The 144,179-nt window shown below is 43.2% G+C and overlaps 8 protein-coding genes across 15 annotated transcripts in view; 2 read left to right on the forward strand and 6 right to left on the reverse strand.

Annotated features, from left to right (window-relative positions):
* Window positions 1-7,752: 7,752 nt before the first annotated feature.
* mxra5b (matrix-remodelling associated 5b) lies at window positions 7,753-18,776 on the forward strand. The gene is made up of 7 exons (XM_031560746.2): window positions 7,753-8,290; window positions 8,764-8,967; window positions 9,288-9,417; window positions 9,678-10,068; window positions 10,221-14,228; window positions 14,759-15,659; window positions 15,947-18,776. Exons 2-7 carry the CDS (start codon window positions 8,789-8,791, stop codon window positions 17,853-17,855), a joined length of 7,518 nt encoding a protein of 2,505 aa, XP_031416606.1. The 5' UTR covers window positions 7,753-8,290; window positions 8,764-8,788; the 3' UTR covers window positions 17,856-18,776.
* A 20,157-nt stretch (window positions 18,777-38,933) lies between these two features.
* arsh (arylsulfatase H) lies at window positions 38,934-44,977 on the reverse strand. Its single transcript, XM_031560760.2, has 10 exons — window positions 44,861-44,977; window positions 44,517-44,669; window positions 44,294-44,415; window positions 44,078-44,200; window positions 43,575-43,995; window positions 43,359-43,495; window positions 42,462-42,596; window positions 40,283-40,445; window positions 39,909-40,030; window positions 38,934-39,317 (listed from the first exon to the last, which is right to left on the reverse strand). Exons 1-10 carry the CDS (start codon window positions 44,881-44,883, stop codon window positions 38,947-38,949), a joined length of 1,770 nt encoding a protein of 589 aa, XP_031416620.1. The 5' UTR covers window positions 44,884-44,977; the 3' UTR covers window positions 38,934-38,946.
* A 1,909-nt stretch (window positions 44,978-46,886) lies between these two features.
* On the reverse strand, window positions 46,887-54,911 carry si:ch211-39i22.1 (CD99 molecule (Xg blood group)). Its single transcript, XM_042709400.1, has 15 exons — window positions 54,830-54,911; window positions 52,417-52,565; window positions 51,920-51,989; window positions 51,739-51,789; window positions 51,602-51,634; window positions 51,363-51,404; window positions 51,226-51,258; window positions 51,006-51,056; window positions 50,867-50,899; window positions 50,150-50,197; window positions 49,869-49,901; window positions 49,405-49,422; window positions 47,676-47,792; window positions 47,393-47,446; window positions 46,887-47,174 (listed from the first exon to the last, which is right to left on the reverse strand). Exons 1-15 carry the CDS (start codon window positions 54,909-54,911, stop codon window positions 47,146-47,148), a joined length of 843 nt encoding a protein of 280 aa, XP_042565334.1. The 3' UTR covers window positions 46,887-47,145.
* Window positions 54,912-58,428: 3,517 nt separating this feature from the next.
* On the forward strand, window positions 58,429-87,076 carry LOC105898079 (dehydrogenase/reductase SDR family member on chromosome X). 5 transcript variants are annotated; one of them, XM_031560788.2, is made up of 7 exons: window positions 58,429-59,608; window positions 64,577-64,684; window positions 65,865-65,933; window positions 76,143-76,244; window positions 78,479-78,671; window positions 80,481-80,688; window positions 85,830-86,162. In XM_031560788.2, the coding sequence occupies exons 2-7, from the start codon at window positions 64,630-64,632 to the stop codon at window positions 86,025-86,027; spliced, it is 825 nt and encodes a 274-aa protein (XP_031416648.1). In that variant the 5' UTR covers window positions 58,429-59,608; window positions 64,577-64,629; the 3' UTR covers window positions 86,028-86,162. The 5 variants fall into 5 exon arrangements, with proteins under 5 accessions (XP_031416648.1, XP_031416659.1, XP_031416629.1 ...); XM_031560799.2 differs by having other exon boundaries at window positions 58,429-59,596; XM_031560769.2 differs by lacking the exon at window positions 58,429-59,608 and adding an exon at window positions 62,819-63,005.
* A 13,800-nt stretch (window positions 87,077-100,876) lies between these two features.
* Window positions 100,877-111,385, reverse strand: asmt (acetylserotonin O-methyltransferase). Its single transcript, XM_012825099.2, has 8 exons — window positions 111,247-111,385; window positions 110,782-110,956; window positions 110,345-110,474; window positions 110,149-110,217; window positions 108,296-108,414; window positions 105,001-105,141; window positions 103,766-103,888; window positions 100,877-101,109 (listed from the first exon to the last, which is right to left on the reverse strand). The coding sequence occupies exons 1-8, from the start codon at window positions 111,316-111,318 to the stop codon at window positions 100,898-100,900; spliced, it is 1,041 nt and encodes a 346-aa protein (XP_012680553.2). The 5' UTR covers window positions 111,319-111,385; the 3' UTR covers window positions 100,877-100,897.
* A 1,097-nt stretch (window positions 111,386-112,482) lies between these two features.
* akap17a (A kinase (PRKA) anchor protein 17A) lies at window positions 112,483-118,064 on the reverse strand. 4 transcript variants are annotated; one of them, XM_012825119.3, is made up of 5 exons: window positions 117,949-118,064; window positions 116,456-117,220; window positions 115,332-115,480; window positions 115,008-115,248; window positions 112,483-114,578 (listed from the first exon to the last, which is right to left on the reverse strand). In XM_012825119.3, exons 2-5 carry the CDS (start codon window positions 117,209-117,211, stop codon window positions 113,658-113,660), a joined length of 2,067 nt encoding a protein of 688 aa, XP_012680573.2. In that variant the 5' UTR covers window positions 117,212-117,220; window positions 117,949-118,064; the 3' UTR covers window positions 112,483-113,657. The 4 variants fall into 4 exon arrangements, with proteins under 4 accessions (XP_012680573.2, XP_012680572.2, XP_042558832.1 ...); XM_012825118.3 differs by having other exon boundaries at window positions 114,939-115,248; XM_042702898.1 differs by lacking the exon at window positions 117,949-118,064 and adding an exon at window positions 117,871-117,891 and having other exon boundaries at window positions 114,939-115,248.
* A 5,746-nt stretch (window positions 118,065-123,810) lies between these two features.
* Window positions 123,811-127,058, reverse strand: sowahca (sosondowah ankyrin repeat domain family Ca). The gene has a single exon (XM_031560835.2). It carries the CDS (start codon window positions 126,636-126,638, stop codon window positions 124,815-124,817), a length of 1,824 nt encoding a protein of 607 aa, XP_031416695.1. The 5' UTR covers window positions 126,639-127,058; the 3' UTR covers window positions 123,811-124,814.
* Window positions 127,059-132,813: 5,755 nt separating this feature from the next.
* Window positions 132,814-144,179, reverse strand: part of LOC105898081 (E3 ubiquitin-protein ligase SH3RF3) — a 117,490-nt gene continuing 106,124 nt past the window's right edge. The window contains exons 9-10 of the mRNA XM_031560840.1: window positions 141,936-142,294; window positions 132,814-136,230 (exon numbers count right to left, since the gene is read on the reverse strand). Of these exons, the coding sequence (XP_031416700.1) occupies window positions 136,062-136,230; window positions 141,936-142,294 (528 nt within the window). The 3' untranslated portion in view covers window positions 132,814-136,061. The remainder of the gene's footprint in view (window positions 136,231-141,935; window positions 142,295-144,179) is intronic.

Consider the following 144,179-nt stretch of genomic DNA (forward strand, 5'->3'; position numbering starts at 1 on the left):
CGGGGCTGGGAGGACAGAGTGACGTCTCACCACACATTCTTCCTCAAAGTGGTAACCTCTGTGGGGATCTTCTGCCAGAGAAATGGAGTATAAATATTTACCAATGCGTTGGTGGATTTCTGTTAAATTTAAATATTTTTTTCTCTCCCAGTGAAGGCTTTATTTCAGCTGTCTAATCCACGGTATGGTTTGGAGGGCCCAGTTAGTATGACTTTTAATAGAATATGAAATATTCTGTTACCAGAGAGAATATGAATGCCATCTGTGAGAAAGTACTGCCATCTGAGTGGAAGAAACATTACCTATGCTTGTTGAAAACAACTTGTTATGAACTACTTTCAGTTAGCTAAAAGACCATTATTCTATCTTAAAATGCACAGAGAAAACGCATGCTTTCAAAAGTCTCTAACTTTCGTCTTTCCATAGACTTGTTAAGAATACATAAACATCATGCATGACCACCAAAGAACAGAGGTACTGGGTCAATCAACAAGAAACAAAGGTCATTCCACACGTATGTGCTCTGTTCTAAAAGTGAGAGCATTATACTGTTGAGCGTATACTTACTATACCTTCCTCATGCTATCTGAACACCTAGCACACAAGCCCACTGAAGAGGAGTGAAAGGACCTCTATGATAAATTGTGCTCTTATGTGAATCCTCACATCAGATTTATCAAAGAAGCACTTTAAGCACAGCCAACTTCCAGAACTGTATCAACACGGTAGATCAAAGCCCGACAATCAAACATAAATTGCAAGTAGTCAGCTCCGACGAGAGTGTTGACACAAACTTGGTGTGCGCTGACATCTGTCTTAATTACAGACATTAATTCTCCTGCAGTCCTCCCCATCAACTTCAGCTGAACTGCCGCGCTGCTTCACTTCAGTAGGAGGGGCTCTCTTCAAAACTAGGCCATCCAACAATTGTTGGCAGCGCGCTGGGGATGAGGTTGACAGCAACGGGATGTTTGAATTGCTTCACATTCACAACACTTCTCAGCACTGCTAATGAAAACACATTGTCAGCTGTGCGCCACTCTAACGCCCAACCATACTGTACGCCTCAGACTCTTGGAGCGCCTGGAACGGAGGACTTCACTGTCCTTAGGGCTATAAAATGGCACCACGCCCATAATTGTGTCTATTCAGCACGCTGACTGGATCATGTCAAACAGTCCGTCATCTCGTCCCTGAGCGGTCGGAGGAGGTACGGTATGCACTCCCGATGAAGAGTTGGATGGAAAGAGCCCCTTCCTCATTCTAAAGTGCTTCTCAGTGTCAGGTAGCTTCACTGCTGAATGCCATATGGGTTCACATTGACAGCCTGACTCGCACATCTGCTCAGCAGAAATAACCCTGTTTGTCTCCCAACAGCTCATGAAGCAATCACAGCTGTGGTCCAGCAATATTGGACAAAAGGAGTTTTAAAAAATTCAGCTTGGACGATGTAAAAACATTCACAAGAAGTAAGTATATAAGAGGATCTTTGTTCATGTGTTCATATTAGTTGCATCATGCTTTCAGGCCTCTTCTGTGTCATGTATGTATACCAGTGGCGTTCCCTTAATTAAAGATTCTATAGGGTACTACAAAAATCTTTGACCCTCCAAATCATATATTAAGACTCAAGACGTGCCTTATTTCATTCCTCTCTGTGTGTCTTAAATGACAGAGCTGTAACAAAGTTAGCAACTGCATTCCTTCACTCAAAAGGCTATACTATATCTTGGCATGAATGTCCTGATCAACACATCTTATTTCAGCTGTAGTTCTTCTAAAAGGCTGTACAGTTGTATTATCTCATTAAGGTGAAATTGTGGTTATTAAGATGTGTTTTCGTTCACACTAGAATGACGGTGGCCAAGGGTATGGGGGTTCACAAAAGGGCTCGGGGGCTTATTGGAAGATATTTCGGGTGAGGTACAATAACACTAAAGGGGTTTCATTTCAGTAGGGAAAGTAATCTCTGCACAAGGCTTCATTTGTTTGAGCTCTAAACTTGTCTGCGTGATTGCCAATTGGCTAACCTAGAAAACATAAAAAATGCAGTGGAGCTGACATAAGATACATTTAGTGTTGTATGTGATTTTTGAGTGCCTGAGGGCAGAGGAAGAATACTGATACACTTACACAATACCTCATCCTTTTGTCTTGAACTACGCCCGAAGACTTGTGGTTGGATGGTGATTGCAAAAATCGTTCCGTATTGATAACAGATGCTAGATTCCACAATCTGAGGAAATTCACTTGTTCTTCTCTCTTGAAACAGGGCTGCCTGAGTAGTATGGCTATATGGATGAAGGCTTCAGCTAGTAACCTGGTCAAAATGACCAGGCCCATTCCAGCAATTACCAAACAGACCTTTGGCACCGCTGGAATACTCATGTGCTCTTTGAAATGTCTAAAACACTAGGTTGGTTTCACACTTTCTCCGCCATACCAACTACAATAACAAGAAATGACACAGTAATATTGATAGAATTGCTGCACAAACAGTGAGGTCATGTTATTCATGTTTTTTGGTGGCAGAAGAAGCTTACTCATACTTAACCTATTTACTTAATTACTTTACTCATATTTAAATATTGAAGTGACAGGTAGGTTTGTTTGATCCTATGTAACCATCCAAAATGCTCAGTAAGCACTGTACCCCACTCTGGGTTCGGCCATTTTACAGTCTTGTAGCCCTGGCGGCTGGCATGTGGTGATTTGCCCTCACACGTTAGTATATTTACGGTGTGTTTTTTATGGAGTCTTTTTTCTCAATGTATGCAGACTCCCTAAAGTGACAGACATGAAAATGGGTTCCCAGAGCTCCTGGTTTTCACTTCCTGACCCCACAACAGGAAATCATTTCCCTCTGCAGAGGTGTGGTGGAGATGGCGCAGATCAACTGCACCTTTTTCCCTTCCCACTCAAGCAGCTCTTCAAGCATTACCTCTGGTTCTGCCTCTCTGCTAGTTGTGTTTGGAAGAGAACATTTGTCTTTTTATTCTATTGAAATTGCTATAAACAGCGCAGTCAATTTGGAGAACATTCTGTCATTGAATTATTTCTATATTAGTATTTGCTAACATTCACTTATATCATTTGTGCACAAATACTGTTTTACTTTATACCACTCCAAATCAATGAACAGAAGAATAGAGTTAGACCAGTACATACTATAGAAGAATAGAGTTAGACCAGTCCATACCACAGAAGAAGAGAGTTGGACCAGTACATACCACAGAAGAAGAGAGTTGGATCAGTAGACCAGTACATACTATTGAAGAATAGAGTTAGACCAGTCCATACCACAGAATAATAGAAGAATGGAGTTAGACCAGTCCATACCACAGAAGAAGAGAGTTAGACCAGTGCATACTATAGAAGAAGAGAGTTAGACTAGTACATACCACAGAAGAAGAGAGTTAGATTAGTACATGCCACAGAAGAATAGAGTTAGACCAGTCCATACTACAGAAGAATAGAGTTAGACCAGTCCATACCACAGAAGAATAGAGTTAGACCAGTACATACCACAGAAGAAGAGAGTTAGACCAGTACATACCACAGAAGAAGAGAGTTGGACCAGTACATACCACAGAAGAAGAGAGTTGGATCAGTAGACCAGTACATACTATTGAAGAATAGAGTTAGACCAGTCCATACCACAGAATAATAGAAGAATGGAGTTAGACCAGTCCATACCACAGAAGAAGAGAGTTAGACCAGTGCATACTATAGAAGAAGAGAGTTAGACTAGTACATACCACAGAAGAAGAGAGTTAGATTAGTACATGCCACAGAAGAATAGAGTTAGACCAGTCCATACTACAGAAGAATAGAGTTAGACCAGTCCATACCACAGAAGAATAGAGTTAGACCAGTACATACCACAGAAGAAGAGAGTTAGACCAGTACATACCACAGAAGAAGAGAGTTGGACCAGTACATACCACAGAAGAAGAGAGTTGGATCAGTAGACCAGTACATACTATTGAAGAATAGAGTTAGACCAGTCCATACCACAGAATAATAGAAGAATGGAGTTAGACCAGAGCACAGCACAGAAGAAGAGAGTTAGACCAGTGCATACTATAGAAGAAGAGAGTTAGACCAGTTGCATACTATAAAAGAATAGAAGAATAGAGTTAGACCAGTCCATACCACAGATGTCACTGTAAGCCTGGCTGATACTCAAAAACACCTAATATCGAATCACAAGCTAAATACATTCAAAGTGCATGAGATTCATTATCCTCTGTCTTAAGTGGACTAAATTGAGATCACAGAATTCAGCACTAATTCTGACCATCTGTTATCATTTGGACATCTGGAAAAGAGTGGAATCTTTGACATGTGGTTTTAGGCAAACAAATGACGGTCATTATGCTATATGAAAACGAACTACCACAGTGTTATTAAATCATTTGTATAAAACAATTAAACAGAAGGCTTTAACCAGTATAACAATAAAATACCTGTAATGTTTTAGTTCTTACCATTTTCAAACTACATCTAAAATGAAGCCATCTGTGTTGCCATATTTACTAGAACACCCCAATGCCAATTTGTCGTTAAACGGTAAAACCTTTTTTTTATCATTGATGAACTCACATCATATTAACATGAACCTGAACTTTTGTGTCTTGTGCCTTAGATGATGCTATTGTACAAGGTTGATTTAATAACACAGGTCTGTCTACTTCCATAATGAGTCACGTGCAACCTGTTCCTCCCTTGGCCATCAACCAGCAGTCTTTAACATAGAGGTCAGGGGCTCTACTGAGTAAGTCAGCCTAGAAGTTGGACAGTGAATTTTAAACCACAGTATTCTGTCTGCCTTTTCTTTGATACCCTTTCGAAGGAAATCATTAATATTCCTTTGACATAGCTACAGTGTCATAAGTGCAGTACTCGATTCTCACTTCAGAGGCCCAGAGTTGAAATAGGCTTCCTGTTTAGGGACAAACCACACGCCTCGCAGCAATGACAAAGCAGTCACAAATTATAAGCATGGAATTTAAGAGTGAAAGGATGTCTTGATTTAAATTGGAATACAATTCTCAGAACCCCATCCCTCTATCAAACCCTTTTACTGCATCACATCATCTGTTTTATTCAATATTTTTTGTCCTCAAACCACAGGCCAGTTATCTAAAGTATGGCTAGATTCTTGCGAGACTAAAGGTCTATGTCACCAGGAACTGGAAAAACATGTAAACAAACAACTTAATCAAAGCCCAGCAAAACAATGCTGGTTTATTTAACTAGGCGCTAGAAAAAATTATGAACAGAGTAAGTGTTTGACCAGATGCTGGTAAAACAACTGAATCTGCATTTCACCAGATGTCTAAAAAAATAATGTTTGTTTGATCAGCTCATCTGCAGCCGAGGGAAACCTGCAATGTGTTTAGTGATCAGTTTAGGTTATGTGATGTCAGAGTTGGCACAGGTACGTTGCCAGGCAAGCAACTGGCTAAATTCCTGTAGCCATTGCTTACAATAACAAGATGTTTTTTGACATTCAAAACAGATTCAATGTGATGTATAACACTTGTATGTTTGTACTAAAAAGAATGATACAGTAGTGTATAACTGGAAGTAATACCCAAAATGTGGATTTTGACCAAATTGGTATTAAGGCGCATGTACACTCAGATTCATATGCACAAAGTTCATTCAACCCAAGACATCACTAAGCCTCTCTCTGAAAGCAGAATCCCAATGTTTCGTCTGCCATGTGTGTTGCCCTTCCATTTACTGGTGCTTATGTTTATAAGAATGGATTCGACTGGATTGTGTTTTCATTAAAACATGCTTCTGTAAATACTCAGCAAATCCATTTGCAGCTCTGGGTGTGGCAAGAGAGGTGCCCAGAATAACAATGAAAGGCCCACTCCTCCTGTGGGAGAAAGACCTGCACAGTGAGGGGAATAGGCCTTCCAAAAAGCGGCCCCCAGATGACAGATATGTGGTCACTGGTTAACAAACCACACATTTTAACGTGGTCAACTTGGTCTGTGTCTTGATGCTAGGAGGACTAGAATAACAATATACTGTCTCTGCTTGAACTGCAAACTGTATTTATGCTTTAGTGTAATCATAAGTTGGAAGTTGAACATAGACAGTCCATTTTTCTGTTGCTAGATATCCAGTCCCAATGAAACACTGTTAAACTCATTGGGCTCGGAAACTACCCTTGTAGCCTTTGCAGAAAGAAGTTAAAAACGTTTTGATACAGAAGGGACTATGACTATTTATGACTAAGATGAATGTTATGAAACTTGACAAAAAACACAAGAATATTGCAAATCTCATATTTCTATCAGCTGTGAAAATGTTTGCTCGCTTCCGTTTTGATCAACTAGTTATTTCCCAGTGGGTGATGCTTTTTAAAGGCTTATGCATGACCAATGGTCACCTGACCCCATGACCATCCTCAACAGTATCACTTCTCACCTTTCACTTGCCCCAAACACACGTATTGAGTAACCAAGAGCTCAATTTGAAGGTTAATACAACATTCTACTCAATTTCCAGGAATTGTGCTTGCTGTGGAGGCCTCGCCCTTCAGAACAGGACCAACAGAAGGAGCCAGTTATTTGCATCATAAATTTACAGTGCTCTATTAGAAATGTGCTTTCAGATCACATTCAGATGCTTCCATTTCCCTGTTGCCATTCCCCTTCTTTCCTCGTTCTCCCAAATGATTGATATAGTGCCATAGTTACCGCACACCATACTCTGAGTTACAGTCATCGGGGAAATAAGTCCATTCAGTACAAGTGGGCCATACTCAAGACAAATGATTTACTTAGAATGCAGCCCCCTATTTGTACAAAGGTTTTACAACAAGCGTTTCATTCTCATCAGGATCTCTATTAGTCTCCGTCAGCTGTGCTTCTCAACAAGCCTCTTTCACCAACTGGAGATTATTCTACCAGACCAGGCTTTTGATCATGCGAAAGCTTTGAAAACCCCACAGAAGTAATGTAAACACACATGAGTCATTTAACTGCTTGTGGCTACCGTTCAGTTTGTATACAACCAAGACCAATTTGATTGGGCATTCTCCGCCGGCTATAAATAAATTCCTGGAGAAAGTTGGCCAAGAATTCTAGCAGCAATTTAGCACGGTCAAGTGTAGTATTTTGCTCAATAAATAGGCAATGCATCCATCTAAAAATGACTGTATGGCAATGCAATTCAGGTGTGTAAGATGAAGCCTTGTGCAACCAAATGTCCTGGTTTACGGTGTGCCAAGTGTTTTTGAACAAGGGCTCAATAGTTCATAGATGAGATTACCGCCTTATCATACTCTATCCATCTATACCACCATATCTATCTCCCTATCATAACCAAAGTGTTTAGTACTGCTGCAATGAACTGAATAAACAACAACAGCCCTATTTGCCCATTCAAATATCACAAATGGCAAGCACTTCAAGTCAAATCTCTTTTTGCCTTCCCTATATGGTTACACAACTTCCTCTTAAACGATTTTGCGGTGACAAATGGTTTATTCTTGGCTGTATGTATTAATAGTAAAGAATGGTTTCAAATGACCAAAGGTCAAGGGAGTGGGCATTTTAAAAATAGTATCATCATTTGCGGATGTAGGTTTCCTTTACCAGATTTTCCTTTCATAATTTTAAATTTGGTAGCTTAATATAATTACATTATGACATGTTGATTTTTACCACTGTGTGCAGTAATAATGAGCCGTGTGGTTACTTTGGAGGTTGGCTCCGATATATTGGACTATTTGTTGGACAGGCCCCTCCTCAATGATCACTTTCTCCAGGCTGAACGTCATGATCATCTTGAGAGTCCACCTCTCGGTGGGACAAAAGACTTGCACCCCAGAAGTCGCGGCTGGAAATAACATTCCCTCTCATAAGTTTCACACCTCCGATTTACAAGCGCTATTTTGCTTTTGATGCACTTCTGAAACATCGGAGAAATCGATCATCTTTTAAAAAGTTTTAAAATAATTATCCATTTCACTTCGTGCAAGAAGCAAATTCATCAGGATTAAAATTTCAGGAGGAGGACACAAAAATTGTTCTATCATTTTTAAGAAGTAGTCGGAATTTATACAGGAGATATACGGTAACTCTTGTCATCAACGGAGTTCCTGAATTGTTACTTTTTTTATATATATATAAATGCTGTACATCAGTGGAAGAGAGAAAATGAGAAGACACTAAAATCTGGAACTAGATGAACTAACGCACTTGCGGTAAAGTGCCAGCAACACATGAAAAACGTCTACCAGTCTGGATTACTTGATTGTATGGTAAGTTTGTTGTGCGAAATGTTTCTACTTGATTGCAATTTTTTTCATATCCTCATATATTCTAATTTCATTATGTTCTTTTTAACTTTACGTTACTGGTAAGAAACCTATAATTTTAACTCGGATGTCATAAATACTTACCATGTTCTTCGTGATCAAATTTTCCACGTAGCGTTAATGAAGTATGACAAACAAGCTATTGGGCATCACAATAACTCGTTCACTCAGGGGTTTTACCTAAGCCTGCATTCAACTCTCATATGCCATAGTCATGTTCTATTATGTTCTGGATTAACACACTGAAAATGGATGTATAACTAATTATGCCTGCCATGGCAATGAATGTTAAACAAACTGTCATTTGGGGGCTACTGACACACCCAAAACGTTTCACATGTTAAGTCAACCATGTGTCAAGGCTCTAGACCATTAGTCCCACTACATTACTGTGGTTGTGTGTATGACATTCACAGGATCCCAATTAGAACTCGGGTGAAGATGGGCCTCCCTGGCATATTTACCTTGGTACTGTTGCTACTGGGCTCTCTGCTGGAAGTAGGGCTCTGTTGTCCACATCCATGTGCCTGTTACCTCCCAACAGAGGTACACTGTACCTTCCGCTCCCTGCTCAGTGTGCCTGCTGGTATACCCAGACAAGTGGAGCGCATGAATCTGGGGTAGGTGCCCCCTATGAACGGTTCTGGTATTGCAATGACATGCACTGATTACTAAATAAGGTTGGAAATTAAATGCATTTGCCTTAAAAAAAATTACCAAAATAACCTTTATGTTAAAAGCTATGTTACTCAAATGACCTTTATGTTAGCTAAAGCTATGTTACTCTTTACTTTGTCAATTAGGATGTAGCCTAGGTTTTACAGAGACAGTTATATAGATAAAAGACTTCAAAAACCAAATGTGCTTTTTTATGTGTACAGTGGGCGTACTTATTATATTTTCATAATTTATACTCATGTCAAATTCTTGACATTTTCAGATTTAACACAATTAATCAGATCACAGATAGCTCATTTGCTGGACTGAGGAAACTGGAACTTCTAATGATGCATGGAAATGATATACACAAAATCCCCCATGGTGCCTTCCGAGACTTGATGTCACTACAGGTACATTTACATTTCTTTCCCTGGTAGATCACAATCCTGCTTTACTTTTAATTCTAATCTATTCACCTTATTTCTTGCATTTCCTGTCAAGCTAAATTCATATACTAGTCAATGAGCATGTTACATTGCAAATGACATACAATGCTATATTTAGATAACAGTTAAAAGTAAAAGTATTGTTTAAAGTATTGTTAAAAGTATGCCACAATATCAACATGCTACTAGAAAAACCAGTTTGCCTACAAACTGTTTGCCCACAGGTCATGAAGATGAGCTACAACAAAGTGAGGGTGATAACTCGGAACACCTTGTTTGGCTTGTCAAGCCTGGTGAGGTTACACTTGGACCACAACCGCATCGAGTCGATCCACCCCGACACTTTCCATGGAATGACCTCTTTACGACTGGTCAACCTAGAGGGCAACCACCTCCAGCAGCTGCACCCCTCCACCTTCAGCACATTCTCCCTCATGCAGCAGTTCTCCCTCTCCACCGTCAAGCACCTGCATTTGGCTGACAACCTGCTGACCACTCTCCCCAAGAACATGCTTAAGAACATGCCCCAGCTGGAGACGCTCTTCATCTATGGCAATCCCTGGAGCTGCGATTGCAGAATTAATCCATTATTGGACTGGACAGCCAGTCACCCTGGTAATGTCAATTTATTGCATTTTTGAAACATCCAATTGCATATTGCATTGCATTTTTTATTTCAAAATCCGCTGTGTTTCTCTTCAGATAAATGAGCAAATTGTCATTCATTTGAGACAGTCTGACACATAAGTGATCTCTTTTTTTTTCAGGAGTTCTGAAATGTAAAAAGGACAAAGCATACCCTAAAGGGCATCTCTGTCCAATGTGTGCGTCTCCCAACCATCTGGCAAAGAGAACTGTTTCGGACCTTAAAGACCTTATTTGCACCGGACCTGTCATTACCTCCACGGAGAAGGACCCTCCGCCCGAGCACAGCCTGAGTGAGCTGCTGTCTGCAGAAACAGTGAGAGAGCCGTTTGGGAACATCACACTTAATCTTTCTGATGAGCATGGAAACAAAGTGGATCTCAGGTGTCGCATCGAGGCACCAAGAGAGTCCACCAAAGTTGCCTGGGAGCAAATAGGTTCTGAGCAGATGGTGGCCAACCTGACTCTCTCCCTAGACCTGGACTGCCCCATACCGCGGGAAGACTATGAGAGACTTTGGAAACTTATTGCATACTACAGTGAAGTGCCTGCACACCTACAGAGAGAGATCATGCTCAGCAGGGAGCCGAAGTTGAGTTACAGATATAGGCAGGACGTTCAACAAGATGCATACTACTATACTGGGGTGAGAGCCAATATTGAATCCCAGCCTTCCTGGTTGATGCAGTCCTTCATGAACTTACAACTGAACAGAGCACTTTCAAATGCAAAAAATGTGAAGCTGATACTCGGAACCCATTTCTCATCAAATCTGGAGACAGAAATGATCAGACGCCAACGGAGGGAGTGGGTAATGATTGAACACAACAACAGAACACAGACTGCAATGAGTGCTGTCAAAGGAGGCATGATAGAAATGGACTGCTTCGTGCTCAGCTCTGGACATCCATCAGTCCAGTGGATGCTGCCAGATGGCTCCAAAATCAAAGCACCATACACCAGCGCTAACAACAGGATTGCTGTATCCAGCAGTGGGAAGTTGGTCATAAAAGCACTGAGCCACGCCGATGCTGGAGTGTATTATTGTATTGCTGAGGTGAAGAATGATCTAGATTTTCTACCTTTCCGGTTAGCTGTGGTGGAATCCTCAGCCCCACCTCCTGGTGATAAGGCAGGGCCAGCAGTGACACACTCAGTTGGAGAGCCCATCTCTTTGCCATGCATCACCTCGGCAGCCCCTGACGCTGAAATCTATTGGATTTTCCCAGATGGCAGCAAAGCCAACATCAATGCCAACTCATCAAAGGCTTATGTTTTCTCAAATGGAACATTATTTATACCCCACAGTCATCTCAGTAACAATGGATATTACAAATGTGTGGCTGTGAACCAACATGGCACCGACACCCTGGCAGCGAAGGTAACAATCACACAGAGGGAGGGCTTGCAGCCACTGAGGAGGTATCCCATGAGGCCACAGTCAGCCGCAGGAATCTCCACTAAAATAAAAGCTTTCGTAGACGACACTGATGAGTCTTCAGGAGATTATGGCATTTGGGGGAAAACTCCAAACAATCCCAACAATGTTCGTACAAACGGACAAAGGGTTCCCCATACTAGAACACGTGAGCATCCACATAGACACCCTCAGCGAAGGCCTCATGGTCCTAGAAAACCTATTCGAAAAGGATACCATGGACAAAATAGGAAAAATATACCCGAGACAAGGAGAAATTCTGGAACATCAAAAGTCAAGATAGACCCCCAAAAATGGGCAGACATTTTGGCAAAAATCCGTCAAAGAACTGGTGCAAAACCCACTGCACCTAGCCCTGCTCACACCAGTTCACCTCCTAAACCCAGTGCACCTAGCCCTGCTCACACCAGTTCACCAGTGATAGAAGTTCATTATGAAGACTTGTCCAACTCAAAGAAGCCTGAACCTGGTGACAGCACAGAGGGATCAACTCCAGATGACGCTGGCCTGCCAGGAGAGGGATTCAATGTTCTCAACACCCCTCAAATTCCTTCGCAAATACCCCGACACCAAACAGTGATAGCTCCTACTCACACAGAAGACCAGACTAATGATATTTACCAAATATATACCCCAAAATCAGACACGGTCGTAAAAGAACAGACTCCATTTCTAAGTACTGATGTCAAGCCTACTAAAGCCTCTGACTATACAAGCACTGCACATGTTCTTGCCAACACTATGACAATCAGTACTGAACATGTTCTTGCCAACACTATGACAGTCAGAGCTGAAACTGGGCTGGATGAAACTCAAACAGTAAAAATGGGAAATAATAAGGCTTTCAGTGTTCTACAGACTACTCCACAACCAAAGCATGCGGTCAACATAGAAGACACAGTTATTCCATCGGACAGAGTTGATGCTTATCCTGAGGTAAACACAAACAACAAAGTGGATGAAAACAGTCTCACTTCACTGTTTACAACCTCTTCACCAGCTGCCAAATCTAGATCTACTGCTATTGCCAAAAAAGGACCACCCTTTAATTCAGTGCCCTCCAGATCAAATGTCCAGTGGAATTCAAGAAGGAGGTATGGTAATAGAAGACGAATGAACAGACTCAGACCGAGACCACCCATGTCACGCTTAACAACTCCCAGGCCACAGCAGGCATTGGCATCTACCATCCCCTCGCCACTAGTCAGATCTACAGAACCTTCACCAGTGAGGAAGAGCACATTACCCACTACTGGACCTTTTACAAAAGATACTATTAGTCTCTCAGAGAGCACTCTCTCAGCACAAGATGACAAAATGCTCACACAACCAGGACAGGGCAGCTATGACGAAGTTGAGCCTGGAAGACCGCAAGTTCCACCAGAAAGCACTTCAGCAACATTACTGTCACTTGTAACAGCACAAGGAAAACCTCAAGGATACGAGCACACAGCTTCTTCGGGAGCTATCCCAACATCAGAGCCAGGCCACAAATCTAGTCCCGTGGCAGCCGGCCATGAGGAGTCTACACAAGTTATCTCAGACTTGAAAATGGATGTGAAGATCTTAAGTGAAAATGTGGCAACAACTCTGAACTACATGACGAGCCATGTATCACCACAGTCGGAGGTAAATTATGTACATGCCTCAAGAGAGCCAACCTCCCCTCCCCCAGACAGAGACCAAGATTTCTCATCTGTCAAAGACTTTAGCAATCAGAATAAAAATAATGAAAAGCACTTCAAAGAATCTTCACCGAATATACCCACAACCATCAAACCAGTAACAACAGTCAGTGCGTCTCACCATGGAACTCCATTTACTCAATATAGAGAATCTCCACCAAGTGTAACACAGCTTTATATTAGGACCACTCAGCATGAACACAGTGTAGTTTCCCCCATTGCTGAGACACCTGTGGCAGGTAAAAACAGAGACCTATTGCCCAAACAAGACAGTGATGTTGAACAAACAGTCATCACAGCAACTACTATAGAGCCAACCAACACACCTGATATTACTACTCCAGCTGTTTCAACAGCAACAGTATTAATGTCCACCACAACAACAGCAACACCAAAAACAACTGCTCTGTCAACAACGGCTTCATCCAGATTAAGACCTAGTTTAACATTACCTGGTAACAACAGGGTTTCCCACAGCTCAAAGTATCCTGGAGGAAATTATATTCCTGATCGACACAGCGGAAGGATACCCAGTACTAACTACAGATACCCATTTTACCCCAACAATAAGACTCCATTCATCATTCGCAGGCCTGATATAAACCCGATGCCATCTGTCACCACTTCCCCAGAGCGAAACGGAAAAGTAAACCCCCAAAAGTCAACAAATGCAGAAGCACCAAAGACCACTTCAGCTGCAGCCACCTCTACCTCCACGACTACAATTCCAACAACTGTCTTAAAGACACTCTCTTCAACAAAATTCAAAGGTCAAAATCAAACAGGTCAAAGCTCGACAAGTCGACATTCCAGCACAGTATTTTCTCCCAACACATACGACGGGTCATCTCAGAGACCTGCCCCAGTGCCTGGCCTGAAAGCGAAGCCCAAGATCACCACCAGCAACATCTATACATTTATAGTCAACGCTTCAACAGATGTACTGCTTCCCTGTGATGCTGTAGGGGGGCCTAAGCCATTCCTCACATGGACCAAAGTATCCACAGGTAGGAGGACACTATTCAGCTCCATTTACAAGGATGTAAAGTAGATTTATCATGAATAAGCAATAAAACCTGTAAGTTCATAGCAAGCAGCCACTGTGAGACAGAGTTCTTTATTTTCCCCATGAGACTGAGGATTGTGACACTTACTTGTCAATATGCATAAGACACATGTGCTGCAGTAAACGCTGCAGCCATTGACATTTGAGTCTTCCTGCCTCTCAGTTTAAACTGGGGTTCAAACAGAGTCTGTCAATATGACAAACCTGTCCAAGAGAACATGAGCAGCCTTCTATTTGTATCTGCATAAAAGGGTTTGCTCGAGTCTGCTGGGCCCAATATTTTGTCTGTCCATTTTTGAAGTTTGTGCATGAATCATAACCCATTTATCACAGAGGAAAAACAAAGCAACTTTCCTACCCAAAAATATATTACTGATAACAATTGCATAGTTATTGGATAATGAAACTTAAACATTACTAACTCATGAAAACATTCTTGTCAAACGCCTCTATTTTTGCATTTTGTTCTAGGAGCTATCATGTCGGCAAACACCAAGCTCCAGAGGTTTGAAGTCCTGCCCAACGGGACCTTTGTGATCCAGAACGTGCAGCTTCAGGACCGGGGCCAGTACCTCTGCACGGCCCAAAACCTCCACGGTGTGGATAAGATGATCGTCACCCTCTTTGTCTTAGCTCAACAGCCCAAAGTGCTAACCCCGAGGCAGCGCGACGTGACCGTGTACCTGGGCGAGAGCACCAGCCTGGAGTGCCTCGCCCGAGGTCTGCCAGAGCCACACATCACCTGGGTGCTGCCAGACAGAGCTGTGCTCCACACGGTCAGCACCTCTGAACAGCGCGTCATGCTCCTTCCCAACGGCACTCTTCATGTCAAGCACACCAACTATCCAGATCGAGGGATTTACAAATGCATAGCCAGCAATGTGGCTGGGGCTGACACCATCTCTGTGCGCTTGCACACGGCCGCACTGCCTCCCATGATCCAGCAGCCGCACTATGAGAACTTCACCGTCTCTGACGGCCAGGCGGTCTACATCCACTGCAGTGCCAAAGGAGCTCCCCAGCCAACCATTCGCTGGGTGGTCTTTGATGGCACACAGGTGCGCCCCTCACAGTTTGTGAAAGGAAATCTGTTTGTCTTCCCCAACGGCACGCTGTACATTCGCAATCTGTCCTTTAAAGACTCAGGGCGTTATGAGTGTATGGCCATCAATGCCGTGGGGGCAGCAAAGAGGACAGTGAGCTTGGTGGTGAAGAAGAACTCCTCTACAGCCAAGATCACCTCCACATCTCCTCAGAGCACTGATGTGTTGTACGGGGAGACACTGCGTCTCGACTGCATTGCCTCTGGGGACCCAGCTCCCAGGATCGTTTGGAGAACCCCATCTAAGAAATTAATAGATGCACATTACAGGTGTGTATGACTGAATAGACAAGCCTGAACAGCGCAATATATGTGTAGTATATTTATTTATCATGGTTCCTTATTCAAAGTCAGTTAAAAATGATATTACAGTGTCATTTCAATTCTCACATTAAGGTCAATGTCATTAGATGTAAGTTTATCCATAAATAGATACAAAATACAGAAAACTGAACTTAAATGTATGGGTATAGAGTGCATAATTGATATTGTATGTACAGTACAGTAATCATTGTTTACCTAATTTCTTTATCCTCATATTTTTGTCCAATTTTCAGCTTTGATCGCAGGATGAGAGTCTTCAGTAATGGTACATTATCAGTCCAAGGAGTGACAGAAAAAGATGAAGGAGACTACTTATGTGTTGCCAGAAACAAAATGGGAGATGACTATGTGCTACTCAAGGCCAACGTGATGATGAAGGCAGCCAAGATTGAAGGAACCCAACTGAGCAGCCAGAAGGTCTCTCACGGAGGGGACTTAAAAGTAGACTGCGTCGCCTCAGGTCTCCCAAACCCGGAGATCAGATGGAGTTTACCAGATGGAACTATGATTAACAGTGTTATGCAATCAGATGATAGCGGAGTGCGCACTCGAAGGTATGTGGTTTTCAACAACGGCACTCTTTATTTGAATGAAGTGGGAATGAGGGAGGAGGGCGACTACACGTGCTATGCGGAGAACCGACTGGGCAAGGACGAGATGAAGGTTCACATCAAGATCGTGGCAGAGCCCCCGTTAATCCGAAATAAAACCCGTGAAATGATTAAAGTGAACTATGGGGATACTGTGGCACTGACATGCAGTGTCAAGGGAGAACCCACTCCCACTATCACATGGGTGTCTCCAACCGGCCGCATCGTACCCCCCGTTTCAGATAAATACCAGTTCCATTCAGACGGGACTCTGGTCATTCAGAAAGTGCAGAGGTTAGACAATGGGACCTACACCTGCACTGCCAGAAACAATGCAGGCATGGATAGGAAACTAGTGACGCTCGAGGTCCTTGTCTCAGCGCCCACCATCAATGGAGTTCAGAACTCCGTCAGCTCCACTCAGGAGACGGCAGTGAGGGATCAGCGTAAGCTCCTGCACTGCAAAGCAGAGGGTACCCCAATCCCACGGGTCATGTGGGTTCTGCCTGAGAACGTGGTGCTGCCTGCTCCATACTACGGAAGTAGAATCACAGTGCATCGTAACGGAACACTAGATATCCGTTCCTTGCGAACCACCGACTCTGTCCAGCTGCTGTGCATTGCCCGTAATGAGGGAGGGGAAGCACGCTTGCAGGTTTCCCTTGATGTGATAGATGAGATACAGAAACCCAACCTGAAGAGCCCAGCAACAGAATCGATGGCTCTCACCAGTGGAGTTTCCATGACTTTGAACTGCACCGTTGAAGGCAGGCCCACTCCACAGGTGACCTGGGTCCTTCCCAACGGGACGACCATCATGAGTGGCACAAGCATCTTCAGATTCGACCACAGGCCCGATGGCACCCTGTTTATCAGAAACCCATCTCTGTTTGAGATAGGAAGGTACCGCTGTGTTGGCAGAAATTCAGCTGGGTTTGTTGAGCGTACTGTCATACTAGAGTCGGGAAAGAAGCCTGATATCAATAACAAATACAACTCAGTGGTGAGCATTATCAATGGGGAAAACTTGCAGCTGAACTGTCTCTCAAAAGGAACCCCCCTCCCTAAGCTTACCTGGACACTGCCTAGTGGCGTTGTGCTCATGAGGTCCCAGACAACGGGACGCTACAAGGTTCTGGAAAATGGAACACTTATGGTACAGCAGGCCTCTGTTTATGACAGGGGAACATACCAGTGTAAGTCGACCAATGAGCATGGCTCCTCTGTACTGTCAGTGCCTGTGATTGTCATCGCCTATCCACCACGGATCACCAACGGCCCCGCAGCAGTCACTTACGCCAGACCCGGCGTGGCCATTCAGTTGAACTGCAATGTCATTGGGATCCCCAAAGCAGACGTGGTATGGGAGATGCCTGATAAGACTGTGTTTAAGGCTGGCACTCAGCCAAGAGTCTATGGGAACAAGTACCTTCATCCCCACGGCTCCCTGGTCATCCAGAAGCCATCCAGCAGAGACACTGGTTTCTATAAGTGCACTGCCAAGAATGTTGTCGGAAGTGACACAAAGTCAACATATTTACATGTGTTTTAATGGTAAATAATTCATGTTAAACAGGCCCATTAAACTGCTTAAACTCTGTGCACAAGATACTGTCCACACAAGCACATCTGAGTATGTTTTTTAAATAGAATGCTTTATCTCCAGAGCTGGTTTATTATTTGAATTCCTGTACATTGAGTATGAGTTATAGGCATCTTACAATATCTTGAGAAATATCTATGTGATAATGTATGTACAAAAACATGCATCCTGTTCAAACTTGTGGTATAGGTCAAAAGCTGATTTGATGGATTTATTGTCATGAATTCAATTACCAAAAGCTCTACATTTTGAATGGTAGACATCAGGGAACAAAATTGCAACTGCTGTTGCAAAATTTCATACATGACTTCCACAACTAACCTAATGCTTGTGTCCTTACCAGACATTTTTGATATTCATATCTGTACTTGTTACCTTAATTTTGTAAACTAATACCGTATTATGATAGAAGTCTATTTGAATAAGAAGGGAAACGTGCTTTTTTATTGTAAAAAAAAATGGACCAGTTCCTGATCCTAATTTCATAGTTTTTATTTCTTTTAATGTTCAAATAAGCTTTAAGGTTTGTCAGATGAATTACATGTGGCCACCAATTTATATAACATTTATATTATTTTAGGAGGCATGAGAATGTTCTCTGTGTGCTAAAATACTTCATACATGTTTATTTTCTTAAATTATTTGTCTTTACAAGACTGGTGAAAAAATATCAACTGTTATAAATCGATGTAGCTATATTTTGAACAGCTACTTCTTCCACATAAAGGGCAAAGGAACATAACATCAAGTGCACTGAATTTGAATCATTTTTCATCTAACCCTTATGTGCCCCACACAGCAGACTCTGTTGATTCTGATGCAAAAGTTGTAAAAAAAAAATTATAATAAAAAAAAAAAAACATAATAAAATATGTGAACTATTATCGGCAGGTGTGTTTCATTGTTGTCACTGTACAACGGTTTGACTTTGTTTTGAGGGCTGTGTACGATTATCTCAAGAAAAGATCCTGTCTCTCTCAGCACAAGCTGTCTGCAAGTATGATGTCAAATAGTTTTCAGGAGGTTAAACACAAGGGTCTTTTATCCATGTCATCAGCTTGTTGCTGCTTAACAATTTGAGCTGATAGCCATTATACCATACAATTCCCACCTAAAAGCTAAACGCCTTTACATGTCAATTTGCAGAAGACAGAGGGCAGAATAACCCTGGTCTCCAGCCATATGGTGAGTGACCCGAGCAGCTCCGCTGTGACTGGTTAACCTAAGGACAGCGTCTGTTCAAGCCCAGCTCCACCTGCAGTACATCAGCAGACAGCAGTTCTCATCTCCTCTGCCAGGTCTCTGGGTCATATGAAGCTCTGTTCTCATCTAATAGCTTTACCTTACTTGCCTTACACATTGGAGATAAATCCTATGGGATAAAAGCTTAATCACTGATGTGCCTGCAGAAGGGGAAAAGGCAGCGCCCCTTCATTTTCCGTGATGACATTTCCCATGTAAGGGAAAGGTCGTTAGATCATGTTCTACTGAGGGGCTGGATTGCACACTAATTGCAATGATCTGGTGCCGGCCCAATATGCGATGCTAACTGTGCTGTTGCTGGCCTGGGCTCTGCAATATGTGTCAGTGAATGGGGCAGAGAAGGGAAGTGAAAGAGGGAAATGACCCAATCTCCCTCAACGAGACTCGCCTCTGGTCCCAACATGTGACAATCTGTGTGTCTGCCCATGAGTGACCTCTCTACACAAAGCCTTATATTAAGAGCTCTTTTGCAAAGAGTTGCTGTATACAAAAAAGCAATTGTCATTGCTACTGTAGACTCCACTCCTTCTATGCAGTTCCATGTTTTCCATGTTTGATTTAGTTGCATGAGAGGGTGTTCCCCAGTCGGAGCAGAGGCGGCAGGGTGCACAAGAGAGCAAGCGAAAGGAGGGAGTGCCACAGACTGTCCAACACTAAGATTGAAAGGGCTAGGGAGACAATTTGGGTGACTTTGACTTTGACTTTGACTTTGACTTTCCCTTCCCCACCCTCCATCCAGGCAGTAAGAGAGGCCAGCTGTTTCAGTCCTGCTGCAATAAATTGGGAAGAATGACTGACACTCGAGAGATGTGTGGCTGGCTTTAAGAGAAGGCTTTGGGGGAAAAACTGAGAGATAAATTACAGCCTCCATGTTAGAAACAGCTGTGCAAAGCTGCAGCAGCCTCAACGTGCCTATGGCTGCCCACAGTGTGGCTAGTCCTCCTGACACACTTACTGTTGCAATAGCCTAAGGTCTCTAAGAATGTCAAAAACAACCTGACTTCACAGATTGACAGAATGACAGAAAGAAATAACCCTAGGGTGACTAGGTGTCCCGCTTTGCGTTGTACGGCAAAGCATTTTGACCCTTTGACCCTTTGACCTGAGATAATGTCCTGCATTTTCAGAGGTCATTTGGTTTGTTATTGTCAGAAATGAGAACACGTGACGGCGTTCTTTACCCGGCCGGCACATGAGCTGCTTGTGCGGCATCATTTCTACTATTCTCCTATTTAATAGCACTACGTCAAAGCAGCCTTTTCTCTCGATGCCTGGAGAACTCTGGAGGAGTATTGATTCATGAGGTCTTTGATCCTTTTGATGCATGTCTTATTGGTATCACAGAATACAAATAAACTGATCCACCCCTGAGGGACAGCGAAAGAAGACAGAGCACATTGTGCCCTGCTGGCGAGTGTGTGCTGCAACTGTTTAGTCTCTCGACTGAACGGGGCGGATGTTTCCCGGGTCTTTTCTTTTGCTTCTCCGATTCCTCTTTGTACTGGAGTGTGTCATCTGTGACCCCCCTGAACCCACCCAAGACATCCCTGCCTCGTTCCCGACAGCAGGGTTCCATTACCCGACATTAGAACACAATGAGAACAAACAACAGTTATGAAGTTCCACGTTACAGGAGGCAGCGGCAGCGAGTGCAGATGGGATACTCTGCTCTGTTTTGCATCATGCCGAGCGGAGAGCACAGGGCTGTTCTGACCTCATCTATATGGGCCAAAGTCAGCCAGCAAGTGCCCACATCATGCAGTCCACTGTGTAGATAGCAACACAAGCAATGCTAATATTTAGCACTGTCAGCAAAAAGTAGTTCACTGCTTTTTCAATTGGGAATAATATAGTCAAGCCATTCCTGGATAACTTTGAAGAACAATTTCACTAAACTTCAAAATATCCTTTAAATTGGTATTGTTGTTAATGTAATGTATGTACAGGGGAAGCCTTCCGTGCTAACTTATCCAAAACTGGAACTGGAGATAAGGTAGTTAAGTAAGGTTAACAATTGTGTCAATGTTATAATAGTATGAGGACTTTGAGGATGTTGATCTGAGTCTTAATATCCATTTGCAGAACATTTTCTTTGGGACTGCAAACTGGTCCCACTGTATAGAGAGGAAATAGGTCAAGACTGGGGAGGAGCCCGAAGAAAGACTGACCTTGTCTGCTACAAGAAGTTCTGTGTCAAAATCAAGGTCCTGAGAGTTATTACACTGTCCTTTTTTCCCCTCAAAACAGTGGAAACATCTGGATCTGCAAGACAGAATCCCCCCTTCAGCTGACTGGGTCACCGTTCTAACATATTTCATGGTCTTCAGTTTATCTTCAGAGAAACACCTCTGCTGCCAGTCTGTATCATGCTACACATCTATTTGGTCCCGCCCTGTTGGGGACAGAATACAATATTGTTTGATATATTAAGAATATTATTAAGAAATAGCAGTCCACTGCCATCAATAGTTTAACAGCCTGTTTAACTGTAACAACAGGTCACAACAGGTTAACACTGTATTATATATTACAGCATTGTACTAAAAAGAACTGCCTCTATCAAAGAGCACAACTTATGATTAAAGCACATCATCAGGGTTATGGTATCAGATGCTTTTGTCCAACATTACACACAACAAAAGTGTCTAAAAATGTAAAATACAAATTTAAAGTACATTATTATTATTGTTGTTGTTGTTGTTGTTATTTTTAATAATAATAATTCCAAATGTCAAAGCTATGATCATATTTATAAAGTATGCTTCAAACTAATAGTAATAAATTAATTAGACAAAAGATGTGTTTAAATGTGCCAAGGCAGTAGAGCAAAGTGGTCGAGAGGGTGAATAGCGCTAAATTATATAATTGAAATAAGCTGGTGCCAATCCAGTGTCTGTCCTATAGGTAAGAGTGAGGAATTTAAATGTAATTCTAGCAGCTACAGGGAGCCAGAGAAGGGTGACCAGGAGAGGGGTTACATGTGTCGTCTTTCGCTGATCAAAGATCAAACATGTGCAGCAGTCTGAATCATCTGCAACGGTCCCACAACACATGCAGGCAGGCCTAGTTTAGGAATAACCATGGCCTGCACAAGACGTTGTGTAACAAATTGAGTGAGTAAGCTGACAAGACCTCGAGAGAGAAGTTACATGCTCAGAAAAATACCCAACCCAACACCCAAGTTTTCCGCAGTTTTAGTTGGGGTCAATGAAGATGAACCCAGCTAAATGTGACTATTATAGCCAGATTAACTGGGAATACCAAGAGCTCAGTTTTTGAAAGATTCAGCTTAAAGTGTTGATCCCTCATCCAAACTGGAATACCACTGAGGCATGCAGAAATTAAATATTATAATATTGAATCAATATAATATTGTGGAATCACCCAGGGGAAGGACAGTTGAGCATCAACAGAACCCATGGGAACGGATGATCTCACCTAATGAAGTGATGTACATAGAAAATAGGAGGGGTCCAAGTACCAATCCCTGAGGTACACCAGTGGAGAGATGATGAGGTTTTGATACATCCCTGCCAAGAAACACAGAATGAATGTCCACTGAGGTACGATTCAAACCAACTGTGTGCTTTCTCCGAAATTCCCAGATCAGACAACATAGAGAGGAGAGGATGTCATGGTTCACAGTATCAAAGGCTGCTGTCACGTTTAGTCAAATCAGCATTGATGACTGAGTAGAGGCTTTTCAATGCTTCAGTCACAGATAAAAGAGCTTCAGTTAGCATCTAGCAAATTATTCTGAGACAGGAAATCAGAAACTTCCTTGGAGGTAACCTTTTCAAGAATCTTTGACAAAAAGGGAAGAGGTAGGCAGGTCTATTTTTCTTGATGGGTTAAGTGAATCTTTCTTAAGCAAAGGAGTAACCCAAGTCTGTTTGAATGATGTAGGAAAGTTTCCCAAACTGAGTAAAGTATTGACGACATGCTTGATAGCAGGTAAAATTGTAGGCAAGATGGACTGGAGAAGGGTAGTTGGAATGAAGTCCAGCGTCAATGGCCAGAGAACATATAGCATTTTCGCTGGGTTTTCTGACCCAGACCACAGAACTGCATGCCTAGCCTGAGCTGCTATTGAGAATGATGTGTTTAACTGCTCTTCACATGACCTTACACCATAAAAATGAATTTGATGAGTTTTATTTCATGATGTCAAACATATCTCGAAAGAGGTAAATCCCTGCATAATGTTGCTTTAAGGAAGGAAACAATAAGGAAACAAAAAGGAAAGGTGATGACACTATCTGTTCAGTCCTACACAAATAGTGTGTCAGGTTTATTTCTCCTAGACTTGCATTGGCATATCCAGGGTTATCACTCCACAGAACCCACACAGAACTAGTAAAGTATTTGGGAATAGAATAGAGTTGTCATAGCTGGGATGGGGGGTGGGCCTGAGACATTTTAAGGTTCAGTTCAGCAAACGGCTATGGGATAGAAGCTGTTTTTAAGTCTAGAGGTGGTCCTGCCTATTCTCTCCACAGAAAGAGATGGCAATCCAGATTATTTTTATTAGTTGTACTTTGGTGGTGGAATGACCTACTTAGTGCTATCCAATGAAGTAACAGCCAAGGTAGCATAAACTCAAAGAGTATCACAGTCTGAGGCCTGTTGGGCACCATTTGGGTAGTTTGACATGACTTGACATTTTTATATATTTTTCCACATACAGTTTTCTAAAACCTACTTTGAGAGATTGTAAAGAAAAAAACACTTACTGTTTGTGGCCAACACTCTTGAGGTCTGAATATTGTAGGCACAAGTGTTAGCTACATAAAGATCATTAAAGCCTTCATCAGTATCATGTCATTTGGTTACTAAACTTCTATAAGTTTGGAGTGACGCTTTTTCTTTTGAAAGTCAGTGGCTTGTATCATTCATATGAACGAGATAGGTGTTAGTCACAGGTAAATCCCCACTCTCCACCCCACATGGGTAATGGCCCATCAGGCTGGAATGCCACTGTGGCCCTCTCTGTCCCATCCACAACCATTTTGCAAAGTCAGTGTGAATTGTAAGAAAAGGGAACAATTGAAAATGCTGTTGTCCAAACATGCAGCATCTAAACATGCAATGGATTAAATTGTAATACATAGAAAATGCAGTTAAAAAAAGAAGTTAGCTGATTTTCTCAAAATGAGTTGCTTTGGTCCTATATTGCTGGCTGTTGGCTATGGAGGCTACAGAAGCACCTCATACAGCTTTATGATATGCTGCACCATCAGAGCAGAGGGCTACATTAAGGCTTTCATCAACATCTAGTTGCTAAGCATGACTGTGTCCTCTTTGACAATATAATAGGTTAGGAAAACAAACTTGAAAGAGGAAATGTATGTTCTGAAATTTGCTGTTGTTTTGCAATAGCCTTAGCTAGCTAACTGAAATGAATTAGATTAGGTGCATGCTATGTTTAAGTGTGTATTAAGGAAAGCAAACATATTGATGTGTGAAATGTATTAAGAGGTGTATCACTTGTTACCTGTTAGTTTCAGAATAGATTTCAAGATTCTCTTACTAGTCTACAAATCACTCCATAGTCATGCACCTGAATATATAACAGACATGCTCTCAAGGTACACACCCAGTAGATCCCTGAGGTCCTCTGGCACTGAACTCCTAACAGTTCCAAAAGCTAGGACAAAGAGACATGGGAAAGCAGCTTTTAGTTTCTAAGCCCCCAGCCTTTGGAACACTCTGCCAGAATACCTAAGAATGGCTGAAACGGTTGAAACCTTTAAACATGCACTTAAGACATACCTCTTTGATCTCGATTATCACTCACTGTAACATTTATCTGTTTACTTATCTGTGTCTCTATACAAGTGTTTCGACCCCCCCCCCCCCCCCCTTCAGAAGCTGTCTCTTAGTTTGACGATAACCGTGCTGAGCAGTCCTTTACGGTGCCAGTGCGGTTAGTACGTAATTTCCTGTTTATTTATCTCTGGCAAAATCTGTGTCTTTTTATAAGTGTTTTGAAACCGCACCCCACCCCCAAAAGAGCTTCAGTTAGCATCTAGCAAAGTATTCTGAGACAGGAAATCAGAAACTTCAGAGGTAACCTTTTCACGAATCTTTGACAAAAAGGGAAGAGGTAGGCAGGTCTATTTTTCTTGATGGGTTAAGTGAATCTTTCTTAAGCAAAGGAGTAACCCAAGTCTGCTTGATTGATGTAGGAAAGTTTCCCAAACTGAGTGAAGTATTGACGACATGCATGATAGCAGGTAAAATTGTAGGCAAGATGGACTGGAGAAGGGTAGCTTCAATGGCCAGAGAACATATAGTTGGCAAAGCTGTGCTGTGAAAGCTTTTCTTACATTTTCGCTGGGTTTTCTGACCCAGACCACAGAACTGCATGCCTAGCCTGAGCTGCTAGTGAGAATGACAGATGTGTTTAACTGCTCTTCACATGACCTTACACCATCAAAATGAGTTTGATGAGTTTTATTTCATGATGTCAAACATATCTCGAAAGAGGTAAATCCCTGCATAATGTTGCTTTAAGGAAGGAAACAATAAGGAAACAAAAAGGAAAGGTGATGACACTATCTGTTCAGTCCTACACAAATAGTGTGTCAGGTTTATTTTTTCTAGACTTGCATTGGCAAATCCAGGGTTACCACTCCACAGAACCCACAAGGAACTAGTAAAGTAACAAATAGAATAGAGTTGTCATAGCTGGGATGGAGGTGGTTGAGGATGGGACATTTTAAAGTTCAGTTCAGCAAACGGCTCTATGGGATAGAAGCTGTTTTTAAGTCTAGAGGTGGTCCTGCCTATTCTCTCCACAGAAAGAGATGGCAATCCAGATTATTTTTATTAGTTGTACTTTGGTGGTGGAATGACCTACTTAGTGCTATCCAATGAAGTAACAGCCAAGGTAGCATAAACTCAAAGAGTATCACAGTCTGAGGCCTGTTAGGCACCATTTGGGTAGTTTGACATGACTTGACATTTTTATATTTTTTCCACATACAGTTTTCTAAAACCTACTTTGAGAGATTGTAAAAAAAAAAAACACTTACTGTTTGTGGCCAACACTCTTGAGGTCTGAATATTGTAGGCACAAGTGTTAGCTACATAAAGGTCATTAAAGCCTTCATCAGGATCATGTCATTTGGTTACTAAACTTCTATAAGTTTGGAGTGACGCTTTTTCTTTTGAAAGTCAGTGGCTTGTATCATTCATATGAACGAGATAGGTGTTAGTCACAGGTAAATCCCCACTCTCCACCCCACATGGGTAATGGCCCATCAGGCTGGAATGCCACTGTGGCCCTCTCTGTCCCATCCACAACCATTTTGCAAAGTCAGTGTGAATTGTAAGAAAAGGGAACAATTTATTGAAAATGCTGTTGTCCAAACATGCAGAATCTAAACATGCAATGGATTAAATTATAATACATAGAAAATGCAGTTAAAAAAAGAAGTTAGCTGATTTTCTCAAAATGAGTTGCTTTGGTCCTATATTGCTGGCTGTGGAGGCTACAGAAGCACCTCATACAGCTTTATGATATGCTGCACCATCAGAGCAGAGGGCTACATTAAGGCTTTCATCAACATCTAGTTGCTAAGCATGACTGTGTCCTCTTTGACAATATAATAGGTTAGGAAAACAAACTTGAAAGAGGAAATGTATGTTCTGAAATTTGCTGTTGTTTTGCAATAGCCTTAGCTAGCTAACTGAAATGAATTAGATTAGGTGCATGCTATGTTTAAGTGTGTATTAAGGAAAGCAAACATATTGATGTGTGAAATGTATTAAGAGGTGTATCACTTGTTACCTGTTAGTTTCAGAATAGATTTCAAGATTCTCTTACTAGTCTATAAATCACTCCATAGTCATGCACCTGAATATATAACAGACATGCTCTCAAGGTACACACCCAGTAGATCCCTGAGGTCCTCTGGCACTGAACTCCTAACAGTTCCAAAAGCTAGGACAAAGAGACATGGGAAAGCAGCTTTTAGTTTCTAAGCCCCCAGCCTTTGGAACACTCTGCCAGAATACCTAAGAATGGCTGAAAGAATGGCTGGTTGAAACCTTTAAACATGCACTTAAGACATACCTCTTTGATCTCGATTATCACTCACTGTAACATTTATCTGTTTACTTATCTGTGTCTCTATACAAGTGTTTCGACCCCCCCCCCCCCCCCCCTTCAGAAGCTGTCTCTTAGTTTGACGATAACCGTGCTGAGCAGTCCTTTACGGTGCCAGTGCGGTTAGTACGTAATTTCCTGTTTATTTATCTCTGGCAAAATCTGTGTCTTTTTATAAGTGTTTTGAAACCGCACCCCACCCCTTTTTTCTTTCCTACTGTGAGGCGCATTGTGTTACCTCCGTGTATGAAATGCACCGTACAAATAAAGTTTGATTTGATTTGATTATCAGGGGAGCTATCCCCATGTCGGCTGAAAGCTTCCCACTTTCTCACAGAGGCTATTTATTCTTAGCCTGGAATCATCCAGTGTCTCCCACGTGAGCTACTCTCTAGTATACCAGCAGATATTCGGTTGGCCCTCTGCCTTAAAGGTGCAGAGAGCAGAACAAATATACCAAAGATTCCGGGCCCAACGGATCCTCTAATTAAAAAAAGACACATTACTCACGGGGAAGGGTCAAGGAAGATTTCGAAAGACAAGAGGGATTAATCAGGTGTATAAAAAAGGAATGCAAAACTGCTCAGGTTTTGGCTGTTGGTATTATACTGGCAAAATAAACCTTTTTTAAGCTCTGCACTCTGCCTGACTATTTTCAAGATTTTCCCTGAACACCAAGAACAAAGACTTTATCCAGATCTGAAATGAAGCGTTTTTATCTTATCACATGTATTAAAACCTACAAATCAACCATGACAAATCGTTTTACATTTTACAATCTGACTTCAAAGTACTACATGAAGTGTGCAGACAATTATGTGTTTTTGATACTCTTTGATGCTTTCTAAAATACATTTGAGAATCATGCTCTTTTTAAAAACATCCTTGTGTGTTCTCCCCTGAAAAGAGAGTTATAGGCCCAGTAACTCACAGGATGTAACAAATACATTTGTTGATGTCCTCAGGAGATATGCCATCATATCACAGCAATTGATTCATTCATGTTAAATGTCTCTGGCGTTTGTTGATTTGTCTCATAAATGTTTCCCACACCATAGCGAAGTAGAACAATAGGCTTTTATGTTGTAAATAAGCAGTGTTAGATGTTTGACCCACATTCATTTTCTGGTAAATAAAATGACACCATAGGGGGAAGGAAATGCTTTCGGCCATCAACCTGCCCCTGCTGTGTTTCATTGCACAAAAGTGTACTTCACCGATGACCTTCTCCTTGGTAACACATAATCAAACTGAACTGTTTCAGTGGGACCCACCAGACCACACTGCAGCTGCTAAAGTGAGGAAAAAAGTCTTAACAACAATGAATGCAATATGCGAGCAAGTGACGACCCACTTGGACGGACTTCCATATAAAATAATAAACAATCCCTTTTTGAACGGTGCCAGAGTAGAATAAGCTGTGTAAATGCTGTTAGTTGGAATCATTTCGCCTGCTCATGCAATCTTTATCTTGTGATAAATTGCACATATGTCTTGCAATGAGATTAAGTTTGCAAACAAATGTGATAATATCTCCAAGATACTTGTCACCTCCCCTAACATCCAGAGTTTGGAACTGTCCAGCAATGATGTCTTAACATGAGGAGACACAGCTTTCTGTGTTCTGCATTGTAACTAACAGTTTGTGAGAACACAACGATTTGTTTCTACTCTGAGGGCTTTGCTAATTAAATACTTCCTCGAAGCAAAGATTTTCACTCATTTAATAAAAAACTCTGCACTTTAAGCAAGTAAAAACAAATTGCTTTCACCCTGAAAACAGCACGCCATATTTTCAAGTGGCAAAACAGCATCAGGCCTGCTCATATCAAAGGACTTTCCACACATCTTCATTGATTTTTGTCTGCACTGATACAACGGCTGTTTTATGACTGGAAGCCTAGGATCAGGTTTCTTCTGACACTGTGAATTTATAGAGAAGCGGTGAGTTAACTGGCTCCACCTGCCAGATGGTCTCCTTTAGTTCCAACACATGCTGGTGCTAATCAGCACAGGACGCCCCTGCATTCCGCATCCACAGCGACCGCGGATCAAAGCCCCCGCCGCCGCCATCAGAGCTGGAAGTGATGTCACCGGAGAGCAGACCCCATATCACTCCTCCAACAGGATACATTGTGGATGTTGTCAATAGCAACAGTTTGATGTATAGGGTTATCAAGGTTAATCACATTCAGGGTTTAAAACAAAGTCTGACATATAAAGACCTTGGATTACCGGTACATGATAACTTTCAAGTCATTGATAATGAGATGCTTGTTTATCTATACTAGGTTTCCCACATGTCAGCCTATTGTGTGACGCTAAAATGGTTGTGATTGATTACTAAAATTATACATGCCAGAGCGTCCGAAATTTATCATGATTAGTTGTTCCATTTTCAATTCCAAAGGGTGTCAGTAACCCAATTAATTATCTTTATTAAGTCTCTTTTGTTGAGGGTGCAACTCGTATGTAAAACAGCTGCGCTGTGTCTAAAGGCCATCATGTCATGCATGCTGATTGATTTATATTTGAACTGCTGTCACTTAAAGATGAAATGTGTACTGGTTGGTACAATAATCAATAATCCAGCGTGACAAAACAATTCAGGATGTGTGGGTGTGTTACATGTCAGTTTGACTGAAATAACACTTTATCACAGGCCAAATGGGCAGCTTCAGCTGCACGGGAGAGGGAGTGGAAAGAGGAATGACCCCAGGAAGGACGCTTTTAGTCCACGCTGTATCTGACCTGCTTGTGACCATAACACACGTCAGTGACTGACATCCCAACAGCTGAGGAAACACCGGACCACACAGAGGTCCACACTGAAGAACCCTGGGCTATTTTCATATAGACCTACTCCTTGCTTTCTTTTCTGGGTATCATTTATTTCAGTGATTAATAAACAGCATTTGTTGTCCTGAATTAGTTTGATTCATAATTATGGCTTACCAGATGAGGTGTAACATAAACAACATTTCCAAAATAGCGCACGAATATAAATAGTACAAACAATATTAAAATCAACACAGTAAGACTGTACAGTGAAAACTAATGTCAAAACCCTGCATGTTGCCTACAGTGATATAATGCATTTATTTGCAACACTGCCTCTTTTGCTGTGCCCACTGTACACAAATATGCAAGATCCAATTAATTCATCATACTAAAAGGAACATTCCAGTGTTGTACAATGTTATTGGAAGCAGCACTTACCATTTCATGTCAAGCCTTAGAGCAACTTATAGATTTCAAATACTGCAGAAGAGAACATAAACTTTCATTCAAAGTCATGTTATTGTTATGACCTGAGGATATTGTGACAAGTGCTAACCTGCTCCACACAGACATACAACACAGATATGTTCTATATTAGTACGTTAAACCGTAACAAAAGTGTTCTTTCACTTTCAGACTAAATGTGTATGTGGCCAATTCACTGCTGTATACAAAAGCCCTTTAAATTACACGGCTTTATATCTGAACATATTTTTCAAAAATGCATTCCTAAGCATAATAAACAGACTGAATCAGCTGCAAATTACATGTTTTCTCATGAAAAAAACCTGTTAAGGGGCTTATGTGTCTATGGTGCACTGGTACAACTCAGTGAGCAGCCACAGTACAATGAGAGCCTTTCTCATAAATGGGTCATAGGGAGCACTTCAAAGATTTTGTATGTGAACAATGATCTGAAGCAAACTATTTTCTCATTGAGAAGTGTAAAGGTATGTACACAAAACCAGACAGGTGGCTTTCACATGGAAAGTAATCCATTTACACCTTACAAAAATAATGACCAGTGCTGCTGCCATGCTTCATGTGTTTGTATTTGTGGATTTAATGTACTCTGTCAGTTCCAGTTAAAGGTCCAGGTCAAGAAGTTAATGTTTCTGTAAAAATGTTGCTCAGATTCAGAACATGTGGACTTCATTACTGCATATCAACACTCGCCATAGTGCTTAAAAGCCATTCTTCCTGAAGCTTACAAAGAAAGCCCCTTAAAACTTGTACAGATTGTACCTATTTCCTTGTCAGCACACGTTTATAGAACAGTGTTTTTGTCCTCGTTCACGTCTTTTCTGGAGAAACACTTAAGGAAGGTGGTGCTTCCAGAAAGTCCTCTTCATCTGCCAGGAGATGTGAGCGCTTGTGCTTAAGTCATTCGCCTCTCGTGCTTTACTTGTCTGTCACTGACACAGTTTTCTCATCAGCTCTTGGCCAACAGAACAGTCTTTCTCAAAGGCTTTCTCTTTTTCAAAGCACAAACACAATCATTCACCAATGTCACTGAAGCAGAGGTTAAATCCTGATGGATTACAGAGAGACACAACTGAACAGCGTATAAATGGTATTCATGTAATCATGGATTTCTTTAGAATGTAAATGTGGAGCTTGAAAAAGCAAAGTACAACAGCGTATAAGTGGGAGAGGCATTGCGTGTTACCAACTGAAAGATAAATGCACAAATAGTGTGTGACTATTTGACATATCACATACAGCAGTTCAAAATGTACACAGACTGGGTAAAGTAATTCGAGTGAATACAGATGCTTTGAAATTGGTTTATTGTGCCTCATGCCTCTAATTTATGTCCCCAGTCTCTGAAAACCCCTTGCTGCGCAAACACATGTTGGCCCTTTTATGGGAGATATCAGCAAGACAAACACTGAAATAGGCCTGAAAACATGAGAGAAAAGGAAACGAGAGACAAAGAAATGTTACACTGAGGCTTACAAACACAGCCAAGTGTTGCCGTATATAGCATAAGGTTATCCTCATGAAAACAAAGCCTACTGCATTTCAATTCACGGAGGCTCTTTGGCAAATTAACTTCATTCACCCTTACAGAATAAAATACAATTTCACTTGATAGCTCAACTCCAAGAATGTAGGATTGCCATGAGATGAGATTTTGAATAGCTAAGCAGAGAAGAGGAGAGAATAATGAGAACAAGGACAGCCCAAACACAGAGGCCAGCGTTCTGATGTGTATGTGAAACAACAAAGCCAGCTTTGATCCTACTCTAACCCCATTTTTATTATTGTGATGAAAAACTACAAAATAAACATCAAAACCAAAATGACTACTCTATGCCAAGTTAGGAATTAATGGATTTTTTACGGGTGCTATTGGAAGCCTCCTTGAAAGCCCATGCATACATTTACAAAAACCTTCCAGAAGTTTCAGAAGACTTTTCTTCACAGAATATATATTCTACATTTCCTGACTCATGTGCACTACTGCTAGCTACCCCATCTAGGGCTGTAGATCTGTACGTGACAATCCATTCAAGGCAACTAAGAGATCTACCGTACCATTGATCAACACATTGATCCGCCATATCCGTACAAATGGAACCCAAATGGCTGTGATGGCAAATTGTTCAGTACATGCTAGGCCTACGACTACATGCAACATGTGTAACAGGTTTGGATAGAAAGAAACACTGGAAGTCACAGGATGTTGTTTTGAGCAGATACAAATTGTAATTATTTGTAATTGTCACCAGGCCTGTGCATTTCCTGCCACTTTTATAGGGCCTTTTTGAGGGTACTCTGCCCTCATGCAGTTTTCTTCTTCCTTTAATATACGTCTGGCTTTAGCAACTGATTTATGTCTTCTGAGTGAACACATGGCATACATTCAAAGACAGAGTCTCCACAAATACACATCTTCCCTTATTTTCCCCAAACATGCACAGTCATACTCCGAGTTTGAGTTCGCAATGATCATTTGTAACATCGACCTGAAAATGTCCATGTTTTTATAGTATTCCGTTCTAAAAAAAAAGCATATCTTATCATAATCTAACAACAAAGTGATATGTTATCAATCAATGATAACAAACTTGGGAAAAACAAAACGCTGCGCTGGCCCCTAGCAATGCCACAGCTTAATTGATCAGTGCATCATCAGCACTGCAGTGGTCTTCCGGTGAGAGTCAGCTTATTTTCACCCACTCCACAGTCAGGCATCCACTGCCACAAGCCATATTGCCTTATGACGAGCTCCATAATCTAGACCAGATGAGTGTTATGCACTGAGGGGCTAAGTCCTCAGACCACTGACAGACCCCTCCAGAGATCACCAGAGGCACCCACATCCACACACAAATGCAACACTCATGGTTCAAAAACGGCCAGAGAGGCTAGGGCGCAGATCTCTTACAAAAATAACACAAACACGAATACTCACTCACATATAAGGCCATGGTTTTGCTTCTCTTTCAGATCAGATTGTGATGAAGAGTGGTGTGATCTCACACATATCCTCCTTCTCATGTGGTTATGGAGAAAAACACCAGAGAGCAACACATTGGATCAATGAGAGTAACTAGAAATCCAATAGGATATCATGAAGGCAAATCAGTGAGAGTTATTCAATAGGATATCATGAGGACAGTTCAGTGAAGATTACTCCGATTAAAATACATGCAATAATAACAGTTCTGACAAACTAATGAAAAATGGTTGTGTGAATGTTTACATCATGACTTAAGACGTGAGACGTTTGAATTTATACTCCTTAAAGTGTAGTTTATCAGCCAACAGTAGTTTTAGCGCTAATTTCAGCATTAAGTTGGAATGATGCTAATTGGTAAGCCTCTATTACTCATTGTTCACTTCAAAAGGCTAATTTATCTCTGCGTATCAGAATGATCCACAGGACCGCCTAGTGCCCCCGCATTGGGACGAATAAATTGCTGACATATGCATCATGATATTGTCAGCTTAATTGCAATGTATTGCTCATGTATTTCAGGTTGTTTCAAATGTGATCACCAGACAGTGTGTCAGCATGAGGTAGATGTTAACTCTCGAGTGGGCCAGACGTTCTCTAAACCAAGTGCTCTCTCTCATTACTGCAAACATAAACGGCAGGGTGATGCATATGGCAATGGTGTAAACCTTTCCAGTGAGATCAACTATACTGATGTGCTTTTAGTGCTCTGCTGATGGTATTCTGGGGATGTGACATTAGCACTCCTCCCTATGGTAAGAGCTGGCTGTGAGGAGCTACTCATGCCCTGGCCTCTCTCTACTTCTCCACTGCATTCTTCTCCGTGTTGCTCAGGGAAAATGCGATGGTAACCATCAGATGGGCTGGATTTTATTGGAATAGCTTCACAAACTTCGTGTTTAAAAATGATGCACAGGCATTAGCAATTGAGGTCTATGGTCTCGAGCTAAGGCATAAAGGATTGCTTGGTGAGCTTCTTTTTTTTCTTTGCTACGGACACATGTGTTAGTCAGAGTCAATGAAAATGACAACCTCTAAAACACTTAAGGGAAATTTAGAGGAGGTTAAATGAGCCATTGGATTATCAGAAACAGTGCCAGGGAAACTGCACATCAAATAGAAAGTGCTGTGCAAGGGGGAGTATTATCATGGAGGGAATCTTGGCACATCACACTGCCTTTGTTCTGTGGACAGAATATTCTGTGTATTGATTGGAGAAGGTTCTTTCTAGCATTAAGTCCACAGATGTGCAAAAAGCCCCAAAGCGTTTTTGCAAGTGTGCACACAGATGGACACAGGTGTACTAGAAAGCATTGCTGCAAAAAGTCAAATTCGAATTGCAACTTCAACTGATCTAGAGTCAATAACAGGCACTTTATACCTTGGAACTTATGTTCATTTTTTGTATCTAATTTATGCTATTAAGAATAAATGTTGCAAGAACCATGACATTCTACAAGGTGACAACCCAATTTATAATACCCTGTGACGCAGGAAGGTCAAAGTTGAGGAACAGTTTTCTGCATAGAATGTGGTAGAAATCATGTTTTTCAACATATCAGAATCAGAATCAGGTTTTATTGGCCAAGTAAGTTTGCACAAACAAGGAATTTGTCTTGGTACAGTGGCTCTCAGTGTGCTTACACATATTACACAAAATATACATCACAACACAAAACAATACAACAGTGCAATGGTCTAACAGTCCAAGAAGTCTAAAAAAAGTATATACAAGGAGGAATAGTGCAAAGAAGATGAGAGTCCAGAAAGTGCAGGAAGAAATAAATACTATATATATTAAACATATACTAAGTCCTATGTACTAAATAGCTTGAAGTATTGACTCAGACTTCCTGGTGCCAAACAACACACAGCAGATGTATCTTCCTTTTATCTCACGCACAATAATAAGATCATAAAACACACGACCTTTTCCTGTCAAGCACAATGCAAAGAGAATCATAAATCTAACATGCATGCTACCAACTGCTTGCAATTTTTTTGTCTTTTTTTTGTCACTCATGTCCTAAAGTCATGGAAGTTATTTGGATGTTAATTTAAGTCGCATGCCAAACCACTGCAAGACGGCCTCAAGCAGCAGGCCGAGGAGAGGCCAAGGATTCAGGCACAAGTTACTTAATCTCCAGTGCTGCAAAGATGGTAGTCATCAACGGAGATAAAGAGGTGTCATGCTGCATTTGTTGAGATTTCTTTCATATAATCCCTTATATGACCTTTGGTTTGCCTTTTGATGTTCCAGGCTGTCTTTTATAAAGAAACATACTGGCAAACATAATATAAATCATTTCTGTGCCTCAATATTTCTGCTTTACATTGAAATTACCCAGAGGCACATCCACATGAGACGTTTTATGACCATTAGGTCTATACATTTGAGGCTCCCAACATATATTACTTTTATTCATCAATATTAGTGTTGGTCATTTTACCTTATAAGAATACCCATCACATTCACATGACGGCTTCTGAGAAGAAGCAATAAGCAGGGTCTTCTCACCCTTTTGGCGAGTAGCGTTTAACTGGCTCCAGGATTCTTACCCAGCACGCAACTACTCAAAAATGAGTTATTGTACATTTTATAGGCATGCAAAAGGCAGTTAGCCAGAGCCAATCCCTCTTTTCACAGCCCCGTGTTTGTCTTCTACTGTAGCTGCACTGCAGACTGTGGTAGCCATTTCCTCACAGATTACACAAAAACCATTTAAACCACCACATACGTCAAGCCTGTAGACGAAACGTTCTCTCTGACAAAAAAACATACTCATTAGCTCTGGGTCACCATTTGGGCTTTCCAGTAACATCAGTTACTGCAAAGCCGAAAACACTTACACGTTTTTTTTATTCAGCAAAACTGAGAGGGAATTATCTATAACTGATGATTCTTCAATCTCACAATGGACTGCTGCAGTAGAAATGTGATGCAACAGCAGGACACACACCATTACTTTATCCACAATATCAATGAATTCTGTACAGAAAAAAAAGCATCCAGGCCCAGAGATAAAACCATTATGGTGATTCACTTTGCAGAAGGAAAAAAAAGAATATCAATAGATTTAATCTGTACAAGGACACCTTTTCCATTTTCCCCACAATCATTTATGGTTCCCAGAAATATATTCAATGAAAATACAGTAGATAATAAATAAGTTAGTGGAGAAGCCACTAATGGTCTACCTGACCAATCTTTGCTAGATGGCACTTTTAGTTTGATTCAATTCCATGCTGTTTCCCATGGCGACGGCAGATGGGTGCACTCTGTGCCAGACACAGGTGTTACTGTTCATTCTGTTCACTCCCCATCTAGATGTGTTCCATCTGGTGTCTGAGAGCACCTAGCCTCCCTCCCTCCTTCCAAGCAGACTCATGCCTCACGCTGACATCCAAGGCGCTAACATTATAAAAAGAGAGCTTCCTTTACTCATCTGCCTGTCTTCCTGTGAGCACCAGACTGTCCCTACAGGCTCCTCCACAGCCATGTCCTCCTCCACGGGGCTCGGAGCTGGAATACTGCCCAGTGGCAGAGACGGCGAGACAGTGACAGGGAATGGTTAGGGGAGACAGGCAGTCTCCCACTCAGCCTGTGGGTAATACAGTGTTATTGCCCTTCACAACTGTGGATGACCTGTGTGCATGAGAAAAGCACTGCAGTTCTGTATCTGGTTAGGATCCCAGCTGAGGTAATGGTAGACACCTGTGAGAAATCCTATCCTCTCGTGAGAAAGGACACCAATATCATTACATTTTTTGATCATTATGCACGTAGCCTTGAATCACAGTTGGAAAGTGTAAAGACTAAACTAGCACACAGTGGGTTGTATTCTTTGGCGTTTTTTTTGGCATGTTAAAATTCGGAGTGATCTGATATGTTTGAATACTGCACCCTCTGGTGGAAAATGTGTATTGTTTTCTGTCTACTAAGAAATAAAGACACAAAGCTTATCTGTTAGGGAAAATAGACCGGGCTATTTACTTGACAACCTATTTTAATCAAACACATAAGTTGACAAGGTCACAAAGAAGATTTACAAGTTCAAACAATTAAAAACTGTTACTGGCCCCATAACTGAGGGAATGGTCAAATAACACAAATCTGCTCCTCCACTCCCAGTGTCATCAAAACAGTCAAATGGTCTTCAAGTACAACTCCAACCTTTGGCCTTTTTTGTTGGCTATGACGCTGCTTCCTCTGGCTTTGATACCTAAACGTCTTGAGATTTGAAAGGTTCCTCATATTTAAATGATCTATGGAAAGTTCATATATAACATTTAAGCTCCTTCATCTTACATCCCTTATTAGGTCTAAAAAAAATAAAATCCACAGCATACTCCCTTATAAGATACGGTTGCTCAAAGATCCATGAATTTAAGGACAAAAATGAAGGGCTCGAAGTGCTGCAGTGTGCAGAAGTGTTTACACCTGGGATATACTGCCTCCTACTGGTCAGCTGTGTTACCTACTCAATCCTCCTTTCGTTCATGTTCCTATTCCATCTGGAGATTACCATCACAGGGAATTACCCTTTTTGATGCTAGGATGATGGATCGAAACGCACACTTAAATTATATATTAGCTTTGCATTTAAGCATTTCAATACATGCGGAAAATGGGAAGGTCATTCGAGAGCAGACACTTCCTGTTTAAGTTTTCCAAATTCGCCTACACACAAAAACTACTCTAAAGCTCCAATTACATTTTTCCAACATTGTTGGAATGTGAAGTTATTAAAGGTGAGGTCCTCAATTCTGGAAAAAAAGTGGTTGTTGTTGTTGTTGACAAATGACACCCCTCCATTCTGTGCTCCTGAAGTGATGTGATGATTGGTTGGAATTGTGTATGGCGGTTTGAGCTGCTTAGTTTCAGTTTGTTCCAAAGTCAGTACTATGCACCGGAGTGTTTTTTTTAGCAAATACACTGAACAGACAGCTAGAGGAACATGAGAAGAATTTACCTTAATTCAACCAAAAGTATAACAAATTGTGATCTACCTATGATTACCTTGAAGTCTGAGTAAAAAAATACAATCACCATAGACCTTTTCACCTTTTTTTTTTTTTAGGTATTTTGGTATTGAAATAAACCTGATGGCTGAATGCCTGTGGCAGCGGCAGCGGTCCTGTTGCTGTGCTGTGGTCCTGCTGTGGTCCTGTTGCTGTGCTGTGGTCCTGTTGCTGTGCTGTTGTTGTGGTCCTGCTGTGGTTCTGCTGTGGTCCTGCTGTGGTCCTGTTGCTGTGCTGTTGTTGTGGTCCTGCTGTGGTCCTGCTGTGGTCCTGTTGCTGTGCTGTTGTTGTGGTCCTGCTGTGGTTCTGCTGTGGTCCTGCTGTGGTCATGTTGCTGTGGTCGTGCTGTGGTTCTGCTGTGGTTCTGCTGTGGTCATGCTGTGGTCCTGCTGCGGTCATGCTGCAGGTCCTGCGGTGCCACTGGCCTCTGAGCAGGAGCAGAAGGGGAAGGTGCCGCAGCAGGGCTGGAGCCAGGGCCGCCACAGCACCTTCTCCCAGGTCAGCTGGTTTGGGACCGGCCGGAGGGTCCTGCGGTGCTCCTCCACAGCTCGGCCCATCCTCTGCAGCACCTCCGCATAGCGAGGCTCCGTCTCAGCAGAGAGAGGGGTGCTCTCTGACGGGTCCGCGGCCAGGTTGAACACCAGGGGCGGATCGTGGTAGGTGACAAACTCTGGGTGGCACATGCAGATCCCAATCTCATAGCAGCCTCCTGCTCCAGGGGGGGAGAAGTTGGGAGTGAAGAAATGCACCTTGAAAATAGCATCACCTGTGGAGACAGAAGAGTGAAAAGAACCAAGAGCATTTAGGACAGTTAAGCCACAATCGTATCAAACTCTGGAGAGAAGCATAGTGGTTTGTTGTCTATGTATGAATCTCTGGAGTGAAGCTTAGTGATTTGTTGTCTATGTATGAATCTCTGGAGTAAAGCAGAGTGATTTGTTGTCTATGTATGAATGTATGAATCTCTGGAGTGAAGCTTAGTGGTTTGTTGTCTATGTATGAATGTATGAATCTCTGGAGTGAAGCTTAGTGGTTTGTTGTCTATGTATGAAACTCTGGAGTGAAGCATAGTGATTTGTTGTCTATGTATGAATCTCTGGAGTGAAGCTTAGTGGTTTGTTGTCTATGTATGAAACTCTGGAGTGAAGCATAGTGATTTGTTGTCTATGTATGAATGTATGAATCTCTGGAGTGAAGCATAGTGGTTTGTTGTCTATGTATGAATGTCTGGAGTGAAGCATAGTGGTTTGTTGTCTATGTATGAATCTCTGGAGTGAAGCTTAGTGATTTGTTGTCTATGTATGAATGTCTGGAGTGAAGCAGAGTGATTTGTTGTCTATGTATGAATGGCACTCACTGCCAGGGGGATGCCAGCGGGCAGCGTTGAGGTAAATCCCACAGTAATGGAACATGAACTCGTGTTCTGAGCGCTCTGTTCTGCCCTCGATTAGTGGCATCAGATCATGGCCATCAAACGTTCTAAGAGTAGGTAGACAAGAGCACACCAAATACAGTTCAGTTCAGGGAACACAAGAACAAATGTAGTCCTTCACCTATAAGAACTACAAATGCAAGACGTATTTCTTTGTATATTTCAACAGTTTTATATTATTATTCAACATAATTTAACTGAATTATAAGATAGTAGCATCCATTTTACATGTATGAAAGACTTGTAAGCTTATTTTTGCAGTAATATTTTTGCCTTTAATATTAGTGTGTCCACCTTACCTGTCCTTGGGCAGTTCTGCTCCAGCGAGGTTCACCAGCGTGGGGTAGACGTCCATGAGGCTGGTGGGCTCATCTATCACCTTTCCTGCAGGTAGTCGTCCAGGCCAGCGGAATATTCCAGGGACACGGATGCCCCCCTCCCAACCACCCATCGCTTTTCCTCCTGTAAGAATGACACTGATTGAAATGTGTGCTTCCTTTAACAGACAGAATACATCAAGACTGTCAGTCTTTGTTAACATGTGTTTGAAATGTGTCTTTGGCAATAACACAGCCGAAGTATGGAAATATGTTGATTCTCTTGTTTTTCAAGAAATGCTTCAGGAGCGGTATGCGGTTGGTTTAGGCAGAGGCCTGATGGGACCGAAACACTGTCAGCTTTGTGCAGCACACGGCACGGGGAAATATCTCACTGAGCTGCCCTGCAGTGGCGGAGCAGAGACGTCTACAGCGCCCTACAGGCCCTTATGTCGAGACGAGGGGGGGGGGGGACATGTGGAATGGTGCATCCTGTTCTTACAAAAGAGAAAATAACTGGAATAGCGTTTCCTACAGTCCGGAGACGTGGGGAGGGAACAAAGGGGAACAGTGGGGTGGGGAGACCTGGAGGTTTCAAGGGGAATGGCTGCATTTAGAAGACACATGTCTGCATTCTCACAGGCATTTCTTATTGCCATCAAATTTCCATGGCTACCTCGACCCTTCATGAATGTGATTGCTTTCTAAATTGTACATGTCCCAGGATAGGTCACAACAAATCGACAAACCAAACGGAGTCAGACATGACTAGACTACACATTTTGACTGAACTGAAGCAGTTGTCAACGTATTGCTTATATCAGTCAGATTTGTTTGAAATTGTAGTGAACTTCAACTGGAACATGTCATTTAGGTTCATTTATAACCCCTGAGCAAAATATACAGTATGTGACAAAGTTATGAGTAGGTGCTCATCTGGGCACTATTAAAACACTCTTCTGGCTTTCTGCACTAGTCAAAAGAATAAGAGATTAAAGTAGGGCTGAACAGAAGAGAGTGGTGTGAGCAGTACTGTCAGACATGTTTATGTTGTCATTCCTGTAGCAAAGGCAACGCTGAGGATGATGATGATGTTGATGATGGAGAAGGCAGAGTGTCCTGGCATGTTGGAAATGCAGATGTGCAATAATTGATATCTTAGTGGCCACCTGGTTTAGAATATAGTTACACATTTAATACAATTGATCTTGTTACTCACCTTTGTCAGATGGGCTAAACACAAAGCAACAAAATCATGTTTGTTTCACACTGTATGTTAATCAAAAATGCTCATGATTAGTCAACTTGCTTGCCCATAAAATGCCCACGTAAACATCAAGAAAAACAATACATTTGTCCCTTTCATAAAAAGTACATTTCATTTTCTTACCAAATCAAATTATCTATGCCTCCTTGATTAATCTATGCCTCTTTGCTTCCAAAATACACGATTGTTTCTTTGCATGTTCAGCTGTATGAAAATAATGTGATCATTCAGTTAGAACTACATTTCCAAACCAAATCTTCTCCTGCCATCCTCTTTCTGTTCTGCCCAGACCACCACAGGCGCCTGCCATCCTAACAGCCTGGTCCATGACCCTGAGCTCTTAGCTTCCATCCTTACAGCCTGGTCCATGACCCTGAGCTCTTAGCTTCCATCCTTACAGCCTGGTCCATGACTCTGAGCTCTTAGCTTCCATCCTTACAGCCTGGTCCATGACCCTGAGCTCTTAGCTTCCATCCTTACAGCCTGGTCCATGACCCTGAGCTCTTAGCTTCCATCCTTACAGCCTGGTCCATGACCCTGAGCTCTTAGCTTCCATCCTTACAGCCCGGTCCATGACCCTGAGCTCTTAGCTTCCATCCTTACAGCCCGGTCCATGACCCTGAGCTCTTAGCTTCCATCCTTACAGCCTGGTCCATGACCCTGAGCTCTTAGCTTCCATCCTTACAGCCCGGTCCATGACCCTGAGCTCTTAGCTTCTCAATAGACCCACTCTGGGGAGGGGGGGGGGGCATCCACATGAGACCATGCGTTTGAGCATTTCTCTAACAACAGTAAACCAGTGACGTTCTTGTGGTTAGTCCACAGATAGTCCACAGGTAGTCCACAGGTAATCCACATCTGTAACAAGGCATTGAAGGTACACCCATACATTACCTCTGTATATTCCATTCCAGCCACCCTTCTGTCCACGTGCATCTGAATCCTCTATGAATCCGCCATGGTCTGACGTGAAGTACATTAAGGTCCTGTCTGACAAGTCAAGCCTATCAATGACATTCACCATCCGGCCTGTTGGGGAAAGAAACAGACATTTGATCAGTCTACACCAGCGGCAAAATTCAGGAACCACATTCTATTTTCTTCCTCCCATCACATACAAGGACATCTCACAGACAAATAGATGGGAACTTCATTATACTGATGATTAATGAGAGGAAATAAAGTCTGTTTTTTAATATTCACCCATGTATCTAAAGAGTGTGATTTGGAGCTGTGCTTATGTCAGAACTGACGTGTTCTTATTTAGCAAGCATGTTACCTGTCTTACCCATCATCCAGTCCAGTCAAGCATGTAACCTGTCTTACCTATCATCCAGTCAAGCATGTTACCTGTCTTACCCATCATCCAGTCCACCTCTTCAGCATGTTACCTGTCTTACCTATCATCCAATCCACCTCTTCATTAACAAGCATGTAACCTGTCTTACCCATCATCCAGTCCACCTCTTCAAGCCTGTTACCTGTCTTACCTATCATCCAATCAACCTCTTCAACATGTTACCTGTCTTACCTATCATCCACCTCTTCAACATGTTACCTGTCTTACCTATCATCCAGTCCACCTCTTCAACATGTTACCTGTCTTACCTATCATCCAGTCCACCTCTTCAGCATGTAACCTGTCTTACCTATCATCCAGTCAAGCATGTAACCTGTCTTACCTATCATCCAGTCAAGCATGTAACCTGTCTTACCTATCATCCAGTCCACCTCTTCAACATGTAACCTGTCTTACCTATCATCCAGTCTTCAACATGTTACCTGTCTTACCTATCATCCAGTCCACCTCTTCAACATTGTCCCCGTAAAGCCCATTCTTGCTTTTCCCAGCGAAGTCTTTGGAGATGAAGAGTGGAGTGTGCACGTGTGCCAAAGACAGGAAGAGCATGAAAGGCTTGTGCTGGTTCCTGTGATCACAAATGACAGATCTCAGATCAGAAACCTTCAACTGTGTGATTTCAAAAAAAAGAGACATGTAGTCTTTACCTCTCAACAAACTGCTCAGCTTCGCCGATGAGGCGCTCCGACAGCGTCTCCAGGTTCATGGGCTGCTCCACTACGTCCTGATTTCTCATGAGGATACAGTTCCAGGTATGGAGGCGAAATGGCACGTACCACACCCCAAAGGCCAGGAGCCACAGAAGAGCCAGTAGCACCAGCGCTTTCCCACTCACGTCCAGCAGGCCAGCAGCACAGACACAGACTAGAGTAAGCAGTGCTAGACCAAGCAGCACAGTAAGATCCCGCAGCCTCAGTTGGATGTCTACTAACACCTCTGAGCCCTCTCCAGACTTGCAGTCATTAAAGAGGGTGAAGGGAAGCCCATAGAAATAGTCAAAACCGTGGTTGTTGGGATGATGGCAGTGGTCATTCCTGCTTTCACAATTCAACCCCAAATGCCATTTTCCTGTCAAAAAATTGTGATGATAATTTGCTCTAGACATCTCAACTTTAACAAATACAACATAAAAGCAGGAATTGATACATACCAACAATACCAGTTGTGTAGCCCTCTCTCTGCAGGAGCTTAGCAAAGGTCGTCTCACTGGGAGGAAGGCCAGCAGAGCCGCCCAAAAAAAGGATCACCTGCACTCTTCCGGTGGCCCCAAGCCCTTGACAACAACAAACCTAACGTTAGGAAAGACGCCTTCCAGACTTCAGGTATCACATTCCTGACATCTCGTGTTCTCTCAGATCCGTCATACCTGAGCGCAGGGCGTATCGTCCTGTCATAAATGCAGCTCTGCTTGGTGTGCACAGAGGAGCTGCAGCAATGTGCTGAGTAAGTTTCACTCCATCCAGAGCCAGTTTGTCAATGTTAGGGGTCCTTTGAGCCATGTGGCAGGGTAGAGATTGACAAGAGTATAAAAACAACACTGAGAAGTTCTGAAGGAAATATTAGCAAATAGAGACATTGTTGAGGCCTACCGGATTGTGTCATTCCCATAGCAACCAATGTCTCCAATACCCAAGTCATCCACCATCATGAGGACAAAGTTAGGTTTGAGACTGGAGTCATTATCCAACCCATCACAGTATGTGGCAGAAACAATGAGGATAATGAGTCCCGATGTGAAGGGCCTTCAAAATACATGAAATATGCCATTTTTATTTTGTGCAGTTATTATTTGTTTAGGACAAGGCAGCTTCATGTGCATTCGATTCTATCCTTTGTAACTTTGTACTCTGTTTCTCTAAGCAGATACGACCTAGGCGTACAAGCAAACACATTAAGTTTCCAATGAGAGGGCTTAGCAGTTAGCTTGACTTACCACATTAGCCTAGAGTGCTCCATTGAAGCAGTCAGCGTAGCGTTTCTGCTACATAAGCCAGTAAAGTTTGTTAATGTTATTTTCAAAGCAAGTGAGACACCTTTCACTTTTCCCAGATTCAGTCACCTGATAACAGTTAATTTGCTAACTGGCTAACAATCTCCAACTTTAAGATGAATCTGCAGGAATTTGCATGTGAAGGAAATTAGAGGAAAGTAGTACTTTCATAAAATACCTGAAATCAACAAGGCTACCTGTGGACGTTTTCAGTTTTACGTTGTGTTACGAAAACGAAATCCACTACAAAGAATGTCACATTGTACGAGCAATGACGTTTTCATACCGTAATTACTGATAAAGCTGCACATGTTTTCGGTAGATCCAAATAAACAAAAAATAATGAATTAGACTAAATTAGCAATAATAAGAATAATATGTATCTTCTTCTTGTTATAATATTCTTATTATAATCATAATAATGATACTAATACTGATAATAATTATAATAACTATTATCATTATTGTTGTTATTGTTGTTGAAGCAGAAAAAGAAGGCGAGGTCACCATAAAGAAGACATATTTTCATAACGTGGACATATTTTAAGGGCTAGTTTTATTGACTTCAGCTGCAGTCTATGAAAGGAGAAGTAGCTCATATCAAAGGTAAATGGGTCACAAAAAAAATCCCTCTGGATGGATAGACACCACTCTGAAAATGTGAAATATTGAATCATTTAAACAAACAAACAAGGCTGACTGCAGTCAGTTTTTTATTGCACGCACAACAATATTTGCATATTAGAAAACATTACAGTGGCCAAATGGTTCGTTATTGTTGGAGGCTATTATGTTATCCATTAGCCTTAATCCTCAAATGATGACAGAGAAGAGAAAAACAAAACAATTAGCCTATTTCACTGCTGACACAGTAAATGAAATTACTTCTGATGAGCAAGAGGCCATCATCATGGTTGAAATGCAAAATGTCACTTTGACTAAACAGCAGGAAGTGTGTATATAGCCAAATCTAAACATTCTTACTATCATTATTGTGTGCATAGAAGTTTGCATTTAACTGAGAATGTATGAATGATTCAAAATGACCTAAAATTATCTGTAATTCCTCAGCTATTTTATTCTTTTTCCAACCACCAGGGATTTCTATGCACAGAAAACATAGGCTGCCTGCATGCCCCCAGTAAACACATGCTGTTTTGATACGACTTACCCAGCTGTTGAGCATCATCATCATGTCATCATATGTTCAATATTTATGTATTACATAATCATTGTAGATTACAGGTCTAAAGCAGTATTATGGAGTTTTGATCTAAAACCAGTGAGCTAACTGCCTAAAAAGTAGGCAAAAATCTTGAAGACACAACCAACAGCCCTGTTAGCACTGATAAAAGCTTGCTAACTGGTGTCTTTTGACAATATACTGTAGTTAGCAATGTTGTGCTGTAAAGGCTTCCACAGAGTGTCTCGGACCACAGAACTACATAGTCGTTAGCCTGAATGGCTAGTCGGAACGGCAGGTGTTTTTACCTGTCCTTTACATGACCATAAACATTTATTTGAAGAAAATGACCAATTGTAGTTATAAAAATCTAATTGTTGCATAGTGTTGGTTTAAATCATGGCAACTGCAAACACATATGAAACAAACAAAATTCCCACTTTATTCAAACTGATCATTATTTACATTATTCCAAAATAGTAGAAGTGCTACAAGTCTAACTATGAAACAATTGCATGGCAAAATTGACATAGGCTAGCATCATTAGGCTAGCATCATTAAACAACATCAATCAGACATGAAAAATGTAAAAATCTATCAGAGCATCTAGAGAAAGGAAAGTGCTTCTCCCAAAAAAAAGCTATTATACCAACACATTTAAATTATTAGCTCACGTTTAACCAAATCAGTCACCCACAATCCAATCCAACATTTATACAATCTTATATCTTAAAAGGTATAATGATCATGACACAGAAACTTATATTTTAAATATGCTGAAGTTAAAAAAAAAAAAAAAAAACCCAGATGCTTCCTTTCCCTGCAGAGATAAGGCACTACTTGGAGGTAACATTAAAGATGGACCAATGCAACACATTTTCACATTCTTTACCAAAGGCTCTCAGATCTTTGCCTTTGCACACATTCCAGCAAAATCTTAAAACCACATTTCACATTAAGGCCCTAAAAATGACATACTTCACTCCAACTACAACTCAGTAGACATTAGCATTCATGTTGTAGATCCTCCCCCAACAACCGCCATTTATGATGAACTAAGAAGGTTGCTGAGAACTGTGGAAAGAGCACAATACAAAGGAATATAAAGGAATTGGACAAATGTTTTTGTCACGCAATGAGTTTACATATCATATTAATGTAGATAGGCCAACCTTATTAAACATATTTATTGTCCATTAATCATGTATTCATCATATCAATGAATAGCATACAGTAAGAAGAGATGGTATTGATTGAGAGTGTTGAGGTCAGTAGCCCTGACCATCACTTACCCTGAGGCTCAGCCTGTGTCCCAGGGTCCTCTTTGTGTCCGCTCTCTGGGTCAGCTGTGGCAATGGAACACCATGTTAATGAACTGTACATCCAGGCCATATAGAACACCATGTTAAAGAACTGTACATCAAGACCATATAGGACACCATGTTAATGAACTATACATCCAGGCCATATAGGACACCATGTTAAAGAACTATACATCAAGGCCATATAGGACACCATGTTAAACAACTGTACATCAAGACCATATAGATGAAGGTGAGATGCAGCACTACAGACCTCCTTGAGCCTTGAAGCAAAGCTTCTTCTTCTGGTAGGTGAAGTAACCAGCGGCTGCCCCAACCAGCGCTACTCCAATTCCACTCAAAATACCAGCAATGTTACCAAATCCAGCCTCTGAAACATACAAACAAACTTTACAATGTAGCATGTATACCTCCAGCTTACCAGCACAAAGACAGAGTTTGTAAATGAAATCACACACATGTAAATGAAACAATGTACAAAACAAATCCACCAGGTGGCGGTATGGTGCTGTTTTCATTCTATCTGCATTACATGCATCGCATTGCCAGTTGCTCTTAAGCATTATGCATGTATACGACTCAAAAAGCTGTAGTAACACATGATCACAAGTTTCGTTTTCACAATTACAGGTGCTGTTTTCTATAAGTCGTATAAATGTAAAGATATTTAATGAAAGCAACCAGCAAATAACAAATGTTATCATTTTTAAATGATCGGTTCCATTGTTATCTCAACGGACTAGCCCATTATTACAAAACTTTGTTTTCTAGATTTTCCCAGGTGAATCACTTTAAGGCGCTTCGTTAACCACATCTAAAAATGTGTGTCTAGTTCCAGTTCCAGTGATTGGCTGACTGAAAGTCAACAAAACAACATTTCTCCCTGTAGCAATTGTTGTGGTCAATGATCTAAGACACCAAATATTCTACATAGTTTGGATACATCACATCTTCAGCATGCCAACTAAGATTCCTCTTATGTGAGGCATAGCTGTCATATAACTAAGCAAAACAGAGAGGGAGAGAGAGGGGGGGGGGGGGGAGAGCAAGAGCGATGTCACTTCTTTAAGTCTTGAACTCAATGTTCCATAGTGTTCAGGTACATATAGGACATCACTCATCTTATGGGCGAGTGCCTTCAGTTCATGTAAATCCGTCAGCACATCCTCAAAGAGGTCTTGCGCAAAGGCACATAGCTATGCTCTGAGTAACAAAGCATGAGTCTAGGAGCTACACCTCATTAGCACTCTAAATGGAATGCTATACTACCCAGATCTCAGACCTTGCAGAGTGGCTGTAATATCAACTAATTCATTATTAACTAGTATATGTATAAAAAAAAAGCTTTGATTGACCGTTTAAGAAGGCACGCGACTTAGATGAATGAATAATCAATAGTACATTGGCACCCTGTGAGGCCTCTTAAACTGTCTTCCAGTCGCACCACCCCCTCGGGGAGGCACGCTCGCTCTACAGCTTCTACAGCGAGCGAGAGCAGTCAGCTTCACTGGGTGGAATGAGGAATAAAACCTCAAAGACAAGACGGGCAAGATTCAGCCTGATCTTCCTCTTTGTACCATGAGATAATGGCTTGGATGAAACTCTGAGAAAAGTTCTGTGGTGAGCATCGCAGTGGAGTAATGACAAACTGTAAGTGAGGGACTACTGCCACAGGCATCGCTCCCAGCAGGCATCCCATAATTTAACACCTGATGCCACCAGACTTGCCAACTGACTGACTACAAATGACAAATTGACTACAAATACAAATACTTAGTTAATCATAATGATACTAGTCCACCATCAGAGGACACCGAATCACGCTGTCCAAACACAATGTAAAGCTGTGATAATACACATATGTATAATCTATATGTATAATCTATATGAGTTATACATTACATAATATAAATAAATGCAATAAGGAGGATTTAAGCAGGTAAGTTGAACACAGGCGATTTTGAGCATAGAATTTACTCTACCTTTAGGTTCTTCAGCCCCTACAGGAAATGAATAAAATATATTTTAAAAGGTTGAAAAACAACTGCTGCAGGTACAAATGTGCTTAGATTCAGTCACATTGGTGTCTTAGATTCAGTGATAACAGCTTAATATTGGTGCGTCATGCCAACAACAACAAAAAACAGAATGCTAACATTTGGAAAGGAAGATAATGGAACCAATGTCTATACAATTTCAGGAAGTAAAAACTGTGTTTATGTTGACAGGCTTAAAAGGTACAACTGCCTGTTTTGTTTTGTTTATTTAGGGGGAGGGGGGAGATTTGCATCAACAAGTTGGAGACTACATGAGCAAGACAAGTAGCGTGTGTGTGCCTGTGTGAGCGTGTGTGCCTGTGTGAGCGTGTGTGAGCGTGTGTGTGTGTGTGTGTGTGGGTGTGTGCAGCATGTTGTTAAGCATGTTTAAGTGGTTCCAAGTGACATACCATCCTGGCCAGATGCAGCTCCAGCAGAGCGTGCTGCAATAAAGAGCCAGAAGAGAGTTTCACAAAAACCACTTCTGCTACTTTGGCCAGACAATAAGTGATTTAACGTTAACATGAGAACATGAGAATATATGTAGCTTTTGTAGATGCCTAATGATGAAATGGGTTAATGACTGTCAAAAAGACTTGGTTAGCTAAATCAAGTTTAGTGAAGCAGGTTCCAAACAGAAGGTTAACAAAGAGGAGTTAGTCATTTGCTATTGAGCTAAATATTACTGTACCTCTGCCTTTGCCCTCAACGGGATCTGAGTCAGCAGGAGGTTCATTGGCTTAGGAAGAACATAGCAAAAACATGCTTGATGACTGATTTGAACATGAATCATAATACATTCATTAGATTCACGAACACAGCTTTGGTATTCTATACGGTTATTATAGATCAGGGGAAACGGAGCAAACAGGGAGAAGATTAGTGGTATGCACAAGAGCAATAATGCCGCCTTTGTGTTTCAAGCATCACATTCCGTTTCCATGCGCTTCCATTCTAGAATTATAGACTTTCTGCCTCAAGGTCAAGCGGGACAAACAGGCTGGTTTCTGTAACCAATTACTCCGACTGGTGGGGAAGCAGTTAACAGGGGAAACAGACAGAACACCAGGAGACTAATGGAAAACAGAACAACGGTGACAGTTAAGGAAGTACCCTGCTTCAGAGACGACACAAATGCTTCTACAGTCCAGCTCAAAAACACTTTTTAAAAGATTAGAGCGCATTCTATGACATGTATTACAAGTGCTTCTGAATTTGCAGTCAGCTCTGTATTGCTATGTGAGTGCATTCGGAGTGTTATTCAAGTGGCACTACAACAGCTTATACTATGCCAAAATAACGAGCTGTGCTGTATAAGCAATGGAATAAATTAAACTATTACGCTAATATACAAATGTCAGATTAAAAAGCAATCTATCATTAAGTGTAATACAAAAAAGGTCTCTACCTGGCTCAAGAGCATCACTTAGATCAAATCCACCTATTAAAGAAAGACAAAAAAATATACACATTTGTATATGTGGCATGGATAATGTGGAGACTACACTGTTTTATTTCTGCAATTTGTCTCTGGTGTTCCTCTCTACCTCCAACATGCTCCGCTTCCTCTTCCGACACCGTGGCATCTACTGTAGCATCTGAGAACAGACATTAGTATGCAAAACACATGAACCTGTTTGAGCACGTCAGGCCTCTTCTCATGACAATTTGGGTCCCTATCTATGCAATATCACAGGGGCTATGGATTCCCAATGTCATGCTTTTCATTTCACCAACAACCTAAAAGGCTTTGGGTGTGAAACCTACCTGGAGAATCGCCTGTGTCTGTGTCAGATCCACCTAATGTGTACAAATACAAATGAATACACAGGAAAGTGCTACTATCATTTCATCACGGTGTAGCTCATTTTTTTAAAAACACGAGAGAAGAGTTCTCCTGTCACCTTCCACGGGGGGCTCCTCTTCTGCTGGTGCTGCAGTACCCTCTGGAGGAAACAGAGAGAAGCCTGTGAGTCCCCCGGAGGCATAAACCTCCTAATTACTCCACTGCAGCATTGCTGAGGGGTATGTGATTGACACGCTTTATGTAGTATGACTCAGTTATACATGCAAGTCTGAACAAACACACTAGCGTGTCACTAGCCGAGTCACTCAACTGAAATATTACTCAACATGTACCTACCTGGAGTAGCTGCATCAGATGAGTCAGCTTCACCTGCAACCAGCATTAGATGTCAATTTGAATATCTGTCACCTATTTTCTATGTGTTCTTTTGTTTACTGTAAAAGTACAGAGATCTTTTGGCAGTCTCGTCCTACCTTCAGCTTCTGCCTCTGCGTCTTCTGATGGTGGGGGAGCTGCAGTTTCCTCTGAAAAAGCCAAGTCATTACACGATAATGTCCTTTCCATGAACAGTATGTTTCTTCAGGTTCATTTGGAATTTAAAGTACATCTAAGTATATTTGCAGTTTAAAAGTGAAAAAAAAAACAAGGATCTACCTGGAACAGCTGCATCGGCTGTATCACCTGTCAAAGATATACATAAAAAGACAAAGGTTTGAGTAAAAGTCTATCTCTGCTCCTTGCATCTTTGTATTTGAACATGACACCTTTAAGGCTGTACCTCCTGTGGGTGCCTCTTCACCGTCCGAAACTGCTGTTTCTTCTAGGAAAGAATGCACAGTCATAACACAGTAGTGCACGCTGCACGCTGCATGCTGCAGTTCAACGCAATAAATGTTTCAATAAATAGAGGGCCCTGTCCTGACTACATCCTGGCACCCCCCTGAGATGCTGGCTAGTGAAGAAAGTCTGTTTAAGTCATTCAACCAGCATTATTATTATTAGTCATAAGAACTACAAAAAAAAAAGAGAGACAAATCGCCACCATGAATCATTCCTACATTCTATTTAACTGAAATTATATAGTCAAGTCATTTAGGTCAGGCATATAGAGCAAGCCATCCTTCCAGATGTATTCTATAATTACCTTCTACAGGAGCTTCTGCCTCTACAGGAGCTTCTTCCGCTACTGCCGCTTCTTCCTCTACTGCCGCTTCTTCCTCTACTGCCTCTTCTTCCTCTACTGCCGCTTCTTCCTCTACAGGAGCTTCTGCGGCTGCTTCTGTGTCTGCTTCTGTGGCGTCTAAAGTAGGAAAGGTGCTTATTGTGCCAGTTCAAGAAGGGTATACGAATACTTGTCAAATTACATTATGGTTTGGCAGAAATATACATAAAAGAGATGTAGAACTGTAAACACTCAATAAAGAGTATCTGTCATGTGATTCTAGCCCTGCTGTATTAGGACTCATGAAAATGATTATTTAGGGTTAGTAACTGACTGTGGATCAGGCCGCACATGAACAAATGTCAAATCTGGAGAGAAGATCCTAAAGAAGCTAAGGGCATCACTTTGACTAAAACAAATAGTTTTGCAGGTATAACACAAAATACACAACAATGTGTATAACATACAAGTCCTGTCCCTCAAATCAGGATTGTGTTATCTAAACTTGGGTATGCCTTCTCTCTCCACTGAGACAGAAAATATGTTAAGACATAGGTACAAGAACTCGCCGTAGGTTTTCATGACAAGTTGGGACACTTCCAAGATATCAAGCACACCAAGAAAAAAATGTTTGACAGTGAGCTCATCTAGAATAGACCTGTTTGGGGTCCATGCCAGAAGCACAGCTGCTGAATTGGCATGCATTTGCTCTGAACTTCACTTTACTGCACCTGATTCAAAGTAGTTTAAAGCTGTTCATCATTCCTGTGGTTCTGTTTCTAGTGGCTTAGGAAAGTAATAGCTTATATCTAAACAACGCTCACCGTTCATACTGAACAGCTAACCCACTGCAGCATATATATTTATCCCTGCACTTCTTGCACTCTCCACTTCTTCTTTGCACTATTGTTTCACAGCTACTGTATATAGCCATTCTGCCTTGTATATATTTCTTAAACTTCTTAGACCATTGCACTGTTGCACTGTTTGTTTTGTATTGTGTTGTAATGTATGTTTTGTGTAAGCACATTGAGAGCCACTTTACTTCACCAAGTCAAATTCCTTGTTTGTGCAAACTTACTTGGCCAATAAAACCTGATTCTGATTCTGATTCTGATAGCTATCATCCCTGAGACACAGCTAAAGAAACTCAACAGGTCTATGTTTTTCTACCGATCTTTAGTGGCAGAAAGTATTGCATCTTTAAGCAGCACAGTAAACCATACACAGTAGTTTGGTTTGACAGAAGAACAAGCTAATGCTTATCATTAACATTTTCAACAGAGTTGTATTCAGCTGAAAATGTGGTTCAGTTTCATTATATAGTTCAAACCAACATGCTTTAATGACTGTTTATGTATTTATTTGCATGTTGTATCGCTTGACCATGTTCAGACCCACCCAATAGAAGCCAAACTCTGTTCAGGTATATCATATTTTTAACTCTACTTATCATTTATTCTGAAATAAGAGAGTAAAAGCAATGCTCCGCTATACAATAAACGGAAAGTTACACAAACTCCCATCGTTGAGATAAGGGTTCAATCTCAGTGAACAAATAAACTGTGTGATATAGAACTGACAAGTGAAAAGCACTGTACAAATGCTGCCTCTAATCGACTGAGTCACATTACAAATACAATGTTTGAATAAGTCCTATCCTTCACTTAACCCAACCAGCTGCGTATTGTTAAAAGCGCACCACGTCATATCACAAATACTGCCTCGAAGACCATGAGCTGTACACTAGACAATGGCCTATAGTAGACTGACTACATTTGAAGAGTAAATCCGCCTTGTAGCAACAACAAAACATTCTGATTGTTTTGTCTGTGGCTTTTTTTTCTTTCAATTTTTAAAATGGCTGAATCTAAAAATTCCATGCAACACTAAAACAAACCAGCTTGAGGTTAACCCATCTATAATGATCATCTATCTGAAGGCATACAGGACATACCTCCCTCTGGAGCATCTGCGTCCTCTGTGGCTGTTTCCGTTGGCGAACCTTAAGAAATAGAATATATATTAATGTTGCAGTAATGACTCATGCACACGATTTCATTGAGCCACGAATACTGCTATAGGCCAATATCTGAAGAAAATCTTGGCAACAATAACAAACAAAATATCAGAATGAAATATAATTGAATTAAAATTCAATCAAATACAAATAAATGTATCCTGTGTTGAAACTGAATGCGCTAGCTTGCAATAAAGTTCGCACATGAGGAAATTAGAATCAGATATACAAATTACTATTACTATAGCGATAACAAATAAAACACAGACAGCTTAAATATATTTTAATAACTTAACATATAAAGAAAACAAAATAAATAGAAAAGGTTAGAGTGCTATCACCCAAATAGCAAGACACTATTCCAAGTCAATGTAGGACCAACCTTCCTCAGGAGCTACCGCCTCCTCTGGGGCTGATTCTGTTGGCACTGCTTTAAACACAATGACCAGAAATATCAATATCATGTTACTAACATACAAATACTCACTAAAGAAAGAATGTAGACATGCAGAAAATCACCATCAACTTACCTTCTCCCTCTGCTACAGCCTCTGAAACATCTCCCTCTGGAGAGACAAAGTTAGATAACATAAATTAGTAAAAGCAAACTGAAGTAGGGATCACATCAATTTCACATCCTTATAAATTTACAATTACGCAATGGATGTTATTTGATAATATGTCGGGTTTTTTCCACTGAGACAGGTTTGGTCATGAGGTACATGTGTGTCAGTTGAAAGCTTTGTCAGAACATTGTGTACCCTGGTTCATTTACATTGTTTCACAGGGAGGAAGTGGCTTATCTATAGAAAGTGAATGGTTTGTTGAATCTTTGTAGGTGATTATCCAACCTCTTGTCCATATTTGATGTATATTATGTTGTAGCACCCTGCCGTGGTTGCCATGAAATGTAATCCACTTGAGACACTATTGTTCTCAAGGGCTATTTCCCCCAGGTCTGCTTAAACGCACACAGCAGACATTTCAGATCACTTCAAGCTGTACACTGCTTTGCAACCTTGGGAAATCTTCACTAAGCACTGCAGTGTGGCGCATGGTACACCTCTTAAAACAGTGACCTTTACCTCTACCTACAGATTCTCTAGAGCTATGCATTTTCCCACCCAGTCCTTTGTTTTGCCCTGGCAGTTTCACCAACGTCACTGTTTACTGTTGGCAAATGTATACATATGAACAGAGGTGTCCAAGCAAAAGTGTGACTTTCATAAGAGACACATCCCACCTGAGAGAACGGATTTAAGAAGCAGAACACAGAACATTTCATTTACAAACCATTTGGAAGAAAAGATTAGACTTCTTGACCATGTTCCATGACCAAGACATACAAACTCCTAAGGGGTGAATCCATAACATCCCTTTCATAATTCTAACTTGTTCCCTCTGAAGGGTGGGGTCTGAAGTTAGGGCAGGATTGGATTTCTCTGACTGCACCCTGTCCATTCTCTGACTCGGTGAATGAATGGGACAGCTATGATATAAATAAAAGATAGATGCCTGCCTTAATCTGTTGAATTTCCAACAGACTAGACTATTACACTCTGTATCAATGACTTACTTCCTCTATCCCTTTTAGATTAGTACTGTGTTCATGCTTCACGAAGACATAGAAAACTGGCTCCAAACCTCAATTAGTGACACAAAGTGTGATGGGAACATAAAATACAGTCTGAGGCCGGCAGAGACCCTACAACATCAATAAACCTGCTATTATTTGAAAAACATATCAAAGAAACTGCAGTTGTAATTAAAATACAATTCAAGGACAAGATGTTCCATGCGGCTAATATTGTGGTTTCTGCATAGAACAGGTTCGCTAACGCATTTTTGATTTGAATAGTTTTCACCCTCTGGACATTGTGTTCTAAAGGGTAGTGAACAACCTACACGTGATGCTATGAAGATCACAGAAATGTAGGTTACTAGTTGGAAAAAATATATTAAGTCTTGTCTTTTTTCTCTTTGTGGTAACTTTGTTGACTTTTGAATAAGTTGTGTTTCCTATCCCCAATTAAAGATTTGATATCCTTTTTCCTGGAGGAGGCTTACCTTGCGATTTCACTCCCGTAAGAAGAGTTGCCAGCAAGAAAATCCACAAGTATGACCTCATCTTGACTTCTCGATTAAAACAAGGCTGATAAAATGTTTCTAGAATTGCGAGGCTTTGTTCTAAGCTGTCATTAATTTACGCAAGTAGCCAACGTGTGCTCACCACTCTGACTAGTTTATGACTACTGCACACTCTTTTGTTTGAACATTAGAGAAACTTCCTTGGGTGTTTCCCTGCCGCCAGCTAAACGTACGTATGACTGACTTGTTCGGGATCCAATTGCACGTAAGGAGTTTTCATTTCCCAGGCACCAGATGCTAATGTTCGCCAGGCATAGGTGTGTTTTCCAACGTAGCGCCAAGAGGCACTACTTTAGAATCGCACCCTGTCGTGACGTCACTGCTCTATTCAACTTCGTGGGATTAATTAATTGCTCTTACATGCGTTATTTAACGGCGAAGTAAAGTCTTCCTGGTTTAGGACACATGCAAAGTAAACCGCCACTTTTACGTTCCAACTTTGAAAAAACGTATTGTTAAGTTTGGCAGTTTATTATACACGCGCAACAGACGAGGAAACACTCATACTAATTCAGTGGAAACATGAGGGGAGTCTGATCTTGACAAAGACATTAACTGTTGACCAAAATAGTACCTAACCTAGGGAACTACACAGGCATTTACACAGAACTCACGGGCGAGAATGATAACAGTAATGCAGGCTAACATGAGACACCAAAGGGAAACATGATCTACATTCTAACATCGAATATTAATACACAAATTACACATTAACATTCTCTCTAACATTCGCACTGCATTCCTGGACTAGCTATACCACACACACACATGGAGGTGTGGCATTGAGAGTGCTCCACAGAGTCCCCAATGGTGTGCAATGTTCCCTGGTTCCCTACAGGGGCCCCCGCCTGGGTTGCTGAGGAGTTGCAGCTGTGACCTGATGAGTTGCTCTCTTCCAGGTAAGCCTGGTGCACTCGATGTTTCGTGCCTGGGGACCGCTGGACGTGCTCCCTCTCACTCCACCTTGGCTAGGGCTGCTGCCAGGGACCTGGGAACACTGTTGCAGATGTGCTTCTGAGTCGCAAACCCGGGACTAATGTGCAAGCTCCTCTTGCTTGCTGTCATCGAAGGTTGGGTAGCGCAGGTCGGCAGCGTAGACACAGGGCAAGCGGGGCTGGCCAGTTGGCTGAAGATCCATCAGGACCTGGAGTGCCGTGCCATCCTGTATCCCTGTCTCTTCCACCAACCAGGCGCTGAAACGTGCTGTCAGCTGAACTTGGACAAGGCAGGTCTCAAGTGGGCCTTCTCCACTGTTGCAGGGCAGTTTCATCTTTCTTTGGTGTGGGATGGGGTAGTTATCAGTTGACCAGAAGTCGAATTGGGGACTGGTCCTGAGGCTCCCTGCGAGGTAGTTTCCGGCGTCCATTAGATACGCACTGATGTGCATAGGCCTTAGTCCTGAGTAGCTGCAATAGGTACCGGTGGGGAAACACTGGTAGTGATCCAGTGGGAACATGAGGGACGTCTATTCTCTACATGACAAAGACAGTAACGGTGGACAAATACGCTACCTAACACAGGGAACTCCACACAGACATTTGCACAGAGCCCACAGACGAGAATGATAACAGTAATCTCATTAACATGAGATACAAAAGGGAAACATGATCTACATTCTAACATCGGATACTTATTACTACACAAATTACACATTAACATTCTCTCTAACATTCAGACTGTTTCTGGCACTAGCTTCAACACACATGCACTTGGAGGGGCCGCTACACCCCTGCATGCTACACTATGTTGGACACGGGAATGGATCATTTCAAATAGCACAGTTCTTAAGTTGTTGAAGTGACCATATTGTTTACTGTCACATTACTGAAAAGAGATGGCTATCTTCTAACACAGATGAGGTTATCAACAGAAAGTTTAGGGTTGTCCTTTATGACAAAAGCTTCCCAAAACGACAATGGCATTCTCACTGCATTTTGGACAGCGTCAACTAGCCTAATAAGAACTCAAGTGTTGCATTTTACTTTTGAATGTCATTGTTGTTGTGCCACAGTACACGTACTGCTGCATCCTTGTGTTTACTTATGTCTGACCTAAAGTGGGATTTGTGTTTCTGTTGATTTCAATTAAAAGACTGAATAACTGATTATTGAGGTGAATATAGGCCAATCCAAATCCAGTTACTGTTATAACTCGAACATCTGAATCAGTAAAAAAAAAAAATGTTTGAAAAAAAAAAGCCTCTTTGTTGGCTTTTCGTAGTATGGAATGAAACAATATCGGCAGTTATATCAAATTCTATGGCATTGCTGATGGTGTTATCGGTGGCTGGAATGCCGATGCTAATTCTTGTGATGATGTCTGCTTTGACGTGGGCTTCCCTGATAGACGATGTGACCATCTCACACAGAGCACCTCCGACATCCTTGACAATTGCAGCTAAGTTGAGTGAACGTACGGAGGAACTGTTGAATAGGCTGCATCAACCTGTTTCCCAACGCGCTGCAGGAACAGTGTCTATTCAGCTGAGCCGCTTGGCAATTTTCACGCTCAATAGGATATCCATTCACGTTTTACTACTTTTTTACCCAAGCGTGGTTTCATTGCGGTTCGGGCTTCATGATTGCGCTGTGGATTTCGGCTTCAGTCACTGAGGTGCATCTCGGAACAGTGATCATTTTGTTCCTGTTATTCTGAGGAATATGCGTCTCTGCTCAACTCTTTTTACCGGCAGAAATCGGAACAGTTGTTAAAGGTGTTCTCTAGCTTTACTGGAGGCAGACGTTGCCTATCACTGCGCTCTTAAGACTTGTTACAAACTGCTTCGCTCCTCCGACTGGCTGCTGACATGCAGTCCTTTATATCTCCGGTGACAAAGGCAATTTTAGTGGCTTTGTTTATTTTTGCTATTTTGCTTATTCTGTATGTTATACTGTGGTACATATGCAGAGATGTGGATTGTGATCACGGCATCTGATGTTGGAGATTCATCGAGCATCAACGGAGTAGAGTAGATGGCTATGGAGAAGTCAGGGTGACCCTGGTGAGTCCAATGGTATGTCATCAATCGCTTTCTACAGGAACCGTTATTTAGTATTCATGACATTTTCTTTTACCTTTTCTTTTTTTTTCATCCCATTTTATTGTCGACATTGAAAAGCACATTGACGTTTTGTTGAACTAATAGAAGATTATTGCTCGAATTGACTCAACATTTTAATGTTTAGTTTTGATTTGATTTTGTTTTTGTAAATTATTTATCGCGTGTTCCAATGTAGGTTAATTGTAACTAGCCACTGACCTAAATGTGAATGAGTTCTGTTGTAAAGGTGAGCAGGATTGAGACTGACACTTTGGTGGGCTATAAGGCACCATGGAGGATAAAGAGCTGCCTCAAACTGAAACACATTTAAAACCGACTGGGGTAACATAGTCTATCTTCTTTGGAGTCAGGCGAATTTAGTCAAAAGCTCCATGTTAATAGTAACCTAAACTCATGCACTTAGCCGAAGTTGACGATGTGCTCAAAGGGATCCGGTAAAAATATAATCATATTTATGCGTTTACTTCATTTCCAGTGTTCGTTACAGCAGCGACTATTGTTGTAAATTATATAGTTTCTGCTCTTGATAGTGGGAAACATTGTGCAGACTTGTTTATTGATTTGTCAAAGCCTTTTGACACGGTTAATCACAGACTACTTCTTGATAAACTGTCCTCAGGGTTTTGATGAAGCATCTTCCTATAAATGGCTTAAGACTACCTTTATGATAGAACACAGAGCTTAGTTGGGACAAAATTGAATTCAGAGGCTTTAAGATAAAAAAAAATGGTGTGCCACAAGATTCAGTTTTAGGCACATTGTTGTTTACATTGTATATTAATTATATCTGTGCCTCAGTAGACAACATCAAAGCACATTTATATGCAAAGGATACTATTCTTTATGCCTATTGCACCATCTGTAGAGCAAGCTGTGTCAAATCTTTAATGTGCATTTGACTGTGCAGATATCCTTGAATAATCTAAATGAGTTTGGGGTGGTCTTACCACATGTTTGTAAGGCATTGCTTGGCAAGTTACCCTTCCACCTTACTTCTCTTTTAAAAGTCAAATCCATTTTTTATAAAACACGTTCACAGGAATTTACATCCCTTATAGCTCCTCAGATCAATACTAATCTTGTTAAACTGGCTTTTAATTTTTCACACCAAATACATGAAATATTGCTTGCTATTATTTGTTTTTTATTTGACTTTGTTAGTCATTTTATAGCTTGTATTGTTGTTGTTATTAGACATATGTCATTTTTCCAGACCATGTTCCAGACCATGACTTTTTCATAATTTCATTATTATTATTGTGGTTTCTATATCCATCTTTTTCTGGATGTACACCCATATGAATTTGAGCTCAGGGCATTGTGGTAAAAGAGCTTAATGCTCAATCTTCCCTGAATTAACAATGGTTGAGGGCTGATGATTAAGAATAGCTTTAGCATAACAGACAACTGCAAGGCATCTGGCTACTGCCTGACATCTTCTGTCTCACTCAAACACATTTTCTGTGATCCATTCGATAGAGAGAGATGATATGTAATGATTGTTTTATTTGTTTCATTTATCTTTGGTTGCTTGACTGAGCCATGGCTGCCATGTCCGTCCACAGCATCAACGTTATGTGTAGCCTATGTTACTGTACACGACTGATAGATTTCAGGGTAAGACACTGAACACTTTTGCCCTGTATTCTGTGTTCACTAGCATTCAAATGGTTAAACCTCACACACATACAAACATATTCAAATGGTCAGACCTCACACACATACAAACATATTCAAATGGTCAGACCTCACACACATACAAACATATTCAAATGGTTATACCTCACACACATACAAACACAGACAAAACAACTACCCTCTGACTCACACATACACATACTAACAACCCAACCATTCACTGCCCCCCCCCCTCCCCTTCACACACACACACACACACACACACACACACACACACACACACACACACACACACACACACAAACCGAGTCTGTGGAAATATATGTGTGTGTGCTTTAAACACTAATCTTGGACTGAGAGTAAAGACAGCTGAGGTGGAGGATAGTTTGAAATGTTTAGATCAGTAGGAGAATGGACTTCATAGAAAGTGGGCCAGTAGGTGTCCTCCTGGGAGTTATTTGAGAAGTGTTTCTATTCAGCTGCTGCCAGGCCAATTGTTTCTATGTGAGCTGTCACATGAAGCCAGTTGAAGCTACACCTACAAACAAAAGAAAAAGGATTTCATTCAGATTTAAGGTATTCTGATGAGATTGAAAAATCCTTCATCATTCTCGTTGTGATCTTCATTTCCTTATTCCTTACTTTAACATCAAATTATGCCTTGCAGAATGAGTACTATGTTTCTGATTGTCCTGTTAACATTAATATTTTTGAAAAAGGAATAGAAAGATGGCCAGGGCTATTGGTGAAACAGTGGAAAGTAGATAATGATGAACAGAACACACTGGAACTGCCCTTCATGTCCGAATCACATCAATGCCATGGAAGAAAAGGATATTATCAGTGGTGGGGTCCTGCAGTAAACCACTAACAACCATACTCCCCCAACCAGCTAACAATGGCAACACATAGGCTACACTCTGAATGTCTGAGAGACCAAGGTCCTTTCATCCATGACTAGGACAAGGTGACCCTTCTGGCCATGCATGAAAATATGCTGCTGCCACATTACACGCAAAATGCTGTTTTAGAAGAATTAGCTGAATGTTACCTTGAAAATATTTTGTTTGCATTTAAACTATACACTGATATACATCTTAAGGCAGGATCGATGTGTTACCTTAACTCAATCCCTCATATTGCTTTTGTCTGTTCAGTAGGCTTACATCCAAGGTCACAAGTCTGCTTTGCCACATTCATTTCCATTGGAACTATTCTCAGTATTTCAGTAAACTTTGAGAGTCAGTAATATTTAACTACAAACACTAAATATCATAACAAAATATATTGTATATAATTCTTCAAAAGATGTATTTATTAGACCAATTTAGAGAACAATAGAGAACAAGCTGATGTGAGACTGATGTAAGTTTTTCGCTTTCTGCTTGTATTTTTCTGCCAGTGAACAATGACGCCTCTCTCTCTCTTTCTCTCAGACACACACACAAACATTTTGTTAACACTGAAAGATTCCTATGAGAATAAAAATTAGAACACTAAGGGGCGGGAAGAGGACTACTCCGGAACCATCAACAGAGTCGTTGTTTCTTTCCAGTTGTTATTCAACGCTGCCCCTGTCGTCAAGGGTTCAACCAGTCTAACGTGGACGAGATGGCGTTTCTTCAGGGCATTTTGCCGTTCCTGAAACTCTACCTTATTGGTGTGAAAGTTCTTCTTTACCAGCTCTTCAATAGTCCCTTCACCTTATCAGGTTAGAGGGCTGCCTTTTCAAGTGAAACAACACTCGTGTGCTAGCAGTGCTGGTGCCGTTTGCAAGTGTCCGCTCGTAAACTAGCAATGTCACCTCAGCTTTCCTAAAAAATATTTTCTTGTAAACTCACACATTTTTTCGTTTGCAAGTTAACACACATAGCATAGGCTACTTTATTTTGTTTTGCAATGGGTCAATGTTAGCTGAATGAAAATAATGCTTCCTTTAGATTGTCCTGTTCTTTAAGCCGTTGCAAGCAAAACCCACCTCACACTCAGTTGTTTTCCTTCCCTTTTAAAAGCCCTTGTCTGACAGGTTCTTTATTACAAGGACTTGGACGCAATGGTAATAGCCGTAATCTCAAACCTTAAACGTTTGTATTCGTGGTCATTATTCAAGCATTCCTGCTGCTCTTTGGACTTAGATGTTGTAGGCTATTTGTTTAGTTGGAATACGAGCTATGGTCAAATGACCTGCCCCTTCTCTAAACATGATCACTTCAACAAGGCTTCAGTTACCTGGTAATGAAAGGAGGATTAGAGGAAAGCTAAATCAGATGCCCGTGAACACACCTCCAGCTTTAAAATGTAAACAAAGACTAATCTGGCATTGCTCTCTTGTTCATACACTCCGTTAAATTGTAGGCTATTTATTGTATAGAGGCAATTTAAATAAATGGTTTGCACATTTTACTTTCTATATTAAAGTTATACCTAAATAATAATACTAAAAACGCAAATAGCATAATAGATCCAGAACCTTTAAGAGATAGATTGTCTTATTCATTGTGAAACTATGGCCACAGCATGCTCATGCTTTATCATTTAAGGTTTTTTTTGTAATAGACTGCTTTGGATTTTCTTCTTTTCAATTTGTTCAATGTTTTACAGCCTAGACTCGTGTGCCAGTCTCATTTGTTGTGGTTCACTCTTTTGTCTATAAGGTCTTTCACATTTTGTAGTTCTAGTTGTTTACAAGGTTTCAGATAATTGTCAAGCTAATGTGAAGATTGAAACCTTTTCACTTTTAGAGGAGAGCGGGTGCCTTAATTGGACAACCAACAGTTCAACAGTATAAACATATCAGAGCGTAAATATGTATAGTGGGCCGTTGAGGTCCTGTTTTTTAAGCGATCTATTCAGCACAGGCCACTTTCAGCTGAATTGGCTACAGCCTCCTTTGACACTGGTCCAGTCTGAACAAACAGGAGGAAACTGAACACTCCTGACCTGTTTGGGAATCTCCAAAAAGGGCACAAGTGCTCTGAATGGCTTAAAGCCTGTCATTATTTTGATGGGCACAGATCTCAGGTCAGGCCTGTGACCTGTCACGAGGAGCTGCTCGTCAGACGTTGTGCCATATTCGTTTGCAGTTGTAGTGGGCTTGTTCTGCAGTTGGCAGAGTTGAAAATATTGCGCAATGCTGTGCACTGTGTTGCCATTGTTGTGTGAAGTGTAAAATGGTAGTAGAAGTACATTATGGCTTTATTTAGTATTTCAAAATACATTTTAAACTCTTCCAGTGCATTTAATCTCTTTTTTTTTTTTTTCTCCTTCAATGTTTTTTCACAGTTTTGCCCAAACAAAATGGAAAGGTGGCAATAGTGACCGGGGGTGCCAAAGGAATGGGATATGAGACGGTGAGGCGTTTGACGAGCCTTGGCATGCACGTTATCATAGGTAGAGTATACATGCCATTAAAACACTTAACAAGGTGGAATGAGACCAATTGAATCTTAATCAAGCATCCATTTCCATTACTGTCAAAGCAATGAGTTCAGCTGATGATCTTCCTAATGCTCTACTCTGCCACAGGGACCGAATTTGAGTTGCATGCAAAACTGCACTCTTACCATGTTCTATCAAACCATGTTTAAAATCATGTGTATGATCTATCTGGCTTAAAAAAGTATGTGGATTCAAAGTTACATCTGTGTCATTTAGCTCCAGTGCAAGAATCTTGTGAATGAATCACTCTAAAGTAATCCTCTCTTGCTGGTAGTAGAGTTGTCCAGTTTATCAGTGATGAATTGTTGAGGCCCCAGTCCACACAATAGCATACGTTTTGTCCATATTGACCATACATTTTTTTACGGCAAGTTCTGGTGCAACAACTACTGCAACTGGTTAGATACTTAAATCCCAAGTATTTACAGAACACATTTCCTCTAGATATGGGCAAATATTTTGCGGCCATTACATTTTTAGAAAATATCTTCTAATTTTGCCCACAACACCAGTATTTCAATGAGTTTTCTTTAAGTAGCAATAGGAATTTTGGTCAAAACCTAGCAAGCTAACTACCTAAAAGGCATGCAAATTACAGTTGACATTATTAAAAGCTTGTTAGCGGGGTAGCAATTTAGTTGCCAATGTCCTGCTGTGAAAGCTATTCTTCTATGTTCACGGGCTGGTTCATTTCGGATCACTGACCTGCATAGTGCGCGGCTTGTGTGGCTAGTGGGAATGACGGTTGTGTTTAACTGCCCTTCACCCTTGGGTTGACCCTAACCATAAATCATCTCAATGAATTTGAATATCATACCAAAACTATAAAAACATACCTCAGAAAAAAGGTCATTCCTGCATACCTGTAGCTTAACTGTATCTTTTTTGTTCTGCCTCCTCTTAAATGTATCATGGATATATTGTTAAATATAATGTATTTATTATGACTTATTTTAAAGTAGTACTCTGCCAAAGTAATGTCCTTCATATCTATGTTTGTCATCACTAGCATGTTGTTTGCCTAGATTGTACTGAAGACTTAAGCAAACAGCCAGAAACGGACTGATTTGTAAATAAATCTATCCACCCCCCCCCCCCCCCCCCCCCCCACCCACCCCATTCCTCTTTTTAGCCTCAAACCATGACAATGAGGGTTTGGCAGCAGTGAAGAGGATCTGTGAAGAAAGAAATGATGCCCAGGGTATGCTTTTCTCTTCTTTTCTCTTCTTTTCTTGAATGTTGTATAATCTGTTCTTAACAAAGCAGTTGCGAAAAGGTGGATCACTGTAGCTGTAAACTGTTATTAGCCTCCATTGATGTGGCAAGAGACGATCCCGGCAGTGTTACAGAGAGGAGAGACTCCATCCTGACTGACTGAATGAAGGGCTCTTTATCAGGGAAGGAGATAGTGAGGAGGCTTTTGTCTGCCATGATACAGCAGCACTCCTGTGTGGTCTGTAGACTGAAGGAATGAGGGCATTCATTGAATGTCATGGTAACACTGGCAGGCATCCTTGTTTATGGGGCACAGAAGCTTTGTTGTAATATACACAGGCATGTCATACAGGTGTATTGTGTAGAACAGGTCAGGGCTTCGCTGGTGCTGTCTTTTGGGTAGAAAGGACAAAACATATAGACCACGCTGTACAATATGTCAGCAATGTCACGAGTTAAGGTCAGCAAAGGTTGAAGACAATTTGACTTAACTGTTTTTAGATAAGTGGAGCTGGCATTCATGCTTAGTAGGATAGATTGCCTCTAATCCTTCAGTTTTTAAAGACCTTTTACAGAAAGACCGGTGACAGATTGAAAGTTCTAGTTTGCTTGGTCCCAGAGGTGGGAAGTGAACAGTGAGTTCTCACTGGTCCTAATGCGATGCAGGCAGGCACTTGTGTTGGGCCTCCCCATGAATACCAATTGGACGTCATTGGGAATGACAAGCAGAGAGTGGAGGTAAAGGGAAGGAAAGAGTTTAATCAAGGATTTTCAGTCATTATTTCATTTGTGGACCAGGCATTTCAGATATCATTTAGGTCATGAGTAAGAGTCTTTAACCCGTATGAGTTTGCTGCCAGTGTTTTTTACATGTGTTGTTCTGTTTTCTTTTAGCATTTATTCTCTCTGTATGTGATGCAGGTCTCAAATGTACCCAGGTGGAAAAAGGGTATCCTTAAGTGTTTTTCTGCTTGTTTTGTTTGTGTACTTAATTCCTTGCTGTTATGTCACACCTGACTCGTAAAAACTGCAAAGCTTGCAGTATGCATCTCATTCTTCCTGCTTTTTTGAGAAGCCGCAGGGCATTTCTGGAAAGGTCTCAAACATGATGGTTCATTGCATACATGGATTTTCCATAACACCCTTTTGAAGGGAGGCTCTCACTCTGCCCCAAACAACACTTACTTTTACCCTCGCCTATCACTGCATATCTCTGCGTGGCAACCATAACTGTGGAGACTAGTTTGGAGTTGTCAGAAAATACTTTCAAATGCTCAGCGGTCACACAGGGAGCACAGGGAACGAAGGTGAAGTGTGCAGCAGAAGTGTGCTGTAAATGAAGGCACTTTATCTCATGCCTGCAATCTAGCTGCAGCAGAAAGGAAATGCAGACTGTCAAAACCACAGAGAGGGACATTCCATAAAAAATAGCCCAAAATTGATGTCCATCTTTTATTGAATAGCATTTTCAGTCCACTGCAACTCACGTTGACATTCCCTGTGCTGCTAATTCATCAGTTTTAAAGGTGTTCTTTTATGAAGGGCTGCCTTGCTGGTCTAAGGAACAGAACAGTTGTTCTATGTTGCTTGCCTGGGCTTTGCCTTTATAGGCTGCTTCCAGACATGCTAGAAATGTAAGGTACAAAGTCTCAGTCTCATCTTGAAAGATTGCAATTTACGGCTTTTCAGTGAAATAATTTTTACTATGCACCACACTGCCAATTTTCTGACACTATAGTGTATCTGGAAAATACACAGGGGACAGAAGCTTTTTTATTATTCATAGAACATTCTAGTGGGGTTGAGATTATTTGGAGATGACATTTTCTGTTGAAAATCTATGTTAGCAGTTTTTCCGTTGACTGAACAGAGTTCCAGGGCTGAGATATACGGCCCCCTTCTCTAGGACACGGCAGCCGTGGTGCAAATGAGAATGAGGGGTTCCGCTCATTGGTATGTCATGCAGGGACTTGACGCCAATGGTCCTTGATGAATCTCCTCATGTCTTGTAAGGCTCGCTTTGTGCGAGCCCCCTTACAAGGCGATCCTCGGAGAGAATGGCCTGAAATACTGGAGGTGTTTGGCGCATAATAATGCACCACACTGCAATATTGGATTATTGTGTCAAATGGACAAAAAAGTCGATAACCAACCATGAGAAGGTCAGATGAGATAACGGTGAAGTCCATACGGCATCACAATGGCACAGCACAAGTGAACCCCTACATTAGACTAGAGTATATTGAAACAACCTATCTTGCCTGAGTCATTGCCAGGACACTCTCACTTCCAAATACTAAAGGGGAATATGAGACAGAGCCAAGCCTGTCACTTAGCCACTTTTTCAAAGGGCGTTTTAAACTAAATGTATAGTGCCTGATCATTCTTTAGAGATTAGTGTGTTTCCAACGTCCCTTGGGTTCCGGTGCATTCCGGTCCATACAGGAAAATGCACTCTGTAGTTTGCATCAGCACCTCCGGTCCTGTTGCTCAAGTTGAGGCTCATTCATGTTAATCGGGTTATCAGTCACCGGTTTCCCCTTGTCTGCTGTCTTAAACACCATCAGTGTCCTAGTCCATTATGTTTTATTGGAAAAGCCTTATCGGACGATGTGCAAGTGACTGATAGAATTAAGGCAACACACCAGGGCACGATAAATCAGGGTTCTGGTATTTTAGATGTGCCTAAAGCATTACTCAGAGAAATGTCTGTGTAAGTCTGCTCTCTGCATACTAAAATTATAGAAACTTGCATACAATCAATAATACAGTACAGCTGTGTGTGTGTGTGTGTGTGTGTGTGTGTGTGTGTGTGTGTGTGTGTGTGTGTGTGTGTGTGTGTGTGTGTGTGTGTGTGTGTGTGAGTTTGAGTGTGTGTTCGTGCGTGCGTGTGTGTGTGTGTGTGCGTGCGTGCATGTGTGTGTGCGTGTGTGGTGGTTTTGTATCTTCTAGTAATAATCTCTTTTAGTCGCACCAGCTGTGATTGATGTGTTATGTCTGTTTTGTAGAGATTGTTGAGCAGCCAAGGCTGTGTGGCTTATTTGTCATGTCTTTGGCATGTTATTCTCTGAATAGTGAAAAATATGGCCATGCTCCCATGGTTACCCCGAAGACAGTGGTGTGGGAAACTGCTCAGGGGGTAAATGTTGTCACTTTAAACGCAATGCATTGTGGCACAGAGTCATGTCCAATGTATGCCAAAGAGTTGTAAGAAGTTTGTTTTTTGTCAGTGTGTTTGTTCTGCTGTGGGGGATTCACTGGAGGCGCGTGATTGGTTGCTGAGATTGGCTCTGGGTTTGTGCCTACTCACTGCAGTTTGTAAATAGATTACATTTGAATGAGTTTGTATGCTTGAGATAGGAGCGCCATTCGTTAATGAACTTCCTGAAGGACTTTTGACTTTTGTGTGAAGTGGTTAGGCTAGTGTTTAGTATGTAGCATTTGAAAACATGGGTACTACCCACATATGGTTATTTATGGTACATTTGTCTTGATCTCTTTTAACTATATAACTCGAGGTGTCTTAAATCAGTGGAAGCCCCCATTATGTGCAGGCAGGTTCTGCCTGACAGAAAACTAGAAGAATGCTGTCTCTAAGAACGGTAACAAACTGGAATCCACACAGGCATATCACTCCAGCGATGCACTCCGGAGAGTCCTTTCATCCCCGAGAAGCAATCAGAATATGCAGCAGTTGTCTAGACCAAGGCAGCGACGCCTCTGTCTGACCCAACCGGCACCATTGGTGTAGGTGTTTCCTGGTGATTGGTCCTGGTGATTGTCTTTGGCAGGTTCGCCTATCAAGGCTCCAGTGAAAGGGCTGCTTACACATGGAGCGCTGGGCTGCTTGTGTTTGTCACCCCCTTTGTGTCACTCCTCCCCACCCCGCCATCAATTTTGATCTATCTCCTCTGCTGCTGCCATGAAAGATAAATCTTATCACGCCTGGCTGTCTGTGTGGATGGAGCGCCCCGGCTTCTTCTCTCCTCCACTCTGTGGCTGGAGAACATCAATCTGGCCATTGATGGAGCATGGTGACTCCCTGACAGCTGGGCGTTTGGCAGCTCTGCCTGTTTGTCAGCGCGCAGGCATCGGGGGTTAAGTGAAGATGGCAGACATCATTTGAAGTTGTCTTCATTTTGTTCTTTGCAAATGAGATGCCAGCATCAGTCACGTTGTCTGATCTGTGTGGAAGCTAAGGATCACTTGATTTAAATCTGTCTCACTACAGGCTTCTGTTTGCTTTGTGTATTCATTATGGGGATGGTGGAATGGACAAAATCACTCTGTTTATTCAATGTGCATACAGTTAAGGAGATGTCCAATATCCAGTACCCTACACATGTATTTGTTTGTGTGTCCCGGAAATGGGTGCATCGGTGTCCTTGTCTCTCCCAGCAGAGTTACTCTGGCGTTATACTGTACCCTGCTCTTCACATCATAAACTACACATGTACAAATCTCTTAGACTTTCACGATCGCTGAAATGACTGTATGACAAACATACATGATAGATTAATGAATTTCAATTCACCAGGTAATGTCAGTATAGAGCGGTTTCCTTCGGAAATGTATTCCAGTGTTTATATGAATATTTAAAGTGACTGCTGACAAGGTCAGCATGGGGAATGTCTGGCTGTGTAGCTCCTCAGTCTCGAGAGCTAAACGAATGCTTTAAACGAAAAGGTAGAGCAGGATGGACATTTGTATTTCTTTGAACTGTTGATCAGCAAACACGGCAGACTGGCTCTTACTCACAGCACACAGTTCGTTAAAACGAGACAAGGTCATCCTCCCGACACATTGGAGCTGAAAGCAGACACTTTTTTACGGCCCCACCAAAGTGAATTATGACCCTGAACCTTTTTGGGAAAATGAATTGTGATTGAAGTATCTGAGCATTGATTTGTTTTCCAGCATAGCGTCCAAATCCAACTGTGTTTCATGCACTTAATACGACCAACTAAAGCCTATTCAGGAACATTCGCCATGTTACCTAATTCAGAATAGCATATATCATAATAATTTGCCAAGTATTTTGAATTTGGCTAGACAGTGTCCTTGAAGAATCTTAACAAGGACACACATGATTGTCTTAAACGTATCCAGGCCAGGGATATTTTCCACTGGCCACCTTGGTGTTCTATCACATATTATTGACAGTGAGATTGAAGACATAAAGCTTTGTTAATTTCAATTCAGGGTTTTTCTTTTTAGTATTTTTTTTTAGATGTGTAAATCAAGTGGAGACATCTGGAAAATATGCTTATTGTAAAGCCCATTGTCTTTGCTTTAGCAGCTGTGTAGCCTTTCATTTGAAGTTATGTTGTGTAATTAACATTACAGGAATATACTGCGTGTAAAGTTAGCTTCCCAATTTGACTTTTGTTTGTGTTGACTTCCTCTTTTATCAAACTCAAAAATGATCCCAATTAAAAGTGTTTCCTCTGCCATAGTAATCTACCCCATTAACAGTTCCACAAAAGCACACATATCAGCGGTAAGCAGGTGGACACTGATTGTTTTAACTTCCATCTGAACCTCAAGTGCTTCCCCAACCATTGTACTGGCAGAACTGTCCACCTCACCAGTCACGAACTCACTACACGTTACCTGACCAACATGTGGTAGACACAGACAACTGAAATGTCACAAATAATAAATTCAGACATCTGAGGTTATTTACAATTAATTTCCAGTGATTCCAGTATTGAAAAATTCAAATGTTACTCGTTTCTCATATGATGGGAATGAATATCCTCCTGTGATGGGAAGCCACTCATGACAGCATCTACCAGCAGTGTCAAACAGAAGGGAGAGTGCTGGTCCTGTATCTTCACCAGCTTGATAAAGGTCTCGCTGGTGGCGTTAGTCAAGTGAGACTAGAAGCTCTATGTGTTGATCAGTTGCTTTCAGTATGGCTGCCGAGAAAGGGGCAGAAAGGATTTTAGTATCAGGCCTCTGGATTCTTTGTGTTTCCTACAATTGGAAATATAAAACCCTGCCAAAGATTTGACATCTACATTCGGCATACCATTTGCAATAGCCTATTTTGTGTTTCAGAAAACATCAGTTGGAAAGATTTAGTGCTTTGATACATTGTGAATCCTGCACCACTCAAACATTCGAGAGGTTGTGTGCTATGAATGGGTTGGACTCCCAGCCCTTTCATATTAAGGTGAAGAGTACTCTAGGCAGCTCAAAAGGCAGGGCAGTCTGGGAATGAAACCAGGCCAGCAGCATCAACCATGAATAGTAAAGGGGGTTAGGTCAGGGTTCAGCTCCCGCCATCCTCCTGTCAGAGTGTGTTGAGCAGATAAAGACCTGGCAAGATGAAGGATCCTTGAGAGCGCTGTGTAGTGTTGGGGGTTGTCATCTCAAAGTCACATCTCACACTTTTATCAATGTGATACTGAACTAAGCCTGCCATCACTTTGCCACCTGCCAAGTTTCTGTGCCCCAGATCTGTTTTTTTCCTCTTTTTTTTTTTTCCCTCACTTCACATCCATTTCTAAGTAAGCGTAGTAGTGGACACACATGAGTATAAATCACAACAGCCCTCATGTCTCCTTCAAGGCCTTACTCTCAAATAGGCTGTGGTTGCTTCAATAGGTGTTTGCTTCCGTACTCATATGCTGGATGTGATTCACATCCTAACAGTCATTCTCCGACAGTCCCAGACTCAAAGTGAGAAAGGTACACCTTTTGTGGGAGTCTGCCGATTTGAGTGGAGAGCTCATTAGTGGAGAACTGTCACACAGCTTTGCTTTCCTGTCATGGGAGGGCTGATTTAAAATATACAAGCCACCACAGTAATGTGATGTTCTAACGGTGAAAAAAAGTGCTTTTTTGCAGGTTGCCTGTTTCGGTAAAACTACCAACTCAATGTTACCTCTGAGATTTTTTCCGTATGAGAAAAAATGGAAGGGTTTGTGGCAGAGATGTTCTATCTTCTCGCCTGGAGCTCATGTAACACATCAGAGCAAACAGTACTGGCTGACGGGCCTTTTACTCCCCACTGAAATTCAGACTGTGCCAGACTCATTGTTTTGCATTTTTAGCCAGTGTTTGTCTGCCTTGAGGCTTCATTAAAGTTTCAGGGGCCAAAAATACATTAAGATAACAAAAAATCCGTTTAGGCTTGTACCGTGTGCATTTAACAGAATGAACATGAAGCCGAAGACATGAAGTCTACTCCAGCCATCAGTGTTTTTAAATGAGTGCCCCGAGGCAAAGATGGCTATAATAACCCAAGACTCACTTCCCCTAATGCAGAGATGAGTCATCACTCAAGCTTTTCCCCTCCTTGTTTGATGTAATGCTCAGGCATGTAGAAATGTTCAAGAGATTGACTCGCTGAAGGACAATGGCATTCCCTCCCCAAAGTGTGCCACTGCATCTCCTCAATATCCTCTCTTTTAACCACCGCCATCTACAGCTCTCGCAGAAATCATGTACCAAACAGGCATCACGTTGGCATCATCCTGCGGTATCAGCAGGCACACCTGCAAAAAAAAGGGAAAAAAAAAGATGACAAAAGGGACACAAATGTGCTGTCCTGTAATGGACACAGATGAAAACAGTAGTTCTGCAGAATAAAAAATGTTTCCACTTAGGCTAACATTTCCTCTCTGATGTCCGGATTGCAGTCTCCCCTTTTCTCCATGCTTTGGCCCCGTCTCTCAAAGCCTAAAGTGCAGGGGATGCTTTAAAGCCTCGCTGTGGTTATGGTTGTGCAGCAGCCCAGTGTAATAGATGTGTTTCCTCACCTCTCATTACTTCTGTCATCATAGGAAGATAATAATAAGGGTCCACACACATCTGCCCCGTCCACACGCTCTCGTCTCGCCCCACCACATAGAAAGGCCATCTATTTATCTGTGGAGACGGGAGAGCTCTTTTCCCATTTACAGCCCCTTCCTGCAGATGGGTGTTTGCAACAGGGCGCAGGATTTTAACCCATATACCATGTGAAACCGCCAGTGGATGCTCTCAGGTTCGTCCGTGTAAAAAGTGTAAATGAGGTTAACTCCCACCTAGAGGCAAGCTGCGCATAACATCATCATCTCTGATAGTGGAATGTCCCTGGAGCCCAGAGCAGTGGTGGTGCCTGGCTCGGGTATCATGTGTGCGTGGATTGTGACAGTGGTTAGAAGCCCTTTTGTCTGCCCTATTTGAGCACGAGCCTGTGTTTCAGTGTGCAAGCAGGAACGGCGGGATGTCCTGGGGGTCTGCTTGCCATTTTAAAAACCGGACTTCCTGAGGTTAATGAATGCTGTGATGGAATCACGTAGCCTCCAGTGATGGGTGGAATGTAGAGCTTGCGTGCATGCGTTAAACCTTGAGCAGAGTGTTGCTGTGCTGGGCTGGCCTGGCCTGGGCTTATGTTGGCCATTGAAAATAATGACCTGCTTAAGTGCAGCAGACACTTGGGGATCTGGGTTTTCCTGTGGAGTGGTCCTTAAGGCAGGCAGCCTCAAAAAGTTGTGATCATATCCAGCATTGCTATGCCGTATTGCTTTTACTGCTGTTGATTTAATAATATGTATCTTCCCATAAGTGTTTTACCATTGACATTCCAAGCTGGAGATGAATTGGAATAGGAGGTGTTATCTTTTCTAAATGATTAGCTCAAAGCAAATTGTTCATCCACCATGTTGACGACCAGGTGCTTAGTATGCGTTATGCAGAATAATAAGATGAATATTTCCTGAAATCTGAAACCTTTGTTATGTGTCAGCTGATAGTGCGGGTCCTGAGTGTGTACACTGAGGAGACGCCCCGGGCAGAATAAACACCTACCCAGAGCCCGCCCCAGCCAAGCCCACGGAAAATGAATTTTCTTATTACTCTTTGTCTGCAGACAATGAAAAATTTGCCAGAGGGATATTGATTCTGTTGAGTTGAAGGAAGGTGTTCAAGCTGGCTTTTATTTGCTGTTGAACAGGTCTCTGTGCCGTTACACACCATCACTGTGCCGTGTGAAATGTGTCTTAGCCTAATGGGATATCAGCAATGATAAAAATGGCTGTGCATTTTATGCCGTTTTTGCATACAATTTGTTGATCAGATTTTCCTGTGGGTGATGGACCATGTTCCAGATGTATAACATGTAAGTTTTCACAGCTGTATTTACTCTGAGCAAGCTCCTAGTTGTAAGAGATGAATAGGCACTCCTACTGTGCTTTGATGTTGTAGAGCAGAAATGAGTCTCGGAAATTAATCCTTTTACAATGTCTGCGAGTCGGATGTCACCACTGAGATGATATGCTCGTTCTCGTAGGCATATTTATGGACGCATGCATCCCCCATACTACAGACAGGCCTGTGCAGAACATCTTGTCGCTGTGGTTTTTGCCGACGCTTATATCCTAATTACAATATGACCCCTCCTTTTTTTGTGCCTGCCTCTCTCGCCCTGCCTTGGGCGACTGGTTCTTAACTCATTATGAGTCTAATTAACTGAGAGGGTCTTTAGCTGTGAACTTATTTAAATATACCATGCCCTTGACTGGTTGTCAGCAATACTGATTCTGCGCTCATCGGAGCCCTCTCAGGGTAGTCATAGCTTTGCAGCTCGGCTTTATGTAAGAGCTGATGTGTCACGGAAGAAAAAAAAAAGAAAGCTTGTCTCTGATTTGAGAAATGCTGTCAATTAGTATCAATCATGAAGGGCCGTGGTGTCAGGGAAATAATAGCACTGCTGCCTTTTTAGTCTTTTCTCATTATCACTGTACATTTAATATTCTTGTTTATCCTTTGCCACTTGCAGTGTTTTTTATCATTTAAATATTATGTTCTCTTGGCTGCTGATCAGATAAGAAATGTCTCGCAGCGAGAACAGATATGAATATGTGATATTTTATGTTAAGCAGTGCACAAGTTGTCTCTAACTCTCTGTGAACCTATCGACTATTTTGAATGAATTTCTAAGTACAAAGGGCTATATCTTAGCTGTAATACGACGTTAATCTTACAGGAGTGTCTAAGGAATACCTGATCTTTATATGGACCATTGCTAACATAGAATGTTCTCACTTGCATTCAATTCCAAGAGCCCTGAAATGAATGTATGTGAATGAGAGGGGCGGCTTTTATCAGCACATTACAACCATAGTGTTTTATTTTAAATATGAGCCCATACTGTGGCATTGGCTTGATGTTAATATGTCTGTGTGTTTTCTTCTGTTCGCAGTTGAGTTTGAGCACCTTGACCTTGCCTCCCTGAAGTCTGTCCGGCAGTTTGTCAATAGGTTTCAGCACCGAGGACTTCCCCTGCATGTCCTAGTCAACAATGGTACGTGTAGCAGTAATTAACACCACTCATAATCCCATTAAACTCTATGGATCATGACTCAGACATGTGTTCCTTTTGATTCTTTGTGTTTTCATGAGAAAGGAATGGTGGGAAGTAATGTGCTCTCTCAAAGTCAGAGAGTAGAACATGCTATTAGTAAATAGTGCATGTTAAATTGCTAAATATCTTTCAAAACAAGCATAGATCAATTTAAATATAATTTAACCTCCAGCAAGTCACATGGACAATAGACAAATAATGGAAAAACACACAACATCCCTACTGTGAGTTAGTTAGTTAAATATGAATGAATACAACTGATGCTTGTTCTATGTCTCATCAAAAGATATTCTTCATGTGAACACAGAGAGATTTCTGGTTCATCTGCAAAGACATCTAAACCCAAATGTAATCCAGTAGCTGTTCTACCAAATGTGTTTGTTTTTCTCTGAAATATCCCTCCTAATGCCAGGATGAGTTCAACACAAATGGGAGCCATGAATAATGTTGAATGTGATTGACAGTGTGTGCGGCGTTCTGACTACTGTTTCCATTTCTATAGGAGTGAGTGAGAACTCATTTCATCTGTTTCATTTGTTCAGTTGTTTTATTCATCATGATTCTCATTTGATGGAATTTTCATGAATTATTTGTTCAGCTGTTTATCTATGTAAAATGTGTAAGCTCAGCAAAAGAAAAAAGAATACTAAAGAATGGTGTTCTTCTCTAGCCTGTGAAATCTGAAGTTATGATTTCTCTTTTTTGAACCGCCAGGGCAGATTTTTCAAACACTTGTCAGACATCCATATGGATTGACGTCACATGCTCAGACCATGAAGTTCTGCGACATGAGAGGGCGGCATCTTGTGTAGTGTTTACCTATTAACAACAGGACATGGTATTGGTGATTGTGACTTGTGATTATGACACCACTTCAGAGGTCAGCAGATTTGACCTTGACATTAGCAGGGAGAGTAGATAGCAGTATTGTGAATGGGAACTTCTATGACAGAGCTAGCACACTCGTGTTGTGTTTCATTTGACCGCAACCCCCCGCCGCATTTGAACCTCAGCTGCATCATCATCCTTGGTTAAGCCCAAGGAACGCAAACCTGACTCTGTTATTCTGGTCTGGATCTGTTCCACTGGATTCCAGTTGATCTAGGGGCGCATACCTTATGAGCATCCGTCCAGATTATACTGAGTGTGATGAGCTGATGTGGATCAGCTCGTAGCTCACGCCTTGAACACTGAGATCATGGCACCAAAGCTAGCACAACGATGTTGACATAGACCTGGGAAATGTTTACCTCCATAGATTCCTGTGCCCCTCTCTGCTCAGTTTTCTTTCGAATACACGGATCAATATGAGGCTTCTTTTCGAACAGGATTCTTTGTCATCCCCTACACCACTACATGCTGTTTACAAATATGTATCTCTCCAAGCTCCCCAACATTGGTTATTTACCAACGGCAGTCCCGGTGTAAATGGAACTGGGTATACATGGTCTTTTGGGGTCACTCATTCCAAGCTAGCTAAAGATCACTCCAGTGATGCATTATAATTCAAGTCTAACTATGTTTACAAGCGGTGTAAAAACACTATGGCGGCCTCTCATTCATTGGTCGTTGCCTGCACCTGCCATCATCAGATTACTTGCTGGAGACGCTGCAACACTACTGATTTGTTTTCAATTACATATTTCCACCAGAGAGGGTACATTTATGCGTTTTCTGTAGTGCAGCTTTAAATTCTTAATCTATTAAATTCCATCTGCTATGTGTTAAAGGGGTTTAGAGTGTTTTAGTGTTATTAAAACCCAATTCCAGTCGGGATCCAGTTTACTTGTATGCCATTAATCACCCACCAGCGCACCTCTCTGCCTCATTCATTAAAAACAGGAAGCTTGGCCATAATGTGTATTATCACAAAAATACATTGTGCTGTTATCCTGATTATCCGGGGCTCATTGGTGCAAAACAAATTGGTATGTTGAGCGAAAAAGACAAATTATAATTATAAATGCTGAGGTGAATGAGCAGGTCATTATTTAAATTAGTTATCCACTCAAATTTCAAGCAGCCATTCCAATTTACCATTTTCAATAGCCCCGTTTATCTATGTCAAATCATGTACAGTATTAGGACTAGGGGTTTAAGGCTCACAGTTCTTCAGTGTGTGTAAAGGGTTGTTTGATTTGAACTGGAACTGTGTTTGTTTTTTATCCTAACAGCAGCTGTTATGCTGGTGCCTGAAAGTACAACAGAAGAGGGCTTCGAGCAACATTTTGGCATCAATTACTTGGGCCACTTCCTGTTGACCAGCCTCCTCCTGGACACCCTGAAGCAGTCCGGGCAGCATGACTCCTGTTCCCGCATCGTCACCATCTCCTCCTCCGCACACCACATGGGCCACCTCAAGAGAAGGTACAGTGAGCAAAGGACTTTCCCACGGCCTTGAGAAAGCCCTGGGGTGCTTGTGATGGGTGTGTGTATCTGGGACGTGGTGTGACACTGAGTCAGTGGAGCTTTAAGAGCTTTGTTCCCACAACAGAAACAAAAACACAAACGGGCAAACAAATCAACAAAACAAACCAAGTTGACCGATAGTGACCGTAGAAACGGGTGGAGATGAATGATATCATTTTCTTGTGTGCCACTCTCACCACCACTGCACCAAATACTGTATTGACCTTTAGCGTAGTGCTGCTTATTTATCATTTGCTTCATTTCAACTAGAAATGTAATGTGCTAATAAGCCGCTTCCCTCACTTGTGTGTGTCCTGCTCCTGGGGCTAATGGCCTGGGTGTTAATCTGCAGCTTATTCAGTGGATCTGGCACGGGGACACCGGTGCCAGCGTTTAAGGAGAGCACACCTGCTTCCAGCATGGGCTCTCTGCAGGCTGACAGGCATTAGCCGCCGCCCCTGCTGATCAGACACACCAACAGCTCCCCACTGTCTGACAGTTGACATATCCCAATGACACAATACACACACACAGAGGACACACACACACACACACACACACGCAGGCACCTCAAATGAACACCCGGTGACACTAACGAGAGACTAATAAGACATCTCCCAATAATGTCCAACAGACTATCTCGCAAACACGCAGGCACACACACTAACACAAACACACACACACAACATCGAGCACACACCAGACACAAACAGTTGTCTTCCTTTATCTGAAGAATTCTTCCCAACAGTATAGATTGGGAAAGGTGACTGTGGCATACTGTAGACTGTAGAAGTCAGAGCCCTGAAGTTGGCTATTGGGCATTGTTGTGTTTTGCTTAAAAGCCATCCTCCTCAGCTGTCTGGGCCCTGCCTGTCTCACAGCACATTATGCAGAAGATAATGCTGGAGGTGGTAACTGATAAACACATTCCTGCAGACTGAAGGACTCTAGAGCCAGAGCTCTTCTACAGTCTGAAAACCAGCCTGCCTGAAATAAACACTGGCTTATAAATCAAATAAGATGTCCCCTCCACCACCACCATCACCACCACAAATGAGATTATGTCTGCCCACTGCAGAAATGTTGAATTTACAAGGAATGCTCTCTGCAAAGAGGGCTTGACAGTTGAACTCAAAGTATGCTGTTTCCAGATTATTCCCCTGAGAATCCTAGATGATATACATGAGAGTCCGAGACCCTTTTGAAAAGCTTAATATCAGTCCCATTCTCCCAGCCGCTCAAGTGCCGGCTCCATCTCCATCTCCCTTTCGTCCCGACCCATGGCTTTCTGAGAGGTCCATTAAGTAGAGGTGAACAGGGTGGCAACATGCACACACGCTGAATTACTCCCAAATAACGCATGTGAGCAGAGGCAGAGGCAGAGGCAGAGGCAGAGGCAGAGGCAGAGGCAGAGGCAGAGGCAGTCATAGGTCAGAGTGCTGGAATGGCCCGTTGCTCTTTGTGTGGCTTTTGATTTAGTCAAGCGTGAAATTAAGAAATGTGAGCATTCAAGGCAGTTTCAGGGGGTGCCACCACAGGTATTCTGGATATTATGGTGTGATGCATCTTTGCCCTCCCAGTTGTGGAAAACATATTTGTTTTGGATGTCATCCTGGGCCACAGGTGTAATTACATGATCCATGCTGTTGATAATTAGTGAAGACACATCAAAAAGGAATGAGCGCGTTGAGAGTGCCCAATTGAAAATGACGCTAAACAATCCTGACAACGTTGCTAAATTCCAGTCTTCCTTCCCGTTCCCTGAAGGCAAAGCTACAGTCCCCATGCTGCGTATGCCCACAGCAAGCTGGCTCTTGTGCTTTTCACGTACCGCCTGCAGCACGAGCTCACAGCGGGGGGATTTCCAGTGACGGCCAACGCCGTGGACCCGGGCATGGTGGACACAGCCTTGTACCGCCACTTATGCAGTCCCACGCAGCTTGCCAAGAGGCTGGTGGCAAGACTGCTATTCTGGGTAAGCTACGAGAATCGTGTTGTTTGCTGTTGTGTTTATTTCTCATGACAGTGTGATGAGAGCCTATAGCAGCCACCATGTCCGTCCCTGTGTGAAAATAAATATATGCTTAATCCGATCTTTCAGAATTGATAAAGATCAAACTAAGCAAAGCTAAAAAGGATCCAATTAAAGTTGCTTTAATAGAAGACGTGTTAATCATCTGATATGCTGTGCTGTACAAAAGCATTCCCACCCACTCACATATCTGCCAGTATCATCTGAGGAAAGGGCCTGTGTAGAACAAGAGCCTTGCGCTGTCCTTTAGTAAAGATGCACGGAAACATTACGGTGCATGTCGTTAATGTTAACCCCCAGGCATGAATTAAATGCCTTAAAGATCTGATTCAAGGATGCGTTTCTCTTGTGTGGTTAATCATTCAGGACATTTGCTTTAACAAATGATGCTTTCGCCCCGTAACCACAAATGCGCCATTAGTGTTTAGTCGACTCGTTTGGCCATCCATTAAAACCGCAGAGAAGGGTCACAGGACTAGAATGTTCACTTGTAGACATGGCAGCAAAATGCCTTGCATCCACGCCACCAGGGTGGCTTTCCAAAGAGATCTGCATCACATAAAACAATACATTGATTATTTGAAATCATTTCTTATCTGTGTTTCTTCTTATTTTTATTAAAAAAAATGTGCACTGTTGTATTTTATGAACCTATTTTAATTTAGTTTGCAGTATAAAAGTATTCATTGTCACTTTAATGGACTCATGGCCCATGCTCATCTCTCCTGCATTATACCAGACTAACAGAAGAACCAGGGGGGCCCCACAGGGACAAACTGTGTGCTCTGTGTAAACTGTGCTAAATACAGGGTTATATTCCACAGTGGAACATCTAATATGAATATCCCATTTCAAAATGGAAGTGTGTGAAGCCTTGCAGTGGTATAGCCATACATAGCTTTTTTTTTTCTTTAATCAGTTGAGGGTGGTTCTGCTCAAGTGAGATAAAATTAAGGACCTTTGATTTACTAAAATAATTAATAGGATGAAAATGAAATAAGAATTTACGGTTTGCTTGGTATGTTACATTCACAAATGTTTGATTTTTGGATCAAATGTATAGTATAAAAAGGATATAGTATTAGTATGAAAGGTAGAAAATGACAAGTAAAAAGCGCCAAGCATCCAAAGGTAACTATACAGCTAAGTTTAGTAAACATTGGACATTCTATTTGGCACAGCGCCACTGAACAGACACATGTTCATGGATTGGGAACTGAAAAGAAAATGATTGGGCAGCATCTGATCTGATTTTAGAATAGCTATCTAGGACTAGAAATGGGCATCATAAAACCCCTGGTTAACCAACTCAGAATTGAAACGAGATAGTAATCTCTTACCCAATAGTTTTGCATAAATATTTCTATTCTCTCAACTTCCAACTGAAAGTGAGAGTAAATTAAACAGTTTTTGTTGCCAATGGTTATGCTATTGCTATAGCATCATTGCTAACCTAGACCCAAATTAATTAATTAGGTTAATGGTCTGAAATCAAAGTGGTCAGTGACCATGTTAAAAAGTTTAATTAAAACAAAATTAACACATTTGATTAGACATTTTGTTGGCATTAGACAGATTTTAGTATATGATTGAGCCTAGGAAGTTTGGACAAAAAATAGACATGGTTTGTTTTGTCAGATTATATATCTTATATAATATAATGTATTAATATACTGTCAAGACACTGTATAAATACATAGGCATTTATGTAACATGTAAGACCTATCAATACAGATTTGATTTACATGTACAGTGGGGAAAATAAGTATTTGAACCCCTGCCGATTTCGCAAGTTTGGCCACTTGCAAAGAAATGTGTGATCTATAATTGTAATGGTAGGTGCTTTTTAACAGTAAGAAATAGAATATCAACAAACAAATCCAGAAAACTGCATTTTATAACATTTATGACTTTATTTGTACAGAAAATAAGTATTTGAACCCCCAAGCAAACAGCAAGAATTCTGGCTCCCAATGACCAGTTATGTGCCCAAGAAGCACACAGATTAGTCCTCATTAGGCCTAACAAGGTACACCTGATCTCAACTGGTGATGTGTATAAAAGAAACCTGTCCAAAGAATCATACTTCACACCTTCAACCTCACCACCATGGGCAAGACCAAAGAGTTGACCAAGGACGTCAGAGATAAGATTGTAGACCTGCACAAGGCTGGAATGGGTTACAAAACCATCGGCAAGCAGCTTGGTGAGAAGCAGACAGCTATTGGTGCAATTATTCGTAAATGGAAGCAACACCAAACAACTGTCAATCGCTCTAGGTCTGGGGCTCCATGCAAGATATCCCCTCGTGCGGTATCGGTGATCATCCGAAAGGTGCAGAATAACCCCAGAACTACACAGGGGGAGCTTGTGAATGATCTTAAGGCAGCTGGGACCACAGTCACCAAGAAAACCATTGGCAACACACTACGCCGTAATGGTTTGAAGTACTGCAGCACTCGCAAGGTCCCCCTGCTCAAGGAAGCACATGTACAGGGCCGTCTAAAGTTTGCCAATGAACACTTGAATGATTCTAAGGAGGATTGGGAGACAGGATGTGGTCAGATGAGACCAAAATCAAGCTCTTTGGCATCAACTCGACTTGCCGCGTTTGGAGGGGGATGAATGCTGAATATGACACCATCCCCACCGTCAAGCATGGAGGTGGAAACATTATGCTTTGGGGCTGTTTCTCTGCCAAGGGTACAGGTCACTCCACTGCATCGAGGGGACTATGGATGGGGCCATGTAACGTGAAATATTGGGCTTGAACCTCATTCCCTCATTCCCTCCCATTGAAAACGCAACCTTAAGGATTTGGAGAGGACTCTGCAAAGAGGAGTGGACCAAAATCCCTCCTTATGTGTGTAAACCTGGTGACCAACTACAAGAAAACGTCTGTGCTTGCCAACAAGGGTTATTCCACCAAGTACTAAGTCATGTTTTGCTAGGGGTTCCAATACTTATTTTCTGCATCAAATGCAAATTAAGTCATAAATGTGATAAAATGCAGTTTTCTGGATTTTTTTGTTGATATTCTGTTTCTCACTGTTAAAATACACCTACTATTACAATTATAGATCACACATTTCTTTGCAAGTGGCCAAACTTGCGAAATCGGCAGGGGTTCAAATACTTATTTTTCCCACTGTAAATCTTTACAAAGCTGTTCTGCGGTCATAGTCCTGTATTTATAACTAGGCACACCCATCGTCTGTGACAGCCTAAGTGTCCTACAGAGACACGGCACAACACACAAAGAAGTCAATGTGATTTATTTTATTACTTTACGAATCTAAGGTGAGTCACATACCACAGCGCTCTCCAACCACCTCCTCCAATTAAAATGTCTGAATGGAATTCATGAAACGAAACAGCAAGGTGGTAAACAGAGGGGTTACTAAAGGTTATTCTCCAGCAGCGCACACATACCACTTCATTCTCTGGTGGATTATGAGTGACCTGCGTCGTTAACTAGGTTTGTTTGCAGAACGTACGTATGTTAACATGTTTAAAAAATGAAAAGCTTCATTCTTGAAATACCTCTCACCAGTTCGACTTTAGACGTTAGACGACATTAAAAGATTCGCTAAATTACATCCCTAACAGAGATCTCTGCACACAGCATGTTTTTAACAGAGAAACCCTTATCTTATCTTTTTGGCCTTTCCGCCATTGCAGTTGTGTTTTATCTGACAAATGATCAGTAGATATGCTGCAATCAGCCTTAAGCTGTAGTTGATTAGCATTTGTGGAAGAAGGCCTGCACGAAACGTGACTGATCTGAGGACAGTTGGTCCAGATGGGCTCAGTGACCACCCCTCATCCAGCCATGTTGTAGTGCAGTTGTATCCCGATATCAGGGGAAGCAGCTGGGAGTGTTTGAGTGACAGCCAGACAGTCCCTGTCGTCCTCTGAGTGACCGGCGGTCCTCCAGGGACAGTCCCCTCATCACGGCACCTGCTGCTGCAGCCCCCCCGTGCCTAGCCGTGTTTTACCATGTCAGTTTGGCCACATTGCAGAGGGCTCATTTGTTGTCAAGGTTAAGGTGATGATATTAAACGTGCACACATACTACTGAATTATGTATGACCTACGCTATTTCACAGGGAGACTCTCTCTTTAGCATACCATTTAAAAAAAGAGCATTTCCATTTTCCAAAGACCATTGATTCGGTCAGATTTCTGAAATTTGGAGTAATTACAGAAGCTTATCTGTGAGACCAGTGGGTACTTTTGTAGGAGGATGTGCATGGAATGCCAGTGGAGCGTCCTGCAGCATACCTTCTGCCACTGCACATCTCTGCAGCACCTAAAACATTGATGTTTGACTTTAAAGGCAAGTTCATGCGTAACGCTGGCGCGAAGCTCACTCGTCTCCACACTGATGTGCGCGCGTGTGTCACATGTGCCAAAGGGCTGTGCAGTCAGAGGCTGTATCCGTCAGGAAATATGGCCTCGCATGTGAAAACAGACAGAGCTGACGGCCACCGCTGCTCTGAAGTTCATGTTTTGCTATCTATTTCACCGGAGCGCTGGGCCTGCATGTTGGGCTCAGGGATATTGTTCCACATACTAGAACAGAACAGCTTGGAGCATCTCTTGAGACTCCCAACAAGAGAACTTTCTAAACATAGCTATGGATTTTATCTTCACATTACTGAACAGTAACAGTCATCTCCCAGAAGTTTTGTACTCCGGAAGCTCCAGTGGACTTGGTTGTCAGTACACTTGGCTTCACACACGTCATTGAAGTTGATTTTAGGATGTTATTGATGTGTTGTGTATGTTAAAGTGTTGTGTGTTCATCTTCACTGATGTGAGCTTGAATTAGTAAATGTATACAGTGAAAGCTTATTTCTTTTATCTTATATCCAGAAATAATCTATTTCAGTACTGCTGCCACAGATTTGTTTATCTGTATGAAAATGCTGAGGTTTTAAACTGCATGTCATTCAATCTCATGAGATCCAGGTGTCTGTGTGTTTTTCACAAGTCAGTGTTTGCTCAGCTCTGAGTTGAGCTGGCATGAGCCCCGTGAGCGTGAGCGTGAGCCATATGTGCATGTTTGTCTCCCTCCACAGACGCCAGCCCAGGGAGCCTCCACTGCCATCTTTGCAGCCGCCGCCCCTGAGCTGGAGGGGGTGGGGGGGTGCTACCTGCACAACGGACGGCGGGCCCGGTCCTCCGGGGACTCCTACGACGAAGCCCTCCAGGCCGACCTGTGGACTCAGAGCTGCCGGCTGGCGGGCCTCCTGCCAGAGCCTCGCCGAGCAGACTGAAGGGGGAGCACTGCTGTCAGAGCTCCACGGAGGACAAGAGACAATCCTGTCCAGCCAGTTTCCCTGCTGCTGCTGCTGCTGCTGCTGTCACTGTCGCTTTCCCAGCATCTGAAAAGCGGAAACTCCAACCCTGTTCCCCAGCCCCAAGCTGGGTTTCTTTTTTTTTCAGAGGGTGGGGGGTGGGGGGGGGGGATTCAGATCTTGGCAAATAGCTCAACATTTTTAGTGTTGACAATCTCATTCTTGCTGATGAACAGTTAAAGGCTGTGACTCGGGTGTCATGCATACTGTATGGATGAAAGTCTCCCTCATATTTATATTCACAGACGAAGGGCGTATCGCAAGAATGAAGATTAATGTGAGCCCCTGCCTTTTCCCTCCTGCACTGTGAGCGTGTATATACTGTATATATCTTCCAGGAGAGAAAAAAAAGGAAAAAGTGAAAAAGCACCTTGCCTCCCTCCACAGGTATAAAGTCTGTGGTAGATGGTCCTTTGAGCCTGGTTCCCTTTGTGCTGGTTTTTTGTTGTTGGTTTTGTTGTTGTTCCTGTGACACGTCAATGTGATCTTAACCACTGTGATGACTTTTGATGTTGTTTTATTTTCTCATCTGGACCCCTGGTTAAAGGCTTATCAGTTGTGTGTCTCACAAATAGGCTAGTCTGCCATTTGTGTGTGTGTGTGTGTGTGTGCACACCAATTCAAGGGTGAATAATGTTTTCAAACTCTTGTGATTTATTTGTTTGCTAATGTTGCAGTTCCAAGGGGATGATGTTTAAAGCCAGAGAGATGCTCCAGTGCAAGCGTAATGGAATGCCCTGCATGCATCACCCCTTCCTTTGACTTTGACATCGGTGGTACATTCCTAATGAAAAACATAAATTGTTAATCAGCTCGGCAAATATGCCTCTGCTAATCAGAGTTGTTGACAGAAAAGGGTACTTGAAATAACCTCCAATTGTCCGTGTGTGTGTCCGTTTGTGCGTTGTACAAAGCCTTCATGCACTAGATCAATAAATAATGCTGTTTTTTCTAATAGCACAAACACAGCTTTGCCATCCTCATGATTTTTGTTTTCTCGAAATCAGTGTTATGATTTCATCCTCGTCTCGGCTCTTTGGACATGATCCCAATATGAGATGAGAGCTTTAGAATCCCCAGCGTTGGCAACGTGACACAACTGCCAAAGCTCCATCTGCAAAGGAAGCCCAAGGCAAATATGATCATCAGTGCTCAAAGTAGCAGGCTTATTCACAACAAATGCTCAATCAAAATGGCCGCTTCATATCAATGACTGCTACTACCTGTCCTAACACACCACACACACACACACACTTTGAATAATTCATTACCAACATCTGTTTAAATTTAATTTCAAGCGCCCCATTGAGGAGCACCTGGGCCGCGTGCCGCCAGGGTGCCGTGTAGGTAATTGGTAACGTGTAGTGGAGTCCCTGGGGGTGAGTGGAGTCATAACAATGAGATTGCACTGCCCTGTTTGCACCCCAACAGCATCCTCTCATGGAATTGATGTTGCAGCTTAGCATATCATTTAGCCTGTGAATAGAATGTGAAGAGCAGAATGTCCCACACGGTCATGGCCGAGCGTCACGGGTTCATCCTCTCTGGTGCTCAGTTTCTTAAAGACTCAGAATTCTGACCATCCCTAGTCAACAGAGTCAATGGGAGATATTGTGCATTATATTTATGTTCCGATACTGACCGGCGGACTATACATTATCCCTTACCTATATGGCTGACCGACAGGGAAGAGGGACTAGGTGAAATGCAGGGATGTTCTTCATCAGTACTGTATGTTTTCCCCTTGATGTCATGGCATAGATTGGTTGTCATTGTCTTTCTGGCTGAACATAGAAGAAGCTAAGGGTACCAGCTTTTCATTATTCTTTTGTTCCAACAGGCAGTAGATTAAGTCTTTGGCTAAGCATATAAAAGAGACAAAAGTGAAACTTTATAGAGCCTGAATTTATAAACCTGAATGATTTTGGGTAGCTGAACAATGTATTCAAGGTTGCAGTTTTTCAGATTTTTAGTTTTCATGTTCTGTTGTCAAACTCCCGCACAAGGGAACATAATGTATGTTTCTGCCATTACTTCTTATTGCAGAAGCTAATTTCATAGTTGATTCCATTGCGCAGTAATGCTAAAATAGTTAACAGATTTTGACTGTCCCCATATGTGCTGTTTGGTGTCTTCTGAGTAGAGAAGTATAGCAATGTGGTAGTCCTGTGTACGTTTTTCTAGTCTGTGTATTAATGTCTTTACCAGCTGAATATTCTCTCTAAGGATGAACCTTTTTGTGCTGATTGACATTCTTTTTTTGGTAACTTCTTGCATTAGAAGTTTCCAGCACACATGCATTTCATTTTCATTTTGTTTTTTTTATACATGGCCTACGTTTTCTGTGGGTTTGGGCTACTGTGTTCTTCAGGTTAAGTTCAATTAGCCACCAAGAAATCTCCAAATAAGCACATTTTTGTGCCAGCAGCCCATATGGGACCTATATTGGGAGCATTTATATTAAATGTTTACATCCCGATATGGTACCTTTTAAATGAAATGGGGATTACATGATTAGACGTGTTGTATCATTGAATAACACAATGTTGTTTTAATGTTGAGAAAACATTGTAATGAAGTTTTTTTTGTTGACATTTAAGTTTATTATATTGTTTTATAGTCATATTTTTCCTCCTGTGCCAAAAGCACCTTTGACATGTACCAAGAGTAACATTTAACTGTGACGTGACATTTTTATTTTTCAACAAGAACAAGTAGCTCTGAAGAAGAAGTAACTATGTAAGGATGTGTGAGATGTTGAGTGAGATATTGCGTTTGAGACAAAAATCTGTGTTTTCCCTCTCAATATGTATTCCCTATTTCCGTTTTATATTTGAAGATAATGGATAAAAAATGATTTAAGTGTACGTAAATGTATATATTTTAAAGTGTGATAGTCAAATGTTCATATATTTTTGTTTCAGTTTGCTGTATATTGTTCTCAGTGATGTAGCTCAAGCTTTGAAAATGCTGTCTGCTGTCTTTAAGCAATGTCCAACCGAAGCCCATTGAGATGATTCAGAGGGACTTGAAATGACCTGCTTTGCAGCCTATGAGAAAGTAATAAGCTCACTGTAATAAATGTGCCGGGTTGGAGCTCTTTGGAAACGTTCTGTTCCATTCTCATATCACTGTGAGCTAAACAATAACAAGGCAAACAAACAAAAACATTAAAACATTTTGAACTCAAAATATTAAAGACTGTATCTTTTTTTTACTGCTCGAGGACCTTATGATATTTTTTTTATCTGAAGGTTAATCTGACCTTGTCAGTGGTTGCATTGTGCTGTGATTTCTGCCTCCCACACAACGTGTGCCTGTATGACAGACGGTGAGTTCATTTTCTACTTGGACCATATGTTATGGAATGGTTTTCTCTCATTTTCAGCTGAACAGTGTTGTCACAGTAGCCCTTCTCATCCTGTGGTCGTGTGGTGTGTTCCACATAGGAGACAGTAGGACATCCGGAGCTCTTCAACATACTCCCTGGTGTGTGTGTGATTGCATAGCATGTTTGTGTGAAGGACATTTTGAAGACAGTATAAACCACTGCATGACAAACCATATCAGCAGTCAAGTCTCTTGGTGAAGAAACATCTGCACCAAACAGACAAGAAAATTGCAGCCCATCCCAGCCCAGCCCAGCCCAGCCCAGCCCACCCCACCCCACCCCAGCCCAGCCCACCCCACCCCAGCCCAGCCCAGCCCAGCCCAGCCCACCCCACCCCACCCCAGCCCAGCCCAGCCCAGCCCACCCCACCCCACCCCAGCCCAGCCCACCCCACCCCACCCCACCCCAGCCCAGCCCACCCCACCCCAGCCCAGCCTGACTGAGGCAAGACCATCCTCCTCTTCTTAAGCTCTCCTTAATGGCTGCTCCTGAGAAAAATGGCACTCAGAGCATTGACGCAATTAATTACACATTCCCTGTGTAATACCAAACAATGCTCTGCAATCAAACAGGAAAGAAAAGAACAATTACAATGTCATTAACGCCACTTCAGTATAATGACACAGATGGCCAGCCTCGCTCTCTCTCTCTGTGTCTTCGAGCAGATGCTGCTTTTGCCCAGCCTAGTTCCCTTAAGGCAGCCAACCATTGCATTGTTTGAAATCTTCCTTTAACGCTGTCAATTACATAAAGCACCAATGAAGCAGCGTGCCACTTAGACCTCAGTTATAGTAAATGAAGTTACTAAGTGAGCTTGTTTGCTTCTACAGTTCCAAGAAAAGTATTTGCTAAAGATAGTGGTTAATTTGATTTCTTATTAACGCTGAGGGAGAAAGATGGGTAGGGGGTATTTTTGATTGAAAAAGGTCTTTGCTGAAGCATGCCATTCATCATTCTAATTATGTCCTCTCCTGCCCTCGGTGCTCTCTCCCTCAATAATGGATCAAATGTTGTTCCTCTTACCTTAGGGCTTTGTCTTATGAAGCGTGTGTCATATGTTTGCTCACTTCATTTTACATGCATTTTTCCTCTGGAAGCGTTACCATCGCCTCATTACAAGCAGTGTCAGGTTATTTATGGCCCTTCCACTGGGAGGTTTTGTATTTTTTTATGATAGTATTTTTCAATTTGCTCAACATTCTCGGAGAAAAAAAAAGCCCCACTATTGAGAGATGAGAACGGGAGGCTGGCATGCAGGTTATCTGCATCTCAAGTCGTGTTGGGGAGGCTGTCAGGATTGTGTGTTGAGAGATGGCTGCTCGGGATACCATCCATTGTGCAAAATATATGAGTGGTTTGCCTAAAGCCTGGATGCAGGAGGCCAGATGTTGTCAAGTGTGTTTCAGTGCTAATCCATCATCCCTGCCTGCCAGTGCTTCATGTGGCTCCACCCTGGATTGAAATGTGGATTCGTAGGCAACAAGGTCGTTGATAGTGACTGTCAACCCCCTTTTTTACAAGATAATATAAAGATCATGTCATATCACTAGAAACTATTGAAATTGTAAAGAAAATAAATAGTAAATTGAGTGTAAAGACAAAATATAATTTGACTTCTATTTCTGTCATTGTTTTACTTCCAGTCTAGTCAATTGTTCTGCACATACATACATTCACTGTTCCCGATGACAAGGCTATAAATTACTGACTTAAGTCTCCCAAAAACCACAACACATCAAATATGTCAGACTCCTCAATCCTTCAGTAAACCCACCCCAATCATATGTAATACCCTGGGTATGATGACATCTCTACTCTGGGGAAGTAGCATATTTTGCCCTTAGACGTCACCTTAAGGGATAGTCATGTTCAGGCACTCCTGTTTCACTTCTTGTTTACTTATAAAATTGACCACAACCTTCATATATTTGCCTTTGGTAGAAATATAATTAACTAGTAATGTAATTAGATACATATTTTTGAAAAGTCAAGAGCCCCTTTATATAAAGGCGATGAAGTACAAGAGTTTGCATGTCTTAAGATGCACCACAAGTCTCCCGTGATGATGATGTCTTCAATGCTGAACAAAGTATGGTCTTCGAAAAAACACATCCAAGAAAATGGATTCTGTCCCTGTGCTGCCAAGTGAAATGGAATATACACTTTACATACATTAGCCATCATCGCTAGGGGCGTTATATAGCACAAGGGATACAACCTCATTTTTCAGAGCCATCAAATATTCTCACACTCTTCCCCCCATCGGGCCCCTAACAGCCTCTGGCACCTTGCGCCCCAGGGCCGGCGTGGGGAACTGTTCCACTTCATCCACTCCCCCATACAACAGTCAGTGAATCACCACTGGAAGAGATCTATATGTGTCATGTCATATAAATGCACAGACCTGCACAGACCCCTCCGAGACTTGAGCCAGTTATCGTCCGACAAACTCAGTAATGGAAGATGTCCTCTGTGGTTAGGAAGACGAAGAGTATAGTAGTGGGTTTGCTGTTGAAAGTCTATTTTATCCATGTGTATAAAAGGGAGGTTTACAGCTATGAGGTGAGAGTCTGTCAGTATTTCAGAGAGAGATGAAATGAATATTCTCTCATGTGTTATTTAAAGACACGTCTATGGCCATGCCAGGAGGATAGTAAGTGTAAACTTGAATTACTGCTTAATCTAGTACCACAGTTAGCCTTTTCTATTCTATATCTGGCAAAATAGCATCAACAAGAGACTATCTACGTATCCTTATGGTGATGAAAGCAGTCACGCACATTAGGTGTGTACGAGACAAATCCCTGAAAGCTCCTCTCTGGTGAGAGAATCCATCCTGTAGAAGGGTGAAGGTGTGACTGATTGTTCTTCTAGACTAGAGCATACATGTGTTCTACAGGTGCGCTGTCAGCCATCACCATCATGCATTCAGTCCACAGCAGGCACAGGCACGCCCGTCACACTGGACAAGAGCGTCAGCTATATTTAGAGCGAATGCTGCTGCGTCTCACTAATGATGTGTGTAATTTGCCTTAAATGCAGGCCTGATGCGGTTACGGGGGTGAGGCAGGAACATCTTATTTGTGTCTTTAAAGAGCAGGTGGCATTAAGCATTCTGACAGACACCCTGACACCGAATGACAATCAAGGCTTAAGACGCAAATGCAATCCTTTCAGGTGACAAAAGTGCAGTGAGCAGGTTAATTGGAGCCCTAATCAGCCAGGCAATGGATGCGCCACAATCAATAAGCATTGCAGATGCAGATTAAAGTGAATCTCGGTGACGCTTATTTGTATCCTCACAAGAGAAATACATAAATCCACAGTTTTTACATGAAGAGGGAAAATGCCTTGATTCTGTTTTGGGGATTATGAAGCATTACACAATTCCCAAACAATCTGTTAGTCTGAATATATTACACATCAACCAGTTGGCAAAATGATACAGATGATGCTTCTGAAAACAAGGAATATCAACAACCTTATTTGTGGGGATCTCGCTGTTCTAATGAATTCTGGGCTCCTGTGGCTGGGCTGTTGTTGTTGTTGTTGTTCTTGTTGTTTTCCAAGTCTTTGGTGTGTCTGTCATGTGAGAGGTCAACACGTGTGCACAGCGCAGGCGTTCAGACATTCTTTACTTACTGCTTACACAGAACCCCCACCCCCCAACATTGGCTGCACGACACGTGCTGTGGTGTAGTGTTGTTGACTCTCCATACATGCTTGGCTCATCATTGTCAGATTGCATCCCCTCATGCCTCCCGTGAACCTGCCCTCCGTGGCCTGTCATGCGCCTCACTAGTGGCTGTCCTCCATGAAGGGTCATCAGAGCAGCTCTCCACGTGAAGCAGAGGCTGATTACAGATGCTTTAGTAGGTCACTCACTCCTGCCACGAGACACCCGTCATTATGCCCAGCGCTCATGCACTAGCCACCTGACAAACAGCTGTATGTGTGTGTGTGGCCCTCCACGCCGCTCTGCACTCATCATGTCCCCAGTCAGTCATTCATTCAACCCCCCTTACCTCAGTGCACACGTCATCGGGAAAACAAAACCACCATGCCTGGAAGAAGTCACTCAGCCTAATACTACAGGGAAGATGTGTGAGGTTTCACACATAAGTTTGCAGAACACACTAGAATCTCCCAACATGGGGCGTATACAAGATGGTGATTTCATCCTCCTGCATCATGTCTAATCGGGTCGTATATCTTCCATGCCCAAGTTGCTGCTGTCTGATTTGTGCTGAATTGCCGTGTGGAAGGTTAGAAAAGTAATGAATCGTCACCAAGGGCAGTGCCATAACTGTCTCTTAATGCTCCATGAATAACACACCCAATAGGCCCTAAATCACCTGGGTCTGCACCGCTGGATGACATCTGTTTTCAGGAAGCACATGCTCATTATTTCACTCATCTGCAGAGGCTGGGGTTTGTGTCCTCTCCGAGGCTGACCTGGGGGGTAAATGGGCTTCCCTATCAAATGTGGTAATCAATGTGTCTTCTGGTTGTCTTCCTTTTGTGTTTTTCCCTCATGAATGCTGCCATCAGATCTCTCTTAGAATCAGGGTACAGTTCAATTTCAGGCAAATTGAAAAGACTGAACTTGATCAGATTCAGCATGAAGGAGAATGTGGATTTGCATGCATTCATTAGCGTATCACCAGACAATAATCACTGGCTGCACGCTCTTGCTCAAACCTCTGCAGCTTCTATCTGATTGAACACGTGTGACACCTGTGTCGTCAATGGTTGATTTTGAAAATGTTGATTATTTTGAAAGCATTCTTTTGGCAATGTAAAAATTACAGAATAGATCAATGGAAATTACTTGTACAATCAGCCCAAAGACATATACTACACAAACTCAGTTTGGACCGTTTCTGCTAAACACGCTTCTTTTTAGCAACACAACCGAAGCCATGTCCATCACGGAGACTTTGTGAGACCGTTCACCTGAACACGACCTCCACCAGTGTATCCGAACTGAAGGTGAGCGCTATCAACTTCCTCAGCCGCCATTACCACTAACCTGCTGTAGCCTTCAGATAAGATTTGATCCAGCCACAACTCTGCTGGCTAATCATGGCATGTCAGCGCCGAGCGAGCTGAAATCCCGGGCCTCCTGAGGGGCTGGAGCTGCAGGATATACACACACACTCCACTTGCTAAGAAGCTTAGCATCTGAATTCATTACTGCAAAGGCAGCTACTACCCAGTTGAGTCGTGAAAGTAAAGTATGAATCTTTAAGCTGTAAGCTGCTCTCAAAGAAGAAGGAACGTGGCCGGGGCGTGAGCAGAGTATCTGCACAATCAGCTTCCTAAACGAGCGCGTCATTTAATCACCTCACTGCTCTCCTCAAGCTGTCACAATCACAATTAGATTTCAGAAAAGGTACAGAGGCAAATAGTCACCTTTAGTGACATAACACCGTTTATAATATATTGTATGCTATGACGATCAGTGAAGCGAAAGTGATTGTTGTCCACTGCTGCTGTTGATCTGAACATGGTATACATGTGGCTGTATATGATACAGTATATGCCCGGGCTGGGTGACTCGATCGCAGGTCAAGGGGACTAATGTGAGCCGGAGGACAGCGCTGTTGACTCATGTACGTTTGCTAGGTAGTCAGCTGTCTGCCTGATGAATATTGATAGACGGCCTCACAAAGGAAACAACCTTGGCTGCTGATGCTGAGTGCTTTTGACCAGTTTGTTTGTAGGGTACCTGTTAGACTTGGTGTCAGTAGTTTGAGTGCTTTTCACCAGTTTGTTTGTAGGGTACCTGTTATACTTGGTGTCAGTAGTTTGGCACTGTTTATGTAGCAGAGGATGTGAATTTATTCTAGTCCAAAGCAAGATCTTCCATTTTTATACACTCACACACACACACACACAGTCACACACAGACACAGACACAGACACATTTACACACACACGCATGCACACGCGCACGCACGCACCCACTCACACACACACACACACACACACACACACACACACACACACACACACACACACACACACACACACACACACACACACACACACAGACACACAGCCATGCTTTAAATGTTAGCTGGCAGTGGGACAGAATAAATTGATTGCTTTTTTTAAAGGCAGTGCACCACATATTGTTTTGAATTCCTCTACTGGTGAGATGGGAAAACATTAGGTTGCACAACATGTAGTAAATTCTTCTGAAATTGAGCAGTTAAAGATCTGCCATTTGGCATGGGTATTATCTTTTCTTTAAAACAGACAGATTGCCTCGCAGTAATTCTGGTCTGAATTTAGAATTTCATCACACGATCTAATATTTCACATATAGCATTTGTGGCAACATCCATAAATCCGCACATTTGCCCCTCCACGAGGAGAGAGGATGCGCCTGTTTGTGTGCTACATGTTTAGCCGAATCTCAACGCATGTCAGCCCTCATTGTAAAGGATATAAATCTCCAGCGTATCACTCTGACCTGGAGCCCTCTTCCCTGCCTTAGCCCCAGAGCTGGATTCCTGCAGGCTGTTCATCAATATCACCCCCAGCGCTCTGTGAAAGCCCCAGCTTAATGAGTGATGATCTCTCAGTAAATCTGAGTGTGAGAGAAGATGGCTCTGCCCAGAGCTGCCTCCCATAGACGGCCCCTAATATGTGCAAATCCTGCTCTCGCTCATCTTTCTACTGTCACAGGTAACAAAGGCAGGCGGATATTTTAGGGCATCCAGCCTTTTCACCAAATGCAAACGAATAAAAGAGTCATATTATGAATGTCCTTTTCACCAAATGCAAACGAATAAAAGTCATTTATGAATGTAAGCCCTCCACATAGTGATATGACACAGTGCATCACATGAGAGTGCTTCACTGTCAGAATTCATTAGATTAACCTTTTTTAGAAGTAATATTTATAAGCACTATCCAATCATGTTTGTTTTGGTCGGTTTCACCCAGAGATATTTAGCATTTTAATTTCATTTATTCGTATAGAAGTGGCAGTGACAAAGGAGGGAGACAAATAAAGACCAGAATATTTTGCAAGTCATGATGAGATGAGAAGGAGAGTATTTGTGGACAAAACATCCCTTTTAAAACATCAAACTAATCTGTCGTGGGAAAGATCGATTGGGGAAACATTTTCACTGTAAGAGAATGGCCAAAACACACCATGCACTGTTTCAATGATTCAGTCATGGTTGGTTTGGCCAGCTCTCCTCCCCTCTCACTTTAGATTCTCCAGGTGTTGTGTCCCCTGCTTCCTGTCGCCCATCCCCCCTAACTATCACATCCACATTTCTACTACATACTGCCTTCAATGCATCACACACACATTTGGATCGCCAGCCTATCTACCCATTTCTCTACTAACATCACAAGACATCCACTCATTCTATTAATATGAACCCTGTTAGTACATTACGACCCTCAGTATGTTGTGTGACCATAACATTAGTATGCTGTCATTCTAATCACACTGTATTCCCACTCAGCTGTTCTTCAACCACTACTTTGAACGCCGGCTCTCTCCATTTGTATCCACTGTCAATCTTGTATGTATCATGGATTTATGCTAATATGTTTTATCCTGATGCGTGTAGGAATTCATCTGCTTGCCTAATTCTTTCTTCTTCTCCTCCTCTCCTCCTCTCCTCCCTTCCCTTCTGTTCCTTCGACCCGTTCGGCCACAAGCAGATGGGTCCTTCCGTATCAGCTGGGTTCTGCTCAAGGTTTCTTCCTGTTAAAACGGATTTCTTCCTTGCCACTGTCGCCTCAGTGCTTGCTCTAGAAGGGGTTCAGGTTCTGGGCTCTGTAAAGCACCTTAAGACAATTTCAATTGTTATTGCCGCCATATAAATCAAATTGAATTGAATTGAATTGAATTCAGTGGTATGAGACATTGGCATGAAGCCTCTGGAGTAAAGAAACGGGTTTTCAAAGAAGATAAGGGAAGAGCAACGTGGACAAATATGTCTGTCATCTCAAATGGAATGCATTCACTTGACCTCAGGCAACATGCAATTTCAAGTTCTGGAGCACATCAGGCAGCAGACAATTGGTCCACTGTGCCTTCTCTTGGAGCCATGGGGGAAAAGGATGGTCTCTAAAACATCTTTTTGTAAGGTTTTATTACAGACAGAACTTTTCTTCTCCCAAACATCTGCATTGTTGTGCGTCATGTTTGGTTGGACATAATGGTATCAGTGATCTCATCAATGTGTCATGGTCGGATGGATTACAAGGGAAAAAAATCTGTATTCAGTGAATTACTGCATAACAAAAAAGAGGAGACGCCATTTGCCGCCTCAGCGACCAAGAAGATGCAGCAATCGCAGGGAGTATTTACTTCATCCATATTGGATGAGAAATAGGTGTCCTGGTTAACATTCCTTCCGGTCTCCTGGAGTATTTCCTCAATGTGTCGCATTGGCAATTATTATGGTAATGACCAGAAGCAGATAAAATATGGCTTTTGGAGTGGGCTGTGTGCAATGGCTACATTTTGCATTTAACACATTGCTATGGTGCTCATCCACTGCGAAAAATAGCATTACCTTAGAGGACCTTGTTGTGGGACTGTAATATTGGTTAGAGTTACAAGACATAAGACAATACAGATTGGAATTCTGTAATACTACATTTGAAATCCGAAAGTTTGTTTTGGTGTGGTGATGAGGCTGGCTGGGTCGATGTCTTAATATTGATGTACATTCCCAACACATACCATTTCATTTTCCAGTACTTACGGTAATAACCTTTTCTAAGCACCACCATTTTAGTCTTAGGCCATATATTTAGGATGTGTACAGAGACATGAGAGTATTTGTACATTGTGTGAAAGATTTTTTAGGAAATTCAATATCATTGTGTACCAAGGCCTCCAAGAATGTTTAATCGCATTTCCCCCCCCTGTGCTTTGTGCCTTACGCCCTTAAAATAGGGCCCCTCTCTTCTCAGAGAACATAAACAGCTCTTCCTATCAGCTGCACTAATATCCCAGTAGTGGATCCTGTGACTGTGGTCTCATAGATTGCTTCTTCTTCTACAGTGCTATGTTCATTAAAGAATGTGAGGTTCCCAAAGTGTGGGCCGGCCCCCCAGGGAGGACGTGGAGCTTCAGCAAGGGGGAGCAGGGTGAGGACGGAAACACAGAATGAGAATCAGCGAAACAGCCAACTACTGATCAAATGAAGTATGGCAGTGCTCTTACAGCATAGTAGCCTGTAGCTAAACTCTTTGGTGATGAGTTTATAGCCTGCTTTGTACTTGGTATTACTACATGTATGGTTTGATATGTTTTTTCCTCGTTGTCCTGCCATGGAAAGTTTGGGAACCACTGGAGTAAAGGAATGAGGTCATTTAGGAAAGACTAGGTTACTATATTTCAACCATAACCATCATGATGTAACTGATGTGATATTTTACTAAATGGCATGAAGCAATTATTATTGCCATCACTACAGCCAAATGTAAGCTACGTTTGTGCATGAAAGCATACCAAAAATAGTGCTTCTGATTTGAGGTGTACCCGTATATATCTGATTCATCAATATTCACCAAATCAACCTGCACCTCACTACCCCTCTCCCCTCCTCTCCTCTCCTTACCAAGCTGTGTTGGTATTCTTTTGATGTGTCGGAGTTTGCTGAAGGCATCTCCAAGAAAGGTACATGGGTTTATTCATGAAAACGAAGTTGCTGAAAGCAGTGTGTCACATTTATGATGAGCTTTCATGTGAGGCTGATTTTATTCATCTCCATTTCTGCAGCATCCAAAGACCAAAATCATAACTCTGAATCATTTTCATTAATGACCATCTCAATAAAAAAATGCAATATGCCTATTATATTGACCGTGTGTAGCTATATATGCCATTAATTGTACTGTTGAAAATCAAGAATATCATAGCAACCAACAAGGTCCAACAATGCTTGAACCTATGATCACAAATCCAGAGGGACGCTCATATATTTTTCTTCTCACGTGTTTTGGTCCATTTGAAGGTTTTGCTTGTCAGTTAGTGGGTTGTCTATGACTTTTAAAATGAAGCATCTCACACGGCCATGCCCCTCCTGTCGTGCTAACATTTACCATTACCATTGTGCATTATGCATCAGGAAAAAGCAGGATGACATAAAACATAACATCTTACACGCCTTCTCTTTAGGGAGGGGTGAGGGATCTTTGCAGAGAGATATTTATGTTGTCAAAACAGGCTGTGTTCAGTGTGTGTGTCCAACATGAAATGTATTCAGAGAAGGGAAGTTGTGTGCACTGAGCTGCAGATTTGTACTGGCCCCGCAGCAAGACCTTGAAACTCTCTCAGTCAGTCACACAGCGCACACATCAGCCTGACACTCACGCTGCAACAGGGTGTCTCTTTAATCCACATTAATACAAAAATAAAGCTGGTTAGTCTTTTCTCTCTTTTCTGCTGCTGGCAAGGTTGAATGGAAAAAAGGAAAAAAGGAAGCATAATAAAAGCATAACTAGCCTTAAATTCTCACTGTTATTTCACTAAAGAGGACAAGCTGTCTGACATAATAGAACATATTTATTTGCAAATGAAATGCAAGTCATTTTTCATCATGTATAGTCAAACATAACAATAGATTTCATACAATGCGGTAACATTTGCCACATAACAAATATTCAAAAGACACAGACATTTATATGAGAAGACACAACACAACATCTATTTGTTCTAGGCACTATGCTTTTATTTTATCTGTAAGGATACAGAACTTCTGAGCTCTAAGTTTCTTTAATGCCGTTGATATTACTGAAACTAATTCACGGCAGAGTTTAACATTCAGTTGACTAGTGAGGTTTCAGTCATGAGATAACAGAGAGACTTAAGCAAGTCAAACTTTAATGGGAATCCAGATCATTAGCATAGAAATGATTTAGTAATCGTGTATGCTGCCTTATTAGGGCTTTTCCCGTCGACTCCCAGTGGCCCCCGACTGAAAAGGCTGCGAGAGCAACAGACCTGCGTGACAGTAGATGAGGGAGAAGGGGGTGAATCATATCGCTTAGCCTCTGCTGACAGCACTGCTTTTTATCTCTGTCCTTTTTACTCGTGCTACGCTCGTGATGTGACTTTGAAACTCAATCTTCTACAAATGAATCACTGGACCATATAGTGTCCCTTAACATCTACATTTGTGCACACAGTTTTGCTTTCTTGATAGAGACTATAGGAAGAACTGTGAAGCCAAATGATCGGGTTTGATTACTACCAAGCACCATCTCTCTCAGGCTGACTTTGGAGCTCCTGGCGTTGGAGAGGGAGACTGGTAGGGGGATGGAGCGTGTGGAGGGCTTGAGGGGGGAAGGGTGTGGATACTTGTGTCTCTCTCTCTCTCTCTCTCTCTCTCTATCTCTATCTCTATCTCTATCTCCTGGCCAGGATGGCGTCGTAGAGCTTGCCCGTGCGCTGGACCTGGATGCTGGTGAAGCCGGCGGCGGTGAGGAGGCTGGTGTACTCGGAGGCACGGCGCTCCCTGCCCTCCGTCTGCACCAGCATGTTGAGGGAGTAGAGCTGCGCCGTCAGCGGCCCACTGCCGTCCTCATGCAGCAGGGCCTCCACCAGCAGCACCCCTCCACCTGAGCGCCAACAGCAGAGAGGCGCAGCCACACACACACACACCACACACACACCACACACACAACACACACACACACACACACACACACACACACACACACACAACACACACGCCACACAACACACACAACACACACAGAAGCATGATAACAGGGCCTCCACCAGCAGCAACCCTCCACCTGAGCGCCAACAGCAGAGAGGCGCAGCCACACACACACACACACACCACACACACACGCACGACACACACAACACACACACACAGAAGCATGATAACAGGGCCTCCACCAGCAGCAACCCTCCACCTGAGCGCCAACAGCAGAGAGGCACAGCCACACACACACACACCACACACACACACACACACACAGAAGCATGATAACAGAGCCTGTCACCAAGACCCCCGGGCTCAAGTCCCTGGGGACAGTACAGTAATCAAAACATCAAACTGAGCAGAACAAGGTTTAGCTTCTGGTTTTCAGTGGATTGTAACTGGATGGGATGATTTGGTGATTGTGTGTTCACATATCGTTAAAGAATGACAAGGTGGAGATACGGAAAGGATGAGACAGTCAGAGAAATGCAGGTCTGTGGGAAATCCGAGGGAGGAAGAAGCCGAGAGGACAGTAGACGAGGGGACAGGAGACGAGGGGAGTGTCTGTGAGCCCAGCTGCAGCATCAGGACTCAATCTCAAAGACGAGCGAGTTGGACGCCTCCCAGGAGAGGCCTGCCTGGACACCTGGTACCACACCACCACCACAACCAACTCCAATCCCAACCGAATCAGCAAGAGACCGGGTAAGAGACCAGGGATGCCTGGTTGAGATCAGGTCGCTCAGCACAAGAGACCGGGGACGCCTGGTTGAGATCAGGTCGCTCAGCACAAGCAGAACTGCGCATGCCCCCCCTCCCCCTACAACCCCCCCCCCCCCCCCTCCCCAATCAGCCGTAGGATTCTTCTGCCAGACACAGCGAAAGCACAGAGGTTGCCACAAGGGTGATTCCGCAATATTGTTTCCATTAGTGAGGGTTCCTTATCGCAGCCAGAGATAGACGCAGTCACGCACGGATATGGTTATTCGTTCTGGATTGGGAATCATTTTGTTACAGAGCCATGAAGCACCTTCCAAAGCACAAGCCATAAATCTAAAGAACTCTGTGAACTCGCTGTATATTTTCAACACACTAATGTAATGAACACTAGTATTTATGAAATGATTTACGAACGATATGTTTTACCATGAATAATTGATTATTATACACACCATATACATATAAAATGGTTTTGAACAAAGAATAGTCTCAAATAGTTAATTCGCTTCATATCTCTGTGGTTCTCTGACTATATATACAGCGGTCCGTGCAAGCGTGTGTGTGTGTGTGTGTGTGTGTGTGTAACATGCCAGGGAGATGCAGTATTCCAGTCCATGCAGGTGTGTGCATAATGTATGGGTCGTCCTACACATGATAATATGTGGGAAGATCTGGCACATTTTGCTTCCCTTTTTTGTACTCCATGTGGAAGAGCAGCAATACCTGCATTTCCAAATGAAAACGTTACAAATAGAAATGTAACGTCTAGTTTGTCTCTTTCTAATTGGCTCACTGTTTGTTTTGGTCAGCCTAGCTGAGTGCAAGGTTAAAACAATATCATTGTTTGTGTGGCTGCAGTGCTTTTGGAGTTATGTAATGTGCTGCCGGGCGCAGCTGAGATTTCTGAAGCCGGTGCAACATTTTTTTTGTCTTCTATCTTTGGGAAGAACAGCTCAGAGGCTTGTTTTGTGAAGGGTATTTTGTTGACATTTGCATGTCTAAGGCAGTAACCAGTAGGGCATTTATTTGTGCCAAGCCAAGACAGACACCTCCAGACATCCGTCTTCATGGCTGCAGGTCAGAGTCTCATGCACAAGTGAAAAATCTCAGCTGCCAGTGATCGCCACAGTGGGCAGATGGAACATATGAATACAGGGCTAGAAGTGATCGCCACAGTGGGCAGATGGAACATATGAATACAGGGCTAGGAGTAAGCCAGGGCCTCGAGAGCATTTGGGATTTTGGGGGCTTCACTTTTAGTACTCTGTGTCCTTGCTTTGCAGGCAGAGGATATTATCTCGTCCCATAAATGCTTTAAAAGAGAGGATACGGCTCACAGACACTGAGCTGGTTTTGAAATGAGTTACTCTTACAATATATAATAAGGAATGGGGCATCCATGGGGGCTGTAGAATGGGGGTGTTTCCATAAGCATTAAGTATTATCAAAGGAGGGGATGCAGTTGTCTGGAGCTCCGCTGAAGGGAGTTGTATCGTGTTAGTCTTGTGTTCTCATTGTCCTATGGCAGTGCTGTTGGGGGGCCTTTCGCTTCTAAAAAAAACCCCCCATCTAATAACAATATGCAGTGTACTTCTGTATACGTGCATTTTACTAGTTAGGTAGTTGTGATAATGTGCACAGTTTGAGTTACATTAACAAGCTGTGTACAAGCTGTGTACATAATTACTGTTTCACAGATTCAAATGTGCTGTAGTTTCTATAAAATGAAAACGGATTCTCTTTGATGACGTGGCTGTTACATAGTTCAGTTACTTGTATGTTATGGTTTGGAAGTGCATTGTTGGGATGTTGCCTTGTGCTTTAATCGTTTGCTGCCTTACCCGGTCTGCAGGACTGGTAGACTTTGGCCAGGAGCTCCAAGCTGCGGTCATCAGTCCAGTCATGCAGTATCCTGGCCAGGATGTAGAGGTCAGCTTCAGGCAGCTTGTCCTTAAAAAAGTCCCCTGCAACAACACATAGAGAGTCTGTCCCTGTCAATCAAGGACAAGGGGTTTTCTGCTCCTAGGGTGCAGTTCAATAACATTCTCATCACATCTCTCTCCCACCCACAGATGACTTCCGTTCGGAAGGTGAGCGAAAAGGCAAGTGCAGCGATACAATCTGGACGTATAGCAGCTGCGCATTCCACTGTGTGGCCATGACAACAGTCCAAATGCATACATCACTTTAATTGTTCTTCTTTGGCTGTGATAAGAGTGTCATCCTGCCTTTATTAGCGTACTGTGAAAATAGCCCCCCGTCATGACACATCTTCATCACGCCGCCCGCTGCAGACATACACTCATCTTTAGTCCTAGCCAACTGTCACTCCTGCTAGCATCAATGATATAATCAGAGAAACAGTCAAATTAGGACAAACAAAAAAACAAACCACCAAATATGCTGCGAGCCCAGACTCACCTACCGTGTCCAGAAAAACATCCCGAGATTCCACAAAGACTGACTGTGGTACTACACTCTCACATCATGTCTCTGTGACCTCACAGCAAAGTTCACTCGTGTCCTGGAGTTTCGTGGGTGCCAACAGTCCTTTACTACGTGTGATAATGTGGCTGCATTGGTTTTGAGTGGAGCCGCTAATCTGCACTCTTTATGCTAATTGCTAGGGCTTTTTAAACCACCATGAGTGACAAGTGACAAGCTGAGTAGAGGCAGCGTGTGATTTTCCAACATGGTGGCGGAAATGGGGAAAACAAACAGAGCAACGCAACAGGGAGTTGAGGCAGAGCAAACAGACTAAGACCTCTCTGTTCTGTGCCTGCTCTCAAGGTGGAGCAGAAAGGTTCCCCCTCTCTTCTCCTCGGCCCGACACTACAAGGGTGTTGCAGACGGCCGTCTCTCTCCGCCATGCTGGCCTCTTCCTGTGTGCGTGCTACAAGTGTGCCACTGAAAGGTCTATAGTCTGCAGTGGCCTGACATCAGTGTGAGCTCCGTGACGAATCTGCTCTGTGCAGAGAAGCTCTTCCCCCCTCCCCAGCACACGTTATTGATTTCCTGGCCCTCCTCCTCCTCCGCCGCTGCCGCTGCCCCAGCCCATGACTCAACGCACGCATACCTTCATGGAATGAAATCCTCTTGTCCTCGGCTGACACAAAATGCTCTCTTGACATCTGCACCACCTTAGGAAGGTCGAAGATGGTCACGCTGGATCCGGGGTACGCCAGAGTGCACTGTTTGGCTAATGCACCGCTGCAGCCTGCAAAATGAGAGGGGCAACAGTGAGGTGGAAGTCATGACCCCGAGGGCAACCGCTTTCGACCCCCCGGATCTCCACTCCGGTTGAGCCCATGAAATATGACTGTCTGGAAAGCACAGATGGATCCCTGACACGATAGGTTGCTTTGGACACAACAGCCCTCTAGGGTCACCAAGGGTGTTTGTTACTTGTGCTGAACTGCATTATGGAGCAAAGATTATTCTCAACAGGAAGGAAAATCACAGACATGAGGACATCACAACATCTTGTTGTTCTCTCTTTTCCTTTTATTTTGCCCTGGACTTTTCAAACCAGACATGATTCCCTACAGCACGCAGAGAGCAAACAGGGAGGCCTGGAGAGGGAGACACACATCAAATACTCCTAAAGGGGGCACCACTTCTGTCATCAGTACCCAGAAGCACAAGTGCACAATGGGGCGTGAGGGTGGCCCCTGTGCAGCGGGTAAGGGGGAGGGGGGCTCCCCACCAATCAGCACTGATAACACAGACAGAGGCCACTTTCTCCTCTGCGATCACACACAGCTGGAGAGAAGGTTTTCATCAGAGCAGCCATCATCATCCCTCCCCATCATCAGCTTGACCGTGAGACCATGAGACTCTCCACAGGTCGACACTGACGGACTGACAGGTGTCCCCTGCCCCATATCCGCCCCAATCTACGCCTCGGCTCTGCATCCGTGTCCTCTAACGTGACCGCCTTGGCCAGCCCGAGCACCGTCCCAATCAATAGTGCGCGCACAGACAGAAGTGATTAGAAGCGACAGCGACCTTGTTCTCTTGAATAATAAAAGAGAAACACCGGCTCTGGCTAAGAGGGCGCTGACAGCCCTGCAGGCATGGAGATGGGGCCGGCCAGACCACAATCCCCTCTGAATTGTGGGCTCCGGTGTGTCAGTTTTATCAGCCTCGCAGGATGCAGATCAGACGAGACAAAGGAGAAGTGGCAGTCGTTTGAGCCCGTGCATGTGCCTCAGCTCCTTCTGAGAGAAACAGCCCTTCAGCCCCACACTAAAGCCCCCCCTGAGGGCAGTCTTCATTTCTAACAGTCGAAAAGGAGAGGGATTGTCACTCATATACTCACTCAGCTGTGCCATGGCCTCAGTATGCAAGGAGAAATATTATTCACATTGGTGTTATTCCTCACTCCTCTGATGTGTGGATGGGGAAACACTGGCTCTCTCTCTCTCTCGCCTGTGGTGAGTTGTGCATTTCATAATTCATGGCGGGCTGGCTGTGAGCGAGCATGACCAGTCTGGAGGCTGTCTCAGTGGGGTGGCCAAGCTCCGCAGGACCGCTCTGCCTTCCAGTCAGGTTCAGATCTCAGCACCTGCCACTGCAGCTACAAAGCTCCCCCTTGTGGCCGTCTCGTCACACAGCACCGCTGCCAGAAGTCAAGAGACACACTTCAATCTCTTCTTGAAATAAATATGAGATGACACCAGGGGCCATTCCCCTGCCTCCCCATTTATCCAAACCTTCAGCTGAGCTCCCCTTAGAGAAGGTTACAAATTAAGGTAAGATGTAGATAAAGGTGACCTTTATTGTTATGGTAATGCACAAACGGCACACATGATGGTGACGGCACACAGGCTCCACTGGCGGTGTGTGTTGGTCAGTAGTAAGCGCACTCAAAAACAGATTTGATGTCGCCACTGACACCCGCTGTTAATTTCCCTGATGAAGACTGATGTTCTAACCTTGCAGTAATGAGATATCTGTAGTCGTGATCCTTGCTGCTACCCTGTTAAAAGGCAGGACATGTGCGTGCGTGTATGTGTGTGTGTGTGTGAATGTGTGTGTGTGTGTGTGAGAGAGAGAGAGAGAGAGAGAGAGAGTGTGTGTATGTGTGTGTGAGTATGTGTGTGTATGTGAGAAAGAGAGAGAGAGAGAGAGAGTGTGTGTGTGTGTTTGTGTGTGTGAGTATGTGTGTGTATGTGAGAAAGAGAGAGAGAGAGAGCGAGAGAGCGTGTGTGTGTGTGTGTGTGTGTATGTGAGAAAGAGAGAGAGAAAGAGCGAGAGAGCGTGTGTGTGTGTGTGTATGTGTGTGTGAGAAAGAGAGAGCGAGAGAGCGTGTGTGTATGTGTGTGTGTGTGTATGTGAGAAAGAGAGAGAGAGAGAGAGAGCGAGAGAGCGTGTGTGTGTGTGTGTGTGTGTATGTGAGAAAGAGAGAGAGAGAGAGTGTGTGTGTGTGTATGTGTGTGTGAGTATGTGTGTGTATGAGAGAGCGAGAGAGCGTGTGTGTGTGTGTGTGTGTGTGTATGAGAGAGTGAGCGAGCGAGCGTGTGTGTGTGTGTGTAGTATGTGTGTGTGAACGCTTGACTGCTCCGTGAGGAGTGCTGCACTGCACCACTGCGGGGCCCCTCTTCAGCACAGGCTGGGGAGAGCAGAGAGCACGGGGGACCGGCAGCAGGGGGGACAGATGGCCCCTTGACAACAGAAGAAGCCTTCCCCGGCCCCGGCAACCGCTGCAGCACACCCGGCCCATACCTGTCTGTCTGTCTGCGCAGTAGGACAGTAGGAGTGCTGTTGCAGAGGGCGACTGCTCGTCACACAGACACACGCCCCTGGACTCTACAGGTGGGTAGGAGGGAGACAGGCTGATGGGGCCGTGCCTCTGTGGTCGAACACAGATACCCTGAGAGAGATGGAGGACGTCCTCTGAGCTTCACATTGTGATCCAATGTCTATTGTCACAAGGTGATACAAAATGATGTAATTTAGATGTAAATATCTCCATCCTGGCTGAGGCTTATTTGAGTGTAACCTAATGCTACATTTGTGTGTGCTCCAGCCAAAGAATGACCAAGAAAAAGCTCTGTGCTGCTCTTATTGTAGAGAACCGAAGAGATTCAGCCCTCGCTTTAGTCCCCTGAGAAAAGGCTCAAGTCACCCAGCGTTGAGAGATTAGATTCAGTGTCTACTGCCAGAAATGAGAAGAATTGCGCTCACCTCAGAGAGAGAGGCCACTCCCAGACAGGCCTTTCAATCACATGATATGGCACTGAGACTCTAAGCCCCAGATACCAGGACCATTTCCACTTTAATGGCATTATACAGTGGGCTTTTACCCCCTCCTACCCGAGTCCAAAGGAAAGAAAAGCAATTCTATGAAGAACATGGACTGACTATACCTCCAAGGTCATAGATGATCTTGAAAGATGAGAGATCGAATGCTGTGACCACATCTTTGCCGCATATGTTCCATATCGAGTTCATCAGATGCATGAACTTCACCATCTCTTCATCCGACCTGACAGAAAACAAAGACAAAAATATATGGTTTTGCATTCCCAAACAGAGACAAAACCTCCCACCCGGTCAATTCGAAACAATTGCATAAAAGTTAGCAATAGTTTGACATTTTTTCCTCTTTATTGCATCTTATCTTTATCAATGCATTCTTTTAATCTTATATTTATCAATGTATTCTTTTCCTGTTTGTGGTTTGTGTTTTAAATCCCCCACCCCCACCCCCAGGCCCCCCGGGAGACGACTTTGACCCCCAGGGCCCTGTGCCTCCGGCGGACCAACTCTGCCGCTGTCAGCTCTCTGGGAAAAACAAATGGAGCATGCGGTCTAAACGAATGGGCTCCGGAGCAGCACTGAGGACCATGCCCACTCCCCTCTCCTCTCCTCCCCTCCCCTCTCCACTGCCCCCCTCCACTTCCACTTCCACAGCCCTCTGGCCCCGCTGAGCCTGATCCAATTTCTCTCTACACTCAAGGACCCAAATGTCAAGCTTTTCATATCAGCGACGTCCTGGGGGTAGCCGGCCCACTACAGCCCATCATTAGTCACAGGCTGGCAGTAACCTTGGAGGACACGCGCTTTACAAATACTGCAACACACAGCACTGCATTGCCTTGGAGCTATGAAACATTTTCACAGGAGGACTCAGAGCTTATGTGTTTCTTCCAAAACAACTCAACCTGTTTGGACAGACAGGTGGACTAAATGAACTCATCCTTGTAGCGGAGACAGACTGTCTATATCATTTGGCTACATCATATAAACGTGTTGACAAACAGTGAAAGAATTATGAAAATATCACCCAGTTGTATTTGATATATTTATATATATATATTGTTTCATAATTCTGTGGTCAACTCTGACTTTAACATGACCTTTTAAAGCTCTTACCACCAGTGAGAAAAAAAACCCGTCTTTCCTTCAGATTTATCCATTTTAGTCAGCTAAAAATATCTTGAAACGGTATCTGCACAGCCACAGAGGACGGACGAGGCAATCTGAATGTGGACGTGATGTCTCTGATCTGATGCTATCTTCCAGCGGAGCCGCAGGAAGAGTGCAGGACACTAAGAGCAGGGTGACCTTGATGGCCTTGTGCAAAGTGCCAATCCCATCCGCTGAGAAAAGACACCTACTCTTCAGTCCTCTGGTCAATCACACCAATCAGAAACACATTACACCCTGATGGCCTCCTCTCCCAGGCCTTACATCCCTGTCTTCTTCTTCTTGCGTACCTGCTGTTTACCTGCAGTCGCTTTCCAGAAATAGGATTTGTTTTTGGGGGGGTGGGGGGGGGGGGGGGAGGCTGGGAGGAGGAGTGGGTGTGGTGAGCATCTGTGTGATAGTGAGAGCAGCTTGTGGATCAGCAGGCGCGGGTGAAAAAGCGCTTGGGGATAGCAAGCCTGCGCTCTTCCCTCATCTCAGAGCTGTCTGGTGGTGGGAAAGGCATTCTGGGTCGATGGGACGGCTTCATATGTACTGAGGGAGAGGAGGCGCTGTCACAAGAATGTTAATGATGTCTCCTCCTCAGGCAGAGAACTAAAGGATTCCTCTGGTGCTGGAAAAGACTGCCCCGCACTCACCTGTACAGCGCCTCAAAAAGGTCTTTAGAGCTGACACCAAACGCCTTCTCGATGGAGAAGACTGCCCTGCACTCACCTGTACAGTGCCTCAAAAAGGTCTTTAGAGCTGACACCAAACGCCTTCTCGATGGAGAAGACTGCCCTGCACTCACCTGTACAGTGCCTCAAAAAGATCTTTAGAGCTGACACCAAACGCCTTCTCGTACTGGTTCCGTCCTTCCCTGTCAAATTAGGGTGAAAAGGTACACTGGTTACTAGATGTCTTATATATCTAGCTGGCACATTTCTAGACAACTGGATTCCTCAGGGAGATTCAGTGAGATTCTTCTCTTAGAGAGCAGAACGCACCTGACTGCATCAGTGAGGTAGTGCCAGCAGAGGTAGATGGTCTTGGAGTTGTACTGTATGGAGTGGTAGAGAGACTGGGGGCCGCTCCGCGTCAGGTATCTACTGGACAGACCAGTGTTGCTGTACACAACTACACAAACAAGGCACAAACAAGGCACATATATCTAGATCTGGTAGGATATCTGGTGCTCATGTGCAATCACAGAGCCAGTGTCAGAATACAGCAACATTGCCTTCACAGGACTTACCATCAACTACCTCATTTGACCTCATTGAGGAACATTTAAAGACTATATACAAATATATGAAAGATGGAGCTACATCTATCACATTTATTTAAACTATTATCTAAACACACCTTTTATAAAAAGGTTTTCCTTTTGTAAATCATATTTAAGGGCTATTTTAAAACACCACATCTAACAGCATTTAATTACCTTGGTCATTGCATTGCTGGACAACGAGCAGCTCCAGGCCAGCACAAGCCGAGAGCAGCCGCTGTGTTCCGTCCTCACTGGTGTCCAGAGCCTGTGCTACCTCCGCAGCTGAGAGGGGGCGCTCTGATGCCTCCAAGTGGTCAAACACTCCCAGCTCACACGCAGCAAACAGGGTCTGTGCACACAGAGGCACACACGACAGCGCTCATATACCTCACACTTTTCGAAAAAAATCTTACTGCCACTGCAAGTTTTTCAAGTAATTCAAATACATGTGCAGCTACATGATCTACTGTGTGAAACATCAGGTCCCAATGTGCAGGCTTACTGGACCACTGCAGACGTCATGAGAGTAATTCTACTTAACAGCAGTCACATGACAAAAGCCATACGAGGGAAAGATGCTGAATGTTAATACCAACATTATGAGCGGTCACATCATTCGAAGGGGAAGAGGCATATTACCTTGGATATCAAGAAGCCCTCCATGTACCCCAGGATCTTTCTGGGATACTTCTCATCCTCTGGTGCACTCATGTTTCTGCTGCTCTTCACCCAGGCACACTCAAGGGGTTTCTGTGTGTGTGTGTGTGTGTGTGTGTGTGACTGTGGACCCGTCTCAGAGAGTGGCCTTTTAATGAGGAGTCAGCAGCTGTGACCCTAATCAGATTAGTCAGATTACATGGAGGAGGCTGGACGGCTGGACAAGGGGAGTTCCACTCAGGTCTCAGGATTGAGTTGGCACTCATGGGGGTTACGATGGGGTTACACTCAAGCCCTACAATAAAGGGAGAGTGTTTATATGTAGTACAGATTTATGGTCACGGCGTAACAGGACATTGGTGGTTACTCGTTAAATGTAAGCATGAAGAAAATGACAACAGGATGAAACTAGTCGTTCTGACAACAGAGGTGTTTATTGGTTATACAAACCAATGAACATAGAAGACTAGTTACCCCAGTGAAATGTAATCTAAACAGCAGGCAAAGAAAAGACCACATCACTCTTTCTCCACACCATCATTATAATGACCAAAAGTCCCTCCCAAAACGGGTGCTTAGGACCAAAACCTTTATGCAGTTGTCATGCAGTCAGACATGTATTACAAATGTTGTCAAAATGATGGGGACAACCATGTGGGGATTTGGTCTAAATGAGGATGGTAGTGATGAGTGTGTTCGGGCTCTGACGGCTCTTGAAGGCGGAGACTGCAGCAGGGGTGCAGATCCAGATGGAAAACAGCCCAACTACTGCGTGGGGGTTTGGACGAGCTTTAGGTGGGTTTCAGAGACCAACTACTGCGTTGGGGTTTTGACCAGCTTTAGGTGGGTTTCAGAGCCCACGACTGCGTTAGGGTTTGGACCAGCTTTAGGTGGGTTTCAGAGCCGAACTACTGCGTGGGGGTTTGGACCAGCTTTAGGTGGGTTTCAGAGCCCAACTACTGTGTGGGGGTTTGGACCAGCTTTAGGTGGGTTTCAGAGGGAAAAGCAGTCTTGTCACAGAGCCACGATTACACACTGAAATGCCAAAGCCCCATCTGGCTAGAGATTAGGTAGTGTGAGAGTGATGTATAAAAGTCCACCGGTGTCAGGGGAAGTTACTTTAAACATCATGAAGGCTGAGAAATCTAGAAGCCAGAATGATAGAAATGCCTGTATGTGTAGTGTTTGAAAAAAAAAACAAGACTGAAACAAGAAATGGTCATTTGAAGGATTTATTTGGGGATTATTAAAAGGGACAAACCAATGGTGATTAAAATACTGGCTGTTCTCAAGGACCAGCTAGCACATGCAACAGTATTGGAAGGTAAGGTGCTGACCAGTTCTGACTTCCTTTTTTTTCACGGACTTCAACTAAAACCCTGTGCTCTATTTGTATTGGTTAAGACACCGCTTAACTGTCAACATAGTCACAGTAAATCTCCCCTTCAATGCATCTATTGCATTCACATACACAGGCCTGTGTTGAATGGAAACCTCTGAAGTCATCATGGAGGCACAGCAATGCAGTTCAGTTGGACGATGAAAACCTACCTAGTTTAAGTCTATAAAAACAAAATAAAAATAAATAAAACTACTACGGAATGGGCTTGAAACATTTGACCCATTACCTGCAGAAACGTAACACTCGCTACACCAAATGAAGCCTCATTTTTTTTTGTTCCTGTGTATCGTCATCATCTAAAACGTTGTTCTTTTCGTCATCTTTGGCATTGACATTTCAGCAATAATCTGGACCAGGGTTGTTGCGTCACTTTATATCTACTTTATAGGCCACCCAAAACAAGATTTCCCCTCGTACTGTTCATTTACGTCCAAAGAGCACTACTAATCTGTCCTTAGGGAAAGTGATTCAACTCCATCTCAAACGTAGATGAATGGCAAAAATGGCTTAAGCACTTACTTGAAGGCTACAGGCAAATTAGTTTTTCTGTAACAAAATTGCACAGCTGAAATGAACCCAAACTGGATGTCTCTTCTAAAGTCCTCAACATGAACTTATAAACTTAAAGGGCCATAATGCATCCCACTTAGCACAGGTACTACAGATTTGATCTTTCATCACTTTGATGGGAGACACTTGAAGTGAAGTGATTTTCAGTATTTTGTTTCAACTATGATGACATCCAGAAACTCCGGCCCGGCGCTTGGGAAAGAGCGGGACCTCTCCTGATAAGCAGCTAAATTCTCTGCCTTCAAAGCAGAATAGTTTCTAACATAGTAGTGCACACGCAGTGGTAACTTACCAAATATGCCACCATTTCTAATACAATCAAAAGTCAAGTTTTTGTATTTTACGCATTATCTAGGTTCTTCCAACCAAGCCATCCTAACTTTCTGCTGCTCTGAAATGGTATCTGTGTCAGTTGTCTTCCTCAGTGGCGTCTCGAGTGGGTCCTGTCCGTGCTGCGGCTGTGATGTCTGTGGTCCCGCCTCTCACGGCTGGAGGAGGAGCTTCTGCTGAGGCTGCGCCCCCGGCTATGGTGTCTCCTGCTCCTGCTACCGGAGTAGCTGTGGCCCCTGCTTCTACTCCTGCTGCTCCGTCCACTGCTGCTCCTGCTCCTCCTGCGGCCCCTGTGGCCCCGACTCCTGCTCTTGCTGCGCCGGTGACGGCTCTCACTTCTACTCCTGCTGCTGCGCCTCCTCCGGCTCCCACCACTCCTACCAGCGGGGCTCCGTCTTTTGCTGGGGCTCTTCTGGCCCTTGCTCCGCTCTGGGCTGTGCCTCCTCCTGCTCCTGCTCCTGCTGCGTCTCCTGCTGCCATCTCCCCCTCTCCCTCCGCTGCGTGCCGGACAGGGCTCCTGGTCGTGCTTCAGCCTCTGAGCCAAGGCAGGATCCCCTCGCTCCCCTTTACTCTGCCGGCTCGCTCTTTCACTCGGCTGCCTCCCTGCCCCTGCCCCCGCACCCCTCGCCCCGTGGCCAACCCCATTCACCTTGGCCCTGGCCTGATAAGTCTGGCAGTCCAGCTGGACCCCCAGGTCAGGGTCTCCCACGATGAGCTCCAACCCCAGGCTCCTGTTCTCCTCCGCTCCCCCCTCCTCCTGCCGCCTGCCCGAGGCCGTGCTCTTCTTCAGCAGGTTCCCCAGGAGCCGGTCCCGGATCTCCCTCTCCTTGCGCTGCAGCTCCAGGGCGCGGGTCTTCTCTCCCTCCACGCGCCGGAGCTCGGCCTCCTGCTGCCGCCGCCGCTCCTCCAGCTGCTGGAGCTGGGCCAACTCGGCCTTCTGCTGGAGCGCCTGCTCCTCCTGCAAGCGGGCCTGCTCCTCCCGCTCCTTCTCCAGCTGCTGGTGTCTCAGGGCCTGAGGGACACACACACACACACACACACACACACACACACACACAGGTCAGCCTCACCCAGCACCAGAGAGACCTGAGTCCAGTTATTGGATTGGCCTCCACCAAACAGCTGGTGATATGTGATTTGAAAGATTTGCATCTAGCTACGTAAGCTCTTTTCTTCTCTACAAAATCACAAAAATACCCCACTGTAATACCCCAACCCCCCCCCCCCCCCCCCCCCCCCCAAAATAAAATGTTCTACTGTGCAGCTTTCTGCTGAAGCAGCACCTGTGCCTCTAAGCTCTGCTGCTGCCTACGCCTCTAAGCTGTGACTCTCCGCTGTTGTGGTGTGAGTGCAGTGTGTTCAGACATCCTACATGTTCAGGCGGGTCGGTGCTGGTGGTCTGCGGCGGGTGTGTGGGGCCCATAGGCACACGTGCTCTGACCTTGACCCGACTCAGCAGCTCGGCGATCAGGCGGATGGACTCCAGGTTGCGCTGGGCCAGCAGCAGCTTGCGCTCCTCCGTCACGATCTTCAGCTGCAGCTTCCTCTGCTCCTCCTCCTGCTGCTTCTTCGCCTTCTTCTGGGTGCGCTTCTCCTCCCGCTCCCGCAGCTTCTGCTCCCGCTTGCGCAGCTTCTCCTCCTTCTTCCGCTCCTTCTCCTCCTCCTCCTGCTCACGCTGTTTCCTGCAAAGAGAAGGAGTCCATGTTTGGTCCAGAAGCTTCCTTTTAAAGAAGAACACCACCAGAGAGCGGAGGGGCTTCCTCACCTCTCGTCCTCCTTGCGTCTCTCCTCATCCTCTTTCTCCTTGCGTTTCTGCTCCTCTCGCTGCCTCTCCAGCTCCAGAAGCTTCTGCCGGTCCTGAAGTCTCCTCTTCAGCGCTGAATCACTCAGGTGCTTGCTTGTGTCAAAGGCCACCTAGGCAAGAAAGGAAAGAATCAAATCTGTCAAAGGTGACCTGAACAGCAGCTGTTTTTCATGAGTATAAATCTAGTCTCGCTAGGCCACTCATAACAGTCACACTATGGACAACCGTTCACAGCCAAGAGACAACTCGTGGAAATTGTGATCTAGAAGTGTACCAAGAACCCTTAGTTCCACCATGGCTGTCTCCAGATGTATATTTGAATGGTAATACACATCTAACTACAAGACTAAATGTAAACTTTAATAAAAAAAGTCCTCCGTTTATGCCATGCATTTAGTTCAGGTTTTTGATTCTTGACCCACTTACTTCTAATTTCTTATTTTAGTCAAACGGGGTGCAGCCATCAAAGCAGGTTTTACATTGATCCTGTTCTGCTTCTTATACATACATACATGCTCCTACATTTTGTGGGTATTGGGAGAGTACCTGCTCCGAATCCTGACCAGCCACATGTTCACCTTTCCTTATCAAACAGGCCCTAGAGTTTGAGCCAGGCTTGATGAGGTAGCACAGCGTTGGTATTCATTTGATTAAAAGCCCCCAGCACTGGCAGCATTATGCAACCCCTCTCAATGAATTGAGTCCATCTCATTAGTGAAACCACACAGAGACAATCCGCTTGCTCCTCAGCCTTCTCTCAAATGACACGCTTCAGGAACTACAAAAGTGATTACAAATAAGTCTGCTCAATGTCAAGTGCACGGACTCCACAAACTCCCCTTGGTCAAGATAAAGAGATATATGCTGATGTCATGGCAGGGTTTTCTAAATGTCAAGCTGAAACGATGGTGTCTTTAAATGGTCATTATTAACACCACCAACACCTTCTCATCACTCATAACTAAAAAAAAAAACTGCTAAAGGCTTTTTGCAGAGGCTTCCTAATGACTAAACAGGCCCACACCCCCCCCCCCCCCCCCCCCAAAAAAGCAAAAATGCTTCATCAGTATTAACACGTGGCTGACCTTGAGATTGCAAGCTACAGCTTTTCCATCTTCTCCTTTGTACATCAACTTCATGCCTCTCAGTGTGTCCATGGCCTTCACAAAACCTTGATACTCCTGGAACTGGACATAGGCGTCGAAATTCAGGTGTCCCCCAAAAGTGAACGTGTTGAAGTTTTTGTCAGCCATCTCTTCCCTGTAAGGATCCAGCATGGGGATGTCAACATTACGGATCTTGCCAAAGCCCTCAAACACAGCCTTGAGCACAGATTCAGAGGGCTTGTCCGGCGACTCATCCTTCTGGGCAAACCACTTGCACGGCAGCCCTTCCAGGTGGATGGTGTCTGGACGTTCTCCCGGCACAGTCTCGTTCATGTCCTTGGCATCCCTGAAGAAGGAGTCCCAGTCATGGCGGGTGGGGAAGTCAACCTTGTTTTCCTGGGCACGCACTTTCAGTATGTCTGTGAAACCACTTAACTTAATGCTCTTGCCATCCAGTTTGGAGAGGAGAGATTTGACAACAGCCCTGTTTTCCACCTCTCCCTCAAAGCGAATGAAGTCCATGGTGCTCTTGGAGATTCGCAGGGAGGAAAACTGATCAGGATGCCCCATGGCTTTCAGTCGTTCCATCACCTCCCAGTTGGAGATAGATTTGCCAGGTAGCTTAAGTTGAGGGAGGCCAACGTTGATTGTCATCTTGGCAATGGGCTTCAAGTATAGGTTGTGTGCAGGGGACAATTTATCAGCTTCTGTGGTATCATGGACAATGGTGGTCATCTTGGTCACCTACAAAAGATAACAGCAACATTATTGTTTCAACAGCAGCAGGAAGACTTCAACACCGAGATGGCTATGGGTTTGGTGCAGTCTAAAGAAGTACATTTTAGACGCAACATGTAAGGTTGGTAGATATAGTTATCCAAAGATAGCAAACGAAATAGCGTAACTTTGCCTATAGTTTCGTACCATCACACATTGTAGTTGATAAAAATATATGTTTAACTGTATCATACATGTTTCAAGTCTAACGTTACCACAACACATCATGAAGTGTAACCCTTCAGATCATCAATCTGAGTTTATATGTAAAGTTAATCTGATTAGATAACGTTAGTTAACTCTACTTTCCTAGTTCCAAATTAATGTAAAATGTCAACATTAACTCAAGACACCGTAACTTTTGTGCTATTGTTGCACTGCAACGCTAGAGCTCATCTAACGGTCTACAATTAGTTAATGTTAGCTGGCCAGCTTTTTCATAAAAGAACAATCTTGCTACACACCGTTAGCTGTATTAATAGCCATAACTAATGAGGAATTCAGTATGGAGGAAGTATTCCGTCCATTAATTGGCAGAGCAAATACACATTACAACGGCAACCTCAGACGATAACCAGCTAAGTAGCTAGTGTACACTAGCGTATCCCCTGATTTACCAGTAAGCTTCCTTGCTAGCCAATCGCCAGCAAGCCGGTGGGGTCCTAGTGAAAAGCAGTTATCAGTTAGATACCAACCTTTGCTTGACAACTATCAAAGCTGAATTTCAGTGTGCATGACTAAGACAAAAGAAGATGCTGACCAAGAGCTCTGCATAGCTAATATGGCATAGCTACAAAAGCTACGTTTGCTGGGAGAAAACAGGCCAGTAGCAACATTTCCGGGTTGGGCTAAATGAACTCCTTCACACAGGAACTACTTGTAAGTAAAGTATTTTTGTTTTCTTTACCGCCCTCGTGTGGAGTTTTGAAGTGTTTCATCGGCATGATGAAGTGTTTTTTTTTTTTTTTTAATAATACTCTGGATTATTTATTTATTTGGAAATACTCTCAGAACTCTAATAACAACAACAATATTTAAAAAAATCATGACGATCATCATGATGATGGTGGTGATGGTGATGGCGATGATGATGATTAGTCTAAGAACTGTAATAATGAAAATCTATCAATAAATGATGCAATTCCAAAGTCATGGTAAAAGTTGTTCATTAAAAACTATATTGCATTTTGTTTGTGCTTCTGTCTGTCAAGCCATTATTTGTGTTTGGTCACATCCTTCCTAGTGTGAAAAATGTAAACAAACGCTTGAAAATGATTCAACTAACAATTACACTATGAAATGGTGTCTTTTCCTCATGACTTTTCATTATTGTATTTTGTCAACAAACATAGCTTGCCGCTTACCACCTCCTTTAAGAAATGTGGGCAGAGGCAGAAAGGGCGTGCGTCTCCGGAATTGTATTTGTGCTGGACAAGCGTCTTTGGCAGTGAAGATGTTAGGGAACTGTTCCAGAAGCTCTCATAGCTGGCGTCACTGGCTCTCTTCCAGACCCTTGTGGCTCCGCTGGTACAGCTCCTTAATGGCCTATCTGACCTCAGCTGTTAACTGTGGTCTCGGGTGTTGGTCCCTGGAAGCCGTGCGGCTGCAGCTGGCTGTGGAGGCGACTGCTTGAGTGTGAAGATTCTTTCCCTGGACTCAGTGGTAGTGACGTGAAGGTTCTCTGAACGCCGGACCTTGGGCAGCTCTTCACTGATGGCATCCTCGTTGGCCGTGACAGCGTGCTGGCTTCCTGGAAGTGGCTGCCGTGGATGCGGTGGTTCTCTTCCCCTGCAGGCACGCTGTCAGGGCCCGTTCCCATCATCTGGGTTACGTCCACCGCAGGCCCTACCTGTCTGATACGGCCTCAATCAGAGAGCCAGTTGAGCTTAGGTGGATATGCACACCCAACTACTCTTGCTGCAAACCCCGGACGAAAGCCTGTAGCGTAAGCTCCTCTTGCTGGTGGTCACTGAAGGTTGGAGTAGCCCCAGTGAGCATAAAGGCTCCTTTAATGGTGGGAGCACCTTCCCTTCCAATGCGAGCACCACCCCTGTTTCTTCCACTGACCAGCTGCACCTGGACGCGTCTCCAGCAGCCCCTCTCCATCACATTGGCTACTTTGGCGTCTCTGCTGTGGTGGCGCTGCGGTCAGGGTGGGGGTTGGCTTCAGACAGGAGCTTCCTCTGGCTGATGTGGGCATGCTACTAGTGTCTCCAGTCCTTGGTGCAGCATGTTCAGGCTATTGAGCAGGTGCTTTGGATCAACGCTTTTAAATCGTGGCCCCAGCTTCAGGTCTTCCAGCTGTTCTCCTGTCTTCTTAAGCGTCGCCATCTCAGCATCCCTCTGACTGAAAATCACACTTTGCTGCATTTTAAAGTTTAACATGGTTTTAAACTTGCATGTTGCAGAATAAGTCACATGGCTTCTTAATAGAGATGGACTAAAAGATCATTTTTTGGGGACACAGTTCTTTGATTCAGTGCACCTAAAATATTCCTTTAATAACTTCTTAGTAATAAGTTCAGTGGCACTTCGTGTTTGCATAAAATAGGTCTGGGCTCATTAAAACATATTCTGTCTGGGTGTAAAACTAGCCGGACCAAGGATTGCTACACATGGAGACATAATCAGGTTTTAAAATAATTTGCATGTAGGGGAATAAACAAGTTGAAGTTAACTTAACTAACAGTTAAAGACAGGGACAGTAGAATTCCTTTTGAGCGAGAGGGGCAGAAAGTGGATACAAATAGTACTGGCAAATGGAGCTAAGCATGGAATTGGAGATTGCTGCCTGATGTCGGAAGACAACTTCCAAGTTCCACAGTCAATTGCTGTGACTGCTATGAGACCAGATTTGGTGTTGTAATCTGAGTGTGAGCGCATTGTTTACTTTATTGAGTTAACGATTCCCTTTGAGATGCAATTGACAAAGCCTTTGAAGGGAAGAAGCTAAAGTATTCAGAACTGGTAGCCGAAGCGAGTGAACGAGGTTGGCAATCACAGACGAGACCAGTGGAGATGTTATAGGCTTTATAGCTAAATCAACCACAACACGTCTGTTGCGTTTTAGTTTTTGAGGTTGGTCACTCAAAGGAGCTTAAAGGAGCTTAAAGGAGTTGTCTGAGACTGCTGAAATAGTGAGCCAGTAGTTGTGGCTGACGCTCACAGACTACTTGGGGTTGTTAATGAACCTGAACTAACACTGAGATATGTGAGGTGTATCTTGAGATGTATCTGTTGTTGTCTCTGGTGGTGTCATGATTATGCGTTGCTTGCAGTAGAAAGTTTAGAAAAGTTCAACTTTTGAAGCGGCAATGCAGGCGCCAGCCAATCAAATTGCATTTAAGCAAATATTCCAGAACAGGCGCCAGCCAATCAAATCACGTTTATCCAAAGAGTGCTAGACTGAAGAAAGGGCGGACCAAACTTTTTGCTTATGTTTTAATTACAGAGAAATAGACACTATAGAATCTAAAAAAAACTGTTCTTGGAAAAAAAAATATGTCTGAGGTGATTTGCGAGGCATCTGCGCGTTAAAAAGTTTACGTGTGTATGGGCCATCACCAACTCCGTCACTCCTCTAGTGTGTCTCCACCAGAGTTTTCAGTTTTCAAATTTTCGTTTTTATTTTGTTTTTGGTCTTTCAGTTTGGTTTTTGATTTCAGTTTAGTTCTAGTTAGTTTCATAAGTGCATAAGTAGTTTATTTTCATTTTTATTTTGAGGAATTTACTACTAGTACATGAAGCTGGAAAAGGTAGGATTAAAGGATAAGGGGTATTTTATATAGTTTTCAATGTTATATCCATTTTTAAAAGAACACTATACAAGAACATGACATTTACCTATGTAAGCATGTAAGCCTATGCACTTCTTTACCTATGTAAGCCTGTAGGCTATGCACTTCTTTACCCATGTAATCCTATGCACTTCTTTACCTATGTAAGCCTGTAGGCTATGTACTTCTTTACCTATGTAATCCTATGCACTTCTTTACCTATGTAAGCCTGTAGGCTATGCACTTCTTTACCCATGTAATCCTATGCACTTCTTTACCTATGTAAGCCTGTAGGCTATGTACTTCTTTACCTATGTAATCCTATGCACTTCTTTACCTATGTAAGCCTGTAGGCTATGCACTTCTTTACCCATGTAATCCTATGCACTTCTTTACCTATGTAAGCCTATGCCGTCTTGTAGGACTACTTTGACTGTGTTCATTAATGCTGTGTTAATTAATGCTATACAGGCCTGTTGTGTTACATAGGCTAGACAACGTGGATAATCGTAACGGTATGCTTGGTTCTGCTTTTCACAAGACACCCCGAATGCAAATGGTGCATTCTTTTTTCACTATGTGGAGCCTGCATTATCAAGTGCCATTGTGAATATTGGCTGTCAAGTGCCATTGTGAATATTGGCTCACTTAGGCTGCAACATTAAACTAGAAAATGCATTTCCTGAAGGAAATATCAGTGCATGAAATGCAAAAGTTAAGAAAGGAAGACGAAAGGAAAGAAGAGTAAAAGAAGGAAAGAAGAGAGGAAGAAGGAAATAAGAGTGAAAGAAGGAAAGAAGAAAGGAAAGAAGAGTGAAGAAAGGAAAGAAGAGTGGAAGAAGGAAAGAAGAAAAGAAAGAAGAGTGGAAGAAGGAAAGAAGAAAGGAAAGAAGAGTGAAAGAAGGAAAGAAGAGTGGAAGAAGGAAAGAAGAGTGGAAGAAAGAAAGAAGAAAGGAACGAAGAGTGAACAAGAGTGGCTCTGGATAAAGAGAAAAAGAGAGTGAAGAGGGAAAATATTGAAAGAAGGAGAGAAAAATGGAGTGAAGCAGAGAGATGGAGTGTGAGAGAAAGTAGACTGAGAGAGATAAAGAGAAAGATGGAGAGAGAAAAAAGTAGAGTATGGAAGGTGTCTCTTAATATTCCTAGTTATACAGTTGAATGGAGAGGGACAGAGAGAAGAGGAGCCTTGGAGCCTTGGCGCAGGTGTCAGTGAAGCACAGGTGCAAGCCAGTTTAATGACCCTAGTATGATGTCATAATGGCCCAATGTAAGTCAATGGGAAAATTTGTATTAGTTTTTCTTTAATATCTTAAAAAGTATAAAGTTGAAATGAAAAATACATAGCATAAGTGTCGTTTACAAGACCTTTGAACGAAGTTTCAAGTCGGTAAGAAGAAGAAGAAGAAGAAGAAGAAGAAGAAGAAGAAGAAGAAGAAGCCTAGGAATAACAATACAGGGCATTTCATGCACTGTAATTACGGGATCCCAAAATTAGCAGGCTTACTGTGGTTAAACTTTATGTAGCCTAATATTTTGAATACTTAATTACCAGATTGTAACCAGCATGACACAATGACAGTTATATTCTTTATTTAGGCCTATGTAAAAGAAAATCTTACTTTTTTGGTGGATGCCATGTTTGTAAATAGCTAACTTTGTGATATCATTAAGCAGCAATCACGTTCAACTTAGTGCACTCCAAAACGTCCGGTTTAAGTAGTGCAGTTCTGAAATGCAGCTATAGCTAGCCAAATGCTAACTGACAGAGTAATTGCTCCATAGGAATGACCTTTTACAAGTAAAGCTGAACAATAGTTTTTTATTGTTGTTGTATTTGGTAGCGTAATATAGGCTAACACGTTGAGAGTTGGCTAGTCACCAGAGTGAGAGTAGGCTGGCTAACATTTAGGTAACTGCACTGACTGATATTTTACTCCAACTGTATCTTCTACTTTTTATTCATGCTTTCTCTCTCTCAAATGCTCATAGAACCGGGCAGGTGGGGGGCCAACTTTGAATGGCGTGTTTACAAACAGCAACCGACAAATCCTACTATACTCTGCCTTTAAGTTTGTAGAGTTTTTGTGATATCTGCACAAACAAACATTGCAATGTATTCATGCAATTCTCTTCTGTTCAAATTCTCTTTCTCCAAATGTTCCCAAAGTGTTGAAAAATCCTGATTCGTTTATAAAAAGCTGTTCAGAACTCCAAGATGAAATAAGCCTTAACATACAAAATGAGTTAATTGATTCAACTTCATAAATAATGACATTAAGCTGGGGGAGAAACACTTAACTACAAATATAAATGTTGTAACAGACTATCATATCAGCGGCCATCCTGATCTTGTAATTCCTTTCAGCTAACAGGTGCAGAACGGACATCTATTTGATACTTACATCCATTAAATAATGAATAAACACCACAATGTGCCAGTCTGTTGTAACCTAAGTAAAATTAAATTAATTAGTATTAATAATTCATTCACTGAACAGATGAACAGCTGAATGAACATCTTTTCATCTTCTCAGTAACAGCATCAGGAGATATGTCAGTCGGCCTTAGTTACTACATTGCCATTACATATTGTTCAGTACAAAACTTCTTTGTTTTAATTAAATCAATTGATTACCTATACGTGTCTTGATTCCATTGTAATCATATTTAGTTCCTCTTCCCAATATCTTACAAGCCTAAAACTCAGACACACACACACAACTTCGAGGTCATGCATGGCAAAGTGATAACTTAACAAGTTGATTTCAACATGCTGGCATGGTAGTTTCACATGATATATTTATTTAGTAAAATAAAGGGAATAGATATGAGGTCAGACAAAATGGCTTCATTTATCTCACATATCTGGCATAGTCTCCATTTTCCATAGACAACACTAACATAGACATATGTTCTAAAACTGGCCATGTAAAAGCACCACACATAAATGATTATCACAAAGCTATATTGCTTGATTCCTTAAAATCCTTAAAAAGGACTTTTGACTTTTACAGACAACAAGTAGCAGCTTGAAACAGCTTGAATGAGGTTTCATCAAACTGGGCTTGTGTCTGTCCACAGTACAACACTGTAACTGCAGACCATGTTTCAAACTGAAGAAACAATGTTGCGGAATGTCTGAATTCAATGAAACAATCTGAATCAACCTGGTGTAAAAGGTGAATGTCTAAGATTGATTCCATACATATTACAATACATATAAGGTACAGGGAAATTCAAGCTAAAGGCAAGGGATTCCAAACAAACAGCCTTCAATGCACTCCATTTTATGGATAGTGTATATATATATTCAGAAAGGTAAATGTCCACAATAAATGAAAACTGTCTTTACAGTTGTACAAATCCATACCAAAAACAAAGTGCAAACGCCAGAGTGGCTAACTGCATAGTGAGACTGAACCTACTTCTCTATGTAAGTGGTTATCACATGGGTTGAATGTCTTCATAACATTATTATTAAATACTTGGCTCAAGTCACAAGTTTATATAAAAGTGGCAAGTGCAGCCTACTACCGTTCAACTGTTCCTTAAAAAATATTTACTAGATTTACTGCGCTTGGATAAATTAGTTCACAAATATTCAACAGACAAGTGCATTAGCAGACCAAAGGATTCATTTAGGAACAATGCATCATTGTGTGACATACTGGGTTAAAGTTAGTGGGATTTTCACAATTCTAATCCATCGGGTGATCAAGAATTAAGCACATGCCATCAACTTCATGTTAAGGCATTCTAACAGCCATAGCCTGTGGTGTGTAAGTTCATCCAAAGAGGTTTGACACCGGTCTGGATTTGGCTGGACTCTTCAGGGAGCCTTCTCCTTCATCCGTTTCTCTGAACGATGTGCTGTGGACAATCTGGGTCTTGAATCTGCTTCTGTTCAGCTTGATCCGTCCGATGGAGGCTTTTCTGTATAGAGATCTGGGCTTCCCTGCAGCACCACTCTCACCCTGTGCATCATCAGGGTGATTAAGCAGCCTGAGTGGGTTCAGGTTGGAAGGCAGAACTTTGTGCAGTCTCCATCGCCCAGTTCCACTATCTGCATTCTCTATGTCTGAGTCCGTGCAGGGCCCAACGATGTCTTTGATGTCCCCTGCCACATTACTGCTGAGGTACTGAGAGGCTTTTTTACCGCTGTAGTCCCTCATCTCCACATCCGCATCAAAGGCACCCACAAGCAACTTCATCACTTCAACTTGACTGTGCATGGCCGCAAGATGCAAAGGGGTGTACCCTGCACTGGAGCGGGCATTAATATTGACTGGAATGTCATGCTCTTTTGCAAAACTGACCAGCTTGGCCATAAGTTCTTGTTTGCCTTGCTTTGCTGCCCAGTGCAGACAAGTGAATCCGGTTACAAAGTCCCTCTTTGTAACCAGACTTGGATCACACACCAGGAGCCGCTGAAGACTCTCCCACTGTCCATCAGATGCGCACATCATCCACTCGTGTTCCAGGGGGTCCAACATCACTGTTGTGCAGTCCTCATCGGTTGAGGAAAGCAAAGAAACTGTGTCTCCCTCGCTTCTTACCGAGTCCCTATTTCTTACCGCAAGGTTACTTTGTGAGTTTCTGTGAACAAGGGTGCGCCGGACTTGGGGTGAGCTGCTCATCATTAGTTCAATAAAGTTCTTTCTGCTGCTTTTTGGGGTGTTGCTATCGCCACTATTTGCCAAATCAAACACCCCTTCGTTCATCCCGTCTTCCGAAAACGCTAGCAAACTTCTTTGAGAGCCTCTTGAGGTCCGACGACGACATACGGGAATTGTCGGTCCTCTGACAACAGGCTCAGCATCGATTTCGTTAGCGGACATGTCAAGGTTGACAGATGACTGAAGGGAGGGAGCTGTCTCCTCAGTTAATCCATCTGCAACTTCAGTGGCGGATAATTCAGATGAAGGTATAGGGCTATCATTTAGAGTCATATCTAAATTTGACATTTCAGAAGTGTTGGACTCGTTATGTGTAATTAAACTTTTACCTTCGCTCAAAGCGATGTGTGAAACACTGTCGTCCGCTGTTTTTTCATAAGCTGCTCCGGACACTTTATCCCTTGCTGTGACGGATTTAACATCAGATACTTTTTGCTCTGCAACATCATTAGCAGCCGAGCTCAAACGACCCCCGTTTTCCATAGAAGACCGGTCTAAAGCCATATTCAAATTCGACGTTCTGTTTTGTAAACAATTTTCAGAGAGTTCTTCCAATTTCGAGGGCTCATTACCGTTGTCCAGATCATGCAGGCCTATAGCACCATTGATAGCACTGCTTTCATTCCGCTCGGATGGACAAATCGCATCAGCAGGGAGACCATTTCCATTGCATTCTCCATCATCCCTCTCGACTGTTCGCGTTACCCCCTCTCTGTATTTTTTCTTCAAGCAGACGAATTTTTCTCCATTTTCCTGTTTAACAAAAGCCACATTATCCACAAAACATTTTAATGTCTCCTTGAATGTCGTTTTCGTCGTAGGATCAAGCGAAACGGTAACTTTGAAGTGGTCAATCAGTTCTCTATTTTTTACTCGCCCTCCTTTTTCAATTAGGAAACGCAAAACAGACTCTTGAGTGCATTCAGACGCCATGGTTAAACAGATAAAACGATAGCCTATGCAGAGTTCTTTTCACATATTGCATACCGCCAGTTATTTCCGGATACTACTTTTCGTTGATGCAAATGACAGCATTCCACCTTCTACGGTCAGAAGTAGGTTATCCATTCATGAGAGCATGCAAGGCAAATGCGTCAGATAGGGGTCGCCTCAGTAACAAAGTCCATCGCATCCTAGCAACTAGGCCTGCCGCTTGTTGATGAAAGCCTATTTGCATGGCCGTTCATTTTGGATCCACAAACGACCTAAAAATGACACCTTTTATTCCTGGCAGAGCCAAAATGGTAACCATAGCCGTCCACTTGCCTCAGTTGTCAGCAGATCTTTACAGAGGCGGGGTCGCAAGGGGAAAATACCACTGCCCGGCGGTAGGGGGATGTTTCCCATTATTATAGAATTCCTCGTAAAAGTATCAACATTGAATTGTCAAAGACCCTCTCACGTTTCCTCAAAACATCACTTGGCAATATCAGTAGCCTACTTTCTGTGACAGTATCATCTGTATCAGTTAGAATGTTATTATAAGTTCGTGGCATTATTGAACCAAGCCAATTGGACTTAGAATAGTCTGTTAGCAAGAATGGTTGTTTTCATTTATTGTGTTTCAAATAGCAATATAACTGCATTACATTTTAAATAATTATAATATGCCATTTCAGGTGGCATAGTGGGACCCCTTAGAAAGTCAACAGCAATGAGCATCATTTTCATATAATCATTAAAGACTGAAATATCCCACCTTATACCTAGGCTATAGGGAGACAATGAGAGCTAAATAGGGCAACACCAAACTCATGGTAGGAGACCAAATTAACGTACTAGCGCCAAACTACAATCATGGTGTCGTGACAGTAGGCTACTTTTTAAGTCATTTACAATTTATGCGATATGTTTGCATTCTTAATGTATTACTTAAGTTACCAAAACTATTGTTTAAAAAAAAAAATAAACATTTGCAATAATTGATATTAACCAAGTAATCGATCTTGATTGATATGAACATGATATTGATCTATTGATAGGATTCAAAACACAAGTGGCCTCTTAAAATTCTGTTTTAAGGGGGGCTACATGAGTGTATAAATGTGACAGTTACATGGCTAAACCAGTACAGCTGTTTGAATTTGAACTCACTAGAGTAATCCAACAGAGCTTTGGCTTGAAGGAAGAAGTGTGGATTTCTGAATTTAGGGGAGATGCTGGTGTGTGTGAATCTGGGAAACCTGTATGTGTCTTCAAGTTTCACTCTGACCTCTACTGTCTCTTTTACATTACACCAACTGACAACAGGTACGGCTAGTCACATACTCAAAATCCCACTGTGAACGCATAGTTATTGGTTACTAAATATTCTTACATACTTCAATTCTGTGGTAGTAAAGCAGTTGGATGAACCCATACTCGATTACTGAAAGAGTAGGCCTATCGCAATTTAAGCTACTAACTGGGACTCTAAAATAGGTTTTATTTTCCAGACGTTAGTGCATGATAGACTTTGCCTTTGATATTTTCTTTCTATCCTAAGGTTTGGGCTACTGTAAATGTTCCATTATGCACAAAGCAGGAGAACTGGGCATAATTCTGTTTGGGTAATTCCCTGTGCTTCAGACTGCTGATGTTTAATTCACTCTCCCATAGGCTCCTGCTGTGCTGATGTGGAGCCTTGGAACTGTTGACTTAACCTCATTTTAGGAGATATTCTTTAGATGTCCTAGCTTTTCAAAGCAGCTCCATGAAAATCCCCTAAATCTGAAGATGAAGCCCAGCAGCACAAGTCCAGTTAGTGGGAAGACCACACTGGCCTCATGTAGCAGCTGCTGAAGAGAACCATGTGCACACATGAACTCCTTCTATCAGTTCAGTTTATTATTTGAGACGCCGTAGATGCCCTTCACTGGACAAGGTTGCTGTTGGTCACCGATGGCTGTCCAGTACTTGCCTGCAAAGCATGGTCTTCAGAATGAATTATGACTCTGGTTCATTTGTGTCTGTGTGTAGAACTTCAGCTGACAAGAGGCTGGAAGGCACTGGGATCCGTAAGGTGCCTTGAGACAATTTTTATTTTATTTTGGCGCTATATAAATAAAATCGAATTGAATTGAATTGAATTGAATTGAATACCTGGTGGATCTGAAAGGATGGAGGAGATGAAGCAGGTGTTTTTGGAAGAATGTTGAACTGAAGGACACACACACACACACACACACACACACACACACACACACACACACACACGCGCACACACACACACACACACACACACACACACACACACACACTCACATACAGTGTAAGTGCAATTAAACAAGTAGTACAGCAAAAACAAGATTAACACTGATTTTCTATATGATATAAATTAGTTACATACAGTATATGCTAAATATTCACACAATGTCTGAAGCTACAAAGTAAACAATGTTACCACATATTACATAAAGGGTGTGAGACAGCAGGAGAGTCCATATTTGGAGTTCAAAACAAGTGTGTAAAACTGTGGACATCCATTTAACATGATCATAATTTCAGTTGTATCAACTTTCTACATGTTATAACAGCATTGGATGCTAAAAAGCCTTCAAAAAACACATATACACCTCTGCTTTGGCTACTGGGTGACACACTGTATGGAGTATATGCAGCACATCAATGTTAAATTGACTTTGTGTTAAAATGTGAGTCCTGTTTAGTCTGAATGGAAAAGAAAGACAACAGAAATGACAATGGACAGAATGCACGGAATGAACAGAATTGTATTTATTTTTAACAAAATTATAAGCACCTTCTAAGGCACTGTGATTTTTGCAACAACTTCTTGTGTGTGTTCTTTAAGCACCTCTGCAACGGAAGTGTACACTGTTATTGATAGATCTCAGCATTTCACAAATGAGTTCAAATGAGTTTAGATGCAGTGTCTTATATAATGTTTCTTGAACTCAGAGTTTGTTTAATCAGTTGGTAAGACAGTTTCATGACTTTAATCTCAGCTATATCACACTTAATGATCAGGGAAGTATTTAATGTTACCTTCAAATACTCTGGCAACAGCTATACAGAGACTAGGGCTGAAAGACTACTGAATTGATATGAAGTCTTTTTATTAATAATAATAATAATAATAATTTATTTTATTTGTAATGCACTCTTCATTCAAAAGAATCTCAGAGTGCCAACATATTAAAAACTAACTATAATAATACAATAAAATAAAAATGAATTAACATAAGCATAATAGAAAACTTTTTAACATTTTGACATACGATTTAACACAAGGCCAGAAATGCCTTCCTGAATAAAAATGTTTTTAGTCCAGCTTTAAAGGAGTCCAGCGTCTGCGTTGCCCTTAGGTGGTCAGGGAGGCTGTTCCATAAGCGTGGTGCTGCCGAGCAAAAGGCCCGGTCGCCCATGGTGCGGAGCTTTGTTTTGGGGACGCGGAGGAGCGAGCTGTTTGAAGACCTGAGGGTGCAGGTGGAGGTTTGGGGAGTAATTAATTCTTGCAGGTAGGGAGGTGCATGCCCATTTATGCATGTATGGCTGAGTATAAGGACTTTGTAGTCAATCCGGAAAGAGACAGGGAGCCAGTGTAGTGAGTGTAATATTGGTGTTATGTGCTCATATTTCCGTTAAAGTGGGGCGGAGTTTTTAATTTTAATTTAAGTTTTAGCTTTTAAGCCCAATTCACAGTGCCTCAGCAAATTCCAATGGCACTTCCAAACTGTGGCATCCAGCATAGCTATTGGGTGCTGTTGGAGTAGTCTCCCAAATGTCATTAGAAAAGCAATGTTGTGTATTTTGGCTTTGTGGTATGTAAATATCCTAATTCGATCTGAATGTAGTCATGTCCTGTAGTCATGTCTATTTAATGGGTTACAGTAGTAGTGTCATTAATGACATCTGTTAGTGGTCTATTTATTGGGTTACAGTAGTAGTATCATTAATGACCTCGGGGAGAATACATAGATTGCACTAGCTGAAACTCAATTCAAGTTTTCAATTAAAAACCAACTAAATAAAAAAAAAACAGACAACAAAAACAAAACAAAAAAGACAGTTATTGCATAGCTTTTCTTTAACATTCTTTCTTCATTCGAAGAGTTAAACATGTCCATTTCATCAATCAGTTAAACTTAAATATTTGATCAATTAAATATATGTATGTATATATGTAACAGTAGGCCCTGACCATAATATATAAGTCCAAAGTAAGCTATAAACTCATCAGTAAATAGGTTAGTTACAGGCTACGGCTCCGCCATACTTCATTTGACCAGTAGGTGGTGCTCGTTCCATTTCTTCGTTCTCAACCCGCTCCCCCACTAAGGGGCCTGCACTACACTCTGGGAACCATTGCTGAAACCACATGCAAACGGCCACTAGATGGCACCAATGTATAAGTGATGCATATAAAAAAACACATGACCTACATTCTAGGTACCCCAAACACTAGTAAGCAGACTGTTTTTTTGTGAAAAGTCTGAATAATTGCTTTATTTTCATCTGGTCCCACATCCAGTGATATATTTTGTAATCAAGCCGTAACAGAATTGATGATCTAGATGAAAATGCACCAAATCTAAGACTGGTTGCCAGGGCAACAAGCAAGAGCGAGGGTTACCTGATTGTGTAGGAAGCGGGGGTAATGATAAATGTCATGGCAGCTTTGTGAAGTGACAGGAATGTGATCACTGGGTTATTTCTATGCATTGGCCTCAGGTACACCTCCCCTTCTGCTTGAGTGCGCCTCTACGGGGGGGTTTGGGCAGGGTGGAGGGGGGCACTGCTGACTGGTGCTCCTGTGCACTTTCACTTAGTGACACAAAGAGATGGCGTCCATAAGAACTGGAAACATAGCATGTGATGGTGATTAGTCTAACTTGTGATCATTCCATTCACTGCTGGGGCTTTTTTCCCCCGTCAGGCAAGGGATCAGCCTTCATTCACTGAGGTCCAACACTCCGTGATCTCTTTTATCTTCTTCGTGACCTTGTCAAAACCCTCAGTTCTTAAAGCCTGTAGTCCTCTGGCTCTGAAATGCACTGCCCTTCCCTGAACCAGTCTGCCCTTTCATGTTATGGGCAACTGCCAAAAATGTCTTGAGAAGTCTCAGGGAGATGTCCTTCAATTTCAATCAATATCCGCTAGAGCAGGGTCCTCAGGTGCATGAGAGGTACCGGAGACAAATCTCTCACAAATATAGTCAGGCATCTCTGTAGCCTAGGGCAATGGATCATGAGCTGACTGAATTGGTGCCTGGAGAAGGAACAATCCTGAAGTCACGTCAGCATGTATTGCTGGTACAACTTCCCTATCATAGAATACAGAAAAAACAACATGCACAGTTTACCGACCTGTCCCTGAACAGTCGGTGTTACCATCATCCTGCCAAGAATTTAAAACAAACGACCGGCTTCACACACCTTTCCCCTTCCAAATAACCTCTCTGGCTGACAGGGACCCTGGAAATAATCACTGGCATTTGCATTTAGATTGTCCGTGGTTGACAGCCTTCTGGAGTGATTCTTCCACACAGCGATGTTTGGGAAAGGAAATTGGTCTGTCATTTATGTGGATTTTTCCCTAAGTCCCAGTATCTGAAATTACCAATTACAAAAGCGTAGTACTCTTGGGCACCACAATATGATGCTTCATGGAAATGACATTTAAAACAAAAAGATAATAAGAAACCTTTGGTATGTATGTGTGACACACACACTAAATGCTTTATGTGTGACTTAACAGTGAGCATATGTGCTTAACCATCAGAGGAGGAAGAGCTATTGTGTGGAGATGGTGACAGGATGGCATTTCAGCCCAAACTGGCACAGAACATCACTAATACCGATTAAGAAGCCCTGATGCAGCCATGGCATCCCTGAGCCAGGGGTGATGGCCAGAGGATGGATTTGAATGCTGTGTTGCAAAGGTCACTCTGGGGGAGTGGAGAGTAGAGAGAGATTTGTGAGATCAAACTTCCCTAGACATAGTCCAAACTAACTAGCAAACCTACTGATAGGAAGTATAATTTAAGATTTTTTTTTAATGCAGTGCAAGTTTTCAAATGACTTATGTTTGAGTCTTTGGATTGTATCAGATTTATGCTGAAGAGTTATAAAGATTAACGTAATAATTCAAATTCAAGAAAAGCAAGCTGTTTATTTTAAAACAAAGGCATTTATTGCTTAAATGCACTTGACATGAAAAAACAAACAAACCACATGTAGTTAATACAAGACAAAACGTAAATGAATCCATTGCTGGTTATCAAGAGTAGAGGAAATATTCCTCAATATCTCAACTGCTTACCAATGGCCCATAAATATGTATTCACAATATATATTTATATATTTATACTTCTTTTTCAACGTAGCAATGTAAAACTCCTCTTGATAATTATGCATGACTTTCCATGCTTGACAAAAATCCTCTCGAGAAAAAAAAAAACTCTCTTTTAACCATTCAGTGGTACACAAGTTCTTGTCACAAGGGTCGAACACCTTGCACTGAACCCAGATCCATGAGAATGTTGAAGAACAGTGACACCAAGATGGAGGACAGCTGCGACGTCCTGTCCGCCTATCTGTGGCATCGAGAGTGAGCTGCATCTCCAACATGGAAATGGACTTGTGCTTCGCGCCCAGAGACAACTCCCTCCATTTTTCACATAATTCACAGGGAAAACCAACTCGCTGTTCTTGAAATATTGAAATTTCAAAACAAAGACAAGGAAAAAAAACACAACTGTACACAGTTGCTTGACAACCATAATACCACTGCATTGTTTTTGTTGGCTGGGGATGGGGGTGGGGACAGCACCACCGACTGAATAGAGGCATGAGGGCTTGGGGGCGTGGCCTAACCTATGGACTGAGTGCTGAGGAAGAGGAAGAGGAAGAATGGGGTGTTGGCTGAGATGGCCAATCTTTTTCATGAAGACCTATAAATCTTTCTTCACCTTCCACCACCTGCATCCACTTCCTGAACCATTACCCAGAGGTCCATCAAGGGGGGGGGGGCTATGCTGTGCTGTGCTGAGTTGTGCTGTGCTGGCACTGATAGCCCTAATGATGAAGAATGGACCAGAGGGATCAGTTCCACACACACAGCCACTTCCTCTGTCCCAGGAGAAGGGGATCAATCATCACTGCTGATATTTACGTAGATAGAAAGATCTGGAAATGGGTGTGTGTGCGCAGGGCAAGAAGCGTTCTGCCCATGTGCTATCTGCTCTCATGGCCGAGGGTGGGATGTGGATGGTCTTAATCTCTGTGCTTTTGATTTTCCAATGGGCTGTAATCTCTGTCAATCCCCCAATCACGGCGTTAAGTGACAAATCCCCCAACAGTTTCCACAATCCACGGTGGTTTGACACCAATCCCAGTGAGATTGCAAATGTGATTACAGGGATTAAACTGGGCCCGTGTTTTTTCTGTGCTCTATACAATATTTTTAGTCCATTCAAAGAAAATTCTCTTGTGAGAATGCAACACGTAGTATACAGTCTGCCAGACTGTCACAAATGCAGTTTGTCTTTTAAAAGATGTAAACCTCTAAAAGGTTGTGCTTTGTCTTTGTGTGGTTCTTTGGGGGGCGCGATCCGACGACGTTACCCCACGTGCGTGGGTGTTTTGGGCCCAGAGGTGTCCCATTCACCCTGGCCTAGCTGTTGGCTCCACTACTGGGCAGCGTTGTTTAAAAAAAAAAACAGCTCTTTAAACAATCTTCCTGGCCTCCCTTAGCGAGGCAATGTGGCTGTTTGCCTAGAAAAGTAATTATGTGCTTTCAGTGCCAGCTGCTTCCACACTGAAAACCTTGGCAAAAGCCCTCTCTTCATGGCCTGTGATGGAGTGGTAGTTTCCTAGTCTGTGCTTTTCAACTGTGCGCTCTCGCAGGTGCAACAGGTTTCCTAACCCTCTCGGGGGAAAGTGGATCAGAGGGGGATCCATTAACGCACGCTTTTAGAACAAGCATGGGAAGGGACTTGCTACACAAGAACACAAAATAGAACAAAACGAAAAACATTTAGCATTTCATTGTATCCATAAGACACATTTAGTACAGGTACATGGAAATTCATGTATAGAGTAAAAACACTTACTCGTTAAAATGGTAAAAAAAATCATGTTAAATTACCCACTGACCTTAACACTACAGTAGCCATACAAAAGAGCCGCACAATTCAATTCATCAGCTCTTTAAGAAATGTCATGACAAGTACAAGTGAGCACACACTGAGGCAGATAAGAACAGGATGACTCGTCACAGATATGCTTGGCTCACTATAGTCATCAGAAAGAGAGACAGGGGAACTCTTTTAGTTGCTCCATCCTCCCCAAGGACATAACTATCATTAGTTGGATTACCCAGAGGTGTGTCCTTGCTTACCCCTCACTTCACAATCACAATCAGTCCATGTGCTCTCCGGCCTCTCCTTTGGTTGTCAGAGTTGCTGTGCTGGGAACTCTATTTGTCACGATATTGTGGAAAACTTGAAATCAAGGATTTTTTTTTTGTATCAGGGTGATAACAAGTACCGTGTTGAGCACTTTTGATGACTGAAATAAGAGCACGGGGGAATATTAGTGAAGGGCTTCACAACTCTGGAGGTCTGAACTCAACAGGGACCCATGCAAGGGGTGTGTGTTGGGGGGGGGGAGGTCCAACAAGCACACAGCAGCTGCTTCACAAGACCAAAGAGGAGAAAGAGAGAGAGAGAGGAGGAACAACGATACTTTACACAAGCTAGGTGTGCCCTGCACTAGAGGGCTCTGGCTCAGTCAGAGGCTGGTTCTGGTTCTGGTGTTGGCAGGTCCAGAGATGGAAGGCACTGCTTGAGCCTGGCTTTACTGAACTGAGGAGTGCTGGAGGTTTTCTGTGTGTGTGTTTTGTGTGTGTGTGTGTGTGTGTGTGTGTGTTACCAGATATGTGCACTCCCTCTCCCGACACGATCTCAAACCAAGAAGGCTTCTGCCAGCTGGCCTTCACTGTGCTTTCAGGCGTTAAGAACACGTGGGAGAGAGAGAGATCTCAGATTATTGTGGCAGTGAGTGACTGTTCTGTCTGCTCGTCCTCCTGTGCTTCTCCTGTACCTGGGTCTTCACTCGGAGGGGAATTCACTGCTGTTTTGTTCACATTGGTTCATGATGACGCCAAAGAGTCTCTGCCAACGGTTGCTGGGCTGTTTTTCGAAGAGGTCCCCACGATCACGATGGCATCTCCTTCAACTGCACCCTTTCGGATGACTTCTGTGAGAAGGCTTTCTGAGGCTGTCCTGGAGGTGCCCGCTCAGAAAAGATCTTGTTCGCCCACCAACCCCTCCTCCACCACCACCACCACCACCACCATGGCAATGTGAGGCTGGCGCAGCTGGTGATTGGCCATTCCTCAGGAGATTCTCGGCGCTCAGAAGCTCTCCACAAAGCTCCCGGGGAAGAGGCCCGTGCGGCCCGTGCGCTGCAGTGTGCCTTTGTACCAGCCGTCCTCCCGCCTCTTGTGCACGAAGACGATGTCGCCCTCCTTCAGCTCGATCTCCGCCTCACTCTGGGGAGGGTAGGGCACCACCACCCGGTACCTGCGGAGAGATGAGAAGAACGGGAAGAGACAGCGTGAGCGCTCGCCACACCTGGACAACAAGGCACACAGAAAAGGAAAATCTTCCGCCAGTGATCTGTAATGCATATGCATGCAGAAACCCACATCAAATGGGCCAACCAGCTCCTGATTTACGGGTGTCAACAGGAGAGGCCGTGGCGGCGGATGGGCTGCGTCTCGACAGCGGAAACACACCGGCCCCTTTGATGAGGGGGATTTATGGGTTGTGTCTGCTGCAGGCGCAGACATGAAAGATCCCTTGTTTTGAGGGCTGGAGGTAAACCCAGGGAGCGGCGTGGAGAAGACGAATTTCACAATCCTGCTGGTGTCTAGCTGATGCAGTAGCCCTGTGTATTTGTGTGTGTGTGTGTGTGTGTGTGTGTGTGTGTGTGTGTGTGTGTGTGTGTGTGTGTGTGTGTATGTGTGTGTGTGTGTGTGTGTGTGTGTGTGTGTGTGTGCGCGTGCGTGTGTGTGGAGTGTCCTCTCTGTCCCCTCATGTGGGACTGCGATGTGTCCCAGGTTGTGCTCCTCATTGCTCAACATTCTATCCTATCTTGTAAGCAAGCTGCTGCTGGAAGTTGGTATGAAGGAGGCAGAGATGTGTCACTGTCTGCGCTCCCTCTCCTCACGCTGTCATGGGAGGGGCGAATCATAACTCACGCCGATGAACACAAGCACCTCACCGCAGAGGGTGATCAAAAGCAGAACAATTAGATGAGGGCAATCAACAACATCTCAGCGAGAGCTCTTTGGAGTAATCAGTAATCAGTTTGTGCAACTTATGAGCACGCTGAAGGACCCTTCCGGCTAGTTCTCCTTGAATGACCACAATATTACCTGCATTTAGATATTTCCTAAAATGAGGACTCTGCAAGCAACAGCAACAACAAATTGAAACAAATTCGAAACAAATGGGACTGTGTGTGCGTTCATCATCCGGGATTCTCCTGGGAAGCAGCATGGATTTGGTCCCTGAAACTAGAGATGATCTTGCCAAAATGCAGATGGGAATGTGCTGCAGCGGTAGTCAGTCGTAACCTATGCAACTATGTGGATGCTAACACTTCGTCCTACGAGAGAACGGTTTGCCTCTCCTACCACCTGTTGGATAAGCAATTACTATCGTCAAATAAGGCGCAGGGCAGAGAAGTCTTCTGTACCCGCTGGGGCCTGATTGGTCCGTACTTTAAAAAGACGTGAGAGGTGTGCTTGTGAACTGAACTGGGAGCAGAGCCATGGGCTACTAGAAGATGATATATAGTGTGACGATGTGACGTCACTACGTACACATGAGTATGTGCACTGACTGCCATACCAAGGAGCCTGGCTCTTTGGCGTTGAGGTCAGAGTGCATGTTTGGCACCCTGTAGACCCGGGTTCAAGTCCGGATGGGGTGACCACGCTCTACCTTCGCTACAATAGACTCACAGTGCTTGATAGTGTGGGATCAATTTAGGGACAATTTAGGGAGGTTGTAAAATTATGTTCATTTATGAGTAATAAAGTTTTGCAGCTGCAGAAATATTTTGTGCCTGTGAAACGGTGAAACAGTTCTACAGTGAGTCTGGTTGTGATATTTTCATTAGTCAACAGAAAATACATCTATATCTCTCAAACATGCGCAGAGTGTTCACAAAGAGTTAGCTAACTAAACACATAGATGACGATTGAGGTAATGTTTACATTAAATGAAGTAATTAAACATTCACGCTTAATCAAGCAAAGCTTCATCTGAATGGGAAATTCTGCTGACACTATGTGTAAAGAGTATTAACGTCTTGTCTATGGTAAGCTAGTTCGTTTTTTGTTATTTGGCTAGGGTGGGATAGCATGTTTTAGGTCAGCCTAACAGTAGTCCTGTCTGATCTGTGTGCAAAACTCATTATTAGCGAGTGTAGTATTTATCATATGTGCAATAATTCTTGAAGGATGGAGGATGACTAGTATGTGTAGTCAGAGCTAGGATGGCACTGTAAACCAAAGTATGTTTGCGTTAGCTTTGAAATTAAGTCACCTTGTCACTTTTAATTAACACAAGTAAAACATCAGCTGATATATAGACTAGAGTCATTAATCCGGATTGGTGGTTGTCTTTTTTTGAAAGTTATAGCAGATAAGCAGTAACATTTTTGGACGGCTCAGTTTCTTTCTTAATCTAATAATCTTTCTCTGAAAATCTCTGATAACAGCTAGATATGTAAATGTCAAAGTTGGGTTGACATGAAAGACAGAGCGTGTTTATCTTTCATTCAAGGTTCGGGAAAATATCTGATAGCCAGTCAGATAGGTAAACGTAATGGCAAGGTTGAAGGGAAAGATTATAGAGCAAAAAAAAAAGGGATGACAAAAGAATGACAGGGGGGCAGTGCAACCATCTTTACATGAGCACTGCACAGGATCAACCATCTTTACATGAGCACTGCACAGGATCAACCATCTTTACATGAGCACTGCACAGGATCAACCATCTTTACATGAGCACTGCACAGGATCAACCATCTTTACATGAGCACTGCACAGGATCAACCATCTTTACATGAGCACTGCACAGGATCAACCATCTTTACATGAGCACTGCACGGGATCAGGACGGACGTGTGGAATAAAAATGATGAAAATAATGATAGCGAAAACTTAAGAAGAGCAACAGTAAAAACATGTTGCTTGAGCAATCACATAATAATAAGAAGAAGAACAGGAGGAAAAACAAATAAAACTTGAGAAGAACGATGTGTGATTGCTTGCACAATCACACACTTCCACCCAAATGTGTCTACTGCTACTCTAAAACTAGTGGCAATATTATTTGTAGCGCGGCCCTCAGCCCCGGTTTGATGACACGATTTTGGAAGAGCGAAGAAAATCAATGGGCGGTTTTGATGGCGGCTGTGAATCACAGAGCTGGCGGGGGCGAGCGGCGTGAGGGACGAGCGTTGGCACCGCGAGGCTGTCAGGGCTCAGGAGGAGCAGCAGCCCAGAACATATGAGTGTGCCGAGGGCGTGGCCTGCCTGCCGAGGGGCTCTCACCGAAGACGGATGTTGGCCATCGCTGAGGCTCTTAAGAGATGGATGGCCATGGCTGGAGATGTGTGTGTGTGATCTCTGGGCATCCAGAGGTGCACTCTCTCTCTCTCTCTCTGAGCTCTGAGGAGCTGAGATGCCCATCCCATGATGCCCATCCCATGATGCCCATCCCATGATGCCCATCCCATGTGAAGAGCACCCGAGGCTGGCACACGCTACAGTGGTGTTAGTGAATCTCCTTATCAAGGACGTTGGAGACACGGGGACGGCACAAGGGAGACAATAACTCCCTCCTCCACGGCAGGCGGATGACCTCTCCCTCTCTGGCCTCTGTGCATGCAGATGGGTTTGCTCCAGTGCCTTCCGGTGCAGGCGAGATAAGAGCCTGGGACTGACAGCGGTGCTACACACACACACACACACACACGTCACTGATGAGTACCACCACTGGGGTTAGGAGTGAGGGGCACACACACACACACACACACACACACACACACACACACACACGTCACTGATGAGTACCACCACTGGGGTTAGGAGTGAGGGGCCGGCCAGGACAACAGGACTGACAGCGGTGCTACACACACACACACACACACACGTCACTGATGAGTAACACCACTGGGTTAGGAGTGAGGGGCCGGCCGGGACAACTAAGCTTGTTTTCTGGGGTGATGTTCATGAGCCGAGGGCTGGGGTGATTACTCATCGTTAGGGCATAGATGGGAAGGACAGCACCCAGGCGCTCTCACACACACACACACACACACACACACACACACACACACACACACACACACACACACACACACACACCTTACCAAATGCTCTCATGTTTAACCGTCTGCATTCATTTCCAATGATGTGCCAATGCAGTTTTGATTGATTTTTGTCTAGTGGTTGTCTTCCTCATAACACATAAGCAGGTTATCAACCACAAGTCTGGGTGCTGCTGTGTGGTCCAACAGACTGGGACGTTGTTGATATTCTCTCAGGTAAATGTTACCTTGGTGATAGTAGCGCATTATTGACCAAAATACAAACCTGCATCACACAGACACAGAGGAATTAAAAAGCTTGCGTCCCTCTCTCTCAGGAGGAGGAAGGTGATGATAGATGCACCCCTCTGCTGCAATGCAGTCAGGGAAATCTAATGTCCTCTGAATAATGAATACAAATGAGAGGATATAACAGGGCCAGTCTCCTTCTTCTTCCCTGCTGCTGGTGTGATGCAGAGCTCACTGGGATCACTGAGGACACGGAGCGCCTCACTCCCACTCCCACTGCCACGTCCATCTCAATTCAGCCGCCCACTCTGAACCATCTTCACCTCCCTCTGCTCACTGGGACAGGACTCTTCCCAGTAGCACCTGACTCTACTGAAGGCCAGTGGGGGGGAGGGAGAGGTAGGGGTCCTGGACAAATCTTGTGAATATGAGTGTATAGCGCCGATTCTGGGATGAGAAACTAAACTAAAGTCTTTTATTTTCTTATTCTCTCAATATATTACGCCAATGATCTGTTTCTCTGTCAGACTCTCCCTCCCTCTCTGTATCTCTGCTCAGGGATGATGGTGGAGACGGAGGGCAATAACATGAGTGACGAACGTGACGAACGTGGCCTGTGGCTCTCTGTGAAGTGTGGAGTTTCATTAAGTCATCCCCCTCTCTCCTCATCACATCCCCTCTCTCTCTCTCTCTCTTCCCTCATCCCCCTCTCTCCTCTTCACATCCCCACTCTCTCTCTCTCTCTTCCCTCATCCCCCTTTCTCCTCATCACATCCCCACTCTCTCTCTCTCTCTCTTCCCTCATGGCCCTTTCTCCTCATCACATCCCCACTCTCTCTCTCTCTCTCTCTCTCTCTCTCTCTCTTCCCTCATGACCCTCTCAGACGGTTTTTCTTCTAGTGGATTCTCTGAACTCAGCCCCAGACTCACTCTGCTCCAGGCCTCATCTCTGACTGTAGTACATCTCTCATGAATCATGAATGGAGGAGCACATCAGCCCCCCCTTGTATATATCACACATCGTCCAGTCTGGGTCATTATCATTTAAGTGATTCTGTTAATAGGCAAGCTGCAATCTTTTTAATTGAGTAGATATTAGCCTCTGGTGAACTCCAATATTCACAGAGGCAATGCTGATTATAGGGCTTCTGTGAGTGGTGGTCACGTCCAGCGACATTATAACACATTTTCATAATACATGTTGTGTGTGTGTGTGTGTATGTGTGTGTGTGTGTGTGTATGTGTGTGTGTGTGCGTGTGTGTGTGTGTGTGTGTGTGTGTGTGTGTGAGAGAGAGAGAGAGAAATAGAGTTAGAGAGAGCGAAACAAAGTGTGTTAATGGGTGTGTTTACATGCATGTTGTTGTGTGTGAGCAAGTGTGTTTACATGCATGTTGTTGTTGTTGTGTGTGAGCAAGAGTGAGCCCTACCTCTCACGGGACAGAGGTGTGTGTGTGTTTACATGCATGTTGTTGTTGTTGTTGTTGTGTGAGCAAGAGTGACCCCTACCTCTCACGGGACAGAGGTGTGTGTGTGTTTACATGCATGTTGTTGTTGTTGTTGTTGTGTGAGCAAGAGTGAGCCCTACCTTTCACGAGACAGAGGTGTGTGTTTACATGTGTGTTGTTGTGTGTGAGCAAGAGTGACCCCTACCTCTCACGGGACAGAGGTTTGGGCTCAGGGCGGATGGCCAGGAGCGAGGAGCAGGGCAGACGGGTCGGGGGCGACACAGAGAAGTTCAGGTCCAGGGAGCCAGACTTCCTGTGCAGGGGCTCCATCCCCATGGCGCCCTGCATCTCGCTCTCGATGGGACAGGAGCCCGCTCGCCCGTGGCTGCCCACCGGGTGCAGGTCGGGGGTGCAGCCCATGGCGGCGGCCATCATGGCCTCGGAGGCGGCCGCGGCCGGGGAGTGCGACTCGTGCGTGGGGGACGCGGAGGGGGGCGAGCGGGACTTCTTCTTGGCCGCCGCGCCGGAGAGCAGCTTGAGCAGACCCCCTCCCTTCTTCTCTTTCTGTGGGAAGAGAGACAGAGACAGCACTTAGGGAAGGGAAGAAAAAAAAAAAACACACGACACGGCTGCAAATAATAATCCCAGCTTTCTCTTCCAGCGAGCTTTCAGCTTCGCTCACATCATCAAAGCGCCGAGGTCACAGCCTTTTGTTTGTCTTCTCCAGCTTTCTGTGTTCAGCATGAAATGCGTGGGTGTGCTCGCGCTGTTATCTGTGACAGTCATTGGTTGTATCAGAGGAGCTAAGTCGAGCTAAGCGCCCGTAAGAAGGTGTTGAGTGGGCTGCTGCAGTTCACCCGCGGGCCACCAGGGGGCGTGAGATAGGAGGCTTTGAGTCCTCAGGCCTCTGAGCCGCTCTCAGGCTGAACAGGGAGACATGAAAAGGGGGGTAGGGATTGAAATGTGAAAATGATAATGGATATCGATCTAAGATGGATGCAGACAAGACAGCCACGACCAACAGCCTCCTCGCGCTGCCAGCGCTCGGGGGGGGGAAAGACACACCGGAAGGCTGCAGTGAGATTCAGCCGAAACCAGTGAGTGGCATGACATCATTCAGTCATCATCACAGCAGCCATGCAGGGGTCTGGAGCTTCACACAAACACTGAGGATTCCCTTCAGACGTCGGCAGCCTCTCTTCAGCCGTTTATTGAGTGCTGCCCTGTTTGCTGCCGGGACCCACGCTGGGCTTTGTGTGTTCAGGTCAGAGTGGCGTCTACTCCAGGCCGACGGAGAGCAAGAGGGGCTGTCAACATCAATACTGCTGGACGGGTCAGGTCCAGAGGGGCTCTAGAGATAGAGAACCCCACAAACACAATACCTCATGAAGGCCGTCTGTTTAGGGCCTTCTGTAGCAGTCTATTGCTTTAGTTTATTCACTTTATAATAGCCGGCGGTCAAGAACAGGGCAAATACTGTGGTAGCCTCCTCTGCCATTTCACTCTATCTGTGCAAGACAGCAGAGAGACTGCCAGGCCTGTTCAGGAGGAGAAGGTTCTGCTGCATGTGTTTGGCACTTTCATTACGCACACGCACACACACACACACACACACACACACACACACACACACACACACACACACACACACACACACACACACACACACACACACACACAACCCTAAATATAAAGGGTGAGATCTCCCTGTGCAATATGAAAAGGGTATATCTGTACATGTGCGCATGTGTCTGCTCTGAGAGTAAATCAGAGCCAATTAACACTGAATAATCAACGGCGAGACATCTGTCAGACTGGGAGAACAGGAGGCTGAGCTCACACTCGACATGTGTGAGTCCCTCACCTCACCTACCTCCCCTCCCCTCCCCTCCCCCAGCACTCCTGCCTGCAGAACGCTCCACTATTCTTACCCCTCTCTCTCTCTCTCTCTCTCTCTCTTCATATATCAGTCCCCTATTCTTACCCCTCTCTCTCTCTCTCTCTCTCTCTCTCTTCATATATCAGTCCCCTATTCTTACCCCTCTCTCTCTCTCTCTCTCTCTCTCTCTCTCTTCATATATCAGTCCCCTATTCTTACCCCTCTCTCTCTCTCTCTCTCTCTTCATATATCAGTCTCCTGCACGTGTTAATGGCCCTGTGGTGAGGCACATCTAAACACCTATTCATGTCATGTGCAGCACGTGCCAGAGAAACCTGCTGTACCCGCTGGAAGAGATGGCACAGGGAGGAGATGGCACAGGGAAGAGGGTAGAGCTGGACAAGACGACACTCAGCAGCCAAACACGTCAAGGGCTCGGACAATGACGGAGGAGAGCGCTAACACTACTTGTCGTACGGCTCAAGAAAAAGCGAGTCCCTGCCAAAGCGCAGGCTCAGAAATGATTCAATCATACATATTGTCACAGAAGCCTTGAGGGTCAGTCAGCGT

This window comes from Clupea harengus, chromosome 2, assembly GCF_900700415.2.
Source record: "Clupea harengus chromosome 2, Ch_v2.0.2, whole genome shotgun sequence".
Classification (NCBI taxonomy): Eukaryota; Metazoa; Chordata; class Actinopteri; order Clupeiformes; family Clupeidae; genus Clupea; species Clupea harengus.

Coding starts and splice junctions, on each gene's coding strand:
- mxra5b (XM_031560746.2), top strand. CDS start 8,789: ATGGGCCTCCCTGGCATATTTACCTTGGTACTGTTGCTACTGGGCTCT. Junction 10,069..10,220: donor CTGGACAGCCAGTCACCCTG/GTAATGTCAATT, acceptor TTTTTTTTTCAG/GAGTTCTGAAATGTAAAAAG. Junction 15,660..15,946: donor TTAATAGATGCACATTACAG/GTGTGTATGACT, acceptor TCCAATTTTCAG/CTTTGATCGCAGGATGAGAG.
- arsh (XM_031560760.2), bottom strand. CDS start 44,883: ATGGAGCACTCTAGGCTAATGTG. Junction 44,416..44,516: donor TATGGGAATGACACAATCCG/GTAGGCCTCAAC, acceptor CATGGCTCAAAG/GACCCCTAACATTGACAAAC. Junction 42,597..43,358: donor AGAGGTGGACTGGATGATAG/GTAAGACAGGTA, acceptor TTTCCCCAACAG/GCCGGATGGTGAATGTCATT.
- si:ch211-39i22.1 (XM_042709400.1), bottom strand. CDS start 54,911: ATGATATTGATATTTCTGGTCATTGTGTTTAAAGCAGTGCCAACAGAA. Junction 51,057..51,225: donor AGACACAGGCGATTCTCCAG/GTAGGTTTCACA, acceptor GTCTGTTCTCAG/ATGCTACAGTAGATGCCACG. Junction 47,447..47,675: donor TTGCTTCAAGGCTCAAGGAG/GTCTGTAGTGCT, acceptor CCATTGCCACAG/CTGACCCAGAGAGCGGACAC.
- LOC105898079 (XM_031560769.2), top strand. CDS start 62,906: ATGGCGTTTCTTCAGGGCATTTTGCCGTTCCTGAAACTCTACCTTATT. Junction 65,934..76,142: donor AGAAAGAAATGATGCCCAGG/GTATGCTTTTCT, acceptor TTCTGTTCGCAG/TTGAGTTTGAGCACCTTGAC. Junction 78,672..80,480: donor ATGGGCCACCTCAAGAGAAG/GTACAGTGAGCA, acceptor CGTTCCCTGAAG/GCAAAGCTACAGTCCCCATG.
- asmt (XM_012825099.2), bottom strand. CDS start 111,318: ATGAGTGCACCAGAGGATGAGAAGTATCCCAGAAAGATCCTGGGGTAC. Junction 108,415..110,148: donor CTTTTTGAGGCACTGTACAG/GTGAGTGCAGGG, acceptor GTTTTCTGTCAG/GTCGGATGAAGAGATGGTGA. Junction 105,142..108,295: donor GATCATCTATGACCTTGGAG/GTATAGTCAGTC, acceptor CTCATTTTGCAG/GCTGCAGCGGTGCATTAGCC.
- akap17a (XM_012825118.3), bottom strand. CDS start 117,211: ATGACCACCATTGTCCATGATACCACAGAAGCTGATAAATTGTCCCCT. Junction 115,249..115,331: donor AGACGCAAGGAGGACGAGAG/GTGAGGAAGCCC, acceptor TTCTCTTTGCAG/GAAACAGCGTGAGCAGGAGG. Junction 114,579..114,938: donor GCACCGACCCGCCTGAACAT/GTAGGATGTCTG, acceptor TGTGTCCCTCAG/GCCCTGAGACACCAGCAGCT.
- sowahca (XM_031560835.2), bottom strand. CDS start 126,638: ATGGCGTCTGAATGCACTCAAGAGTCTGTTTTGCGTTTCCTAATTGAA.